Below are 113,977 nucleotides of genomic sequence, written 5' to 3' on the forward strand. Positions count from 1 at the left end.
CTACATTTAAGCTTTAAAAATGAAAATAAATTATAAAAAGACTTTCCAATTTACAAAGTCTTCTTGCTCCTACATACTGTACAATACATTCAACAAAACTCTCAGCTCTTCTGAGATTTATGAAGAAAATACTGACTCTTTACTAATAAGGAAAAAAACCTTTATCAATGCTTTTTTTTTTAGTACTATGCTCAAATAAATACATTTAACACTGTAGTTAATTTTATAGTTTTTGAAAAATACCAAAAATTAGTAGTGCAACTTTCTCTCCTTCTTTTCAATTTCTTTCCACTGTATTTCTTTGTAAATGGTAGCCTAAGTCAGTCAGCACGTAGGCAAAAGTACTTCATAAAACCATGTGTGCTTCCCACATACAGAAATCACACATACTCATAACCTATTTGTTACAAAACTGCAGCATCAAGAGAGTAGGAACATACATCTTCTGAAGAAAATATGTGAGAATTTACTTTTAGGATATTTATAACATTCTAACACGGTCTTCCCATCTTATTCTTTTAGAAACGATTTTTTAAAATCTCATCTCTTAAAAAATTAACTATGAAATTACCAACCCCTTACTTAAGTGGCTGGGCATCGTGCCTGCCCAATATGAAAAAAGATGCAAACCGTTTTAGGGTTACATTAAAACTTTAAAAACAATTAATTGACAAAAATTTCATTGCAACCTAATTTAGTACAGAATACAGTAAAAGTAGGGCATTTCATCAATTTTAATAACAATTACAGTATGAGAGCTCTTGAAGTACTGCTGGTAGCTGTGTAGGTGCTCAAATATCTTCTTGCTTGTTCAGTCATGATAAGTTGGTCTTCCGTCTTCCCATAAACCACTGTTTCCCATTCACAGTTTGACTATGAAGGAAACATTAATAGTGATGTGAAGAACTAAAATAACTATCCATTCCACTTTATAATTCATTACACTTTTAAGTCAATTATTTCAACCAAATGGATATTTAATGATAAATAATCACTGTAAACAGTTTTGATGATGGCACTGTGATATTTCTTATTAAACAATGTTTTAAAAATGCATACTGAAATATTTATGGTCAATTTTTTAAAGTCCATCTTTTTCTCTTTTTTTAATTAAATAATTTTTATTTTTTAAAGGTCCATCTTTTTTAACTACCTACATTGTTCATAGACCTGTGGAGGCAATTAAAAATTCTCTACCCACAACCCCCACAATTCAAATCAGTCTTAACACAGAAAGAAATGTCAAGTCTTTATTGCTTTAAAATTTTGCTAAGGATTTAAAGAGAGGATGTAATGTCAAAAAATGAGCCAAGAATGCTTTATGTTTTGCAAATTAGGAAATATATTCATAATACAAGATCAAGTTTGTGTTTGCTTCCTTGGTTTTCTTCCTTTATTATAAAGATTACTACATTATAGGTATATGACCTGCTACATAATATATTTTCCTGAAAAGTTCTGTGTTGAACACTGGGAAATCAAACCATTTAAAATGGACTAAGAGAATGTGCTACAAAGCTCTTTGAAGGGCAGCAGCTAAAGACAGAGATGAGGTGGCAACATCTGATTGCCAAAGATGTTTTCAAGGACTGCTTAAATGTCAGGAATGCTAGTGCTGCAGTCACTGGGGTATAAAGAAGATAACTTCTTCCTCAATGAACTCTCAAACTAGCTGGGTTGAATTCTTAAGATAATGTAGTAAAAAATCTTCCAGTCTTCATTTACAGCGACATAATGGCTGCATAGCAACAGAAAAAAAAGAATTTTGTTTTATAACTTCTGAGCCAAAAAGTTCACTGGAAACAACTGTACCAACAAAATCAAGCTGAAACTGCTTCCAACCACTTACCCTTTCAAGATAGCAATTAGGGCTACACATATTTGTTACAGAAGAGATGCCAGAAAGAGACTTAGGTATCTTTAGTTTAAAAATGAAATCATGCTTAAGAAATCACCAGAAGAGACTCTGGCTACAACTTCAATTTTTTAATTTATATGTGCTGATGAATGAGTCTCTCAAAAACCCAAATTTAGTTTGAGTGACAGAATAATGATGAATGTTTAGTTACTATTATAGTCAGTTTTGAATCTAAAAAGAAAAGGTATAATTTGTGATCAGTAAGTCCAAAATGATAACTGAATAAACAACAACAAAAATCACTGAAAGAAACTTATAAATTCATACCTGAAGGTTCTTTTCCAATGTGACAACTTTAGAAGTGTTAGGGTTTGGTTTCTTTTTATTAAGTGTATATGTTTTGTTGGTTGAGTTTATATCTTGTTTTTCAGGAGTCAAGTTGCACCTATTGTCATGTATTTCCAATAATGGTATCATTAATAAAGATGTTGTAAATATATTTTCTGACTAAGAGAGAAAAAAGAAAGAGGAAAATAACCAATTCAAAAATGGAGGCAAATAGAGGGACTACTGAGTAAGTGGTGGTGGAAGTCCTGTTCATTTCCCTCCAAGAAAGCTTTTGGCTCCAACGAAATTTCTAGAAATGTAGTAAAATTAAATATTTCAGAAATTAACCAAAGATAAATATTGAAATTTAAAGTTTTGAGAACTACCATTTTTTGACATCATACATAAGAGCGTGAACTCCTCTCAAAACAAAACAAATATAAAAAGCAAGAAAGTAAATACAATATTCTCTACAGTTAGTAGTGTCTTTCTGAAGTAAGCAATATAAATACTAAAGAAAACTCTTTATCAATCTCTAATGAACTAACCACACAATGAGTAAGAAACCAGAACCAGCAGGACTTAAAGCAATCATCTTAACAACAAAAAAATTCTTCACAAACCTGCATGTCTGAAATGTCTTCAGTCAATAGTTGAGTACCTGGTTCTTCTTTTTCCCAATTATCTAAGACTAGTGATTTTCTGACTTTCTTTACAGAAGCTGTATGCTAGAATGAATAATTTACAATAGAAACATTATGTTAAAGTCACTTTTATTTTTAAAATAAAGACTTTTATTAACAATAATATTGAAAGATTACCTCCTGTTTGCAGCTTTTATAAGCAGGTTCATCTTCCTCTTTGAGGAATATATCTGTTCCAGTTTCTTCTTTTAAAACTTCCCGAATATCTTCTTCCAAGAAGGCAAGTGGCTGTGACTAAATTGTTTTTAAGAGTTATTAAAGAGTCTTTTATAGAAATTTCCTTTTCCCCCATGTATACATCTTTAATACTTTTTCATTATTGGCATAATTTTCTCCCAGTCCCTGTAGATACCTAAGTTGAATGAATTAACTAATCAGTTTTATGGCAAAAATAATACTGTACATTGCAAGCACTGAATGTAGTGTGACACTTTTTTCACTCTAGGCTTCATTCTAGCTTCCTCCTCCTGGGGAACCTACTGTAGCTCCTTCTTCAATCAGGAGCCTCAGAATTAAACAGATAAGAGATTATTTCCCAAATATTTTTATATAAAAATAGGAAAAATAAGAAGCAAAGAACAAATTGGGACTACACTAGTTCTCCTTATTCTACTTTTATTACACTTATTATAATTACTAGTTAACACATTTCTCTTACCATTAAATGTTTGAGCTACTTAAGAGCAGTGAGCACATCTTTTTCATTTTTGTGTATATCTCTGTTCATCTAGCCTCAAGCTTGGAGCTGAGATAGTGTTCAAGAAGTAGTGTGTGGTGTGTCTATGTATGGTGTGTCTATTTACGAAACTTGAGTATGGGCTGAATAGTGAAATAGTCTCAAAATATTATTTACCTAGCTTCCAATCAAATATCTAGGTCTACCATTTAAGTCAGAAAAATGGTTGGTTTGTTTTAGAAAGAGAGAGCACACACATGTGGGGCATGGAGCATTGGGAAAGGGAGAGAGAGAACCATAAGCAGGCTTCATGCACAGACCCACTTGGGGTTCAACCTCAGGATCCTGAAACCATGACCTAAGCCGAAATCAAGAGCTGGATGCCCAGCTGACTGAGCCACCCAGGCGCCCCCGGGAAAAATGTTTGTTTGTTTTTTTTTTAAAGATTTTATTTATTTATTTGACAGAGAGAGATCACAAGTAGGCAGAGAGGCAGGCAGAGAGAGAGAGAGAGGAGGAAGCAGGCTCCCCGCTGAGCAGAGAGCCCGATGCGGGACTCGATCCCAGGACCCTGAGATCATGACCCAAGCCGAAGGCAGCGGCTTAACCCACTGAGCCACCCAGGCGCCCCGGGAAAAATGTTTTTAATTATATCAAATGACACCTACCATACCTCAGATCTGCTTTTAAAAAAAAAAAAAAAAAGTAATCACTAAAGAACAAACTGACTGCATAGAACGATCAGCAGCTTATATTACCAGTCAACAAAACTAGGGAGAATAACATTTATGTATAAATGAGATTTCACAGCACTTACAAAAGCTTTAATAATGGAAAGAGAATTTCTCAAGTGCTTGCATCTACAGCCTGAGACATGCAGGAATTATATCAGTATTTCCATGTAATGCTCCAAGAGCTTTTGTTTTAAGGATTATATTTCACAAAGAACATTGATTAGGTACTCTTTAAAACAAAAAAAAATCTATGATTTGTTTCTCCCTCATAAGAATACAAATGTCCTAGAGAAGTGCCTAAGACACAGATGAATTCATTCACTACCAAGAATTATTCTTTTTTTTTTTTTCTTAAAATTTTATTTATTTTAAAGAGATAGAAAGCACAAGTAGGCAGTACAGCAGGCAGAGGGAGAGGGAGAAGTAGTTCTCCACTGGGCAGGGAGCCCAATGCAGGACTTGATCCCAGGACCCCGGGATCATGACCTGAGCTGAAGGCAGGTGCTTAACTGACTGAGCCACCCAGGCATCCAAGAATTATTCTCTTAATTGTCCTAATGTGACAAAGAAAAGAACTACTATACTTAATACTTGTGTTTGATACTACCAACATTTAGATTTATATTTAAAGAATTTCCAGAGTTTTTAGTCTTTTGAATGATCTTCAGCAAACATTAGAAAAATCAATGTTTATTAAGAAAACAACAGGTACTTGGGCGCTTGAGTGGCTCAGTCATTAAGCGGCTGCCTTCTGCTCAGGTCATGACCCCAGGGTCCTGGGATCAAGGCCCACATGAGGCTCCCTGCTCACTGGGAAGCCTGCTTCCCCCTCTCCTGCTCCCCCTGCTTGTGTTCCCTCTCTCTGTGTGTCTCTCTCTGTTGAATAAATAAATTTAAAAAAAAAAGAAAAAAGAAAGAAAAGAAAAATTCCGTAACCCTCTGTAAGAAATGCATGTGACTCATAGTAAGATACATGAGAAAACTAAATGGTTAGGGACACGTGGGTGGCTCAGTTGGTTAAGTGTCTGTCTTTGGCTCAGGTCACGATCCCAGGGTTCTGGGATCAAGTTCTGCATGGGGAATCCTTTGCTCAGTGGGGAGCCTGCTTCTCCCTCTGCCTGTGCTCTCTCTCTCTCTCTCTCTCTGACAAATAAAGAAATAAAATTAAAAAAAAAGAAAAGCAAACTAAATAGCATATTGTAGGTACTCAGTAAATAATAACTGGAGAAGGAATAGGAGGAAAAAAAGCGAAAAGTGAGCTTCCTGCAAACAAATGTATGAACATATAGATATTTTAGAAAATTATTAAATCATTATTTTCTTTTTATCTTAAATTGCTGATGAAAATAATCTGTTTTGGCAATGGATAAATTCTTCCAAATGAGAACAAACTGCCAAGGACTTGAGGTCACTTAAAAACCTGATTTCTCATGTGCTATTATTAAAGTAACAATTTTTATTCAATTTATATGCTGAACAAATGACCCTGAGGCACTGTAGAATTCTTACATGCCTTTAAATCACTGTTTGTCTATCTCCCAATTAGGTACACACTCCTAAGAAAACAGACAACATATCTGACAGGTTCAACATTACATCCCCGAAGCCTAGCGCAGTGCCTGGTACCTATTAGCTTGTTGAAATAATGATGCATTTTAAATGAATGGCAAAACACTGAAACAGATTAGTCTAATCAATTAGGTAATTCCATATAGTGGAATATAATACAAATATTAAAAATTATGAGATACATATATACACATTAACTTAAAAAAATTACAAGGTAGTACATAAAGTGTGATCTCACTTTCGTTATGTGTACATGCACAAATAAAAGTCCAGACAGCTAAAAAGAATATAATTATTCACAGCAGTCTAAGGTGCTAGGGGACAAAAAAATTTCATCAGTCCTACTATGTACCCTCTAACCAATATTTTCAAAAGAAGGAAAAGAGCAGAAGATTTGAGGGTATGACATTCCTTTTGGTAGAAAACTGATTAAATCAAGCAAATTAGAATGAATGAATCTTGTCAAAATATGACTAAAAATATAGGAATATAACTAACCTCGCCTAGAAGTGACCAATATTTTTAAAATATTTTAGTTTTAATGAACCTAACTTGTCAGAGACCTGTATCTACCTAGAATTAGAATGCCCATCGTTTTCATCTAACATATTTCAAAGTTGACTATATATCTAAAAGCACAGATAACACTTTCTACCTCCATTTATGAACTACTATTGCTACCATGATTAATCATCGCAGCAAGTAAGTACATGCTCTATGAAACTTAGCACCAACCCCTTTATTTCACCTATCTTTTTAATCTCCAGAAATAACCCTCTGGGATGTGTTTTATGATCTCCATTGAATAGAAGAGTAAACTGAACTTTAAAGAGGTATCCTGATCAATCAGTCATAAATATTATTAGGAAAGTGCTTATGTATATCAAAATATTAAAATTACTTTATTCTACTGCAGGTATCCACCACAGAAACTACTAAAAGGTGGGTTTTAATATTAAGGAAAGGGTCCAACTGACACTTGATTTGCTTTCTCTATATGACTTAATGTAAAAAAGTATGAATTCCAAACAAGCCAAGCAAAGGTTTATTTACAAGTCAAGGGAAAAGATTCATACAACAAATTCAAATTTATAAATCAAGAAATAAACTTTTTACTAATTTCAGTGAACATCTTTTCAAAATATAAAAAAATCAAAGATAAAGATCAAAAAAATTTTTATTAAGATCAGGATATTTCTTAAAAATAAGAAGAATATACATACCACAATTTTAAGAGGTCCATATTTTTTCTCTTGAGCAGCAAGCGCATTCTTAAAAGGCGTAGGAGTTCTTGGTGTGGTACCCAATATAGATCTTCTAATAGTAGGTGTTCTAAACCTAGCCAATCATTTAGATATTTGTATTACAGTCAAAATTTGATTCTATAAGAGTTAAGGAAGGCAAACCCATGATAAAAGCATACACTAAACTTTTCTAGCATACACGTTTTATTTAAACATTCCAGGACTATTTTATAAGTAGCTTGCCTAAACTAATTCTTACTCCAATCAATCATCTTAAAATAGAAAAAGACAAATGTAGAAAAAAGTACTAAAAATGTTATTTTGCTTCATATCAAAGTTTTCCATTACCTGTAGCTGGTTTTCAGTCAGTGGGAATGAAACATAAGGTTATGATCTTTTTTTTCAATTCTAAGTCCTATATGAATCAGGATTAGGATAAATAGATGAAAAGCTTTTTTTAAACAAAGTCATTTTTATTATTATTTATAGGTAACCCTATGCTCAATGTGGGGCGTCTAGTGACAACCCCAAGATCAAGACTCTCATCCTCCACTGACTGAGCCAGCCAAGCACCTCATTAATCTAAAATTGTGCTTCCCATTTTCTCACTTACCCTACATTTTCCTTTTGATCTTTGGGGGTTGTTTCCTTGTGAAGAGGAGTTGTAATGAGAACTTTCTGCCCACAAATAGGGGTTGATGTAAATGAAGGATTTTCTATATTAATTTGTTCATTTCCAGGGCATGTGTTGAAAAACTAAAAAAGAGCATTTAAAGACAATTTCTAGAATGTTAAAATCCCTACAGAAATATTAAACTGATAGGATTTTCAAAGATATTTTCAAATAGAAGATATTTCTCCATTCCTTCTAGAAAAGAATTAATAACATTTCATTTACATTCCACTTCAGGAAAATTAAGCTCCATGAGGGCAGAAATTTTAATGTTGTTTATCACTGCTTCCCCAGATCTTTTAAGTGTTTAGCATATAATAGGTATTCAATAAATAGTTGCTCAACAAATATTCGAAAGTTACAAAACACAGTAAAATAATTTGAAAACTGTATTATCAAATAAAAATCTATAGAAACCATAAATAGCTGCTATGTTAAATTTAACAGTTTCACATAACAGTGTAACTGGAAAAATTTTATTATTTTATTAATATGCATGGTTATTAATATTTTAGGTATCTTTTTCTTGAGAATTCTTTGAATTCTGAAAATAATAATGCTTTGCTGATAATATAGCTGTCCCAAAAATCTACTACAGAATTGCTAGCAAGATTCCATTTTCTAGGGGCGCCTGGTGGCTCAGTCGTTAAGAGTCTGCCTTCAGCTCAGGTCATGATCCCAGGGTTCTGGGATCAAGTCCCGTATCAGGCTGCCTACTCAGCGAGGCACCTGCTTCTCCCTCTCCCACTCCCCCTACTTGTGTTCCCACTCTCTCTCTTTCTCTCTCTCTCTGTCAAATAAATAAATAAATAAATCTTTAAAAAAAAAAAAAAAAAAGATTCCAGTTTCTAAAGGACACAATTTACTCACTGAATCTTAACTTACATATAATCATGAAATACCAATTGACTTTTGTAGCCAATGGAATAGAAACACTGGTAGGAAGAAGTGGAAATTACGTTAAGGCTACTTGGGGTTTTTTTTGTTTATGTTTTTGTTTTTAGTTATTTATCTGAAAGAACGAGAGGGATCACAAGTAGGCAGAGAGGCAGGCAGAAAGAGAGGAGGAAGCAGGCTCCCCACCGAGCAGAGAACCTGATGCTTGGCTGATCCCAGGATGCTGAGACAATGACATGAGCCAAAGGCAGAGGCTTAACCCTCTGAGCTACCCAGGCCTGCCACGTTAAGGCTACTTGTAACTGGAATGAATCCTAGCTCTAACACTTCCAGCTCCTAATATTTACAATACATTTAGCCATAAAATTAGTAGTCAAATGCTCTCAAAACCTCCTCAGATGCTTTGTAACTTTGAGAGCTGGGGTGGTATCAGAAAATGCAACTATTCAAACTGTAGTCTGTGTAAATGGCATCCCTTGAAGCACAGGGGAAATAATTTTCAGAGAACAAGTGTTTATGTACAGTTAGATTCTCCAACTTCTTAGCATCAAAGGACATCTCCAATAATATCCCAGCATCTTCCAAGTTTATTTGACCATTAAACTTCCTTCTTTGTCCATAAAACTTTTTAACCTCTACCAAGACACTTTCAGGCACAAACATCAGCTTCCTTCTCTTACTAACGGACTGTGGACAAATTACTTAACTTCCGAAGTTGTTCCACCTAACTCCCGCGGTGTTTTGGAAGAGGATTAACTGAGATGCTATAAGAAGAGTGTTTGGCATACAACCTGGAATACAGTATTCATTAAGAAAAATAGTTTGCCTTGTATCTCTTGTAAATATCTACTGCCCAAGGACATAACTCCAAGAGAAAGTGGGTATCTGTTCTTGACATCCTTAGAAAACCTTCAGACACATGAAATTCTTACAGTGAGCAGTTGTCTATGGATGTATACCTGATATCTGTTGAACAGTTAATCAGGAAACTGGATCTCAGTCTCAACTCTGACAGATAACTGTGGACAAACCATTTTACCTTTCTGGGCTTCTTTCCTGATGAGTCCTATAAAGATGTACAAGTACTTATCTAAAATATCCCTTTTAGCTCTAAAATTTTTAAGATACTATAATGTAACTACTACACCTTATGAGACAGCTTCTGATCTACCAGAGCTTAGCACTCTCGTGTATACATTTAAATACCTTATCCATTTTTATGTGTTATCAAAGCAACAAACTGCTAGTAAGGATATTAAGGATCTAATGTAGTTGAGCTCACCAACATTTGGAAACAAACAAAAACAACCCACTACCTGTGAAGGAGAAAATGGTAGTGTTTTCACTGGTGTGTGTTTTAGTGCTGTATTACTGCCATCAGTGAAAGAGCCATCGCTATGTTCGCTGCTGGGGGACTGACCCACTCGCATTCTTCTCTTCTTTCTGAGAATGGTTGGTGGAGTGCTAAACTTGGCCACATTTGGGGATGTTACAGGAACAGCCTCACTGTCTGCACCATTACAACTGTTTTTTTTCCCTTCAAGTACAAGGCTGACATTAAATTGACATTCCATGGCTCCATCGTTGTGTTGAATTCTCATTAGTTTGACTGGGGTGGACTTGGCAGGAGAAGCAGCAGTATCAGAAAGATCAAAACTGGTAACATCACTCCATGCTACAGGATCCTGCAATAAAATAAATCCTTAACTAAAGCTAATGCTTTAAACTAGTCAAATGTGATTTTGAACACAGAAAGACGACTTTTACAAAGTTAACTACTCATTTTTTCTTTTCTTACTCAACTTTTTTTTTTTTTTTTTAAAGAAAGACTATTTGAGAGGAACACATTATGGTTTTACTACAATTCCAATTTGGAACATTCTGAAATAATATTTCATCTAATTCAATAGCTGATGCTTACTGTCAAAATATCTTAAGTAAAAAGAACAAATTATTTTAAGTTATTATCAAAGAATATCATTCATAAAGCTTCACTCTATTCCACATCAGAAAAATACTATCAAATTTGATATAATATGGTAATGTATATGGAACATCTCCAAAATAGTCATACACTTGGATCCAGAAATTCAGTCTAACCTAAGGAAATAATCATGATTTTACAGAAGGGTTTACATAATATATTCTGTAATTTTTAATACTGAAAAACTGGATACCATCTAAATGTTCAATAATAGTACACTGAGTAAATAAATTTTGTTACATTCATATGATAGAATAGTATGAAGTCATTAAAATTGAAGTTTAAAAAACAGTTAAGAAACCAAATACATGTTTATGATATAATGTAGAAGAAAAATCCACAAACAATACATAAAAGTATCTTTTGGTTTAAAAATATATGCACGTATATATATTTTATATGTATAATACACAGCCTGAAAGAAAATACTTCAAATTATTAACTCTGGGCTTCTGGAGGATTTTTCTTCTTTACAGTTTTGTCTAATTTCCAACTCTCTCTAATATATCTGTACAACTTGTATAATAAAAAACAAATTATTAAATTTATTCTTTAAAAATTTTAGACCAAGTACATATTGAGATAGATATAAAGTTTTTTGTTTTTCCCAAAAGCCATTGCAAAAAATCAGAATAAAATTAAGCATGACATATAAAGGAATGCTTAAAATAAAACTGGTCAGTGTCCCTTAAACTAAGTTTCTGAACATGAAACCATGTAACTAAAATTGAGCTTTTGATATCTCACAATTTCAAACTTACAGATTCAATAAGTTCTAGAGTCTCTGCAAATTCCGGGATGGTCTGTAGAGAGGACAGCACAGCATTTGCCTCTACGGCCAGGAACTTTGTGGGTGAATTCTGCTGAGCAGACAGAGTTTGATTTTCATCCATACTGTAAAACTCACTAGTGTGCTCCTCGAGGCTATTTAGAGTATTAGACATGCTATCATCCATGAGGAAACTACCAGACCAGCTAGAAAAGCTTCCAGGTTGCTAAAAGTACAAAAGAAATGTGAGTATTATTTGTCATTCTCAACCTAGGCATAAATTTGGCTTTTAAGTAAGAGTTTTTTCTAGGATAACATACTTCACAACATTTCAGCTAAAAAATATAATAGCAAATACATTGTCTTGCCTCAAAATGGATGTAAACTTTTTTTTCATTAAATCTCTTGTCTCTATTTCTTTTTTCTGACTAAATTGTTTTTAATTTATAAAGTCATGGTAAGATAAAACTAGCACATGTATACAACATAAAGTTCAAGCTCCCAGAATGTGGTCTCTCTCTACCTTTTACCCTTCATCTCCCAACACTTTCACTCATTTGTTCTCCTTTCAGGGAATACCAAATACCCAACTATTGTTGTTGCAATTCCCACAGGGGTTATTCTTTGATCCTAAAATGCCTTTGCACGTACTACTGCTCCTTTTATCTAGAATGCTCTCCAACACTGACCAGGGAAAACTTTTATTCTTCATTTAAGATACACTTCAAATATTGGAAAGTGCTCCATCTCATCATCCACTTTTACCTTCCACTTACAATAATGTCCAGTTCATCTACTTTGCTAGAATATAATTATTGCCTTTCAAGAATGAGCTCAAATAGGATTTCTTCCAGGAACCCTTCTCTGACTACCTAAACCTTGGATAAGTCTCATATGTGCCCCCATAAAACTTTGTGACTTATTTTCTCACACTACTTCCTATTTCTTGTGTCTTCATTGCAGAATAAATCCTTTGAAGTCAGAGACTGTGTCATTTTTATCTCTCTGAAGAGGTACAGTGGGCAATTTACTTATCTTTTGAGCTTAGCTTCCTACTGTCTCATAATAAAAAGCAAGAAAGGAGACCTTGAAGGGTCATGGTTAAGAAACAATATGTAATTCAAAAGTTGTTAAGAGTGAATCCTAAGAGTTCTCATTACAAGGAGAAAGTATTTTTCCCTTTTTCTTTTCTTTTTCTGTTTTGTACCTATATTGGATGACAGATGTTAACTAAACTTATTGTGGTAATCATTTCACAATATATATAAGTCAATTTATTATGCTATATACCTTAAACATACAGTGCTATAAGTCCTATTTCAATAAAACTTGGGAAAAATATGTAAAGTATATAGCTCTATCCAATAGAACTCTCAGAGATGCTGAAAATGTTCTTGTATCTGAAACTTCTCATTATGAGAGGCACTAGCTGTAAGAGCAACCAAAATGTGACTAGTGCACCTGAGGAACTGAATTTTTAAATTTCATTTAAAATTAAATGGGGCTAGTAACTACCATATTTTAGAAAGCCCATTGTCCTATCCATAGGAAGTACTCAGCCGGGCGCCGTGGCGCGCGCCTGTAGTCCCAGCTACTCGGGAGGCTGAGGCAGGAGGATCGCTTGAGCCCAGGAGTTCTGGGCTGTAGTGCGTTATGCCGATCGGGTGTCCGCACTAAGTTCGGCATCAATATGGTGACCTCCCGGGAGCGGGGGACCACCAGGTTGCCTAAGGAGGGGTGAACCGGCCCAGGTCGGAAACGGAGCAGGTCATAGGAAGTACTCAATAAATGGTCCCTATCATTTTTAAAAATAAAAATTACTAGAATGTGCTAGATAGTAACAATAGCAAAATGTTAAGTTTCAAGTAAGGTGAAAAAATTTCCAATATTGTTGTAAAATAAGTTCCACCTGTTTCAAAGTTTCTCCAAAATAAAAGAAACTAAAGTACTCTTATTAGCATAGACAACTTCTGAGTTTGCAGTCACTTTCCGGAGATAGGTTGCAAGCCATATGCATTTCAATTAAATTTGGAGGTGGGAAAAAGATCCAAAAAGATGACTAGGCCCAATGGAAAAACCACAGGGTTGCATTCAGACTCACCTGAATAGGAATTTCTAACAACTACCTACTCTGCAGAATTAACATAAAGATTACTGAGAATACATAAAACACATCTATAATGGTCGAACATAATGGATACTCAGTAAAATGACAATAATTACTATCAAATACTTTTAAGAATACTTTATATGTATATGGACTCTACTCCACTGGGTGTAGCAACTTCCCTCTAAAATCTAGAATCTCTAACCAGATATTTACAAGAGTGGATTTTAGATAAATAAGTTCTAAAAAGAAAAAATTAATAGCTCTCTTCATTTTAAAGCAAAATGCCATATCTTTTAGCTAGTTAGATCTTCCTATCATTCCTGTCATTCCTAAATGACAGAAACTATCAAAAAAATTAAAAATGGTTTAAACATGATATAATTATCCAGAAATGTGGACTCTCCAACCATAACTGTTTATTTCTTAATAAAATCAAAATTAATTTTAAAATAAGTGCACTTCATGTCTTTTTATTTGTCAATTATTTTTGCAATTGCAAAACAAAAACTATGCTTCCTATGGCATGCATCTTGTCTGTTACAGTTAACAAATGTTTTTATTAACACTTTGAAATGGTATAAAGTCATCACCAGTTGCCTCGTAACACTATTTCAAGAACTCAGTTATTCTATTTAGTAATTTTGTATTAGTTCCCAGTCACTGTGAATGGACAGTCCCCTCATTAACTCCCAAACCAAAAATAACCTTTTCCTAAATGCAAAAACTTAAAATTGTCATTTAAGTATAAACTTTCTTTCTTTTAATTCATCTAACATAGCCCAACTTGGCTAGAATGAATACCATTTATCCTAATTTAATACTCTTAATTGTTCCCATCAACCAATATTCATATAAAAATTTCTTTAAAGAGGAGTGCCAGGGTGGCTCAGTGGGTTAAAGCCTCTGCCTTCGGCTCAGGTCATGATCCCAGGGTCCTAGGATCCAGCACCACATCGGGCTCTCTGCTCAGCAGGGAGCCTGCTTCCCTTCTTTCTCTGCCTGCCTCTCTGCCTACCTGTGATCTCTGTCTGTCAAATAAATAAACAAAATCTTAAAAAAAAAAAAAATTTAAATGTGCCCTTTCCCTATAATTTCTTAAGTTATTTTTTTTCCAATTTACCAAATTTGTATTCATAATATAGTAAATAGGAAAAAATGCTCAAGGACAGAATAAAAGCAATTTAGAAGCACATAAACCTCTACACATCTATTAAATTCTTTATTTTTCAAACATTTTTTTCTATTAAAGCTATCATTACCAGGAATGTCTAAAATAAAGAGCCAAAAATCATAATAAAGGCAAAGTCTATTCTAAATTGCACATCATTTTCACAAATATGTATATACATATTGAAGATCACACTTTAAGTCTGCTTGACATTTACAACTCAAGAAACATCTTAATACAGAACATTGTAAAATATGTTTAAAGTTTTGTATATCAAAATCAGGCAATCTCAACACTGCAAAATAGAAAAACTGTTTTTCATCCACATTAAAATCTGAAGGCATACTGAATAGTATATTAGTACATGAAAGTCAATGCTAATGAAAACTATAAAAACACATAAAGGATTCTACAAAATCTAAACACTAAAGCTTATTTCTTACCGATGAAACTCGCTTTCTTCTAACTTCATTCTCAGCTGACATAAGAAGCAACTCAAGTTCCTTTATTTTTTTTTCCTTATCAGGATCTTCATCAATGAAGGGTGGCTAAAATAAGTTAAATAAAAGAGAAAGACATGCTACTTAAACAACTGTTTTATTATTACTACTATTATTATTACTGCTCTAATTTTTATCTTCTATGCAACATAAAATCTATTTTCTCTGATAAAGGTTAATACAACTAAATACCAAATGTTCAATATCACAATCTCTCTGGTATCTAAATATTTTCAACTTAACAGAAAAGATTTGGGAAATTTATGTTATTTATTTATTTATTTTTAAGTAATCTCTACCCTCAACATGGGGTTCAAACTCATGAGCCTGAGATCAGGAGCCACATGCTCTAACGACTAAGCTAGCCAGATGCCCCCAGAATTAGGAAATTCAAATGCATAAAAAACTAAATAAATAAACAAATGCATGAAAAAAAACTTATACTGTATCATCTATATTAATTTAGAAATTAATGTCTGGAGTCTGTTTTATTAAATCACATGTATGCACAATTTATCCAATTTAAGAAAAATACAACCTGAATGCTTTACACTGGAAAAATGAAAGGACCACCCCACTGGTGTTGTCAACCACCTAACATTTGTACATTTATATTTCTCAAACCCATTTATAAACTTTCTCCTTTAGCGTTAGAATATTCAAAATAAGCATAACAGATAGCATTGTTTTTGTCCTAGTTTTATGAATGAGGAAATAGAACTATTAGACTTTCAAATATATGTTTGAAAGTGTTTCCTTTTTTTTGGTTATAAATAAAAAGTTACCTGAATAAACGCAGAAGTCTGAACATGTTCTACACAATTGCCTTCGGGTGACACATACTGATAGCCTGGGATCTAAAAAGTAATTAAAATATTAGTATCATACATATAGCACTATATAATTTTTTAAAATCTGAGGTAAAGCATGAAAACTCTTGACAAAATAACAGCATTAAAAACTCATAAAGTATCTCTGTTAACTTTGAAAATTCATTTATATAATAGTTTCTAATAACTACATCTTTGTTCTTAGACTCTATTAATGAAAAGTAACTCTTAAGAAAGACCTATCTTCTCCTGGATGAAATACAAGAATTACTTGGCAAATATTTATCAGCAAATCAGTCTATTATCTACAATATCCACCAAATTATTTTTTTAATGTGCTATTAGAAGGATTGCTCTATTTCTGGAAGAAGACAAAGTAATTGTTCTATCTTTCAGAGGAAGGGCTTGGTCCATATGAAGCACTCACAAAGACAGTGACTAACGAAAGTTTTTCAATATTCATACCTCCTACTCCTACCACCACCCCATGCCAATCTCTGTGTAAAAAGATATGAAAACAGAGGCTTCTTCTATTACTTGTCTTAGAAAAACAGTCAGAATCATTCGTGCTTTTTAATACTCTGACAACAGACCAAGAATTATTTTCTTTCTTTTCCAAAGCATCTGTAATAAGAATTTTGGTTGCGTGCAAATTTAGTGTGCAATGGTAGAAAGAAGCATGAGAAGGTATTTTCAAAAACCTAAAAATCTAATATAAGTAAGAAATTGTTTATTTTCCATAATGCCTACCTAAGTCACTATCTGACGCAGAATCACAAACTACTACTAATATAGAACTTAACTTTCACAATACCTGCTTTGTATGTTATCACTAAACTTTCAATGAATTAGAAACTTATTTTTCTCAATCTTTTCATTTAAATCTGTGACAGTATTTCACACCTTTTTTTCTTTCAAGTCAAAATTAGAATGATTTTTTTAGTAGCTTAAATGAGTTGAATTATGAATGCACAAATTTTTCAAGAATTATAAAAGTACAATAAACAATTCTTAAAGTACGAGAAATATCCTTATTTTCCAACATATTTTGATTGAGACTGTTAAACACTCCCTTGACCCCAAATAATTTTTAAAACTATGTTTCTATGAGTTAAAAAATAAATTTAAATAACCTTTCTAAGACAGAAGCAGAATGTTTCAGTTTATGCTGCTGAAATCTAGGACTCTAAAGAAAAATGTAAAGAAACAGACAATAAAAACCTTCAGGTACTGAGTATCAGCAGGTAACTATACTGTCTTCACATGTTTTCCTATTTGTAAACTAAGATGTCATTACTTTTTTAAAAGGATTCTTTTAAACTTATGTCCAAAAAATAAAGTCCGTTTAATGAGATAAATTCAAATCAAATCTGTGCATACTGACCACAAGATTTTTAACAGTCAGACAAATTTTATCTTTTGGTAGAAACTATTATTAAGTCCTGACTTAATCTTTACATTTTATGCGATAAAAACCAAGAATTGTTCAACACAAAAAATGGTATGACAGATAGGCAGACAGAAAAATATAAAACAAACCTTATGAAAACTCCTAAACTAATTTCTTGCAGAGAAGAAAATGCACTTCCCCTATCAGGAGCTTGGGAAATCTCTACTCTAATGAACCTGTCTAAACAAAGACTGACAGGACTTAGTTGATTGGTTACTAGGGAGAAAAGCAAAGTTGAGTGCCATCAAAGAACCAATTAATTATCTACCATACCTCCCAAAATGATGAATGGATTTTGACTATTTTCTCCTTAAAACCATTTTATACACACTTACCTATTAGAGATAAGCAATACTACAATTACACAAAATATTTTTTAAATGGAAACTACAACGGATGTTAAAGCACAGATGACCATAAGCTTTGAATCATAAATGAAGATTCAAAGGATGGTAGCATTAGGAAATGTACATACTAAGTTTCTTAACTGGATAATATAAAAATTACCAAAACAGGGAAACATTTTAATGAGTCTGTTTCCAAAATATTTATCAATCAAAGTAAGTAGAGATAAACCTCCACTAAGGGTTTAACAGCTAGTTATGGCAATTTTTTTGCAGTTTGGAAATTTAATGGTCTATTCCCCTTAATATATGTTGAATCTGTTGTATTAAGAAACCAAACATCCTCCCAAATAACAACTAAAGAAATCTTTTAAATAATAAAGGTATTAAAAATATGTGCCTGAACAGGTATGTAAAACTGATTCTGGGTTTGCAAATGGTCCATAGTCGCACAAGGTTTGTGTTGAAGTTTCGATGAAGATCGTTCTGATTTTATTCCATCTTGTAAGTAGCCCTCCTGTTCCACTTTTCTTCGCATGGTAGAATTCCAATGGTTTTTGATAGAATTATCAGTCCTAAGAAATGAAAGTGAATAATTTAAAAAGGAAAAAAAGGATTCCACAAATTTTAACACTGTATAAAGTGTACAAAGTGCTTAAAACAAATTTTTACAAATAATGAAACTAGATACTTTCTCGATTCAAAAATAAACTGTCAGGCAGGCACAGTTCTAAACTGGAAATAAAGCAGTGATGAGAATGTCCCTGCTCTCATGAGGCTCACATTTGAAAGCGTGGCAGCGTGGAAGGAGAGAAGAATAGAAAAACAAAAATTTAAATAAGAAGAAAAACATCAGTGCAAACTAAATTCAACAATACATAAAAAGATCATATACCATAACCAACTGGGATTTATTCTAAGGATACAAGGATGGTTCAGTATCTGTAAAATCAATCAATACCATATTAACAAAATAAAGGATAAAAGTCATATCATCTCAATAGATGCAGAAAAAGTATGTGATAAAATTCAACATCCATTTATGATAAAAACTCTCAACAAAGTGGGTACAACAGAGGAAACATATCTCAACATAATAAAAGTCATACAGGACAAATGCACAGCTAATATCAAAGTCTATGGTGAAAAGCTGAAAGCTCTTCCTCTAAGATAAGGAACAAGACAAGTATGCCCATTCTTGCCACTTTCATTCAACATAGTTTTGGAAGTCCTAGCCATGGCAACCAAACACGAAAAAGAAAGAAAAGGCATCCAAATTTGAAAAGAAGTAAAACTGTCACTATTTGCTGATGACATGACTATATATATAATATTAAAAAAAAAAAAAAACCCACGTAAAGAATCCACCAAAAAAAATTAGAATAAGTGAATTCAGAAAAGTTGCAGGATGCAAAATCAGTACACAGAAATCTGTTGTGTTTCTAATACACTAATAACAAACTATCGAAAAGAAATTAAGAAAACAATACCAGTCACAGCTGCATCAAATAGAATATAATACCTAGGAAAAAACTGATCAAGGAAGTTAAAGATCTGTACTCTGAAAACTGTAAGACACTGATGAAAGAAACTTAAGATGGCACAAATAAAAGGAAAGATAGACTACACTTATAGACTGAAAGAATTATTAAAATGTGCATACCACAAAAAGCAATATACAGATTCAATGCAATCCCTACCAAAATACCAATGGCATTTTCATAGAGCTAGAACAAATAATCCTAAAATTTGTACAGAACCACAAAAGGCCCCTACTAACCAACGCAATCTTTAGAGAGAAGAACAAAGCTGGAAGTATCTCATTCCCAGATTTCAAACAACACTACAAAGTGATAGTAATCAAAACAGTATGGTAATGACACAAAACAGAAACATAAGTCAAAGGAACAGAATAGAATCCAGAAACAAACCCACGTTTATACAGTCAATTAATCTTCAACAAATGAGGCAAGACCATACAAAGGGGAAAAAAACAGTCTTATCAATAAATGGTGCTAGGAAAACAGAACTATATGAAAGGATGAAACTGGACAACTTTCATAAACAATATACAAAAATAAACTCAAAACAGATTAAATACTTAAATATAAGACCAGAGACCACAAAACTACTCAAAGTAAACAGGCAGTTAGCTCTTGCACATTGGTTTAGTTTTTTCTTGAATCTGTCAGACAAGGGCAACAGAAACAAAAAGCACTACATCAAACTAAAAAGCTTTTACACAGTGAAGGAAACCATCCATAAAACAAAAAGGCAACCTACTGAATGAGAGGAGATATTTGCAAATGATATAACCAATAGGGGTTAACATCCAAAATACATAAAGAACTCATACAACTCAATATAAAAAAATTTTTTTTAATTGGGAGAGAACATGAACAGATATTTCTCCAAAGAAGGCATACAAATGGCTAATAGACTTAAAAAGATGCTCACTAATCATCAGGGAAATGCAGGTCAAAACCACAATGATTCAGGGCGCCTGGGTGGCTCAGTCAGTTAAGCGGCTGCCTTTGGCTCAGGTCATGATCTCCGGGGTCCCCACATCAGCTCCCTGCTCAGCAGAGAGCCTACTTCTCCCTCTCCCTCTGTGTGCCACTCTGTCTACTTGTACTCTCTATTTCTCTGTCAAATAAACAAAACAAAGCAAAACGACCTATCACCTTATGCAGGTCAGAATAGCTACTATCAAAAATGACAAGAGGGGCGCCTGGGTGGCTCAGTGGATTAAGCTGCTGCCTTCGGCTCAGGTCATGATCTCAGGGTCCTGGGATCGAGCCCCGCATCTGCCTCAGCATCCCTGCTGAGCAGAGAGCCTGCTTCCCCCTCTCTCTCTGTCTGACTCTCTGCCTACTTGTGATCTCTCTGTCAAATGAATAAATAAAATCGTTTTTTAAAAATGACAAGAGAAAACAAGTGTTGGCAGGGATGTGGGAAAAAAAGAACCTTCATGAACTCTTGGTGGGAATGCAAAAAGATACAGCCAACATGGAAAACAGTATGAAGATTCCACAAAAAATTAAAAGTAAAACTACACATGATCCAGTAATTCCATTTCTGGAAATTTATGTGAAAAAAACAAAAACACTAATACAAAAATATATGCACACCCATGTTCACTGCAGCATTATTTACAGCCAAGATATGGAATCCACCCAAGTGGCCACTGAAAGATGAACAGAAAAAGAAGATGTAGTGTATGCATGCAATGAAATATTATTCAGGCATAAAAAATGAAATCTTGTCATTCACAACATGGAGGGACCTAGAGGGTACTATGCTAAGTGAAAAAAGTCAGATAAAGATATATACCATAGAATTTCACTTATCTGTAGAATCTAAAGAACAAAACAAACAGAACAGAACAGAAACAGACTCATGGATACTAAGAACAAGGTGGTGGCTGCCGGGGGGAGCGGAGGTTGAGCAGAGAGCAGGGAATAGGGGAAGGAGATTAAAAGTAAAAACTTCTAGCTATAAAACAAATAAGACATGAGGATACAATGTACAGCATAGGGAATATAATTAATAATACATAACAATTTTGTATGGTGACAGATGGTAGCTACATTTAGCTTGGTGATCACTTAAAAATGTATATAAATGTTAAATTACCACGTTGTATACCTGAAAATAATATAATATTACATGTCCAAAACACTTCACTTGGAAAAAAGCAAAGAAAAACATCAGCACAATGCAGATCATTAAAGTAGGATAAGAAAAGTGAGTAAATAGGGTAATTTGATAGGTGGTCCAGGAAAGCCTCTGTGAGGTGACGGTAAAGCTAAGGCTGAATGACAAGAATGAACCTGCCATACAAGAAGAGAAAAAAAGAGTGCTCCTTATAACAACATCGAGAGGGCAAAGGCCTAGAAGCCAGGAACAAACATGGTCAAGAAAAACAAACCACAAATTAGAGAATCCCAGTATTTTTTCACTACAATACCTATGTTTGAAAGAGTTCACTGGTTCCCTTTTTACTAAACTCACCTTTATAAAGTGGAAACTTTCAACCTACAGTTACTTGTAGTATAAATTCCATCCTCCATAAAATATACAAACATTTACTGAAAATCAACTACATACATAAAGTGTTAAGACACTTTATATTAAGGCTAGCTTCAATGGACAGTAAAAAGATATATAAAAGACTGAAAACATCAGAAGTTCCTAAGCCTGGTTTGGTAAAAAACATGATGTTTTAATTTTCTTACTCACAAAAAAAGATAGCATTGTTTGCTTTGCATATTTCATTACTATATGAAAATTAAGTATATAGGTAAAAGCATTTTATGAACTATGAAGTACCATACAGAGACTACAACAATAAAAAAAAATGCATACCTTCGAATGAGGTATGGATTTTCCTAAGATTGCTGGTCTACTGTACTACAATCAGGAAACATTTGAACCAGTGCAATGTATACAGGGGCATATCACCTTCCCTTACGGAAATTTTGTATTTTAGCCACATGGATATATATACTACTCCCCTGATTTGAATCATACCATAATTAAGAACTGAATTTTCTCTAATGAACTGCCATAGCTTATTTCAGCCCATGTATTTGCTATTCTCTGGTCGTATGCATAGAATACAATATGAAAGAAATCTCTTCCATTTAGATTCCGTTCCAACCAGGTTTGTACAAAAAAGGTCTGTCCGACTGGCAATGATATGTAAATAATCTGGGGAGTATATTAACTGTTCACATAATCTAAAGGCCCATTATTATACTGCACAAATTACTGCTATAAAATATTAAAAAAGTAATTCTATCCCTTACACAGAATTTATTACAAATAGGTCCAAAGATTCCCTGTTTAAATTTCAATTATAAATAAAAGTCATGGGCATCCTTGTAAACATATTCAATAGTAACTTAATAAAGATTAAGTTTAAGTACAGGGAAATGTATATACACTTATATAAGCACCTTCCAGGAAGTAGTTTGGCAATTTCTGCCCAACGATTTCCCAACCGCTTATGTGCTTCATAGATGATCCTGTCCTCCTCTTCTGTCCAGGAAGATTTCTTTACCTCAGGATTCAGATGATTATGCCACCTTTCTCTACACTGCTTGCCTATTCTTCCTTTCAAGTGTTTTGCAATTAAAGACCATCTTTTTGGCCCGTATTTCTGAACTAATTCAATAACCTAAGAAACAGAAAAACAAAGTTTAAGAAACTATTATTTAAAAAATAAATACCTCGTAGGGATGTAATGTACAGTGTGGTGACTATATCGTAATGCACATCTGAAAGCTGCTAAAGAGATCTTAAAAATTCTCATCACAAGAAAAAAATTTTATATGGTGACAGATAACCAGACTCATTGTTGTGATCATTTAGGAATATATACAAATAGCAAATCATGATGTGGTACACTTGAAACTAATATAGTGTTACATGTCAATGATACCCCAATTAAAAAAATTATTACCTTGACAGAATTTTAAAATGTAACTCAAGAATACTATTTTTTAATGCATTAAATCCAAACCACAACAAATTTTCTAATACTCATTCATCATTTGCCAAGTATAGAAATACAAACTTATCTAAAATACAAGGTGCTAATTAAAGCAAGTTCTAAGTTAAACTGTTTTCAATGAAAATTAACTTAAGACAACAGTAAAGATGCTGAGACTTATAGATTTTCTACTTTTGTATCTTTTTTCTTAAAAGCTTCAGCTGAAAGCCAAATAAATCAGTTTGGAAGAAAGAAGGATCTAGAAATTTACCATCTTCATTTCTTCCTTTCTCACCCTAAAAGGATACAGATCACACATTGTAAAACCTATCACTGGCCATCAATTAAACCAGATCAATTCTGAGCCTGGCGAATTTTGTTGTTGTTGTTGTTGTGGGGGCAGGGTAGGAAACATGCCCTAATTCTCCGATTACATTAATGTTTCTGCAATAAAGAACATGAACTAAAGGGCAATTCCTAGTAGAGGGCAGCAAGATCCCTATTCTTCTCAGACCTTTATAAGACAAGGAATTACCTTAGTTTTTAAGTCATCCAACCCGTTAGAAACACGATGCTCTGCTATCTCTCTTATTTGGGGGCTCATTATAGGTCAAGAGAGATAGCTAAGAATGACTTTCTTACATATCATGTTATCAGATAAAATAAAAATAAAATATAAATTGTTTCAAAAATGTTGACTCTATTTTCAACAAGAAGCTACACCCTAAATGTTGCTAACTTAAGCTCTAAATAAGAGTAAGCTAATGGCCTTTTTCCTTCTGTAAACCAAACTCTTAGAAAGAAAAAGCTATATATATTATACTTGTTTTGACATGATTCAGAAAAACTATATTTCAAGACACTCAACTTTCAATTCTTCTACAAGCAGCACCCAAAGATCAAAATCAACATGATTTAAACATATTCTTTGTGACAAAACAATGTATTAAGAAGAAAATAAAGCCAGTCCACCTACACAGTCAGAATAAAGAATATGAACACATTACCCTCTGATCTTCTTCTTTAGTCCAGGGACCCTTTATCAATTCTGGATTTAAAACTTTCTGCCATCGATGCTGGCACTGAAAATCTGAACGATTCTGAAAGAATTGATGATTTTGTTATTGAACAATTGTCTTCCAGAAAGCAAGTCAGCCTAAATTCAAGAAGAAAGTCTTCAAGAATAATGTATTCAATAACATTCTGTAAACTGGGGGTCCCTGGGTGACTCAGTCAGTTAACCATCAACCTTTGGTTCAGGTCATGATCCCAGCGTCCTGGGATCAAGACACACATCGGGCTCCCTGCTCAGTGGGGAGCCTGCTTCTGCTCCCTCTCCCTTTGCCCGTTCCCCTGCTTGCTGTCCCTCTCACTCTCTTTCAAATAAATAAATAAAATCTTCAAAAAAAAAAAAAAGAAATGTCAGGTTAGGTCAGAAGGTGGATTCAAGCAGGTTGGCCAAGAGCAAACCTGTCAGAAGTGGATTTTGGAATCCCTGTGGAGCTCCTTCTCCCTTCACCCCTCTGCTGGGCTCTTATTCTGGACTCACTCACTACAGACCCCTCCCAGGCCCTCATGTCCCTGTGGTACATTTGGCTGAGTGTCATTATCTGGGTGCACTCTCCCTCTGTGCTCTCTCTCTCAAATAAAGAAATAAAATCTTAAAAAAAAAAATTATTTGAACTATAGTATTTCTCAGGGCACCTGGGTGGATTAGTCAGTTAAGCGTCTGTCTTCTGCTCAGGTCATGATCTCAGAATCCTGGAAGCGGCCCCTGTCCTAGGGCTACCTGCTTAACAAGCAGTCTGCTTCTCCCTATCCCTCTGACCCTCCCCAAACTCATACATGCTCTCACTCTCAAATTAAAAAAAAAAAAAAAAAAGAAGCTTAAATTGTAATATTTATCTTACATGCCTGTATCTTGATTCATTTTTAAATTAGACCCTTTGGCAGAGCTTAGACTATATATATTATTTTAATTTATAAGTATGTATCTCTACAGTGTGCCTTATAACATAGCAAAATGCAAAGTTATTTAACACAGATGTTACCATAAAGAAATGTATCCAATATTGAGGAATAAAAGGGAGTAGACAGAAAACTATACAAGCAGACATATGAACTCAAATAGCATGGCAATCTGAATTGATACAGTACAGCAGTACTTAAATCTAACTTTTTACAATTTAAAAAACCCTAAAGGCATTACTAGGCCACTGCATGGTATTTAAAGGATTTTTATAAAAGATGACCTCCAAGTTATCAAGAAAAAAGAATACAGCTATATGAAAGATTATGTAACATATCAGTTCAATTATTTAAATGTTGAGGCTTAAAAGGAAAATGAATTTACCAGGATATAAAAGCCTTATGTGGAAACATTCCAAATTCCAAAAATCATTAACAAATGAAGTAGTCAATTCATGACCTAGTAACTCTTACATATAATTACATAATAATAATAACAAAACACTTAACTTCATGACTGATTCAGAGTTTACAAAAATACTAGTTCATATACAGGATTCTGGATAATGTTGATTACCAGTGGCTGTCTCTGTGCCTAGTGGATCTCAAATTATGTTTATTTAACCTGTTTTTCTTCATTTATGGCTTCTAAACATCAATGCTGATCCACTTTAAGGCTATAATTTTCTTCAAAATAATTAGGCAGTTTCTGCATGTCCTGTGTATTTCTCTATTTCCTTCATTTGCTGCTATATCATTGAAGATAAACTGATAAACCTAATACAAATAACTTCTAATTTAGTTTGCATTTACTGAACACCTGCTAAATGGCAGGGAATGTGCCAAAATCCTATATATGTTATTTCTAATTCTCACAACAATACTACAAAAACAGTACTATTATTTCCATATTGTAGATAAAGAAGCTGAAAATCGAAGAGGTTAAATAATTTTTCTAAGACCAAACAGATAATGGAGCTGACACTTAAATATAGTTTAGACTGATAACAAAAATTATGCTCTTTTCATTATCTGTTCTCAATTTTCAGGTTATGTTGAAAAGCATCATAAGAATTTAGAAAGAACATAGGTGACCTGGTTTCTGAAACCCACAGTAGTCAAAACAGAAATTCAAATATGAATATTTTGCCTTTAATGTAGTAAGGAACAAAAGGAATATATGTGAAAACATTTTGTAAATTATAAAATTACATACTAATGAATAGTATGTGAATAGTATGATGAACAATTAAGTATAATTCTTTAAAAAATCAATAACACCTTAAAATGCAAACATTAGATAACAAACTTTTCAAAAGATCTTTTTCTGATTTTATTGATCAGCTGCCAAAAGATTTCAATGCATTTAACTTCTTTTAAATGTTTTAACGTTTATCAACAAATATTTATAAAGCCCTAACCAAACTTATCAACATTTTCATTTTAGATTAGTAATCTTTTTAGGCTCCTATGTAAACTAATTATTAGAAAATCAGATTTTCTGATCTTTGGCCACAATGTAGGAAGATCAGAACCACAGAGATGTTTTTAGAAAGGAAACCTAAGTCTAAAATAATAAAGACACATTTCTGAAAAAGAGCAAATTTAATCCAATGACCTATATCATCCATGTTATAAATATAAGATAATAGTTGACTTACTTGAAGATGACTAGCAATTAGAGTCCAATCATCAGTTCCATGTTGTTCAACCAACTTCTTTAACTTATCATCCTATTAAAACAAGAATGAAAATTAGAAAGCTTTCTTCTCCCACCAATAATAACTCTCCAATTCTTTCATGTCATATCTGACAGCCATCTGTAGAAGGACAAGCCACTATAATACAAGCTTTCCCATTTACTCTACTCTTTCTGTCAGTCTCAACATCAAACTGCTATTCACACCCCCGGTGGAAGAAAAATAGGTGCACATTAGTTGATGAATAACTTTTCTCATGTTTTGCTTTTCAGTATCTTTCTATCTTTATTAAATATTATTATTAACAAGTATATACAAGTATGAAATTATTAAGCGTTATCACATAATTACCTCATCTCTTGTCCATTTTACTCTGTTCCAGAGTTTCTTCAATCCTTTTTGTTGTGGTACTTCATAATCATGATCAGCATACTGAAGGTCATCATCCTCATCCTCGCTAAAAAAATAAATTAAAAGCCACAATTGTGAAATCAAAAACTACATGTAAACTTGTGAATTCAATCTTTGAAACTATGTATACAGGTATGACTGAAGCAGCCATTCAGACTGACAGACATACATCAAGTTAGATTACTGAAAATATAAAAAATTAAGAGTCATACAATTGGTAATAGCTATAGTTCTTACTGACACCAGAGAAATGATAAGCCACCAGGGATCAATTGATAACCTCTATGTATGCTAAAGAGTGTGACTTTTATTGTTTATTTGACCTTTATCCTTAAGAGTTAAAGGACTTCAAGTAAGAGAAAGACAAATATGTTGTGTTTCAGAAAAATCACTGGCAGGAATGTGGAGAAATGGAGGAAGGAAGACCAATTACTAATCTTTTACAATAACCCAAGTAAGAAATTATTAGAGCCTGACAATGTTAAAGTAAAATACAAAACAAAGTCACATCTAGTTAAAACAAAAAATGGAAGAATTGTTATTATCTATAACAATTAAATATAAAGATACTCCTCAAACTCCATGCCCCAAAACCAAATAATTATGTCAAAAAATACGCAGAAGAAATGAACAGACACTTCTTCAAAGAAGACATATAAATGGCTAATAGACACATGAAAAAATGTTCATCATCACTAGCCATCAGGGAAATTCAAATCAAAACCACATTGAGATTCCACCTTACACCAGTTAGAATGTCAAAAATCAACAGGACAGGAAACAACAATTGTTGGAGAGGATGTGGAGAAAGGGGGATCCTCTAACATTGTTGGTGGGCGGGAATTCAAGTTGGTGCAGCAATTTTGGAAAACAGTATGGAGATTCCTCAAGAAATTAAAATTGAGCTACCTTATGACCCTGCAATTACACTACTGGGTATTTACCCCAAAGATACAGATATAGTGAAAAGAAGGGCCATAGGAACCCCAATGTTCGTAGCAGCAATGTCCACAATCGCCAAACTGTGGAAAGAAATGAGATGCCCTTCAACAGATGAATGGATAAAGAAGATGTGTCCAGGGGCGCCTGGGTGGCTCAGTGGGTTAAGCCTCTGCCTTTGGCTCATGTCATGACCCCAGGGTTCTGGGATGGAGCCCCGCATCGGGCTCTCTGCTGAGCAGGGAGCCTGCTTCCTTCTCTCTCTCTCTCTGCCTGCCTCTCTGCCTACTTGTGATCTCTCTCTCTGTGTCAAATAAATAAATAAAATCTTTAAAAAAAAAAAAAAAGAAGAAGAAGAAGATGTGGTCCATATATACAATGGAATATTACAGCCATCAGAAGGATGAATACCCAACCTTTGTATCAACATGGAGGAGATTATACTGAGTGAAGTAAGTCAAGCAGAGAAAGTCAATTATCATACGGTTTCACTTACTTGTGGAGCATAAAGAATAACATGGAGGACACTGGGAGTTGGAGAGGAGAAGTGAGTTGGGAGAAATCAAAGAGGGAGATGAACCATGAGAGACTGTGCACTCTGAGAAACAAACTGAGGGTTCTAGAAGGGAGGGGGTGGGAGTATGGGTGACCCTAGTGGTGGGTATTAAGGAGGGCACGTATCGCATAGAGCACAGGGTATGGTGCATAAACAATGAATCTTGGAACACTGAAAAAAGTAAAATAAAACTAGGATGTTAAAAGAAAAGAAAGGTGGAAACAAGAGGATTTTGCAAGGAGTAAGGATACCTCCAAAACTTCTGACTTTGGGAGCATAAACAGAGCTATCCACTGAGACAAAGAATAGAAGGAAGGGGTGCCTGGGTTGCTCAGTCAGTTAAGCATCTGCCTTTGGCTCAGGTCATGATTCCAAGATCCTGGGATCAGCCCTGCATCAGGCTCCTTACTCAGTAGGGAGCCTGCTTCTCCCTCTCCCTCTTTCTGCTGCTCCCCCTGCTGTGCTCTTTCTTTCTGTCAAACAAATAAACAAAACCTTAAAAAAAAAAAGAATAGAAAGAAAAACAGAACTTTGAAAGGGAGAAGAGAATGGGGAGGGTAGGCAGTTTTGGACTAGCTGATTTCAAGCACTTAAGGAATGTACAAGTGAATACATCTTGAACAGCACTGTCCGATAGAAATATAACACATATGGACATTGGGGAGGATATGTGCTATTGAAAGTACTGTGAATTATGCAAGACTGATGATTCACAGACCTGTACCCCTGAAGCAAATAATAACATTATGTGTTAATAAAAAATGAAAAAAATTTAAAAAAAGAAATATAACACAGTCACATATCTAATTTCCTGGTAGCCACATTTTAAAAATAGAAACAGTTCAAAATAATGTTAATTATTTAACCCAAAATATTAAAAAATTACCACTTCAACACATACTCAACATAATCATGAATTAGTTTACATTTCTTTTTTACTTACTAAAGTCTCAAAAAATCTAGTGTGTATTTTATAGTTAGAGCACATTGCAATTCAGACTAACCACATTTCAACAGCTCAATAGCAGCTTGTCGGGGAATGGCTATTCTGTTGGGCAGAGCAGATCTAGGAAGGCAAATGGGCACATGGATCTTCTGCTCAGGTAAGAGGCCTCGGATAGACACACAGTTTTGGCAATCACCAGCATACAGAAAACAGTTAAAGCCATGAGAACATGAAACCCCAGAAAAGAGGGCAGGTCTTTTTGATAAACTGGAATAGAGGATTTTGAGTAGTTAGACTGAGGACAGTCGTGAAAATCTGAAAATAATAAGAGCTAATACTTATTTAAACTTTCTAAGTACCAGACATTAGGTAGTCTCTGAAATTTCTGTCTTAAAACCCCACAACATCCCCAAGAGGGAAATATTACTATTCCCACTTTACAGAAAAGGAAGACTTTGACTTAGAAAAGTAACTTCTTGCCCACAGTTATACCAAATGTATCATGACTGAACTCCAAAATGCACTAATTAACCAGTATACTGCCACATACTAGAGAAATAGGGAAGAGGATACCAAGAAGCTGGAAGATACCAAAGATAAACCTGAAGTACATTTTGAAATCAGAACAAGATTTAGTTATAACTTAAATACTTATTTTGCATCCCTGTACATATTAACCTCTTAGGGCTTTAGTTTACCTGTTTGTGAAATAAGGATAATATACTAATACTACCTATCTTATAGTGCATCTTTAAGGATAAAATTCAATGAAAAAACATTGAAAAACATTGAAAAAACATTGAAAAACATTGAAAAACATTGAAAAAACAATGAAAAAACACCTCATATAGCACATAGCACAAAGAGGTAGCTCAATATTAGTATTATGTGCATAGGCTGACTGTCCAACATTCAAGATTATTTTTGCTTTATTATATCCAACTCTTTTATAAAAATACGCTCTGATTTCAAGCAGCTCAAGTTTGATGATTAACCTCTAATGTAATATATTTGGAACATGTGGATAGTTCCCAATATCTACATATAGTTTCTTACAAAACTGAAAAATGAAGGTCTAGATTTAATACTCTCTATAGATCCTTTACGGGAACTTCTGATTTCCCTTGATTCGTCAATTCTATAGGAACAATTTTTTTTTTTTTTTTTAAGAAGTCTCTATACACAATGTGGGGATTGAACTCATGACCCTGAGATTAAGAGTCACATGTTCTACCAACTGAGCCAGACTGACATCCCCCGGGACCAAAGTTCTTCATATCTAACCAAGCAAGACACAAAGATCCCCAACTCCCCTACCTATATAAACTATCTATCTGCTTCAGTTCAGTGCATTTTAACATTCCAATGCTCGCTCCCTAAAACAATAATCTGCCAGTCCTATGCTTGTTTTGTTGAACTAATCTGGAAATAAAGACACAAGTTTAAATAAATAAACACCTGTAATTTTCTGCCATCTTCAGCTACCAGAAATATCCACCTGATTAGCCAAGGTTAAATAGTTAAAATGGAGATGGTTCATGATCCAATGACTTAATAAATTTCTCATTTCCTTTTTTTAAAGATTTTATTTATTTCCTTGACAGCGAGCGAGCAGAAGCAAGAAGAGTGTCAGGAAGAGGAAGAGGGAGCAGCAAGCTTTCCACTGAGCAGAGAGCCTGACTCGGGGCTCAATCCCAGGACCCTAGAATCATGACCTGACCCAAAGGCAGATGTTTAACTGACTGAGCCACACAGGTGCCCCAACTTAATAAATTTCTAAGAAGGCTACCAAATCAGAAAAAACACCATATTGAGGCTTCCTGCCCAATCTGTATGTACTCATGGCATCTATCATTCCCTTTTAATGCTCATCACACGTACCAACCTTCCCAAGCAAATAGTAAGTTCAGGAATGCAAAGAACATATCTGATACATTCAGCTCTCAGCACCAAGCACAGTACCTATAATATTTGTAAAATTAATGATCAGTGAATTATCTTCCTTACTCTTTTATTACCTCCTCCAAGTACTCTGTATTCCAAAATATTACCCTCTCTTCCAACCCAATGAAATGTCCACCTCCCTCAATACAGCTGTTCTCAAGTGGATATGAGAGAAAACATTTTTTTAACAAATGAAAATACCTCTAGGAGAAGGGGAAAGACATTCTCATTTATTAAAAAGGACTTTCAAAATCCAAATGCACCTCCAAATGGTAGAATTTTAAGAAGCATAACCTGCTGAAACAAACAAACAAAATATTCAGTACAGAAGAGGTTCTTTGGTGTGTCTACTAATATTGCCTAGCTTTTACTAGAACAGTCCCCAGCAACATTACCACTTTCTGCCATCCCAAACAGCCCTCAGTTGTGGTTTTCACAAGTTCCCTTCTTATTCCCTCCCCTCAGATCCCAACAACTTTCACAGCATAGTTGAGACTGCTTTTAAAAAGTTAGGTTATTATGGGGCAGCTGACTGGCTCAGTGGATTAAGCCTCTGCCTTCAGCTCAGGTCATCATCCCTGTCCTGGGATCAAGCCCCACATCAGGGTCTCTGCTCAGCAGGGAGCCTGCTTGCCTCTCTGCCTACTTGGAATCTCTCTCTGTCAAATAAATAAATAAAATCTTTTTTTAAAAATTAGGTTATTTCCAGTTCAAAACAATGTTTAATTTGGGGACTTACCTATATAAGTGTTCCAAAAAAATATCTATATCACATCTAATCTGTATAAAATTCACTGTAGATTCTTATCAAATTATTTTAAGTTAAGGATATGACTCCAAAGATGTCACTTTGGCCAAAAGACTAGTTTCCAAGGAGCAATTTTCCTGAAAACTTGTTCAACTTTAAAATTCAGCTTTATTTTTTAACCTCATACTTGATTTGTGAGAAATTTCTATTTCTACATGAGGTTTCATTCTCTGTTTTGCATCAGCATGGTCATCAGTTTCAGAGAGTTATACAGCCCAGTCAATGTTCAGGAAGCCGGGTGTTTTGAGTGGGTGAGTATGAGGGAGGATTAAAGTAGAATTCTTAGAATCATCTACCACTGGGACTTTCCTGGAGTCTATCCACCTAGCTACTTCTTAGTTTTAGCAGAAGTTATTTCTATATTGGTTAAGTAATTGTTGAAAGAATGATGTAACTTTGAAATACGTGTGACAGAAAAAGATCCTAGAAAATTATCAGTATCCTTAGCAACAGAAAGATGCCTGAGAATGTGAACAATTTGCCAAAAAAAAAGAGAAGGGATAAAACCCCACAGTAATCTCACCAATATTTCACTTTCACCACTGCTTAATAATGGTTAGGCACCATCAAAACAAATCTGCTTTTTCATATCATCTTTTAGCATTTTTATATTGCAGCAATCAGTGATGATAATATATAATAACTAAATAAAATCAACTCCTTACTACATAAATAAGTTATTTTTAATCTAGGATGACTGATCTAGAAGACAGCAGTTAGGTGAAATTATTTTGCCAGTCACAAAGTGAAAATATAAAGGAATTTGGTTTCTGAATCTTCATTCAGAACTTGGTTACTAGAATTACTCTGCCAGTTTTATCTAAGTCAAAGAATATAACTGTCTCATATATAAACTAAGCACTACATTCAAATGAAAAGGTTTTTTTCTAAAGATTATGAATGAACAAAGTGATTAGGGTGATTATGAAACAGCAAAATGAAGTGCGTGCGCACGCGCGCACACACACACAAATATTATGTCATTAGGCCAGGAAAATGGTTAAAAGAAACTTTACACTGGGTGAAAGCTAATAGGATATTACAGTCATAATTTACCCTGTGAAATAATACACAAACAATTCATACTTGACTATATTAAGATAAAACATTTAAGAAGCTCAATTTTAAAGGATACTAATTATTCCATGTAAAAAGAGTAATATGGGGTACTGAAAGGAAAAATTTGAGAATTTTTTTTAATTTACTTTTATTTGAAAATGATCACTGGTTCAAAATTAAAGACATATCAACAGTTCTATCAAATCTGCTCTAATAATCACTTCAACATGATCATATTTTAACTCAGAAACTATTATCAAATCTGAAATTTTTATCAAAATCCAAAATTACATCTTTAATTTTACCTGTTTTGATAGGGTAATTCTATTTTTTTTTTAAGTTCATTCAAAATCAAGGTATGAAAATTTACCAGGTTGATTTAAAAAAGTGAAATCAGGCCACCCGGTGGTTAATATTATGTACTGCATACATGAATATTTTATTTCCAAACCTGGACTGCAAACTAGCAACATTACAGTAAGACAAATTTTACTTCATTTGACCAGTATGAATAGCAATACTGAAATAAATACTTAAGGAATTCTACCTACCTACTCGTAAACAAAAATGATCACTGAACTTTTCTATTTCATTCCATTTGTAGATATATATTTAAATGAGCAAAGATGATTACAAAAAGGTTCAAAACGGGAAATAGATATTAAATCTAGACATTAATTTACAGATCCTAAAATCCAAATGCCTAGATTAACAGACTTAAAAACTGGGATATAGAATTTACTTGCTTTTCCAAAACAATGTTGCTAGTTAATGACAAAGCTGACTAAAAAAATCAGTTCTCATTTTCAGTATTCTTTCACCCGTAACACTCATTTTGCTGGAAATAACATAGTAAAATTGCTTCCCATATACACATATAACCCACTGTAAAACATTTTCCAATGAAAAAGCTGGCTTTTAGCTTTCCAATTTAGTGTAGTCACCAGTTGCCAAGTGTAAATACCTGAATCTGTTACAACTTAAAACAGGTCTTCTAGTTTCTAAATGACATTTTTCAAAGTTTATTTTTAAGGGTAGATCTAGCTTTTAAAAACTAAATTAATTACTCAATACATAAATATGCTTAAAAATTAAATACATGTTAATAACATATAGCAATTTTGATACTACCTGTAAATTATATCATTAAAACCCCCAGTGAGATCTTAAACTATTTAAAGTCACAACACTAAATGAGCCTTTTCCTTTATGTAAATCTAGGTCAGAGATACTACAGCTATCTTAAAAATCAAAAGAGCCAACATCCTCCAGTTGTTTCAACCTGAGGTATCAGAGTTTTTTTACTTTTTTTTTCCATATCATATAGAAAAAAGTATATTACAGGATTTATGCTCATAGTCTTATGCCAAACTTTTATACAGCAAACTACAGTTTTCACTCAAATACTTAGTTGTATAGTAGAGATATTAAATTGACTAAATTATTTCCTTTCTCAACTATAAATTAGGTTCACATTTATTATTAAGACATTTAGTCAATAGGCATGAGACCAGACTTTGCCCAATAACTTCACCCTCAAAACATTTCACATTCTATTATATTCTAAGATAAATAAAACATATTTTCATATACAAGAAATATAATTTAGAGCCTGAAACACATTTAAGTGTAAAGACCCTACGTAATACAGCATTTAGAGATGATAATTTCTCACCACATCCTCTACCTCTATTCGGAGCATAGTTTCATCCCCACCGCATTTAATTACTCCAGCCTTTTAAATCATTATATAATATATTTTAATTCATACAGCTGACAAGGAACAAAAGTGAACAGTACAATTAATATTTAGATCTCAATGCTCACAGTATTGTGAATAAAAGAAAATAATGTACACAGGCAAGTTCGTCATTAAATCACTTCTCCTTTCTTAGTCTATTATTATGAAGCAATCAAAAACTATAAAATGAGCAGAAAAAATCAATTGGAAGAAAGGGTTCTGACATTCAAGCATCCATGTCTAATCATAACTAAATGATGATCACATTAGGTAAGACATTCTTTCAAATAAGATTAACATCAATACTGATAGATAATGCCACACAATGAATATAAACAAACTTTTGTTTTTGAGTTGACAAAGTCATTTGTCACTTTGCTTAATGAAGTTATTTTATTTTAAAAATTCTGTATATTTAAAAATGCACAAGAAAAGGCCTAAATCAGTACCTCACTAATTATAATTATAGGAGTTTTCAATATCTATCTTTTCTGAAGATTAGGAAGTTAATTAGAGCAGTTATTCTCACCTGAGTGATTCTGCCCCGCCCCCCCCCAACACATTTGGTAATGTCTGGAGACATTTGATTGTCATAACTCAGGGAAATGGTGTTATTGGCATCTACTAGACAGAGGCCAGGAATGCTGTTAAACATACTACAAAGCATAGGGCAGCCCCCCACTACAAGGAATTATCTAATCCGTTATATCAGTAGTAACAATGTTGAAAACCCTGTTGTAGAGAGGTGGGTCTACAGGAGTGTATGTGTGTATTTGTTACATCTGAGGAGTCTGACCTATACTGCAGTTGCCACAAAATAAGTCTAAAAAGGACTTGTTTTATGCTGCTTTCTGCAAAAATACCTTACATACAAAAGACGATTAATAAATTAATAAAGCAACAAATGTTATGTGTAGTTATTGCCAATTTTTAACGGGAATCCGCAGTGAATGAATCTTAGTACTAAATTTCAACTTGAGAAATACCTCTCTAGTTAAGACTTTAAGGCTGTGAACCTAGATAAACAAAACTACTTGGAAATCCTGCCAAACAGCTTTTCAGGTTTATTTAATACTACTGACAAAAGACAACCTCATTATTTGTCATCTAAGGGGTTACTACACACAATTTAGGTGTAGCTACTATAGTAACGTGTAAATAAAAATTAGATGAGTAAATTCCTCCTAGCAAGTTCTCCAACAAATATTATGCCCTACCTCTCTGGGCAAGACTTAGTTACAGACACAGCCAAACACGGGCACTAAAAATATTCAGTGAATCAAACACTGTTTTAAGATCAAGCTACTGGTAGTAACAGTGTAACAACTTCCCAGCATAAGATACTAAAAATACACACATAAAGCTGAGAACAAGGGAATGGTAATTACAGAAAGCATCAAAAAGGTCCTCTCTCTTCAGCTATCCCTCAGAGGATTTTCCATACCTGTCAAGGCAGCAAAGATGGCAGAGGGGTCCCAGCGCAGGTTTATCACAGAGTTCCTACTTTAACTGATTCCGTAATTCAGAAAAAAAGAATCTCTTTGAACACCATTTTCGACTCCTCGGGGCTGTCCACGAGCACTTCTATGTGCGTGGAGTACTCCCTGAAAGCGCGGACTTACCTGGCAAGAAACTCCGACCAAGAGGGGATTGTGAGAGGCTGAAGTCTGGATGTGCGCTGTGGGGAGAATCAACTCCTTACAGCAATCTGGGCATTTGTTACTCACTTTTTGCGCCTTAAACACATGGGTCCCCAACTCTCCACACGTCACGGCTGCGATGGGGCCAGCCGGGCCGGAGAGGGCTGCGGGGCAGCGGGAAGGAAAACCTTGGCCCCAGCTGGGGAGGGCCTGACGGGGAAGCATTGGGAAAGGGGAAAGAATGTGAGCCGAGACACTGCCAACAGGCCTAAGTCAAAGAGATGTCACCCACCTGCGCGACCTCTTCGCCATCCTTCAAGTACCGCATAGGCGCGGGCTGGGCGGGGACGCAGTTCAGCCTCCTCCAGCCTCAAGCGAATGTTCCTTGTCCCCGACCCTCCAGCCGCTCCCCCTCGCTCCCTCTCCGAGGCGACCGAGAGTGGAACGCACGTCCCCGGCAGGGCAGGACGGAGGGGCGGACCGCGACCCACCCCCGGCTCGCAGTGCAGCTCCTATCCCCGGCCCGGCCCGGTCAGGGATGCCCCCAACATGTCAGCAGGCGCGCTCCCGCCCTCCGCCGGCCCCTCCCGCCGCCTCTCAGCCTCTACGCAGTGGTCCCTGCTCAGCTCCGCGGCGGGTGCCGACCCCCGCCCTCAACCCGCAGCGAGCAGCTCTGCAGGGCTCGCAGCCTCCTGCAGGGTTTTGTCCGCACCGCCGAATCTCGCGCCCAGCCTCCCTCAAGAGCCGCCGTTTGAATCTGCGCACGCGGCCCGGAATCTCATTGGCTGTAGAGGCCGCACGCGGGGGGACGAGGGCGGGGCGGGGAGAGCGCGCGCGACTATGGGCGGGGCTGGGGAGCTGGAAGTCGGGACTGGAACTCGCGGGAGTCGGAGAAGGAGCTAGGAGTCAGGGGGTGGGGCCGCAGGGCGGGCTCGCGGGTATTGCCTTGACAGGACCCGGAGCGCGCCGAGCGCCGCACCGCGCGGGGCCTGCCGGGAAAACGAGTTCCGGTGGTCGCCTAGAGGTGGGTCCGGAAGCTGCGGCGCGAGTCCAAACTTCCCGGGGTTCGCGGAGACGTCTTTGGGGGTTGGGCGGCTGCGCCGAGGCGCGTACCCGCAGCCTCCTTTCAGCTACCGCTCCTCCACTCCTAATGCCTCGTGTGTATCCCGCCTCATTAGTTAGGAGGCGCGGTCTTCGGTCTTGGGACAAATCTAACCATAAAATTTGTGCGGCCGTTATTGTTTAAGAAAAATGTGAGCTTTATTTTGCCCAGACATCAGAGCTACTGTAATAGCGAAGACTGTGGTAGGAAAACGAATATCAAGAATGAGCGGGACTGACAGGTGAAAAAGGTTTTAGCTAGAGTCGTGTTTGGCACAGAAAAAGGAAACAAGCCCAAGTGTCGGTCTGATCATCCCTGGGCTCGCTCTACGGGAAATAATTGAACCGTGATGCAGGAGAACAATGTACGAAGACAGGAGTGGACTGGATGCCTAGATGAATCAGTATGGTAGTCAACTGTAGAAGGTGACCTTCCTTCGCAGGAGAGACGAGAGGAAGGGAGAATTGCACGGAAGGAGCTTCCAGTTGTTGTAACTACTCTAGAAGCTTCAAGTGTGAAAACTACGAACTGCTGGGATCAAATAACATTGAAGTAGTTTACAGTAACAATTACAAATGGTAAAGAATCCAAATTTGCAAGGTAACATGCTCTACTGCATAGAGCACTAAACCACATGTTAATATTATAACAAACTTATATTTTGCTATTTTGAAGTTTTACGCGTCAATTTTTGCAAATCAGAGATGCAGGTGCAAATGTGAATTGAAGAGGGGTTTGCATGCTCTAGTTTCAAAACTTAAAACGCCTTTTTATAGTTCCTTTTTCTCAAGAAATGGGTTCTGGGAAGGTGAAACACTTTTTATTTCATTCCTTATTGTGTTGCTCGTTCACTTTTTTTTTTTTTTAACCTAATTGAGAAAGTAATGTCATTTGAAAACTGATTTCTGATTTACTCCTGGGTCATACATTACTCTACTTACTTATATTCTAACAGGAAGCAGAGTTTCTCCTCTATATTAGGCTTTTTATATAGAATACTTATTTAGAGCTTGAAAGCAGATATTTTAGACTTTGACACTACACTAAATACCCCTCATTTTAGAGACAAAGAAAAACATAATTCCCCAGAAAGAGCACATTGCAAATTCATATAAATCGCTTATAAAGAGACAAAGTGTGCCATGAAAGTGCTTCACAGTTATTTGAATACACACTCGAATGTAATTGAGAGCTGGGCTTTTTTTTTTTTTTCCTTAAAGCAAAACATACATTTCAAAAGAGTTTTTATTCAGAGTATTAAAAGGAAATCTTAAAACAACTATGTGGAGGGAGCAATGAAAAAATGGGCAAAAAGTTAGAGCAGACATTTCACCAAAAAAAGATAGACAAATGGCAAATAAGCCACATGAAAAGACGTTCCACATCTTTGATCATTAGAGAAATGCAAATCAAAACCACAGTGAGATACCACCACACAGTAATTAGGATGGGGAGCGGGGAGACTGATATACAAGTGTTGGTAAAGGTGAAGATGCTAAGCAAACACAACTTTCATGCATTGCTGGTAGAAATGCAGATGGACAGACACTTTGGAGAACAAATGTTTATAGTGGCTTTATTTGTAATCACCCAAAACTGAAAACACTCAAAAGAATGTTCTTCTCATTACCACACTTCTCACTCCCTAAGAGTTGGTTTTAAATAGCCTGTTAAAGCTTCTCAAGTTCTTCCTGAGAAGAACTTGAATGAATACCAAGGGGAAAATGATTGGGGACAAGTGCTGGAAATTTCTTTAAAAACTATTTTACCTTTAAAGACTCATAAAGTTTTCTTTCTACTCCATGACAAATATATTCCTATTTTTAGTTATAAAAATTATTTTTAAAATATTTTTTAATTTTTTTAAAAGTAATCTCTAAACCCAACGTGGGGCTCAAACTCACAACTCTGAGATCAAGAGTCACATTCTCTTCCTACTGAGCCAGCCAGGTACCCCTATAAAAATGATTTTAAAATTATTTTAAAAGTATGTACTAATTTAGTTTCTTACTCCGAATCTTTAAATAAATTGCTTCACTATTATTCAACAAATGAGCAGTAAAGTGCACCGTGCTCATCCTTCCCATGGCTATATCAACTTATTCTCCCACAAAGGCCAAATACTCCCAAGGTTTGCTTATGTTGTTTGAAAAGCTTTTGCTAGCTTAATATAGTACCTGAGAGGCTATACTTTTAATAGAGCCATATCTATCATTCCCATAGATTTTTGTTTGTTCTGTTTATTGCTAGAATCCCAGTCCCTAGAATACATCAATATGCTCAAATACAATCACTATACAATGAATAAACAAAGGCAAATAATAAGCACATGAAAAAATATGTTCATAAAAAGTATAAATTAGGGGGCCTGGGTGGCTCAGTCGGTAGGACATCTGCCTTTGGCTTTGATCATGATCCCGGGGTCCTAGGATGGAGTCCCACGTTGGGTTTCACACTCACTGGGGCCTGCTTCTCCCTCTTCCTCTGCTTGCAGCTCCCCCTGCTTGTGCTCACTCCCTCTGTGTCTCTGTGTCAGATAAATTTAAAAAATCTAAAAAAAATTTTTTTAAAGTGTAAGTACCATTTTATGACTACTAAGGTAGCAAAATATTTCTGAACTCTGTCAAAAAGTTTGAATAATTCCTCGATGTTAGTACTGAAACCGGTATGATCCCTTTGGAAAGCAACACCAAGCAAAAGCTGTAAAGATGTGCATAGCCTATGATGGACATCTTATCACAATATACTGTAATTTGGAGCACCTATGTGGTACAGTTGTTTGAGTGTCTGACTCTTGGTTTCAGCGTGGGTCATAATCTTGGGGTCCAGGAATAGAGCCCCACATTGGGTTCCACACTCAGTGGGGAGTCTGCTTGAGATTCTCTCTCCCTCTGCCTCTCCCGCTTGTGCTATCTCTCCCTCTCTCTCTCTTAAAAACAAATAAAGTCTTTTTAAAAATACTGTAATTCAATGCAAGCAGAAAAGAGGTACTTCAATGCTTATAGTATTTATATTTCATTAAAAACCCAACTTGGAAGTATTCACATTTTGAGACTAGTTTAAGTGGTTCCCATCACTAACAATTATACAATCAGTAAAAATAGTGCAATACTAACACAATGCCATTAAAAATCTGTTACGTGACTGGGCCCTTCTAAGTGTTTCACACGCATTCGTTTTAGGTAATATGCTGAACTTGTATAATTGTAAAATCCTATGAGGTAGGTACTATTATTTTCATACACTTTATAAAAGAGAAAAATAGGACACCAAAAGATTAATTTGTTCAAGGGCATATAGTGGCAGAACAAATATTTGAATTAGAAACCAAGTTCCCATTCACTTTACTACCCTAATATCCATGAACATTCAACTATCAGTATAGTATAGATGTATATAGGACGGTGTAGAGCAAAGAGCTAGTAGCAGAACTGTATGCTTAATATGTTGTTTATGTATGTAAGGTCTCAGGGTATATGTATATGTGGGTATGTGTCTAACATTCATTATAGAAAATGGTCTATGGACTGCACACCAAACTGTTTAGCAGTGTTTTACTTTGGAGGGAGAGATGAGATGGGAGCAGGGCTGGCTTTAACTTTTTACCCTGTGTATTTTTGTATTATTTAATATTTTAAAGCACAAATTCTTGTTTATTTTTTTAATTTAAAAAAAAATGAACTGCAAGGGCATCTGGATGGCTCAGTCAGTTGTCTGCCTACAGCTCAGGTCATGATCTCAGGGTCCTGGGATCAAGTTCATGTTGGGGTGTCATCCCTGCTCAGCAAGGGATCTCCTCCCTCTCTCCCTCCCTATTTTTGCTCATGCTCTCTCTTTCTCAAATAAATAAGTAAAATCTTAAAGAAATTAAAAATGAAATAAAATTTTTTAAATGAGCTGGAAATAGAAAGAAATAGCATGTTATATAAAACTTGCTCCAGCATTGATAATGCTAAATAAATATGCTTTGGCAGAAATGGTGAAACCATATATTATGTGCTCAATCTGAGAATAAAAATCAGATTTAGAATTATATCTTGGATACATAAATATCTGTTTCAGCCTCTCCCCACCACCAATGTATTTTGGTAATCTCTACATTTAGGATATTATTTTAAGTTTGATGGAAATTATAAATAGAAATCATACTGTCATAAGCAGTTATAAAATTCTTACTTTGGCTTTTAAAGGTAAAATGAGTGGTTGATCTGCCAGGAAAAAAAAAAAAACTGTAAGAGACAAAAATGTTTTAAAGTCTCCCTATTTCAGGACACAGGTGGGGAGTATGGGCTATATAGGTGATGGGTATTAAGGAGTGCGCTTGTGATGAGCACCAGGTGTCATATGGAAGTGTTGAATCACTATATTGCACAACTGAAACTAATATCACACTGCATGTTAACTGACTGGAATTTAAATAAAAACTTTTTTAAAAAAGAAAGTGTCCCTAATTCAAACCAATATTCTTTGCTCTACTCTTTTGTAGTAGATAGAATAATGGCCCACCCCAAAGATATCGATGTCCTAATTCCCAGAACCGATGAATATAATATTTTAATGGCAAAAGGGACTTTGCAGTTATGATTAAATTAAGGATCTTGACATGGGGTTGTTAGTTTGGGTTATCCAGGAGGACCCAATGTAATCACAAAAGTCCTTAAGAATGGAAGAGAGTAGCAGGAGAGCCTGACAGATTTGGAGACGCTATACTGTTAGTATCAAAAATGGAGAAAAGGGTCATGAACCAAGGAATGCAGGCAGCCTGTAGAAGCTATTAAATAAATCAAGAAAACAGATTCTCCTCTCAGATTTTAGCTCAGGGAGATTCTCTTTGAACTTCTGACTTCCAGAAGTTTAGGATATTAAGTTTGTATTGTTTTAAGCCAGAGTTTGTGGTAATTTGCTACAGCAACAATAGATAACAGCCTTCTCTGAAATTTTCAGTATTTTTGGCCTGTGATGATAAAAGAAGTGCTTTCTCTTCTAAAGGTGATCTTCTATAGTGTTCAAATTTTAGCACCTCTTTACAACAAATAAGCCTACCAACTGAAGATTCAAAATGAAGGATAGAACTCCACATTAAGGGAGAGGGTACTCAGGGCATTAAACAAAAGAAATAATTTACAGAATACCACAAAACCCCTAAAGCAGGACTCACTCATCTGTGGGAAACACAATTTGTGCCAAGATATGAAGGTATGTGCTTCTTTTTAATTCTAAGCTTTCTACCTTTACTTTCAATTTTATCACCTTCCACATTATCAGGAATAGTATCTTGTCTTTTTTTTTTTTTTTTCCCCAGCCTCCCCTTCTCTCCTGGCCTAGTACATCCAGGCACTCCCAAAGGGCACAATGAGTTTGCAAGATTTTAGGGGAATTTGTGGTTATTGAAGGTCAGTACTGGCATTTGAAATGCCAGTTCTAGAACAGAAGACTCTTGTAAAGTTTGAAACAGTCCTGCACAAGGAAGAATTATCTGGTGTTCCATCCAACATTCAACCAGACAGTAATGTAAGTGAAAAAAACGCTAACTAAGTCTCAAATCACTTTTTTTTTTTTAAGATTTTTATTTATTTATTTGACAGAGAGAGAGCACAAGTAGACAGAGAGACAGGCAGAGAGAGAGAGAGAGAGAGAGGAAAGCAGGCTCTCCACTCAGCAGAGAGCCCGATGCGGGACTCGATCCCAGGACCCTGAGATCATGACCTGAGCCGAAGGCAGCGGCTTAACCCACTGAGCCACCCAGGCGCCCTCAAATCACTTTTTTTAACTTGTAAACTTGTAGTTTGTAAACACAAGTGCACAAATGTTGGGGCTGTTTTTGTTTTGCAATTTAAAATGCATTATTTGCAGGGTGCCTGGATGGCTTAGTTTAGCATCTGCCTTGAGCTCAGGGCATGATTCCAGAGTCTCTGGATTGAGACCCACATGGAGCCCCACAGTGGTCTTCCTGCTCAGTAAGAAGTCTGCTTCTCCCTCTACCCTTCCCCTGTGCTTGTGATCTCTCTCTCCCTCTCTCAAATAAGTCCTCTGTTAAAAATATACACTATCTCCAGAAATACATCATATGTAAACCAGGGGAAGACTGTATTTTATTTTGTTCAGACTTAACCAAGAGTTTTTTCTCCATGATTATTTCATTCTCCATTTTAGAAAAATCACATCACTGAGGGTTACTCAGCTCAAGATTTTATGACAGAAATAAAGCCCACTGGTATCTGTTTCTAGCTATGGAGTTCCATCTATTAAGTCCAGAATTTGGGTAACTTACCAACCTGAGCCTGCTTCCTGAAAGATGAAAACAATGATGTTACCCAGCCACAAAGGGTTGTTTTGAGGGTTAAACTAATTATTGCATGTTGTTTCACATAGGTATCTGGATATAGGGAAATGGTCACTAAATGAGTTATTATGAAGGTGTTTATTGCTTGTCTTCATTATTGGGATGTAGCTCTAAAAGCTACATGGAATTTGTCTCATTTAGAACTATTTCCCCAGTTCCTAGAACAGGAGATATGTTGAATTTTGGGAGGTTTTTTTTTTTTTTTTCTTCCCCTCAGGAAAGGGGTTGGGGTTACAGGTGAAGATCTGTGAATCCTAGTATGTGACCGAATCAATATTATGCTTGAATCATTCAGTGTTTGTTAAGCACTGATCAGAAGTCCAGCTTCTGTTCCATGTGGTATGACAAGTGGACCAAAGACAGGTTTAGTTCCAACTAGGAAAGAGCACAAGTTTAAAGAGCCTGTAAGTTTTTCACCTTTGTATACTGTATATAGTTTAGAAAATCAATTAAAGACTTCAATTTTTCTGTATACATTTTTAATGATTAGAAACAATCAGCTATGTGCTCATAATTGTAGTTACTGGGGTCTGATAAAGCCAGTCAATAAAAACAAAATCCATACTGAACTGTCAATTAGTAGGATGTTTGTCTTATTTTAGTCACTGAAGTTTTTGAGAGCTCCAAACTATATGGTATATGACCAGTGAGACTCATGTACAAGACCTTGAGTCCAAGTTTGGGACAAGTATAACCAGCCAAAGCATACAGCAAAGCTAGTTATGTTTAGTTTACTTGGAACCCACACCAATGTCATTTGTCCCATCAGCACTATGCCAAGAGCAAGTGAGCCCATGATGACATGATCGGCAGAACAAGGGGGTAACTAAAGAACCAAAAGGTTATAGTAGAAACTGAGGCCTTGAAAAGCTCCGTGACTTGCTTAGGTCACAGAACAAGTTAGTCACAAAGCACAGAATATTAGTTCTCTGGATTTTCAGTATTGCATGTGGTCATAAAGCTGTTGCATAAATATGTGAACACAGAAACCATTGTTTTTTTAGCTATTAACTATCACAAATAAAGCAGGTTTTAACCTAATAAAACAAATTAAATAATGTGTGCCCTATGTATGAGGATTTATCCATTTTAATGTCAACTGAACTCTTGAATTATTTTGATATGTAAGTAACAGTAAACATTTAAGTGTTTACTGTATGTCAGGCACTGTTTTAATGATCAAATATGTGTTAACTCATTTAATCCTCACAACCACCCCAGGAGTAGATGCCTCCATCATCCTACTAAAGAAGAAACTGAAGCACAGACAGATCACACAGTAAGCAGTGTGCCAAGATTCAGTTCTAGGAGTCTAGTGTCTGAGACTCTGCTCTAAGTTAAACAAGTCTATTCTAACAGAATAGATATTAAGCATACACATTAAAACGTAAAAGCAAATATGTCATATTGATTGCTAAGCCATAGAAGTGGTTACTATTTCTGTATTTCCCTTCATCCCCTCCTTATCTCTAACCAGTATTTTTGAAAAATCAGCACAAAACTAAGTTCTCTCTTTATTAGAACGTCTGTTTTGTCTTTAAAAATTCAGTAAGCATTACATAACCCAATTACGTAAAACGTCTAAAGGAATTTTGCTAATTCTTTTCTAATTGAGTCAATTTCATTTACACCGAGATCACAGTAAAGAGGAGAAATTCCTGTTCCTATATGACGTCCCACTAACGGAAGTTTAAAAAAGACCTTTATTGGAGTTAAGAATTCCCTTATAAAACTAATCTATATTTTCATGCATTATATTGAAGTATAATTCCAGGAAACTCAAGAATAAAAATTATTTTTAAAAGCTATTGTGGAGAAGTCGAGGGGAAAATCAGTATGTATTAACTTATAGTTTTATTAATATAAAAGAAAACTTCAAATACTGTACAGTGAGGTGTGCTGTAGAACACTATATAGTTATAATACACTATTATCAATTATTTATTACTCAAATGTAATATATACAGCAACAACAAAATCAGAAAATAATGGGTAACAGCCAGTGCCTTAGGGATAATGGAACATTTATACTACTTAACTGAGCAGTTAAAGCACTTGCTATGTAATTTTTCTAAATATTTACATTACCACTTATTTTTATATTTTCTAAAGAGCATTTCCCTCCAAAAAGGTAGACTCTCCAGCTCTTGGCACTAACTCTTAAAGTCCAATAAACCTGAAAATATTGATAACCTTTTCAGTCTTTTATTGCCCCACCACAGGCATAAAGGCTCAGGAAGGGACTTGTGCATTCTAAAGAAAAGTATGCAATACCTTCAAATTTTAATACTAAGTAATTGATACTCACAAGCAGGTAACATCAACTAGAACTTTTTTTTACTAGTTTTCCTTTTCTTTTACAAGAGAATAATCATTGTATTAATATTATACTACAAAAGCATGTAGACTCCATAATTTAAAAAATTAAATGTCAGATATACAAGTAATGGCATTTTCTCCAATAATTCACAATTTTTACAATTTCTGCTATTTTGGAACAAACGTTAAAATTTCCACGATTTAATTATCATTAAATATGAATTGAAACACTTAGCATCTCAAAGAATTATTAAGAATGGCAGAACTTAACAGTTAACTATAAATCTTACAGTAGCTCCTCTTTGTTACTTTATTTCAGTAAGCATTCTACTATGGCATGTTTTCAAGTGAGTAGTTCTGACTTGAAAATTAATTTCTTATATTAATTATGAAGAGCTTTGAGGATGTACAATTTTGTTAAATTATATGATAACCTTGAACTGCAGGATATAGCTACCCAACTTATATGGAGTATGTATCTCACTACTGCTTTGATAAAAGGTCATTTAAAATTCATACTGAGTGGAGTTTAATTCAATTTTGCAAAGGCTTTTTATGAAAATCCTAATATGGAGACCTTGTTTTGGGAACCATGAAACTCTCAAAATCTACTCTGCAGTATTTTAAGTGTGGGCCAACTGAAATTCCTATAGAAAAATGAGGACAAAACTGTATTGATATTCTAAAACAAACATAGTATGATATTGTCATTATATTGACCAAAGCATAATTAATGACAGAAGTTGTGAGTTTACTTCATACCTAAACACTAGTTATTCGGGAGTCCTAAATATTTAAAGAAATGTTTACTAGCAGCCAGTATTAGTAGGCAACTACATAAAATAATACTGTTATAAATTTTGCATTTAGTTGCTAACATGTGATGTCAGTACAATTCTCAAAAACCTGTCATTAGTAATATATGAGTTGCTAGCAAGTGATCTTCCCTGAGGTAAGAGACCATATGCAAAAGTCTGCTCATTTCAAACCAAATTAGATACTTTAAAATAATGGCAATAAGGACCTGTGGCTGGGATTCACAGATGCATTTCAGATTGGTATCTTAATTACAAGCAGTAGGCTTGATTGTAAAAATCAAACTAAAAATCATCAGAAGATATAAAGCAAATTTCACAGTCAATAGCATTTGCTAAATTTCTCAGTCTTTATCCTAACATTTTCCAATAAAATACTTGAAACATAGTGAAAGGGGAAAAAAATAGGTGTTGGGCTTGCTCTTTAACTAGTTCCTGAGTAACCATTCCCTTGGCGTTCATTAAATTCTAGCTCATAATATTTGGCAGTGTCTTGTGTTCTTCAATTTCAGCCAGTTTCTCATGACTAATATTCTAGACATACACCACCTTCAAACTCTACCTAGACTTTGGGTCATCAATTCAAACTTGGTATGATTACCTAACAAAGTGGATTACTGAAGAAAAAAATTTACAATTTTACTTCAAGTTTCAGTGAAACATCACAAACAGAATAATAAGATTGAGCTATATTTATGTTACATCTAAGGCTAAAATAATATTTTAACTGATTTATGATCTCTAGCTTGAACTCAAAGTTGTGGTGATCACAAATGGCAGTACTGAAAAATAAGAATTCTACAGTCATCTATCTGATTATGATAACCATATGAAACAATAAAGGATGAAAATTAAGAACTTAAATTGTTTCTAAAACTTCTTTGTGAAGATGATACCTGGCTCACTTCTCAAAAACTACTAATTACTCCAACCAAATTTCAGCAGATTTAAAATAATTTCAAGAAATCTGACCATTCTCAAAATCAAGCCTTTTATTCTTTATCAAGGGAGAACCCAAATTATTATTATAATATTCACACCTAACCAGCTTCTAAATAGCATTGCTGTGGCAAGAGAAATAGTGTTATCAGAGATTTAAGCCCTTCTCCTAATGTTCACAGGTGCACTCTAATTTGACTAAATGCAAGTATTAATATAATAGGAAGATAAAATTTCTGATATTTTTCTATATGCTATGAGTATAGTTGTCTGTTATTAACAAAACATGCCAAGCCACAGGTGAAGAAAATACTTGTTAAAGAAAAGGTGATTACATCATTTATCTGAAAGCAGCACATTTGCTTGTTAAACAGTTTTCCTGTATTTAATTTAATAAGAAAAGTCAGTTTCAGTGGCTGAAAAAGCCAAAAATAATTATAGTGGTTAGTGGTATTTGTAATTTTTAGTTTAATACACAGAAGCCACCTATACTAACTAAATGGGAACTATTATTTGGTAGCTGCAGTTCTTTATGCAAAACACACAATATAAAAGTCCTAAATTTTCCTGCTCTTTAGATATTAAGATAATTGAAAGTAAATTTAGAAGAATTGAAATAAAATATGGTTTAAAATGTGATGTGATAAAATTAACCTAAATATCTATCTTGCTCAGGTATCACCTGCAGAGTGTCTAGATTCTCCATTCTTTCCTAACTCAAATGGAGTACTTCATTTAGTGAGTGGATTAAGTCAGAGAGACTTTCTTAGAAAGAAATCCAAAACCTCCCTCTTTTGGAAACACAAGTCAAAGTACTGTCTAATATTCGTTATGAATCAACAGACTGAAATTTTGAAACCTGATAATATACTCTCTGATGTACATTTTCTTAGACTGCAAACAGTTCTGCATCTGTTACATGTGCAAACAGAGACAGCCAGGCTTTAAATGCTCTAGATAAGAGATTGTATTAACATACATTTTCTTTCATCCATTCAAATTCAACTTAATTTCAGTGAACAAAGGAAAAAGATGGATTGAAATGTACATTTCAGAATACAGATTTGCAGAACAGGATAAAATAGTGCAATACCAATCTCAGGTTAACATTCTTTGTCTTTAAGATAATAAGCATGAGAGCTGCTTTTTGAGGAAACTGGCACTAAAGGTTTGATGAATACACTATTTAAGCAAATGCCCAGTTGATCAGGGTCTGATGCAGTAACATTTGCATCCAAATCCAAGTGAAGCCAACAGATAAAGAAAATCTTATGGATGCTAAGGAAAAAAGGAAACATTTTTGGTTCAAAGGGGCTCAAAGACACTTAGCATATACAAGCTTAAATACCATTGATCAAAATTGTAGAACAATGTAACTCATTCATAAAGATAAATTCTTATATATAAATTCTCTGTGAATCTGACAGACTCTGAAAATTAGAGATTAACTACTGCTACCATTATTTTTATATTTTCTACCACACTTTGCAATCAACTTTTCTGCAAGATTAAAGAAAAAAAAATTCAGTGGTACTTGACCAGGCCAGGATTAAAAAAATAATGGTAACATATTATCAACAACAGAGCACACAATTGGCTGTGTTGGCTCAGACAGCAACATTACTGAATCACATTGACTTTATCATTTTAGAATAGATATTTTCCCCCTAGCCTTGCTCAAATCAGCAAAATGTTATATCATTACACTCTATTCTCTAGGTATTTTCACCAAGAATACGTATCTCTATGAATGTGTTTACGTTCACGGAAACATCAGGATCCCAGTATCTAATAAATCCGTCGATGAATTTTAAGATATAATTTAGTTCTGATAACCTTCAAATTTACATAAGTCTTTTGACACTCTAATAAATATGTGGAATGGTTACCTTGATGATATCAATGTTAGCAAAATCTCATTTCCCCCCCAGTTCTAGCCTTTTCAGAAAAACAAACATTAGCAAGAAAATTTTCATGTTTGAAACATTTAAGACTTTCATGGAATTAAAATTACAAAAAACTTCCAATGAACCACATATATGGAAGAAACTCATCTCAGCAGATCTAATAACTAATTTATAGGAATTCAGAGCCAGCCTGGGCAGCAGTATATTAAAAGCTATTGCCAGTCACACACTTGCTGTCATGCACTGAATAACAAGATAGAATCTTTGAATTATATACGTACAAGATTTTTATGACTAATCAAGTTATGTGGCCCAGCCAACAAATGTTACATATTCACAATAAACATTCTGCCTTTATTAGCCTCTAATTAAATCAAGAGTGATCCATTGGCTCAGTTGTGTTTGTCATCTCAGCATCTTGACTATCCATCTCTTCAGGCTCCTCCACTGAATTTCCCTTTTGTGCTTTTGACCTTGTGGCAAATGCTGTTCCCAGGGCCTCTGTCACACAGCTATCAGTTGTTTCTGTACTCAAATTTTCAGTGCCACCAGTTAAAGAAAAAGATTCAGGTAAGCTAGTCTGAAGACTCCCAGACTTCACAGAAGAACTCACAACTTCTCCTTTCCTTTGAGGAAGATCAGATGGTGACTGCTCTGTACTTTGATCCCGCAAATGCTTGTCCATCGAAGCCTGGATAGAAGAAACCATTTCCTGCAATTTTTTTCGCTGGGCCTCAACCAAATCAGGATCAAGCTGCCTGCTGTCTCTCATTGTAACTACTCCAGGAGCTATTCGAATAAGCTCACTGTTACTAGGAGCAGCTGTGAATACAGAAGGCTCTATTTTAATGGAACTATTACTAAAGTCTGTCCCTGTATTATGCTTCCTTACAACTGAGGCTTCCCTAGCTCTTGAATCAAGGTGTGGGTTACTAGATGCAGTTCCTAAAGAATGCCCTTTTCCCTGAAAGGCAGTTACATTATGAAGCTGCTCAGATTTCTTTTTCACTACGCCACCACTACCTAGTTTTAATAGCCCATGTGAGGGACTTGATTCTCTACTTCTTGTAGTAGCCTCTGCTCGAACCTGACTTACAGCCTCTTTAACTAAATCTTCAACATCAGGACCGATGGGAAAATGTCCTGCAGCATCCACACACAATTCCAGTCTATCTTCAGAAGCATTATAGACAAAGGTTTTGCCAGGCAGATGTGGAAAAGTACAATGCTTGCCATCAGCCATACCTAAAGAAGGGAAAAAAACATATTTAATATATTAAAATCTTACTTAAAAAGTGTAGTAACGAAAATTGTAGTTGAAGTAGTGAATTTTCAACAATATCCAGATCACAGTTTTGAAAACAAAACTAATTAAAAAATAATTATATTAATAGAATTTATTACTATTAAAAATAGCATGACAGCCCTCGCTTCGGCAGCACATACACTAAAATATGACGGACCTTACTGTAGTTCCCCAGGAGAATTTTTTTTGTTTAATATCATTAACCTATTACAAACTTAGGAACAGGGCTTAAACGAACAGCTAAGCTATGAGAAAACACTAGCAAAGTTATTAGTAAAACAACTGCTTGCATTAAAACAATGAGAAAATATACTTTCATTTACTAATTAAAATTTAAAACTTTACAAAAATACCTATAAGGGCAAAATTTACACAAAAATGCTGCACAGTGTCAATTAAAATTAAAAATCCTAAGTAGCTCTACTGAATTACAGAATACCAGAATAAAAGTGGTTTTCTCAGTGTACCTTAGGTATGTTATCTTTCACAAATATAAAAGACAATGAACTTTCAAAATGAGATACCCCATAGTTAAAGAAGTAATTATGTGGGCATATTTAGGAAAGCTAACATTAATGCACTGTGCCTTTGGTATAACTCTAAGCAATGACACTTGGGTTGCAATATAAGAAATTTTTTTTTCTTAAAAAAAAGTTGTATTTCACATTACTCCTCTTATTCCTCTCTGTTAAGTCACAACCACCAAAATAAGCCTAAAGTACAGATGCTCCTCAAATGGACCCTGCAGTTTAATTTACTTCTCATAGTCAACTAATATAGGAACAGAAGAACTTGAAAGCAGGCTTCTATTTTCTAGTTGAGGAACTTGATCTCACTCTCTGGTATTCCAAAATTTTATACTTTTTCCAACTGAGGTATAAGAAAATTGTGTGTCTTTTAAACTATCCAATATCCTTACATTTTAAATTTGTTTCTCAAAGTATATTACAAGTATGCAAAAATGGGGGTTTTCAAATTTCATAAAGCCAAAGATTTTCTATGTTAACAACAAAAGAAAGATATAGTAGAGAACTCTTATTTTTTTAAGTAAGCTCCATGCCCAGCATAGAAACCATGAAGCAAAGAACTCTTAATAATATATGGTGCAAATGGTTATGTTTATGGCAAAATATAAAGGCAAAAGCAAACTAGTTAAAAATGAGTGAAATTGTTAGTGCTACACAAATACAGAGGTGGAGAATGAGTGAACTCTAGAATGCTTAGTGGGCATTTAGGTAGTCTCCAGCTTTGTAGGTTATTTATTTATTTTTTTTTAAGATTTTTATTTATTTATTTGACACAGAGAGAGACATCACAAGTAGGTGGAACAGCTTGCAGAGAGAGAGGGGGAAGCAGGCTCCCTGCAGAGCAGAGAGCCCAATGCAGGGCTCAATCCCAGGACCCTGAGATTTTGACCGAAGTTGAAGGCAGAGGTGTTTTGTTTTTTTTTTAAGATTTTATTTATTTGACAGACAGAGTACCACAAGTAGGCATAAAGGCGGGCAGAGAGAGAGGTGAGGAAGGAGGCTCCCCTCTGAGCAGAGAGCCCGATGTGGGGCTCGATCTCAGGACTCTGGAATCATGAACCCGAGCCGAAGGCAGAGGCTTTAACCCACTGAGCCACCCAGGCGCCCCTGAAGGCAGAGGTTTAACTCTGAGCCACCCAGGTGCCCCTGACTTTGTAGGTTATTAAGAGTAGTTCTTCCTCCCCTGAAAAAAGCTACAGAGTGGTTCTAATGTATCACTGCGAATATTCTAAATAACCTGAGAAAAGAACTGAACTGCAAATGAAATACACAGTAATTTTAAATAAACATTCATTTCAGTGGTAAGTATCCATTAATAAAAATCCAACAGAATTTCCTCTTGGAACGTTTCTGGCATAGGTAACTGACAAAAAGAGACAGACAAAATTTAAAATTAGAGATGTGGTCTCAATGGTTCCTTTTCAGGCCACAGCCTTGGAATCAGCTTATTACCAATCCCCTACCTCAGAGATCTGTAAATAGCCCATGTGAGGGACTTGATTCTCTACTTCTTGTAGTAGCCTCTGCTTGAACCTGACTTACAGCCTCTTTAACTATTAATCTTCAACACCAGGACCGATGAGGAAATGTCCTGCAGTAACCACACACAATTCTAGTCTATCTTCAGAAGCATTATAGACAAAGGTTTTGCCAGGCAGATGCGGAAAAGTAAAACTTGGTTCAAGAAACAAAGGGAGCAAAGAAGAGAATTTTGAATGATTAAGTCCAGAGATTAAGCAAAACTTTCAAACATTCACTTCAACAGATGACACTTATTGAGTCTCACTATATGTCAGGAACTAAAATAGACCCTGAAGATTCAAATAAAATGTAATTCTTAGGAGACAGGTACAAACAGATCATTATAATACAATCAGGTAAGTATAATGATAGGTATACTCAGTTCACTGATTATTTGGTATTAAATGAGAAAACATGCAAAGCATAACACAGACAGCCTAATATAAATCAGGCAGTCAATGGTTTTAGTTCCTCTATTAGATCAAAAAGTTTTGTAATTGTTTCCAGACTGCTATTGTGATGCTTTCCTTTGGTCATTCCTGGAAAGGATCATAGTCCCACATATCACAGTATCATTCACAATGAAACACTGGAAACAGTCAAAGTAAGCTTTCAACAAGAAAAGAATGGCTAAGAAAATTATGGTCTATCCACCTGATGGAAGTAATATGCAGCTATTAGGAACTGATATAAACAAGAAACCTATGATGCCTCATATATATAATAAAATGCACATGAGTAGCAGGGAAGTATTGTAATTACAATCAGGCCAAAACATGTATGTATGAGACAAATACTTAAAAATCATAGGTGATGTTTCCGATTTCTATAGTTTCTAAACCTTTTACATTATTAAAAATATTCTGAATATGTATTAAATACTTTATAGGCTGTACTCCCTTTAAGCATAATCATTTACATTTTATGTAACTTATGTAGTCTTAAATTTTAAGAATCAAGGTTTTTAAAATTCCTGTATCTCATATCAAAAGTTCCATCACACATTTACACAAAAAAAATATATACTAATATTTAGAACTACATTCTTCCTTACATCAAAAAAAACAAAAACAAAAACACACCCAGAAATGCATCAGAACAATGGATGAATAATATTAAAATGATAAAACAGAATACTATGCAGTAATGAAAATGAATGACAGTTGAACCCATCAACATGAATAAATCTGAAAACCTGTTGCATAAAAGCAGCAAATCACAGAGAATATATATAGCATAATTTTCAATTTCCATTTTCATAAAGTTCAAACACAAGCAAAACTCAACATTATAAATTAATATAGCTATACAAGTTTTAACTAAATTTGTCATCTACATCTGCATTTATCTCTACATAAAGACCTGCAAAGAAACTTATATTTTAAGCAAAAGAACTTTAAAATACCTTTCCAAATATAAGGAATAAGAATATTAATAGTCTAGTTAAATTGGGAAATATTTCTGTTCTAATGTAGATATAACCATATGTTTGTTAGGGTGGATTTGTAAAAAGAGAAGTATGTTCCAATTATTGGAGGACATGGTTATATGTGTTTTGGGTGATATAGTTTGATTCTTTGACTACAGGATAATAATGATTTGCCACATGAATATGTCCTAAACAAAAGAGGTAAGGGGCACCTGGCTGGCTAAGTCAGAGGACATGGGACTCTTGACCTTAGGATCAAGAGTAGGAGCCCTATATCAGGCGTAGAGATTACCTGAAAAAATGAAATTTAAAAAAAGATAAAACCCTGCTACAAATATTAGAAAAGACTGTATTTTGAAAAGTAAAATAATTTTCTAACAATGACCCATTTCAAATGGTTGTTATAGTCAAAAGAATTTTAATTATTCTGCAAATGACAGCTGAAATTCTAATAATAACAAACATTAGCTAATTACTTAATAGGTACCAGGCCCTTTGCTAACTGCTTTATGTACATGATTTCATTTGATCCTAACAACCCTGAGATTATAATACCCACTTTACTAATGAAGACACTAAAACTTAGAAGTCACACAGGGAGTAAGTGGTAGAACCAAAACTGGATCTCAGATGTTCTTACTTCAGAGCTCTAAACCACTCCCTAATAAGGTTAAATTGAGACAGGAAACATTTGAAAAAACTCTAATGGTTCTACCGAGAGATAATTCACATAAAACTCATTTTAAGTGTACAACTGAATGGTTGTCAGTATATTCACAGCATTGTGGAACCATCACCAAACACTTTTAGAACATTTTCATCACCCCGAAAAGAAACTCAAACCCATTAGTAGTCACTCTCATTTCCTCCCCTTACCCTAACTCCCAGCCCTAGGAAATACTGATTTACTCTGTCTCTGTAGGTAAGCCTATTCTGTGACATTTCATTTAAATGGTCTATTGTGACTGGTTTGTCTCATGGAGCGCAATTTTTCAAGGTTCATGCATGATATAGCATGTACTGATACTTCATTCCTTTTTATTGCCAAATAATACTTCATTGTATCCAAATACTAAATCTTACTTATCCAATCACCAGTTGATGGAAATTTGGGGTTGTTTCCACTCTTGACTATTATGAATAATGCTATTATGACCCATTTGTGTACAAGTTTTGCATGGACAGGTTTCATTTCTCTTGGGTATACACCTAAGAGTAGAACTGCTGGGTTGTAACCTGTTAAATATGAGGAACTGCCAGACTGTTTTCCCAAGTGGCTGTACCATTTCACATTCCTACCAGCAGTATGAGGGTTCCAATATCTCTATATCTCCTTGCCAACAGTTCTTATCTGCCTTTTTGATTATAGCCATTCTAGTGAATGTGAGGTACTATGTCATTATGGTTTTGATTTACATTTCTCTGATGGTTAATAATGCTGAGTATCTAAACATCAGTTTATGTACTTAATGACTGTATATTTTCTTTGGAGAAATATCTATTCAGATATCTTGCCCATTTTAAAATCAGGTTATTTGGCATTTTACTGATGAGTTCTTTATATATATTTTTAAACACTGTATGTATTTATTTATTTGAGGAAGAGAGAGTACACAGCAGGGGAGAGGAGCAGAGGGAGGAGAAGCATATCCTCCAAGGGAGGAGCAGGGAGCCTGATGCAGGGCTCAATCCCAGGCCCCTGGAATCATGCCCTGGGATCATGGCCAGAGCCAAAGACAGACACTTAACTGAGCCACCAAGGTGCCCCAAATTCTTTATATTTTAGATACAAATCTATTATCAGATACATAATTTGCAAATTTTCCTCACTCTGTGGGCTGTCTTTTCACTTTCCTTTTTTTTTTTTTTTTTTTTAGAGAAAGCATGAGAGAGAGCAGAGGAGATACAGAGAATCTTAAGCAGGCTCCTCATCCAGTGTAGAGCCTAACATTGGGCTTGATCTCACAACCTGGAGATCATGACCTGAGCTGAAATCAAGAGTCAGACGGTTAACCAACTGAGCCACCCAGGTGTCCATCTTTTCACTTTCATGATGGTGTCCTTTACAGCACAAAAGTTTGTTTCTTACTTATCTACTTTTCTCTTCTGTTGCTTGTACTTTTGGTGTCATATCTAAGAAGGCTTTGCCAAATCCAAAGTCAAGAAATTTTATGCCTATGGTCTTTTTCTAAAAGTTTTCTAGTTGTAACTCATCTAGGTGGTGGATAAATTTGAGCTAATTTTTTATTTGGTGTGAGGTACAAGTCAAAACTTCATTCTTTTGTATGTAAATATCCAGTTGTCCCAGCACCATTTGTTGAAAAAACAATTCTTTCCACATTAAACTGTCTTAACATTAGAGCTAACATTTAAAAAAAAATTGAAAACAGAAACATTTAACTATTTAGTAAATAATCAAGAGTCATCCCCATAACCACCCACCATGTACCCCTCCCCCACAAAAAACAAAGGAGGGAACTTCATTCAGTTGCACGAAATGCACGAAAGTGCTTATTTACCCTAATTACTGAGAACGTCATTAATCAATCATCACACTAACTTTTATAAAACCATTAACTGATATCAATATAATTCAGGATGTAGAATAAAGCTAAAATGGAAAGTAAAAAGAAAGGGATGCCAAAATAAGAGAGGGGAGGATGCTCAGAGAGAAATTTATAGCTTAAAATGCTTTATTAGAACACAGAAGTTTATAAACAAGAATCTAAGCTTCTACATAAAGAACCTATAAATAAAAGGGCAAATTAAACCCAAAGCAAGCAAAAAGAAGGAAAAAATAAATGTAAAAGCAGAAATCAATGAAACTGAAGTCAGAGAAAACCTGTGGAAACAAATGCTGTTTCTTTGAAAAGATCAGTAAAACTGATAAACCATTAGCTGGATTGCTCAGCAAAAGAAGAGAGGCACAAATTGCCCATACCAGAATTGAAGAGCTACAGACCTTTCAGATATTAAATGGACAGCAAGGGAATATTACGAACAATTTTAGCCAATAAAATTGGATGAAATGGAAAGACTTCTTGAAAGACAAAACTAACAAAACTAACAAAGCTTACTCAAAAAAAAAAAAAAAAGACACAAATCTTAAGAGGATTCTATTAAATGAATTAAATTCATAGCTAAAAACTGTCCAGCAAAGATAACTCCAAGCACAGATGGCTTCTCTGGTGAATTCTACCAGTTAAGAAAGAAATTACTGTATCAAAGTATTACAAATCTACCAGAAAACAGAAGAGAAGCAAACACTTCCCAACTCCATTTTATGAAGCCAACATTATCCTGATTAAGTAGTCATTATAAGAAAACTACATATCAGGGACGCCTGGGTGGCTCAGTTGGTTAAGCGGCTGCCTTCGGCTCAGGTCATGAACCCAGCGTCCTGGGATCGAGTCCCACATCGGGCTCCTTGCTTGGCGGGGAGCCTGCTTCTCCCTCTGCCTCTGCCTGCCACTCTGTCTGCCTGTGCTTGCTCTCGCTTCTCTCTCTATGACAAATAAATAAATAAAATCTTTAAAAAAAAAAAAAAAGAAAACTACATATCATTATGTCCCATGAACACAGATGCAAAACTCTCAACAAAATATGTCTGAATTTGAATCCAGACATGCATAGTTGGTTCAACATCCAAGAATCAATCAGTGTAATTCACCCTAACCATAAACTAAACAGAAAAACCATAAGATCATTTCAATAGATGCAGGAAAAGAACACCTGATAAAATTCAACATCCATTCAAAATATAAACTCTCAGTACACTATCAACAGAATGGAATGTCCTCAACCTGATAAAAGGGCATTTCTGGAAAACCTACAGGCTGAATTGCTTTCAGGAACAAGACAAGGATGTCTGCTCTCACCACACCTATTCAGCAATAAACTTATAGCCACTGCAATAAGGCAAGTGAGAGAAATACAAGGCATACTGACTAAAAAGGAAGAAATAAAACTGTCTTGTCTTTGCAAAAGACATGCTGACCTACATAGACAATTCCACACAATCTGCTACTAGAATATGTGCATATAAAAAGGTCACAGGATATGAGGTCTTGGCTCTGGGTGGCTCAGTTAGTTGAGTATCCGCATTCAGCTTGGGTCATCATCTCAGGGTCCGGGGACTGAGCCCCGCATCAGGCTCTCTGCTTGGTGGCAAGTCAGCTTCTCCCTCTCCCTCTCACTCTGTGACCTCTCTCTGTGCTCTCTCAAATGAATGAATAAAATCTTCTAAAAAAAATAAAAAATTAAAAACCAATCTTCTCTTTTTTTTAAAGGTTTTACTTATTTATTTGTCAGAGAGAACACAAGAAGGAGGGAACAGCAGGCAGAGAGAGAGGCAAGTGGAGGGAGAAGCAGGATCCCCACCGACCAAGGAGCCCAATGCGGCCCTCAATCCCAGGGTCCTGAGATCATGACCCGAGCAGAAGGCAGACACCCAGTGGATTGAGCCACCCAGGCATCCCTAAAAACCAATCTTATTTTCTATACTAGCAAAGAACAAAAGGAGTTGGAATTAAAAAAAAAAAAAATTTTATTTATTTGAGAGAGAGAAAGAGCAAGAGAGAGAGAGAGAGCAGGGGTGGGGAAGGGCAAAGAGAGAGGGAGAGAAAATACTAAACAGACTCGGCGCTGAGTGCAGAGGCCAACATGGGGCTCAATCTCACTACCCTGAGCTGACTGACAACCTGAGCCAAAGCTAAGGGTCCAATGCTTAACTGACTGCACCACTGAGGCACCCCAGGAAATTGGAATTTTAAAAAAGCATCTTTTACAACAGCATTCCCAAAACATGAAATATTTAGGTATAACTCTAAGAAAGGATATGTAGAACTATATGCTGAAAATTATAAAATTTTGATCAGAGAAATTAAAGAACACTTAAATAAATGGAAAAAATACAGTATTTTCATGAATCAGAAGATTCGATGTAAAAATATCTTCACCTTCAATTTGATCCTCAGAGTCCATAAATCACAATAAAAATCCCAGCAGACTTTTTTGCAGAAACTGTCAAGATGATTCTAAAATTTATATGAATAAGCAAAGCACGTAGAATCCCAAAAAATTTTTTTGGAAAAGAATAAATGAAGTTTGCAACTGACATGGATAGAGCTAGAGAGAGTTTTGTGCTAAACGAAGTAAGGTAAAGAACAATGAATACCATTTGATTTTACTCAAGTGGAATTTAAGAAACAAAACAAATGAGCAAAGGGTAGAAAAAGGGTGGGGAAAGCAAGAGAGGCAAACCAAGAAACAGAGCCTTAACTGTAGAGAGTAAACTAATGGCTACCAGAAGGGAGGTAGGTGGGGGAATGAGTCAGATAGGTGATGGGGATTAAGGAGTGCACTTGTGATGAGCACCAAGTGTTGCATGGAAGTGTGGAATCACTATATTGCATACCTGAAACTAATATTACATCCACTATATGTTAACTAACTGGAATTTAAATAAAAACTTTAAAAAATAGAAAAGAATAGATGGAAGACTCATAATAACTGATATCAAGAATTACTATATGGATACTTTCATCAAGACAAGTTATTGGTGAAAGGAGAGACATACATCAACAAATGAGAAAAAAATCTCTAAAAATAAATCCACACATATACAGTCAATTGATTTTTTAAAATAATTTTAATGATGCTATATTTCCCATATACTTCACCCTTTTCAACTGTATGATCCATGGTCAACTGATTTTTTTTTTTTTAAGATTTTATTTATTTATTTAACAGAGAGAGATCACAAGTAGGCAGAGAGGCAGATAGAGAGAGAGAGAGGAGGAAGCAGGCTCCTGCTGAGCAGAGAGCCTGATGCGGGACTCAATCCCAGGACCCTGAGATCATGACCCGAGCCGAAGGCAGCGGCTTAACCCACTGAGCCACCCAGGCACCCCTGGTCAACTGATTTTTGATGATTTTTGATGAATAAACAATGCTGGGACAATTGGATATCCATACATTAAAAAATGAACCTCAACTCATACCTTGCAACATATTAAAAAAATCAACTTGAAATAGATCATAAGCCTAATATAAAACCTAAAGCTATAAAACTGATACAAGAAAACACAGAAGAAAATTTTGTCACCTTTGACTGGGCAAAGATTTTTTTGGACAGGACACAAAAAGTATAAAAGGAAAAAACTGTTAATAAGTTATCAAAATTAGAAATCTCTGATCTTCAGAAGATACTGTTAAGAGAATGAAAAGCCAAACTACAAACTGGGAGAAAATATTTGCAAAACACTTACCTGATAAATGATGTGTGTCAGAATATATAAAGAACTCTCAAAACTCAACTAAAAAGAAGATTCAAACCAATTTAAAAATGAGCAAAAGAAGGAGGAAGCAAATAAGCATATGAGCAGATGCTCAACATCATTAGATATTAGGGAAATGCAAATTAAAACCACCTAATAAAATAGTCTTAAAACAAAAACTGATACTACCAAGTACGGATAAGGAAGAGAGAAACTGGAACTCCAACACAGTAATAAGGAATATAAGAGTCCAGCTACTTTGGAAAATGGTTTCGAAGTTTCTTATAAAGATAAGCATGTATCTTACCATATGACTTACCATCTGACTCAGCAATCCCACTCCTAGGTGTTTACAAAAGGAAAGTGAAACATATGTCCACACACAAAGACCTATACACAAATGTTTACAGTGGCCTTATACATAGGAACTCAAAACTGAAAATCACCCAAATGTCCTTCAATCAGTTATAGATTTTCAAAAATATGATACATCCACACAATGGAATACGACTCAGCTATATGAGAAAATAAACTAATATAAGCAACCAGACAGACAAATCTCAAAAGCAGTAAGGTAGAACAGAAATTAGCAATTTTTTTCCTGTAATGGAGCAATACAGTAAATACTTTAGGTTTTCAGACCATATAGTTTCTGCCACAACTATTCAATTCTGCCATTGTAGTATGAAAACAGCTAGGTAAACATGAGTGTGGCTGTAATTTTGGGGTGGGTTGTTTGTTTTTTGGTGGTTTTTTTGCTGTTTTCTGAGAAAACTTTATATATACAGGTAGCAATTTCTTACTTTATATATATATATAAAAAAATTTATATATAACAACAACATTATATATACAGGCCTGATATGGTACCTGGGGAAGTAGTTTGCCAACCCCTGGGCTAAATCCAAGAAGCCAGACACAAAAGGTTATATTCATCCATTTATATGGTGATATGGAAAAGGCAAAAACATAAAGAGACAAAAAAAAATCAGTGGTTGTCAAGTCAAGGCCTAGGGGTAGGAGTAAGGGATTACTTAGAAAGAGGCACAGGGCAACTTTTTGGAACGATGGCAATACTCTATATCTTGATTGTGGTGGTAGCTACATGGCCATATATGTTTGTCAATATTCACATATCTTTGTATCTACAAAGGGTGAATTTTACTGTATGCAAATTATGCTTCAAGAATCCTGTCTTAGGGAGGGAGGAAGGTAGAGAGGAAGGAAGGGAGGGAGGGAGGGAAGAAGGGAGGATAAGGTAAGATCAAGGAAGAAAGGAAGGAAACCAGTCAGCCAGTCATTCTTTGGTCCCTGATTCAAATAAAATGAAAGAAAACAAAAAATTCTTTTGAGACAATCAAAAATCAAGTAATTAAAACACTGACTGGGTATTTGGTGATGTTTTAAAAATTATTTTTCATATTTTTCATATGTGATAATCACATTATAGGTTTTTTAAAAAAACCTATAGAGATACACATTGAAATTCTTACAGATGAAATTATATTATATCTGGGATTTATTTTAAAATAGTCCAGTGAGGGGAATAGAAGTATTGATAATTTTTGAAGCTGAGTGGGTAAATAGGGGTTCATTATATTATTCTGCTACTTTTATGTATGTTTGAACATTTCTACAACAGCAAAGTTGGTTGGTTTTTTTGAAGAAAGAAAAAAAAGGTGTGTAAGAGATACAAACCATAAATAGTGATTATGCAGTTAATGTATACAGAGGTTAGGTAGGTGAAAAAAGGAGAAAAGCTACAGTGATAAAGTCTGGGGCCAAAATCATTCACATCAACTCTGAAAAAACATTTGAGGTAAACACACACACTGCTCATCATTCTCTTAAGACCATAAAACTGAGGATACAGTTGTATACTTTCACATATCTTTATAAACAATGCATACACAATGTGGAAAGAAGTTAGATATAAAATGAGCAATTTCTTAAAATCCATAAAACACTGAGGTATATAATAAGAGCCAAAACACAACAACAACAACAAAAATACTGTACTTTCTGGTTCTGGTATAGTCACTACTATTATAACCAAATCTGTTTCTAATTTCAAATTCTGTCTTTAGTTATTAAGAACTATATACAGAATTTAATGAGAAAATAGCAGCAAGAAAGTAATAGGAGACTTTTTAGTAATATTATAGCAGAAAAAACAGCTGATGATTTCAGAAAAATCTGTTTTGACTAGGCAAAGAAGAACTGCTGAAGAAGAACATATACAAAAAACTGCTGTTGGAAATAGCTTTAGAATATCTGACCTTCTTAATCTTACAACAGCCTAAGTGGGGATTATTATCTAAGAATAAAATCAGATATTAACTATACCCATGGTTTTCTTCATAATATTGTAGAATACTCCACCCTGCTGGAACATGTGAGGAAGCCCCTTTGCATAAGACCACACATCTTCTCCTGTAAAATAAAAACAGATATAGTATTAGCAACAAACAAAAGAGTTCAACCCAAGGTTGCTTAATGATTAACCTCAAACAGAGATTGCAGAGCAGATCTAAATGAGTGACAGTGCTTGGTGTAATATAAAGAGATGATACGGAGTGATGAGACTGTGACAAACTAGAAAATCCATGGCCCATCAAAGGTGGCAGCCACTACCAAGTGCTGTCATGAAGAGTATAGGCCCAATATTTTAAGACCATACGGCTTTTCAGAAGCCAGAAACCTCAGTTTTTCATGTGAAGTCTCCCAATTTTTAAGTGTAGGAACTAATTAAAAAATGTCTTTAAAACTACATGAGTCAATACTGGGCATATTAAACAAAATATATCTGAAGACACCAACTCAAAGGAAAGTAGTTCATAACCTTGAACTAGAGGAACAGAGAAGGTTATTGAAAGATACTTATTTTTAACAAGTAGAACACAGAAATGTGTATTCTTTATTTGTTTAAACCAAATAAAAAATAGATGAAAGGGTCTAGGGAGAAAAGTAAATAGGTAGACTAAAGATAAGTATTTAATGTTGTATTGTGTTATTCCAAAGTTGACTTTCTTAAAAAGAAATTTAGGGGGAAAATGCCTTGTTAAGAGATTCAGAATAACCTTTAGAAGTCTACAAAATGTCCACAAGCAAATGACCATTTCACAAAAAAATTTTTTAAGAACATCCTTGGCAGTGACTATTTCAATAAGAAGTTTCAAATAAAAAGACCGATAGTCACTGTTCAAAAAAATTAGTGAAGAAAAGAAGAACATAAAAATTAGTTAATTTTGAGGGTGCTGGGTGGCACAGTTGGTTAAGCATCAGACTCTTGGTTTCGGTTCAGGTTATGGCATTGTGGGGTCAAGCCCTGCATCAGGCTCCACACTCAGCTCAGCATGATGCCTGCTGGGGATTCTCTTTCTCTCCCCCAAACGAATTTTTTTTTAAGATCTATTTATTTATCTTTTTAACAGAGAGAGCACAAGCAGGGGGGATGGCAGGCAGAGGAAGAGGAAGAAGCAAGCTCCCAATTGAGCAGGGAGCCCAATGCGGGGTTCAGTCACAGGACCCCAGGATCATGACCTGAGCTGAAGGCAGATGCTTAACGGATGGAGCCACCCAGGTGCCCCAATAAATGATTTTTTAAAAAATTACTTTTGGTTTGTGGAATGATTGTTTTTGTTTCTTTATACTTTCATTATTTTCTAATCTGATAGTGATAATACTATATTTACAGTCAGGACTTTTTTTTAGTTAATCTTAACAAAGAAAGATCAATTTTTATTTTTCATACTAGAAAATTTTACTGGATCTCACGTTTGAATGAAGGTTACTAATGATGTGGCTTAATCATTATATACATGCAATCTCTCAGAGCTCTAACCCCTTCCCACATTTATAAACAGGAATACAAATTTGCACAGCAGTTGGCTAAAGTTTACAATACTCAATATATCAGTTTAAAGTTTGCAAATTTTAAAAGCCTTGGCCCTTAAAGTTTCAGTTAACTAGAACATTTACTTAAACACAAACACTTCATTCACTAATGATACAGTATCACTGGAATATGGCTAAATTTAAGGGTGGACATATGAATTTGATTTTAAATTTTGAATATTAGTAAAGCCTCCAAATACAAAATGTTAACAACTTGCAGTGTAAGTTCTGACTGTTGGACTTATGATTACATTTCATATGGATAACTACTTCTTTTTTTTTTTTAAATATTTTATTTATTTATTTGACAGACAGAGATCACAAGTAGGCAGAGAGGCAGGCAGAGAGAGAGAGGAGGAAGCAGGCTTCCCGCTGAGCAGAGAGCCCGATATGGGGCTCGATCCCAGGACCCTGGGATCATGACCTGGGACGAAGGCAGAGGCTTTAACCCACTGAGCCACCCAGGCGCCCCGGGATAACTATTCCTATGGCAATAACCTTTCATTTATTTATCAGTGTTACCTTAAATGTACTAAGTATTTTATAAAATACTCAGAATATAATTTATTTGGAAAACACATAAAAATTATATAGTAGTGGAGCGCCTGGGTGGCTCAGTTGGTTAAACCTCTGCCTTTAGCTCAGGTCATGATCCTGGGGTCCTGGGATCAAGTCCCTCATTGGGCTCCTTGGTCAGCAAGGAGTTGGCTTCTCCCTCTCCCTCTGCCTGCTACTCCCCCTGCTTGTCTCTCTCTGTCAAATAAATAAATAAAAGCTTTAAAAAAATTATTTGGTAGCACTTAAATTTTTTTTGGTAAAAGTCTGAATAGGTCTCCAAATAGTGAATTCTCCTGAACTGACCACCATTAAATACTAGTTAAAAAAATGACATTTCCTACCTTACTACTCCTTATTTAAGCAGGCAGAACTTCTTAAAGTAGAACTCTGCTGGAGTGTATCAACCTTGTTTTCATTCTATCCCTCTAAGGATCCTTTTTAAAAAATTATTCCTAAAGATCCCTTTAAAACATTTTGCTGAGCAGCCTCCTCCATGGCACTTGAGTACTACAGATAGACAGATATACTGTTTATCTATTTATGTACTACAGTATATCAGAGTTTTACTCATTAAATAAAGATTTTGTTTACCCTCTCTCAAGAACTTCACCCCCCTTCAAAAGCAGTATGTGGCCTCTTTGAGTATGCATGCTCTGTTGCTTTAAGGGAAGGATAAATAAATTGAAACCTCTATTATCTACCCAGCTTTGAGCAGGCACTTTACATAGTTTAGTTTTTCATCACAATGAAGTTCTATTTTACAGAAAAGGAAACAAACTAAGCAATTTTCCCAAGATCGAACAGCTTGTAAGTGGTAGAGACAGGGCTTGAATCCAAAGCTTAAGCCATCCCTTTCCACTGATACTAAACCTTTACCAGAGGTCAAATTGTGTTACAACATATATGACAGAACTATCCAGTTTTTTCTTACAGAAACACATGGCATGTAAAGACGATGTGGGATACACACACATACACACACACACACATAATGGAATACTGTGCAGCCATCAAAAAACAAAATCTTGCCATTTGCAATTAAGTGGATGGAACTAGAGGCTATTATGCTAAGTGAAATAAGTCAATCAGAGAAAGACAATTACTATATGATCTCACTGACATGAAGAATTTGAGAGGCAAGGTGGGGAGTCATGGGGGAAGGGAGGGAAAAATGAAAAAAGATGGGACCAGGGAGAAAGATAAACCCTAAGAGACTCTTAATCTCAGGAAACAAATTGAGGGTTGCTGGAGGGGTGGGGTGGGAGAGATAGGGTGGCTGGGTGATGGATATTGGGGAGGGTATGTGCTATGGTGAGTGCTGTGAATTGTGTATGACTGGTGATTCACAGACCTACAGCCCTGAAACAAGTAATACATTATACATTAACTTAAAAAAAAAAAAAAAGGAAAGAAAGAAAAAGAAATCCATGGTATCAACAACTGGTGGGGGAAAAAAATAGACAAATTATTTCCTTTGGTATACAAATACTTCCACTAAGTCATGTTTGTTGGTAACAGAACCAAAAAAAAGAGATTAGAGATCAGGAAGCAGGAACTGTTACACTCTGCACAAGTGCCCAATCAGCGCCATACTGCTCTCCATTGCATTTGCCCTCATCAGGTCTATAATTACCTGGTTCAGGCCTGTCTCCTGCCTGCAATACCGCCATCAGCTCCTAACTAGCTTTCTCTCCAATCCTGTTCTCCTTAAATATCTCCTCCTTCTGAGTTATACCTTTAATGGTTCCCCAAAACCATACCATAAAGTGCAAGTTCCTTTTTCATGGCAGATAAAGGCACTCAAAGAGTCATCCTTGCATTCTCTCCTATCTCACATCTCTCACTGCACCGTAACTTCACTTTTACAAAGCAACACCACCAAACTGGCTGGTTCCCAAAGGTCAATAATTGCTATATATTCTTTAAAACTCAATTCAGGTGTCACTTCCTCTTGGATTCTTCAGAGAGGCAGATAAGTAGACAACTGCCTTGCTACTCCTATACAGGAGATGAGCACCACAGCCCTCACTGCCCTGCAGATTAATTTACTGTGCTTTTCTGCTTCCCCTTCTAGACTGGCTTCTTGAAGTCAGGAAAAGGTCAGTGGTCTATGTGACTTCTATTCCCAGGGCCTGACACAGTGCTAGGTAGAACAGCGCTCTCAACATGCACTGAAAGACTATAAATGAATGAACAGCATAAATGAGGTTTTTTCCTTTTAACAGCACCTAAAAGAAGTTCAGAAAAACTTAAAAGAAGCTGCACAATGGTAACTGTTCTTCAGTATTAATATGAATAAAATACAACTAATGGAACCATCTATACCTCTTCATGATTCTAATAAAAAAAAAAATGACAGCAAAAATGAAAGGGAAGGGCGCCTAGGTGGCTCAGTGGGTTAAAGCCTCTGCCTTCGGCTCAAGTCATGATCTCAGGGTACTGGGATCGAGCGCCGCATCGGGCTCTCTGCTCAGCAGGGAGCCTGCTTCCTCCCCCTCTCTCTGCCTGCCTCTTTGCCTACTAGTGATCTCTGTCAAATAAATAAATAAAATCTTAAAAAAATGAAAGGGAAGACTTTCAGTTACAAGTTTCCAGTTTATCAAATGTTATGAGGATGTAATATACACCATGTACATATTAACTATAGTTAGTAATACTATATTGTATATTTGAAAGTTACTAAAAGAGTAGACCTTACCAAAAAAAAGGAAAGAATTATTTTCTACCATTCCATTAGAAAGCAAACTCGAAGAGAACAGGAATATCTTGGTAAAGCATCTAGCAAATATTATATTAACTCATATTTTTGTTAGTCCCCAATTAATTTTACTTTATAATTCATCTGTTTCTTCACAGTAAACAATAAAGTATTTATATCCAACACACTGTGTATAGATATAAATGTAGAAAGTATATACCACCATCATCAATAACTTCTGTTCACATTTCATCTTCCTCAAATCCTTCCTCCTGAAAGTCTTTAGTTCTCCTACCTAAATAGTAGTTATAAATGGCAGTAGTATTACAGATGGTTTTTCTTACGCTTTATCTGACTTGTTTCCTCTTGAAGAGGTAATTTTTAACTTTCAAAAAGTATGTTAAAGTGAAACACTTTTTAAAATATCACATTTTTCTAGCTTTTACTATTACTAATAAAACCATGGTGTTAAAGTGGGCTTAAAAGCTCATCATTCCAAATTTCTTAGTGAATTTTTAAAAAGCCAATTTGAAGTTTTTACTTTGAAATTTATGAAGTGAGCAAATTTTAAAATCTAACATCTATATGAAATAAAGATGTTTTTAGTGAGGTATAATTGACAGACATTACATTAGTTTCAGGTGTACAACAGCGAGCGATTTGACAACTCTATAGATTATGCTATGCACACAACAAGTGTAGCTCCATCTGTCACCATACAACACTATTACAATACCATTGACTATATTCCCTATACTGTACCTTTCATTCCCATGACATTCATTCCATAACTGGAAGCTGTACCTCCCACTCCTCTTCATCCATTCTGCTCACTCCTCCCAACCCCATGACCATCAGTTTGTTTTCTGAATTTATGGGTCTGTTTCTGCTTTTTTGTTTTTTAGATTCCACATATAAATAAAATCATAAGGTATTTTTTTTTTGTCTGACTTATTTTACTAAGCATAATACCCTGTAGGTCCATCCTTGTTTTCACAAATGGTAAGATCTCATTCTTTTTCTATGGCTGAGTAATGAAATGAAATTATCTTTTTAGGGGCATCTGGCTGGCTCAGCTGAAAAAGCACTGCAACTCTTGATCTTGGGGTTGTGAGTCTGAACCCAGAGTTGGTTGGTAGAGAGTACTAAATAAATAAACTTAAAAAAGAAAGAAGAAATACATTTTTAAAGACTCTCCCCCCAAAATACCTAAAATTAACTCTGAACTCAAGTATCTATGACCATAAAATAAACTGGCCAAAATATAAATTTAAAGTACAGACATGGGACTATTTCTACTAGAAATAATCCTAAAGCTACTGGTTAGCTGAAAGAATTGTTGCCATATCTCCTCCCTTCCTGCAGATCCTCCCATCTAAAAATGTATCTGCCTTATCAACAGTCAAAACCATTTCTAAGAAAGGCATGGCTGTTCCTCTCCTTAGACTGAGTCCCTGAAGTGTAACCAACCCATACAACTTTTAGTGTCATCGTTAGCATTAAAAGATGCATACATCATACATATACAGGCACGCAAACCTGTATGTAAATGTTTACACACACACACACACAGAGTATGATTTTCTCTAGGAAATAAAAATGTTAAAGACAATGATCATATTTTACTTCATATATGTTTGAATTCTTTGAATATTTAAAAATAATATAATCCTGTAATTGAAAAAATATGAAGAAAAATAAAAGGTGCCAAAGTAGTTGAGTACAAAAAGGAACAGAGTCAATGTTTATACTATATGATAGTATAGTATATGTGCTGCTGAAGCGAGCACCAAAGTATGATAGTATAAATTCATGTGTAACATACATTTATCTTAAGATATATCTATATGCATTTTTTAGGAAGATAAATGATATATAAAAATCAAGTTTCTCAACTCCTGAAAGGCTGCTAACCTTACAGTGAAGTGGGGTAAATATCACAAGCAATTCAATTCTGTTAAAGCAACGCCAAGCTGACAGACTCTTTTTCACAAATTTGTCTTTATCTTTGGAAAAAGAAAATTAACTCGAAACTTAGTGGAATACACTACTAAGAAAAAAGAAACTAGCTTAGTACTTATGATCAATGATATGTCATGCCTACCACAAAGAAAATCCACCTAAAAACGGTCTACGATGGGGTACCTGGGTGGCTCGGTGGGTTAAAGCCTCTGCCTTTGGCTCAGGTCATAATCCCAGGGTCCTGGGATCAAGCCCCGAATTGGGCTTTCTGCTTTGCAGGGAACCTGCTTCCCCCCTCTCTGTCTCTGCCTGCTTCTCTACCTACTTGTGATCTCTGTCTGTCAAATAAACAAATAAAATCTTTTAAAAAAAAAATCTACGAGAAAATTTAATAAGATATTTTGTAATGCCAAAGTCAGTCACATATAAATAATGAAGATGACAGTCTGCAAAAATTGCTCAATAGTCTGCATAAAGTAGATTAAAATGTGAAATATTACAGGTAGAACATTATTTCATTTTAAACTACCATCATATATTCAAAGTGACTAGTTTCATGAATGGTTCATACTGAGCAAAGGACTGATGCATTTGTTGATCCAAATAAATAATAATTACAATGCCCTCAGTTGAGATCCTGCAGGTAAGTTTCTGGAGGGCAAGATCTATGTCGCATTCATCTTTGTATCTCCAGCACAATCTCTAGCTCTGCATTCATTCATTCATTCATTCAACAATTTATTTGACATCTAATAAGTGCCAGGCCCTACACTAACATATCAGCAGCTTAGCTCATATCTGGTAATTCACAAAGTAATTTCTGCATTTTGAATTTGCCATCTTCTAAATAAGCCCTGTCATTTTCCTTTTTCCAGCCCTCTCCAAACTAAACATAGATAGTTCTCCAGCACTCTTTACATAAGGTTGTATATGTGTGCATGTGTTTGTGTGTGTGTGTGTATACACACAAATATACAAGCATATATATGTATATACACACATATATCCCCAAATGGACATTTTACCACCACATCACTTTTTATTAAGAATATCTTCTAGGGGTGCCTGGTTGGCTCAGGCGACTGGGCATCCCACTCTTTATTTAGGTTCAGGTCACAGTCTTGGGGTCATGGGACTGAGTCTGCATCGGGTTCTGTCCTGGGCATGGAGCCTGCTTGGGATTCTTTCTCCCTCTCCCTCTGGCCCTCCACACCCACTTGTGCTTTCTCTAAATTTAAAAAAAAAAAAAAAAAAAGATTATTTTCTACATAATTCAAATAGTTATAGAAAATCAGAAGGTTAAAAAAAATGAATGTTTACAGAGGTTACTAACACAGGCCAGGTACTCTCTTACTATTTTATAGCAGAAAATCTCTCAAGTGCTACAGTATGAAATTAATAAAACACTCTTTACGCTCAAATTTTGTTGGGAATAGATTTAAACAGATGTATGGGTTTAGAGTGGCAGCAACATAAATGTTGGAGGTAAAGAGGGAAGAGATCATAACAAGAAGACATTATCTTGTTGAACTCATTGCAGTCCAAAGTCTAGTATTCAGATATTCAGGTCCAGAAACCTCAACCTAAACTCAAAAAGTGAGTAATTATAAACCAGAACTATATTTTACTGATTTTCATTACAAAATATATTACTATACTGATCAGACTTTAAAGTACTGATCACAGTCTCGCTCTTGCCAATTTATTTATCTACAATGGAGAACATAGCCTTCTAAGTGAACATAATCTTTATCCGCACTCTCACCTGTCCCTCAATACTTTTATCAGGAAGTTAAATGAGTGCTTAGAATATATACTTGATGAATAAAGAATCACTGAATGATACAGTTCTTTCAGCCAGGCCATGGTGAGGACTGATGAAATATTCCCACCCTTAGAGATTACCTTTCTAGTTACCAGAATTTTCATGAACCCCAGATAATGTATCTTTTCCCTTTGTACAGCAGTGTGTAAACAGTGCCAAATTCTGCTTTTCAGTTCTTTTTCAATGTTCAATGCTGACCATCCATTCCATTTCTGCTGACATAGCCTTTCTTTAAACATGTTAATGTCATCTATTTAATCCAATCAAAAACATTTCAAAGTGCCTACAATTCGCTGGGCACTCTACTAGGTATCGAGCATCCAAGGTTAGAGAAGAGATGAGCTACATCCTCAACAGTTCGCCTTTTATTGCGGAAGACCTTCTCTTTCCTGTTTTTCACCTGGGAGAGCGCCAGTTTTTAAAGTACCTTCTGCATATACCTAATTTTAGCCATTCTCTAATGATGTTATTTAATTTTCAGAGTTCTAGGAGTATTTTAGTGTTGCCCTGGTACCAACTACAAAGGGTATTTTGTAGAGAAGAGGCAACTAAAGTCTTGGGGAGTTAAGCAGCTTGCCTGAACCACTAAGTTAGTAAGTAGTGGAGCCAAGATTTAAATTCTAGGTCTTTCTGACTCCAAAGATCACACGATCTTTCCTCTATTTCATGAAGTGTCTAAGAAACCAGAAACTGAGAGAGAGAAATATACAGTGCCTAATACATTTCTTGACATATCCCTCAATTCTATGGCTATGTCTGCCAAAATAAAATCAGCAATATCAGTATCAAGTTATAAATGTGTTCAGAGCTTTTAGATTGCCTATTAACTTCTAGGCCCACAAATTTAACAAGCCAGGAATAAATAATCTTCATTTTCGTAGGTCAAGGCCCAATTCACTGATATTTACTACTCTTAGAAAACAGAATCAAACCCAGATCACTTTTCCAGTTAAAAGCTCTAATCTCAGCAAAAATAAGGCTCTTCTAATATGTAATATAAATTTTAATTCTACTTTAAGCCTTAGTAAAGCATATTAAGAGTGATTTTAAAAACAAAGATTAAGCAAATAAACATGTTAAAAGTGCACTGTTGGAGCATATCCCAAATTATCTAAAATCATCATGTAATTTACATATTTGGTTGATATTTTTAATTTATGCTGAATTATTAAAAAGAAACACTTCTTAAGCAACCCCATTAACATCTACCTCTGTTTTATTTCTCATGAGTTTATAATAGCTCATTACAATCGATGGCATAGAGTCAGTAAGCATAGGAATTACTTAAACACAAATCCTAACATACAAATAAAAATGTGATGAACTGGAAAAGGAAGAGCAGGAAATGGAGGGCAGAGACTATTAGGTGGGAGTGCAGTGAGAATATAAACACCAGAAACTGCAATTCATCAAACAGGAAGTCCTGAAATCACATGACATGCAGGAAAAGAAAATTTTAAAAATAAATGAAAAGGGACAAAGTGGGCAAGCTCAATAGAGCCCGGGGAGGGGAGGGAATATTTTTAAAGGTTTTAAACAGAGGCATTATAAGGCTATAAAAAAAAAATCACAACAATAAATTATATTGAAATAATCTGGTGACAGTTAAGGGACTACTTTCACTTTCTTAAGTTATGTTGTCCTAAATATTTAATCAGTAGAGAATCATGCTAACATATATCCATTATCTGTTAAAAAAAACAAAACAAAACAAAACTGAAGAAAATAATCTCTTCCTAAACTTTATATATAATCAATTGATGACTAAATTTTTTTCCCACAAAGACAACAGAAAAACTCAATGCATTATATTCACAATTAAGAAATAACTATCTAGGTTAAAATGATCTTACCCATTAATGTTGCTAAAAGACACAAGGAGTACATTTCCTTGTCAGCTTGCTCCTGAAGTTCCTTAGATAGTTTACCAGTAACGGCAACCTCTTCTTGTCTCACAGTGTGGGCTGAGTGTGCTGCAGCAGACTGACCACCTTCTGCTTTACTTTTTAGAATCTCTATTGTAATTCTGTCACCATGCTGCAAAGGAACTGGCTCCTTTTCCATTCCTGCCTGGGGTGGCATTAACTCTTTAGGAGGAAAGCCATAGCGAATACACTGTAAATAGGGAGGAATGTTAAATTCTCTGGCTATGCTTTCTTGAAGTTCAAAAAAGGTTGTTGAAGACTTAAGTGTAACCATGGACTGTCGTCCATCATTAGTTGTTATTCGGATCTTTTTCTCCTTAGAAGTCGTTGGTGAATAGGGAGCCTTGGTAGGGGTAGCAGGTGCAGAGGATGGACCATCACGAATGGTACTAGGAGAAACAGTCCTGGGCTGACCTTTTTGTTCTTGTTTTAACTTCTCTGTTTTCCGTTTCTGCATTACAGCAGCCTGTTCCGTAATATTCTGTTGAATAGTTCTTTCAGTTTTACTCATGTTTAACTCCTCCTTGTGCAAAGTTTTCGTTTTCTGTCCAGTAAGAATAATTTTAGTTGGGAGCTGAGACTCCGACTCTTGTCCTTGTACATCTCCGACTCTTTGGGCATGAGCACCATCTATATTTACAGGAGTATAATCATCAGGATTCTTTTTGGCAGTCTGATGCAATATAGTATGGACAACTTTCTGAACCAGGATTTCACTCCCAAATTCACCTGGAAAGTGCTTGGTAACAAGTTTCATTGCAACATCATAAACATTACTATTCAAAGATGAATCACTTTCATACTGGAACCAATATACTGTTTCTCTGACCACTCTTCCACCCCATTCCAAAGTAATAGGAAAAGCTTCTGGTAGATTGTCATACTCTTTACCATCCCAAAAATGTTTGAATCCACAACCACATTTGCCACCAGTGGACCTAGAATTAGTTCTGTCCCCATCCAAATACACAATAGACCCATCTCCTCTGACCCTTCGCACAGAAGTGCCATGGCACCAATTACAAGCTGTCAGGTTACTCAACCCATAGTCTGGTACCAGAACATCTTTCACTGAATCATATGAGCAAACTAAATTGTTCAAGGGAAAGCTATAATTTTTGTCAGGCCTCAGCTGTCCATGAGTACTTTTTGCCAGGTTATACAGTTTCCCTCCTGGAGCCAACCACTCTGGAGGAACATGAAGTTCAGAAAGGGCACCACAGAGCAAACATTTGTGAAGGCGATTATCCATTACTGCTTTTTTAGCAGCTGCTGTGACTTCTTCAGGCTGAACTCCTATCACCCCAGTCCTCCTGTAGAAATACTGATGGACATCAGCAACCAAACTAGGATGGATACCATGTTTGTCCATAAAGACTTCTTCCATAGCAGCAACAAGCCTAAGCAAATACTTATCCTGCAAACTTCTGTCTCCTCCAATAACACAACCACCATCTTCCTCAAGTTTAATGTACTTTTTAATAAGGTCCTGAGGCACACCCCAAGCTTTAGGCAGCAAATTCATAGGCAATTTGGGCAAAGCAGCCCCTTTTATGCCTACCAAGGGGATATAATGGTTTCTACCAGAGCTACTCCATGCAATACAGATTGGTTTGTTCAAATGACCATCTCTCCCTGTGCACTTCTCTGCAGGGATGAGCCCAGGCAGAAAGGTGGCTGAATAATCACCAGAGCTTCTCATGCCACTGAGAGAATCTAGCAGAATAATAGGGCGATGTAATACATTGGCAAGGCCAAATATGTGGATGTTCCTCAAGCCTAAGGGAACACCTTCAGGTGGTACAAACAGAGGGTCACACTCATTGATAATGTCCTCCCATTCAGCGGCATCAATGAAGTCATGGAACAGGGCTTGATACTGGGCCAGGTGCTGCTGAAAGTGTTGTTTAAGATTCTCTCTCAAGGCGTGCCAGAAGAGCTCCCGGCCTACTAGAGCCCGGGACACAGCATGCACCAAGCAGTGTCCATCCCCATCCACGTGAACTGGAATGAGGCATTCCTGGCTTTTATTGGCCCGCTTGATGTCCTCCAGAGTGTCATGCAAATACAGGAGGCTTCCGGAGCGGTCCTTGCCGTAGCCCACCGTGTTAACGTGCTCAGGTTCGATGAGGAAGGCGCGGTCACCGAGTAAAGCGCAATCGAACAGTTCACCCTGGTTCATGTCCCGGAGAAGCTTAGCCCTGCCTGTCTGTTTATCCATTCCATAGCGAGCTAATATGGGCGACAACAATTTGCAGTGGTAGTTAGAAAGGCCCATCACCTTTACCAGTTCCGTGTTCTTCTTGGGTGCCCCTGTCACCCCGAGCAGCGCGTTCCGCAGCAGGTTGTGTAGCACTACGTCCGGGTCGGTCACCTCCTCCACCCCCAGCAGCTGTTGCTGCTCGTGCCGCTGTCCGCACTCGGTACACTCGATGCTGACAGAACCGGAGGCCGGGAAGAACAGACGCGCCTGGCACTTCGGATCCGGGCAGCTCCCGGAGAGGATTCTCCGGTCTCTCCGTTTCGAGAGCCCCCCCGGAGGAGCCGCCGCCGCCAGGGACGGCGGAGTCTGCGGAGCCTCAGGGGGAGGAGGTGGAGGCGGCAGCGGCGGCGGCGGCGGCGGCTGAGACATACCTCTCGGCTCTCGAGTCTCGCTCCGCGTCCCAAGCGACCCTCAAAGGCTCATAGCCCAGACCCCCCACCAGCCCGACTCTGTCCAGTTCAGGCCCAGGGCGAATCACTTTCCTTTCCCTACCAGCTCCTCCTCCTCCTAAGCGAAGGCGGAAGCGCCGGACGTTGTTTCTCTTCTTACTTCTCCACTGCCGTAGCCGTTGCCCCGAACGTAACGGCCACCACCCTACCCAGCACTCACACTCACTCACTCTCGCTCTCTCTCTCCCTCAGACACACAGACATACACGCCCTCACTGAGAGTGCGCAGGCGCAGCTACCGCTCTGCCCTCTGGGAATTAGAGTCTTGCAGCCTCTGTCCGGGTCGTTGAGTGCTGGGATCTTGGATCCAGAAAGAACTACAAATACCGTGAGGCCAAGCGGTTCAGCTCCCGCGGAGAGGAGGAAGAGGAAGGCAGTAGGAAGGGGGGCAGAAAGGAAGAGTGTCACTCATGTTGGCTGCCGGGAGTTGTAGTTTTAACTGGATCGCCTTTGTCGACTTTCCACTTCTGGGGCGCCAGCAAAAGAGAATGAGAGACCACATTTCCTAGGATGCCCTGCGGTGCGTTCAGCCTCACTTCCCCCGTCGGCGGAGAAGAGGATACGGGGAAGCTTGGTAAAAACAGAATTAAAGGGAATGGGTGTCGGAAGCGGAGGGTCTGAACTTCTCGACTCGTAGAAGGGGAGGGGAATGAAAGGCTCTCAGTAAAGAAGGTACAGTACATAAATGTCCAGCGATATGGCGGGCTGGTAAATTGAATGAAATGATCTAATCTAGATTGGAGATCGTAAAAGAAAAAAGGGGGAAGACAATAAATTCTCAGAGTATGTCTTAAGGTCTTTTTTTTTCTGCCACACTTCTCTGTTCTCACTCCTGCTCCTATTCCAAACCACTGAGGTCCTAAGTCCCCCCCTTTCTGTCCTTTTCCCCCCTCTCTACTGAGGGTCACTGAGGCGCCATTTGTTTCTCAGTTCCGTGTACATCTTTAAAGTTTACAGTACAAATAACAATACCTTGGATGCGTATAGAGTCGTATATACATACAAATTTTTTAATTCGATATAATTTGCTACTTACGGCACTCTCCTCAGAGAGTTATAACAGCTATCATTTACTAAGTTCTAGTATATTCCTGTCGCAGCCTTTACATACACGATATAATATGATCTTCGTAATAACCTTGTTAGAATCCACGTCCGGAAAGAAAATGACTTCCTCAGGTTTACACAGCCAGTAAGTGACTGTTAGGCATTCAGATCTACATCTGTACCCATTTTGCAGACAGGGATATAGGCAGGAAAGGTTAGACCAGTTTTATATAAAATAACTAATTTCCCATTACTATTGCTTTATAGTTTACATAATGTGTTCACATATATCATCTCATCCTCCCACCAGTCCTGTAATATGTTACCAGGTATTGTTGACTCCATTTACAGTTGTTGCAAACAGAGTAGGAGTTAAGTGACTGACTTGTCCAAAGTCAAATCACTAGTGTATCTCTGACGTAGAGAGTGCTTTTTACACTAATTACAAAAGAAAAGAGCTGTTAAGCCCAGACCTTTTGTTAAACCTCTGAGTCTCTTAGTGACTCAAGGAGTGGTAAAGATGTTTACCCTTAAGAAGGCAGCACAGCTTTATTTTATTGTGTGCTTTGAAACTGCCTCTTCATGCAAAACACATTGATACGTTAATTGAAAGCTAGTATTGTTTTAATTATTATTGTACAGTCAGCCCCTTTCACTTATTCTGGAAATTCTTGCTTTCTGAAACCTTAGATAAGTGAACTGTCTCAGAATTTCTGAAACATTTGGCACAAAACAGATAAAGCAGTGCAGTCCATGAGGTCATTTGAGTCTTCTGCCCCGCCAAGGGAATTGTTTACCTTATAGGTTTTTTGAGTAAATAGAATTTGATGCTTTGAAATGAACCATCTGTAAGACACTCCTAAAGAGTATTAGTGCTGACTTTCACCCTAATTATTGTCTACAGTTTTCTTCCAAAGAAACATGTTTGAAAGAGAAATTCTTCAAGTGTTTTTTTCTCACCCAATTCTTCCTGGTCCATGCAAAAAATGATGTTACCTTCATACAAGATAGGTAATGTTACTTAAAGGGGATAATTTTCAATAAAGTTTTTCTTAATTCATGCAGGAAAAGTTGTTTATTTCCATTCTGACAACAGTTTGGTGATCTTGGGACTGATTTTTTGTTTATAAGTTGAGAAATTAAATGTGCCCATTAAGTGGAAATCATTGTTTACTGTTACTGAGAAGTTACACCTGCAGTGAAATTTTTTTCTTCTCATACAGAATCCAATCCAAAGAATTGAATTCTGAAAGCTTCAGAGCAAATGAAAGATAATGGTAGTGTGCACACTGGCGTGCACTTTTATGTCTTGACATTACCAAGGCAGATTTTCCGTACTGATAATACATTTAACCAGTGAAATAGATTTTTTCAAATTGCATCTGAATGTGTCATTCTGAATCATACTTGGCAAAACCCTACTGAAGAAATGGGTGGCCTTGCTCTGGCTTGTCAAGCACTATCCATTTGACTAATCCATTGTCCCCATATGAAACCTTGATTAGTTAGAAACATTCTTCCCAAACTAAATCTGACATTTAAACTCTTTTGTTACTGTAGTTCTACTAGTTTTAAGAATGATTCTTTTGAGAGGAAAAAACAAAATACCCTGGCATAAAGCACAGTAGGGGGAAGGGGAGAGTTTTCAATCAATTCTGGAGTTAAATTAGGTCATTTAACCTACAAATCACTTATTTAACAAGTCTGAAGATGCGAAGTTCAGAAAGAAGAAAGCTCTCAGATAAAGGGACAATGATGGTTTGGTTTTTTTTTAATTTATTTTTTATTTATTTATTTAATTATTTTATTTATTTGTCAGAAAGAGAGAGCACAAGTAGGGGGAGCAGCAGGCAAAGGTAGAAGCAGGCTCGCCGCCGAGCAAGGAGCACGACGTGGGACTTGATCCCAGGACCCCGGGATCATGACCCAAAGTGAAGGCAGACACTTAATCAGTCGAGCCACCCAGGCATCCCAAGGGGCAATGATACTAACCATACTAAGTTCAATATGTGAATTAATCTTTTATAGGCATTTAGAAGGCATGGGTACCTGTAAAGTAAGAAAATTTTGTTAGGACAAAATATGACATGCTGTTTCTTACAAAGCCATAAAAGTGCAGAAAACTTCTAACCTGCTTATGTGAGATATACATGCTTCCTTCCTCTTCTTCCCAAATTCCATGACCTTAATTGTGTCATAACTTTCACAAGAACTTTATGAGATTCTTAATAGTTCTTGTTCTTGTCTCAGTATTCCAGATGGGGAAATGAACTGAGTCCCTGTTAGCTGCTCTGATACATACCTCTTCTACCACCTTTATCTCAGCATCACCTCTATCTGAATTGCCAAAATGTAGTTAAAACCGAAACCCTTTCCCTACCAGCCCTATAAATTTCTAGAAGGACACTTCTAAAATTCCTGTATTGCTGTTAGCATAACTAGTAAAGGCAAAAGCAAGAGGCATCCACTTAAGAGAACATCGTTTTTCTCTTTTATTACTTTGGGGATTGTTAAAAGTCAGCCACATACTTTTTTTTTATTATTATTTTATTTATTACAGAGAGAGCACAAGAGGAAGGAGGGGGACAGGGAGAGGAAGAAACAGTCTGCCCACTGAGCAAGGATCCTTGATGCTGGGCTCAGTCCCAGGACCCCTGAAGCATAACCTGAGCCAAAGGCAGATGCTTAACCAACTGAACCACCCAGGTGCCCTAGCCACATGCTTTCTTATATGAAATATACATTTGTACTAAGAGTTGACTATATTCTTCCAGATTTATCTCCCAGTCAGACTTTGAGTCACAAGCTTTTGTTGAATCTCAGGGTGGACATGGACTTAATTACTGGAATAGGTACTATAGGAGCTCAAAGGGATACGGAGGTCATCCCTGACCCAAAGGAACTCAGAGTCTAACAGAAGAATAGTCACAACCAAATTGTTCATTAATACAGGTAGAATAAAATATATAATTGATCAAAACAATACAAGAAAATAAATTTCACAGATGCTATGAAAATTTTATTGATGGCTTATTGTAGGGTGGGTGTTTTTAAGAATATTATCTTAATCTTTAAAACAATCTTATGAGAGGTTCCTGGGTGACTTAGTCAGTTAAGTATCTGTATTTAGCTCAGGTCATGATCCCAGGGTTCTGGGATCTAGCCCTGCATCAGTGGAACCCCGTGTGGGGCTCCCTGCTCAGTGGGGAGCCTGCTTCTCCTTCTCCGTCACTCCCTCTGCTTGTGCTTGCTCGTGCTCACTCTCCCTCTCTTTCTCTCTCTCTCTCTGTCAAATGAATAAATAAAATCTTTTTAAGGAAAAAAAATCCTGTGACATAGGTAGTATTGTTTTTATTATACAGATGAGAAGATTTAACTCCGGAAGGTTAACATTATTATTATCATCATTATTACCACCCAGCTAGCAAGTAACAGAGCTGGGCTTCCAGTGAAGGTTTTCTTCCTTGTTTACTCACTCTTTCCACTGCATCACAGCTGCTTTGTGATTTGAGAGAGAATTAGCCAAGAAGTGAGTGCAAACTGGTGGCAGTGGCCAAACTTGGCTTACATGTGTTTTTGTTTGGCCAGTAGCAGTTTAACTTTTTTTTTTAATGTGAACATCTTTGCACAGTGGCCAGCACTTTACTCTAACATCATATACCAGGTCCCCTTGAGACATTACTTGCCTGGCTCCAGAAAGCATTTGCGTTTTCTGTATCAGACAGCAACTGGGGACAGAGAGGAGCAATTCTCAAAAGGCTCATGAAAAAGGTATTTTAAAGGGCAGAAGGAGGACTTCGTGAACAAGAGTTGCAGAGAGGGGTGCCTGGGTGGCTCAGTCAGTTAAGGTAGGCTGCTGAGCCTACATTCATATGGTAAAGGTCAAATTCTACCTGGTTACATCTCTACATTGCCAAACAGAACTATTTGCAGTGATGGAAAAGTCCTATGTCTGTCCTGTCCAATATGGCAACCACTAGCCACATGTGGCTATTAGGTACTTGAAATGTGGCTAGTGCAACTTAGGAACTGATTAACAAATCAGTTAACAAATCAGTTAACAAACTTCATTTAATTTTTTAAAAGCTTTTATTTATTTATTTGACAGAGATCACAAGTAGACAGAGAGGCAGGCAGAGAGAGAGGGGGAAACCAGGATCCCTGCTGAGCAGAGAGCCTGATGCGGGGCTCGATCCCAGGACTCTGAGATCATGACCTGGGCTGAAGGCAGAGGCTTAACCCACTGAGACACCCAGGCGCCTCTAACTTTATTTAATTTTAATTAAACTTAAGTAGCCACATGTGGCTATGGCTCTCTGTTCGCAGGACAAATCTAAGTACTTACAGCTATTAATTCTACATTAAAAATAGTGATTCCCCAAATTCCAGTGAGTTCCTCACTCTCGTGGGGGTCAAGGAATGGGGACTGACTATAAAAGGGAACAAGGGAACTTTTTAGGATGATGGAAATATTCTTCATCTTGATTATGGTGATGACATGGATGTTTACATTTGCCAAAACTCATCCAACTGAACTCTTAAAAAGGGTGCATTTGTGTGTGTGAATTATACCTCAGTAAAGTCAGTTTTAAAAAGGAAAAAGGGGGCACCTGGATGGCACAGTCAGTTAAGCATTTAACTTTTGGTTCTGGCTTAGGTCATGATCTCAGGGTCCTGGGATCCAGACCCACATCAGGCTCTGTGCTCAGCTCAGAGTCTGCCTGAGAGTCTCTCTCCCTCCCTCTGCCCCTTCTGCTTCTCCCTCCCTTCTGCCCCCGCCATATTCTCTCTCTCTCTCTCTCTCAAATAAATACTTTAAAAAATGGGGAGAGTAAAAGAAAAAAAAAAGAGTTGAGTTCCTGAGTGCCAGAGATAGATGTTCCACCTCTAGTCTATTTAAAGCATGCCTTCTGCAATCCCATTTTTTCCCCTAAGAACCAGCGAAGTCTTTACTACATTACAGTACCCTGGGTGGTCTGGCCCTCGCTACTTCAGACATTATTTCCTTGGCTCATGCTTCTGTCACACTGACCTTGTTGGTCCTCAAACAGTCCAAGCACATTCCTGTCTCAAGGCCTTTGCACTTGCTTTTCTTCAGATTGGAAAACTTTCTCCAGGTAATCATTTCAGTGTCTGCTCAAATGTTATCCCCAGCAAGATGCCACTCCTGCCATCCTCTTGAAAATAACACCTCTGTCCTTTCAACCCTCCATATCCTTATCCTGCTCACTTTCTTTACAACACTAATCAGTATCTGAAATTATATAATTACTTGTCTATTGTCCTCCTTGCCCATTAGACTGTAAGGCTGTTCATAAGGGCAGGCAGTTTGTTGATTGTTAGATTCCCTGTGCCAGGCACACAGTAGCCTCAACAAATATTGCTGAGTGAATGAATGGCTATCATCCATGGCAGTGTTTCTGAGACTGAGATCCAAGCATACACCTTCATAGAAAATCCACAATTCTCCAAAAAATGTTTTAAAATCCTGTGTTGGCATTCTGGTACTAATCTAAAACGGTATTTATGAATTCTCAAATGAGCACCTTACAACATGAGTTTTGAATGCCTGAGTTCATGTAGAGTTTAGGATTTTGTACCAGGTGGAAACCAAAAGACATCATGACAAAATGATTAAAGATTTCATGGTTATTTTGATAGAGTTGGGTCATCACATGTCACACAGTAGCCTAGACAAGCCAAACTCAAAAGAGCCAACACTCCAACTGCCAGTGCTACATTCCAGTTAGAAACAAATTGCACAAAACATACATGCATGTGGACACAAACATACACACCCATTCAGAATAACTTAGTAGCTGTAAGTAAATACACAGGAATTACTAGTAAATACACAGGAATTGTTTTGTGGTTGCCAGCACTAATCAGATTAGAGACTATTAAATTAAGATGTCATGCTTAACAAGGGGTGAGGCGCCTGGCTGGTTTAGTTGGTAGAACATGTTAACTCTTTAAAAAAAAAAAAAAAAGATTTTATTTATTTATTTGACAAAGAGAGAGAGGTCACAAGTAGGCGGAGAGGCAGTCAGAGAGAGAGGAGGAAGCAGACTCCCTACTGAGCAGAAAGCTGGATGTGGGCTTGATCCCAGGACCCTGGGATCATGACCTGAGCTAAAGGCAGAGGCTTTAACTCACTGAGCCACCCAGGTGCCCCAGAACATGTAACTCTTGATCTTAGGGTCCTGAGTTCAAGCCCCATGTTGGGCATAGAACTTACTTTAAAAAAAAAAAAAAAAAAAGTCAGTAAGTCAGTCAGTCAAAATTATCATATGATCTCCCTCATATGAGGAAGTTGAGAGGCAACGTGGGGGGCTTGGGAATTAGGAAAAGAATAAATGAAACAAGATGGGATCCGGAGGGAGACAAACCATAAGAAACTCTTAATCTCACAAAACAGAGTGTTGCCGGGGGGAGACGGGTAGGGAGAGGGTGGTAGGGTTATGGACGTTGGGGAAGGTATGTGCTATGAAGTGTGTTTTAAACCTGGTGATTCACAGACCTGTACCCCTGGGACTAATAATACATTATATGTTAATTAAAAAATAAAAAAATTAAAAAGAAGTCAGATACTCACAAATGCTAACCCTATCTTATAATAAGTGACTACTTTATAGTTACTGGGTGATAATTAAAATTGGCATTCCAGGATTTTGTAGCACTAAAGTTTTTATTGAAATATGTGATCTGATCTCAAACTAGCTGCAGAAAACCTGGGAGTTATTAATACAATGTATTATATGCACTGTATTAATGTGCAAACTGTACCCACGCAAACAGGTATCATTGCATTGACATTAATGAAGTAAACATAGACACATTTATTATAGATCAGAAGTTGCATCTTAATGCTCATAAGCCCAACAGTTCACAATTCAAATTAACACTAATTTTAAATGGTTGGATGAAATAACCACTGTCCTTGGGGCAGGAGAGTGCTTATCACTGCAGTTATATTACTGTTCCTTCTTTCATCTTTTTCTTTCCCTTTATTTAAAACCCAAAGGGTACGTTTGGTATAAAAGAAGATAGGTTCAAGAGTTTACTGAAAGAAACACTTTATCTTCATTCCCGTTACAATCTCGAGTTTTTGTAGAATGTCCTGATGTCTCAATCTGAACCTTCTAGCGCTGTCCCCTAAACACAGTCTAATTCGATTCCCTTCATGGGTATGACATAGAGTCAGAAAAAGCATTACTTGACACATTTTTTTGTACATAGAGTCTCATAAGACATTTTAATAGGTGAGAGAAGAACAAAAGTACAAGGCAACATACTTTCTTAGCCCTTTGGGTCATTTACATAAATCCTTTCATAATATTCTAAGATAAAAATGCATTATAATTATGTACAAGAATATAAATGCAGTATGCAACATTTCTATTTCGGTGGGCAGGAAAGTATTGGAAATTATGTATGTACTAAATTAAAGCATCAGCACTAGGTCTCAGTAGACCACAACATTGGAGAGGGTCTCAATTTGGGCATTGGTCAAATAGCAGTAAATGGACATATGTCTTTCATAGTAACACCTCTTGCTGAGCATTTTCTCCTTCAAATACTAATTTTCAGCCTGACCTTACTAGTGTGCTCCACAAATTCTACGGATATTAATAGGTATCATATTGAAGGGAGGGGTATAGTCAAGTAACTTTGAAATAATAAGTAAATGAAGTTAGTTTTCTTCTTTTTCCACTAAGAACTTCTCAGAGCCTTTCTATGCTGATATGACACTCTGACTCCAGAAGACAAGTAGTGATGCTTCTAGAACGTCTGGGGAGAGAAGGGCTTAGTGGCAAGAGTCGGCTTGCAGCATAACATACTAGGATGTATTACATCTTTCATTTTGCACATTACTTTATTTACCCTTCTATTTTGGGGGTGATCTGGGAGTGCTCATAGAGATAACAGGGATGTTAATACGCTAAGCCACCCTTGGCATTATTATTGACGTGTAGAACTTCCACACCCGCATACCTACAAAAACATTTTCAGTCTGTGTCAGAGGCATATATTTTAGGAAAAAACAACACAGAGAAATGGTGCCTGTCGTCATGGTCTCTGCTTTCATCAGTGTGCTTCAAGGGGGGTTAATACTTGTCCATATTTTCTGGTAGTTCATGGAGGTTTTTTTCCATTTAATGTTTTCATCTAGCTGACATGTATTTTTACACAGGATGTAAGAGAGAGATTCCACTTATTTATCTCTATTTTATATCGCAAAATACCAGTTGCCCCAAAACCTTGCACAAATATGTTTTTGGTTTTATTTTTAGGTCCATAACACTTCAGATCAACTTACCAATAAGTTCACAATGTAAAACAGACCATTATGGCTGAAATGTAAACTAATGAGAGTTACTTCAATTTGCCAGCAGCCCTTACCCCCATTCCCACCTCCCCACAAGATGTACTTTGAACACCACTGGAAAAACTCATCCCCTCATAAATGGCTTGAAATGCCCTTCTGTAATTTGCTACATTAAAATGTTTATTTATCCCAATTATTTTTCTGTTTTTCTGCCAGTCTCATACTTTAATTAATTTATGGAGCCTCAGACCTTTTTAATGTGACAGAAGAAGAAATTGAAACATTTTTTTTTTTAAAGATTTTATTTATTTGACAGAGAGAAACCACAAGTAGACGGAGAGGCGGGCAGAGAGAGAGAGAGAGAGAGGGAAGCAGGCTCCCTGCTGAGCAGAGAGCCCGATGCAGGACTCGATCCCAGGACCCTGAGATCATGACCTGAGCCGAAGGCAGTGGCTTAACCCACTGAGCCACCCAGGCGCCCCGAAACATTTTTTTTTAAAGATTTTATTTATTTACTTGAGAGAGAGACAGTGAGAGAGAGCATGAACGAGGAGAAGGTCAGAGAGAGAAGCAGACTCCCCATGGAGCTGGGAGCCCGATGCGGGACTCGATCCTGGGACTCCAGGATCATGACCTGAGCCGAAGGCAGTCGTCCAACCAACTGAGCCACCCAGGCGTCCCAGAAATTGAAACATTTAATAAATAAAATAACATGAGATTTTGGGAGACCCATAAAATTAGCATATTTCTTTAAAATGTCTGTTATTGGTAAGAGTTGACCAAATCCCTTCAATATTTAGAAGATTAACTTGGTAAAGCCATATACCGGTATGTTACAAGTTTACAATGTTGATACTCTTTGACATACAAATCACTTAGAAGATTTAACCCTAAAGAAATAGCTAGAAATGTATGGGAAATATTTGCTGTTGTTTATATTATTGATAGTATTGAAAATGTTCCAAATTTTAACAATGCAGGGCTGGTTAAATGAATCCTGGCACAGCCATGAGCTGGGATACTCTAGCCATTACAGTGAAGTCATAAAAAAGAAAAATACCTTATTGAGTGCTTGTGATGAATCTGGCACTGTACTAGTCACCTTGATTGTATTGTCTTAAGCCTAACAATATCCCTGGATGATAGGTATCATTATTCCCATTCATAGAAGAGAAAACATAGAACTTGAAATAGCTAGTGAAATAGTGTTGCTGGAATTCAACCCATGTCTGCTCTTTACCCTTGTTCTTAATCACTGTCCTAATGATATGGGAAAATATTCACTATTTACTGATAAGCTATTGTTTTACAAACAATTTTTTTTAAAGTAGGTTCCACATCTAATGTAGGGTTTGAACTCCTGACCCTGAGATCAAGCAAGAGTCTCATGCTCTCTACCAACTGAGCTAGCCAGGTACCCCAAATGAAAATAGTCCCATTTTTAAAGCAATCTCTACACAACATGGGGTTCAAACTTACAAGCCCAAGATCAAGAGCCTCCCACTTTCCCAACTGAGCCAACCAGGTGCCCCTGACGATAAGCTATTGTTTTAATGTAGTTTAACTGACATTAAAATAAACAAGCAAAAAAACTCCCTCCTATGTGAAATCCCTTTCCTAAGTTAGTTATGCTTAGTCATTTTTTTTGCCCAAAATGAATTTACTTTTACACGTTTTTAAAGTTGATTTTTGAAGTTTTAAATGCCTGCTTTAAGAATTCAAACAGTACTGAATATTATAAAGTAGCTGTACCTTTAATCACAAATTATATATATGATTGGATATACTCACAGGCTCTTATGTTCCCTCAGTTCTGTTCTGTGTCTTCTTGCTCTGGTGTCAGCTTTAGGCAAAGTGAGGAGAAGGATCTGTGAAGGTCTAGATAGGCTAGACCTTCAAAGGCTAACTTTGAACACAGGAGAGTCCCTTACATGTATAGCATGGTGGTTAGAAGTGCTGGTTCTGGAGCTCAGTTGGTTAGACTGAGTCCCAGCTTTTGAATTTGAGCAGCTTGCTTGTCTTCTTCGTGCATCAGTGTCTTCATTAAATGAAGGTGCTCATTGAACCTTCCTGGTAAGATCGTGGTGAGGATTAAACCAATTGGTGCACGTAAAGTGCTTAGGACAGTGCCTGGGACACAATAAATGTTCAACCATTAGCTACAATGGTTGTCGACGATGATGATGGTATGATGCATGTGTGCAGAGATAAGAAAGAGAAGATAAATAACTCATGAGTGCTTACTGTGTACCATATGCCTGCATGATCTCTCCATTTGATCCTCCTCTCATTCCCTTTTTATAAAGATGAGGAACCTAAAATTAAGGGTGGTTCTATATGGAAGAAATAGAATATATTATTAGGCCCATTTCTAGGACTAAGGACAATACAAATACCAAAAGCTGCCTGACTAGAAGGTAGAAAAATGTGGAGGAATGAGATGAGAAACAGGCCTGCAGAGTCATACCACCCTTTGGGGCCAAGAGGCAGTGTTCCACCATTCAGGACTGAGTGGGTTTCTAATCCAATCTGTGGGTATCAGAAAACTGCTTTGAAAATCCAACTGCTTTTATGCTGGCTGTATTTGCTGTAAATATTTCTTGTTTTCTTCTTCCTTTGTAGGTACCAAAATTATTTCTGAACAACCAGTCTGTCTCAGTTTGTATTTTGAGGGAATAAAAAGGAAAAGGGAATCTTTGGGCACCTTCTGGAGCTTTCAGGTAGAACATGTCAGACACCAGGTATCCTAGGCTTCAAATGCCAGAAGCCTAAGAGGGAAAAGAATCCAGGGAAGAAAATCCTCGAGGTGCCTGGGTGGCTCAGTTCATTAAGCATCTGCCCCTAGTTGGGCTCCACGCTCAGCCTGGAGCCTGCTTCTCCTTCTCCTCCCTGCTTATGTTCGTTCTATCTCTGTCGCTGTCTCTATCTCTCAAGTAAGTAACTAAAATCTAAGAAAGAAAGAAGGAAGGAAAGGAAAAGAAAGGAAGGAAAGAAAGAAAAGGAAGAAAGAAAGAAAGAAAGAAAGATAGAAAGATAGAAAGAAAGAAAGAAAGAGAAAGGGAAAGAAAGAAAGAAAAAAAATCCTCTTCCCAGAGGCTTCTGGAGTGTTCTCTGCTCTAACCTTAGAAGCTTTTGAATAATGTTGCCTAGAGAACGGCCTTTTACTTACTCATCTGTCCAGCATGACTCATCCCTAAGAGTGTGGAGTAAGTGAAATTTTACAGTATTTATGTTTCTGTGACTTTTATAAACATGGTGATGTGGAAAGAGCATGGACTTTGGAATTGGACAGGCCTAAACTTTGTCACCTGGTACTTGTGTTCTTGTGGGCTACTTAATATCTTCTCTGGGCTTGGGGCACCTGGGTGGCTAGGTCAGTTAAGCATCTGCCTTTGGCTTGGGTCATGATCCCAGGGTCCTGGGATCGAGCCCCACATCAGGCTTCTTGCTCAGCAGGGAGCCTACTTCCTCCTCTCCCTCTGCTCCTCCCTTTGCTTGTACTTGCTCTCTCAAATAAATAAAATCTTAAAAAAAAAAAAAAAAACTCTGCGAATCGTCATGTATAAAATAGGAATAATGAAAATCCATTTCACAGAATTGGTATGGACATGAAATGAGGCAGCAAAATGAAAGTCTAACCTCTGGCACAAAGTATAAAGAATTACCCTGGGCACTCATGCCTTGCCTTTCTCTGTCAGACTGTGGGTTCAGGGTGAGCATTTGGCCACATGTTGTATTTATTTTTATACTTTACTACTATATCCCTGTGCAGTGCTTAGTTTACAGTGAGCATCCTATAAATAGGGACTTGGCAACACTGGCGTACATGCACGGGAGTGGACTAATGGGTAAACAATTTTAGGTGTGTCCTAATGTTGATTAATCCATTTATCCTGTCAGAAAGAAAAACTGCCAAATGTCGATCAATGAGATATGCAGTCAGGGCTGAAGAGTTGGGCAGGTTGTTCCCTGTACAGGGCCAGCGACTCCGGGGGACAGTGGGCACCAAGCCCACGGCCCCCTCTACTTGCAGACCCCCTGAGAGCTCCTTGTTTCCGTTAACTCAAAGGCAGTCTTCTGTGGGTGAACCACAGCCTCATCTCTTCTGACACCTGGGGTTCCTCTTACAGACAACTTGTTTTGCTTGATTTAAATTTTCTTTTTCTCTCTTAATTATTAAATGCTTAAAAGGTAAAAAAGATACTGTGATATTTATTTACCCATCCTTTGAGATGAGTAATTGTTATTACCTTCTTTGAAACTATAACATAATTTCAGACTTTTAGAAAAGTTGAAAAAATATTAGAGTTTCCACACACCTTTCACAGTTTCCCAAGTGTCAATATTTTACCCACTTGCTCATCCTTAGCTCTCTAAATTACATATGCAGATTATGTTTTTGGACCATATAGTTCTCCCTTCTTCCCACTTCATTCCTTTGTTCTTTCATTCCTTCCTTCCTTCATCTCAAATAAAACATATTACGTAAAACTATTACTTCTTTGCCTCACCCACTCCCTTCTCTCCCTGAAACCTGCTGTGTTACATGTTTTTGTCCCTTTACTACATATGATTAGATCTACAGATACTGAACGTTCATTATTCGTTGAGACTTGCTTTGGGACCCAGTACATGATCACTTTTACGACTTTTCCTTATAACCTGAGAAAGAATATGTACTCTTTAAATGAGCCAAGGGGCACCTAGGTGGCTCAGTGGGTTAAAGCCTCTGCCTTTGGCTCAGGTCATGATCGCAGGGTCCTGGGATCGAGCCCCACATCAGGCTCTCTGCTCAGCAGGGAGCCTGCTTCCTCCTTTCTCTTTCGGCCTCCTTGTGATCTCTGTCTGTCAAATAAATAAATAAAAATCTTAAAAAATTTTAAAAATTAAAAAAAAAAATAAATGAGCCAATAGCGGGGTGCCTGCGTGGCTCAATCAGTTAAGGGGCTGCCGAGCTCAGATTAGGATCTTAGGGTTCTGAGATCTCAGGGTTCTGGAGTTGAGCCCCACGGCAGGCCCCTTGCTCAGTGAGGGGTCTCCTTCTCCCTCTGCCTCTCCCCCTGGCTTGTGCTCTCTTTCTCACTCACTCTCTCTGTCTCTCTCAAATAAATAAGTAAAATCTTAAAAAAAAAATAAATGAGCCAGTAGTTATAAACCATTTGCAACAGTGCCTCACACATCATAAGCACTGTGTGGTGTTAAATTTTTAAGACAGTATACAGTTATATATAAATCCACTGGCTAAAATTTGTTAAGCGTCTTGTTCAAATTTTGTATACCCGATCCCTCAACTTTCAAAGAAGTTTGGTAAAATCTCCCTGTGATCATGGATCTGTATATTCTTGCATATATTCTGCCAGCCTTTGCTCGCTGGCTTAGAAGTGAGAGATCCTGGTCAGTTGTCAGCATTCCACCGCTAATCCCTCCTGTTAGTGTTTCATTGCACAGCGAACTAGGATGGAAGTCAGGGCACTGACTGAAGGGAAAAGGCATCATGGGGAAATGGAAGTTTATGAATCCAAACACTTAGAGAATCACAGTGGTGGTGACATCTCTTTTTGTAAGCTTTTGCTCTGCAGCCTAATCATCATTTGCTACACCCTGATATTTCTCTTCCCAAATGCCCCCACCATGAGTTGCACCATCTCACCCCTCTCCCTCCCCCGCCATCCCTCAACCATAATTCTTCTGAAGTTTAAGCCAATTTGGGGGATAATATTCTCCAAATGCCCTCTCCAATATTTCAAAACTAAATTTCAACATTTCGATGATATTTATGGGACTGGAATTGGGGAAGAAATGTTCCTTAACTGATTCATTAAAAATCGGATATTGTTGACTATATTACAATAAACAAAATACACATGGAGAGTGGGAAAACAGACATGAAATAAATAAGTAAGCTCTGAAAATTGCTACAAGAGAAAAGAACTGTTTCTGTAAGGAAGAAAATAGTGGGCGGGGGCATGTCCTGTGATGTTTTGTGGAAGGACGTTCCAAGAGGAGTGACCAGCTCTGAGAAGGTCATGGCCAGAACTGAACGTGGCAGCTGAAGGGCTGAAAAAAGCCAGCAGGGCTGGATCCTAGTGAGTAGCGGAGAGCCCGCAGGAGAGGCGTCGGCTAGTTCACGGAGGGCTGTATGAGCCATGTCAGAGCTTTTGATTTTATCCCAGGAACTGGAATGCATTGAAAGGTGTTAAGCAGAGAAGGAGGTGACCACATTTATGGTTTTAAATATAACTCTAGCTAGAAGGTGGAGAATGACTGCAGAAGATCAAGAATGGAAGCAGGGATACCATTCATAGCAACTTTTGCAAATGGGGCTTTTGGTGAGCTCAGAGTATGTCTCCCTCTTCTCAGAGAGTTTACTGAAACCACAACAGCAACTGAAACAGACTTTAACTTCATTTGTAAAGGATCCTTTGTACAGTTTGTGGTGACCATCATAGACTGTTTATAGGTCTGGAAGATAGAGTTATAACCACAACTCTACCTCTAATTTAATTTTGTAGGTGTTTTGTGAGAACTTTTTATTTTGAAAAATTTAACTTTCATTTAAAATGTACAATTAAGGGACACCTGGGTGGCTCAGTGGGTTAAAGCCTCTGCCTTCGGCTCAATTCATGATCTCAAGGTCCTGGGATCGAGCCCCACATCGGGCTCTCTGCTCAGCGGGGAGCCTGCTTCCCCCTCTCTCTCTGCCTGCCTCTCTGCCTACTTGTGATCTCTCTCTCTGTCAAATAAATAAATAAAATCTTTAAAAATATATACAATTAATTCCCATTACCTTGGAAATTACTTACTCAATGATTGTCAAGTTTGCTGACATTTACTTCATCTGTCACTTTTTTTTCTTCCTTTGTAGAATTATTTAAAAGCAAATCCCAAATATATAATTTTGTCCCTTCATATTAAGGATCCATCTCCAAAATATGAACATTTTCTTACATACCACAAAGCCATAGTCACAAAATTAACAATTTATTGCTAACATCTAATGCCAATTTCATAACCAAATTTCTTTAATGTCTCAAAAATGTCGTTTCATAGTTGGTTTGTTCAAATCAGAATCTAAATAAGACCTGCGCAATGCACTTGGTTGTTAGATCTTTTAAGTCTCTTAATCCACGTTACTGCTTTTTCTTTTTTTTCTCCTTTTTTCTTCTTTTTTTCCTTTTTAAAATTTATGTTGTTGGCTTGTAGAAACTGGATTAATCCTGTAAAATATCTAACTATTTTATAATAAAAACTGTTTTTTAAAAAACAAGATAAAATATGGGGTTTGAGCCTTTAAACTTCCAGTAAGTCAGACCATCTCTCTGGAATGTTCTTTGAAGTGTCTGGCATACAACACAGTTGGTGAACCATAAACACTCACCACACTTGGCACGCACATGCAAGCTGTTAAATAAGAGTGCTTGTGCTTAATGTTTTAATTTTATCACTCAGTATTCTCAGGTTCTTGACCTGCTTACTCACTGTGATTTGTCTACTGTTATTAAATTAACAGAATCTGAAAATAGCAGTTTCTCAAATGTTTTCAAAAGCAATTAAGATAATGCTTCAGTTTGCTAACCTCAGCCCTTTTCACTTCAGAAATTAGAAAATTAAAAATAGTTGAACTGGCATTAATAAAAAGCCAGGTTTTGTTCCCCTTCTAGGATGCACAGAAAAAGCAGTGGCCAAACAATGCATGTTTCCTTCACCTCAGTGTTGGTCTCTCGGAGAAGGATGACTTTGATTTCTTCGCTATAATTAGCCTCTGTAGCCAATGGAGCAGAGTCTTATTATCTGCAGTAAATAGAACTAGGTCACTAGTTCTTTTGGTTTTGCTGTTTCAACAGGTTATAGTGCATACATATTATTGACAATACTATGGTTATATAAGGTGTTGGCATAGGGAAAACTGGATAAAGAGTAATGGGAACTCTGTACTATCTTTACAACTCCTCCAAATATAAAATTATTTCAAAGTAAGACTTTTTTTTTTTTTAAGAGAGGGAGAGAGGGGTGGGGAGGGGTGCAGAGAGAATTGTAAGCAAACTTCATGCCCAGTGTGGAGTCCAACGTGGGGCTTGATCCCATGACCCCAAAATCATGACCTGAACAGTGATCAAGAGTTGGATGCTTAACTGACTGAACCACCCAAGTGCTCCAAGATGTTTTAAAATATTAATTTCCTCTTCTAAATGATGATCTTAAGGAAGTGCATGGTTATTCCATTAATGATATCATTGCTTTAATTGTTTTTGAAGCCTCTTTTTTGGAACTGTTCTCCAAAGCCTAAAATCAAAGGTCATAAAACTGGAAGATTGTGAGAGATCTGAGGTGTTATCTAGTCCAATTTCCCAACCATTCCAGAGAATCCTGTTATGTACCATAAATTATTAACCATTCCCCTAGTGGCTAATATGTAGGTTGTATCCCAAACTGTCCTCTTTACAAAGTTTATTGTACATATATCTTTTTTGTACCCATATCTTTGGACACATTAGGGATATTTTAGTACTCCAGATTTCAAAAAGTAGAATTACTGGGTCAAAGGAAGCACACAATTAAAACATTGATTAAGTCCTTCCAGTTTGCCATTAAAAAAAAAAGCTGTATGCTTCTACCAACAGTGTGTGGGTATATACTGACACAGGTTGCTAGCAATCTTTTCTATTTTTCCTATTCTAATAGGGGGCCTGGTAAGTTTGAGGCAGTGGGAGCAGCCTGCCCCTGTGGGGAAGAATATTCTACCAATGGCGTATTTTAGACTTAGCATGATAATACGTTTATTATTTTGAAAATTCTCTACAAACAGTGTACCTTCTGACTGCTTGCCCTCCTTCCTGCTGACTGTTCACCCAGCCATTCCTACTTGGTGTACTGCTGCTGATAGGTAAAGGAGCCATCTTGTTTAATTAGTAGTGAGGTTGAACACATGCTTATTTGCTCAGCAATGTGTATGCCTTCTGGTGTGTTTTATTTTTTATTTTCCTTTTCTTATTTTAAAAGAACCCTTTGTATATAATGAATAACAACCCTTTATTACCCAGTCTGCAAGTGTTCTGCTGTGTGTCACTCATCTTTTAACTTTACGGTCTCTTTTGCTATATGAAAGTTACGGTGGTGTTGGAGGAAGATACAAGTAAGATTTATTTATTTATTTGGGAGAGAGAGAGTGTGTGAGCGAGCAGGAGGAAGGGCAGAGGGAGAGGAAGAGAGAATCCTCAAGCAGACTCCCTGCTGAGTGTGGAGCCCAATGCGGGGCTTGATCCTAGGACCCTGACATGGTGACCTGAGCTGAAATCAGGAGTCTGGCCACTTAACTGACTGAGCCACCCAGGTGCCCAAAGTGAGGGTTTGTTTTTTGTTTTTTTTTAAGATTTTATTTACTTATTTGACAGACAGAGATCACAAGTAGGCAGAGAGGCAGGCAGAGACAGAGAGAGGAGGAAGCAGGCTCCCTGCTAAGCAGAGAGCACGATGCCAGGGCTTGATCCCAGGACCCTGGGATCATGACCTGAGCTGAAGGCAGAGGCTTTAACCCACTGAGCCACCCAGGCACCTCATCCAGTCATCATTTTTTGATCAGTCCCACACTATCCTGTTTACTACATAGTTTTATAGTTCTTTCAGTGTCTTGTAAGCCAACTCTTATTTTGTTACTGTTGTTTTTCAAAACCTTCTTGGCTGTTTTGAAATATTTACTCTTCCAGATAAACTAGAGAATTAACTTTTAAATTTAAAAAATTCCACTGTGATTTTGATAAAAATTATATTTTATTTATAGATCAATACAGGGAGAATTGATTTTTTAAAATGTTGAGGCTTCTTATCCATATATGACTCTCCATTTACAAATACTTTATATGTCATTCGGTAAAACACAATTTTTAATGGGTTTTGAATATTTTTTATTAATTTTATTTCTAGGTATTTTATTGTTGTGATTATTACAAATATGTCATTTTCCATTTTATTTTTGAACTGGCTCTTCCTGATACATAGTAAAACTATGATTTTTATATATTCCTTTTGTACTTAGTATCTTGTATTACTATACTTTGTTTACTTAACTCTCCCTTATTTCTTGGTATTAGGTTGTTCCCAAGTTCTGATGGTCATAATCAGCATTGCTATAAACATCTCTAATCAGGTAATTTTTTTCCCTTTAAATTTCTTCCCACACATGGGAAACATCTGTTTTACATGTTTTACATGGGTAAAACAGATTTAAAAGGTCTATGAAACTTTATGGCTCTTAGTACATATTGCTCTGGATAATCTCCTGAGGGGCTAGCCCCCTTTCCAGTTCTGCCTATAATAACATCAGCAGAGTAACAATGATGAAGATAATGACAATGACAATGATGAGACCAATTGGTGAGAGCCAGTGCTTTCCATGACTTTTCTCATTTAATACTCACAATGAATCTATAATATGCTATGGCTAACATATGAACAGATAAGGAAACTTAGGTGCAGAGAGAGAGGGTAAAATCTGCACTCATAGCTGGTGGGTGCCAAAGTCAGTTGTGTGCTCTTCCATGGTCAAAGCCTTCTTCCTATGTCTTCTCCAAGACCCATTCTTTTTATTTTTCATTTATATCTGAGATCTTAAAAGGTATGTGAGGGGCACCTGAGTGGCTCAGTGGGTTAAGCCTCTGCCTTCATGAAGCTCAGGTCATGGTCTCAGGGTCCTGGGATTGAGCCCCAAATAGGGCTCTCTGCTCAGCAGGGATCCTGCTCCCCACCCCATCCCTGCTAGCCTCTCCGCCTACTTGTCATCTCTCTCTCTCTGTCAAATAAATAAATAAAATCTTCAAAAAAAAAAAAAAAAGGTATGTAGGCCTGAAAGTTGTTTCACTTGGCACTTCTTAACCATTAAGTAGGTTGTTAGGTAACACATATTAAAACTCTTTATCATCTCCTTTGACCACTTATCCAATAGACTGGTGATGTTAATTATATATTTGTAAGAACTCTCTATAAATTGGAATGAAAGTTTTAAAAGATTATATTTTCCCCCACACCTTTATTAATATTCTTGGGTTTTATTTCCCATAGATTCTTCCTTCCTCTATTCTAATTTATGTCTTCTGTAAATTCTTCTTATCAGAAAATTCCATTACCAGCATGGAGAATATTAAGCAGATGGAACACTCTTATTTCATTCATGTAGTAGTAGTAGTAGTAGTAGTAGTAGTAGTAGTAAATAATAATAATAACTGAGTGCTTATCAAGTACTAAGGATATGATACACATAATCTTACTTAACTCTATAATCCAATAAGATATTATCTTTGTTTTACAGATGAAAAAATAGGCTCAGATTCATCAACTCAGCCAAGGGCACACTTAATAAAAGGAAGTCCTGTCTGTTACAAAGCCAATGTTCCTAAGAATAATACTGCTGGCCTTCCATTATGTAGTGAATAAAATTGACTCTCTTTGAGAAAAAAAAAAATTCTTTATCATGCTAAGAAATCTTCCATACCAATTTATTTCTTTTTAAAATTTTGACTGAATGGGTTTCTTAATTGAGTTGTAATTGACATATAACATCATATTAGTTTCATGTTTACAACATAATGATTTAACATATATATTGTGAAATGATCACCACAATAAGTCTAGTTAACATCCATCACCACACCTCATTACAAAGGCTCATACCAATTTCTTACAAGCTTTAGATAAGAGATTTTATTTAATTAAATATGTTCTTGACATTAATTTATGGTTTTTTTTTTTAAAGATTTATTTATCAGAGAGAGAGAGCACAAGCAGGGGGAGTGGCAGGCAGAGGGAGAAGCATGTTTCCTGCTGAACAAGGAACCTGATGGGGGGATGGATCCCATGATCCTGGGAATCATGACCTAAACCAAAGGCAGATGCTTAATCAACTGAGTCACCCAGGCCTCCCTGTTCTTTTTTTTTTTTTTTTTTTTAAGATTTTATTTATTTATTTGACAGACAGAGATCACAAGTAGGCAGAGAGGCAGGCAGAGAGAGGAGAAGGGCAGAGAGAGGAGGAAGGCTCCCTGACAAGCAGAGAGCCAGTTTCAGGACTTGATCCCAGGACCCTGAGATCATGACCTGAGCCGAAGGCAGAGGCTTAGCCCACTGAGCCACCCAGGCACCCATCCCTGTTCTTAATATTTACAAAGAACTTTACATTTCTCTTGCCTAGCCTAGCTTCTGCTTCTTGTGGTCTCTGGACATTGCCACTCTGGTCTCCAGGGGGCACTGTTTCCCCTTTAATCAAGCATTTGACGCCTAATTCCTCTAGGTACCAGTAAGACTGGGGAAAATATTTAAACAAAGTTTACAAAGGATTCAGATGAACAGAAGGCAAATGAGGACAGAAAATAATATACAACCAGATAATCTGGTTCACTGAATGCAGAGTAGGCATTTCAGTATTTGACACAACCTACCTAGCTTCCTACTGCCTGCACAGAGCAGAAGCCTTTTTTTTCTATCCTGCACTATGTCCTCAAGCAAGCAAAATTCTTCAAAAACTGGCTCTGAGATTGGTCAGGCTAGTTCCAGCTTAGGGCTTCCTTCCAAATTCTAGTTTCTAGTTTCAGCATATGCCTCTCCCTACATACTAGACACTAACCGTGTCAGCCCTCTTCTGGGAAGAAGGCATCGTTTTCCTGGTTTGTAGCTTTACCCTGTTGTTTGAGAATAGTTATTTATGGGTCTCTCATACCCCTTCACGTCTTGGCCAATATGCCAAGAGTGCAAGGCCCTCACAGCTCATATTACATAACTATCACTGCATAACAAAAGACTCCAAAACACCAAGGCTTCAGGCAACAAATACTTTTTTTTTTTTTTTTTTTTTTGACAGTTTCTGTTGACTAGGAATCTGGGCATAGCTTAGCTGGGAGCCCTTGGCCTCAGAGTCTCTGATAAGGCTACAGTCAAGGGGTTGGCCAGGGTGCAGTCATCCCCAATCTTGAATAAAGGAGATTCTGCTTCCAAGGTCACTCAACACAGCTGTTGGCAGGCTTCAGGTTCTTACTGTTGGCCAAAGACATCCTTTCCTTGCAGTGCAGTTCTCTCAGTGTGGCAGCTTACAATGTAACTGTCTGCCCTCAGAGTGAGTGAGAGAGAACATGAAAGGGTGCCCAAGATAGGAGCCACAGTCTTTTTATAACCTCAACTCAGAAGCAACATCCTGTCATTTGTGCTGTATTAAATTAGGTGGAAATGAGTCAATAAATCTAGCCCATAGTCTGCTGGAGGTGATTACACCAAGGAGTGAAGACCAGGAGGCAAGAACCATTATGGGCCATGTTAGAGGCCTTCTACCACATCACTCTTTACCCAAGCCATTTCTCATGGTTATGTTTGCAGCAACCAATCTTATTTTTTATTTTTTTTTAAAGTAATCTGTATGGTCAACATGGGGCTCAAACTCGTAACTGCAACATCAAGAATAGCATGCCCTACTGACTGAGCCTGCCAGGTGCCCCTACAGCAGCAATCTTTTTTTCTTTTTTTTTTTACGATTTTATTTATTTACTTGACAGAGATCACAAGTAGGCAGAGAGGCAGGTGGAGAGAGAGAGAGGAGGAAGCAGGCTCCCTGCTGAGCAGAGAGCCCGATGCGGGACTCAATCCCAGGACCCTGGGATCATGACCTGAGCCAAAGGTAGAGGCTTTAACCCACTGAGCCACCCAGGAGCCCCTACAGCAGCACTCTTGAGAGATAAAGTAACATCTCCCTCTGGGACAAAGAAACTAACTTAGCTTTTTGCTTGCTGGAAAAGCAATGGGTTCCCCAAGATCACCATACCCCCACTGAACCCAAAGTCACTGCATGTGTGGCCTCTATCTGGGCTCCTTGGTGTTACGCTGGTGGAACTTGGGGGCAAGAGGAATTGATATGAACAATTCATGCTTTTTATCTTGTGCTGTGGGTGAAACAGTTTTTTCTTTCTGACTGAGATGTCTCACATCTTCTTTCAACATCCGTGAAACAGTAAAGGCTAACTTACTGGCTTGTAAGTGGGATAAAATCAAATTGCAGACCTGAAAGTTTGACTCAACAGCACAATTCAGAATTCTATACAGGCCTGGGAGACCAGCATTCATACAAGAGATCCATGTACGTATTATCCATTTTATTTAACACTTACATGCCAGGTAATTATTCTAAGAGTTTACGAATATAAACTCATTTAATCTATGAGGTAGACACTATTAAAAATTCCTGCTTTACAGATGAGGAAGAAGAGGCCCGAAGATGTTGAGTAACTTGCTCCAAATTATACTGCTTATAAATGTCAGAGGCTCGGGACACCTGGGTGGCTCAGTTGGTTAAGCAGCTGCCTTCGGCTCAGGTCATGATCCCAGCATCCTGGGATCGAGTCCCGCATCGGGCTCCTTGCTCGGCAGGGAGCCTGCTTCTCCCTCTGCCTCTGCCTGCCATTCTGTCTGCCTGTGCTCGCTCTCTCTCCCTCTCCCTCTGATAAATAAATAACAAAATCTTTAAAAAAAAAATGTCAGAGGCTCATTATTCGAACAGAAACAACACAGACAGTCTGGTTACACATCCGTTGATCCAGTGTATCATGCTAACTGTTCTGAGTTGAGAAGGGGTGGAGCAGGGAGAAGATGGGGGGAAGGACCAAACAGAGAGTTCCTCAAAGCATTTGTTGAAATCATCAATTTAGAGTTTCTTATTTGTAACATAGTAACATATTGTCTTGTTTCAAAGGATAAACTCTACCAGTCATATTGATAAATGCTTTGATTTCATGTGTTATATTTGACTTCTTAGGAATTGATTTAGAACACTTGTTCTGTATTCAGAATATGAAGGTTAAAATGAACTGTCCGGACAAAAATCTGAACATGGAGCTTCTAACAGCTTTATTCATAAGTGGCAAAACATGGAAGCAAACAAGATGTCCTTCAGTAGGTGAATGGATAAACTGTGGTAATCCATACAACAGAAAATTGTTTAATGCTAAAAAGAAATGAGATATTAAGCCATGAAAAGACGGGGGAGAGGCTTTAATGTATATCACTAATTAAATGAAGCCATTCTGAAAATGTTATATACTGTTTGATTCCAACTATATGACAGTCTGGAAAAGGCAAATCTATGGAGATAGTAAAAAGATCAGTGGATGCCAGGGGTTGGGAGGAAGGGAGGGATGAATAGAGCCAGAGGATGTCAGGGCAGTGAAACTCTTCTGCATGATACTATAATGGTGAAAACATGTTATTAGACATTTGTCCAAGCCCATGGAATATGTAATAATGAGAGTGAACCCTAGTGTAAATTACAGACTTTGAATGACAACAATGTGTCAATGTAGGTTCATCCATAACCAGGGAAGTACCACTCTGGTTGGGGAGGGTGTGTATGTGTGGGGGCAGGGGTTATCTGAGATCTCTCTACTTTATGCTCAGTGTTGCTGAGAACCTAAAACTGTTCTAAAAAAATAAAGTCTTTTTAAAAATGCTTTGAAAATGACAGCGTACTTTAAAATATAAAATATTATGAATAGTGTAAGCATGTGTAGGAAGCTTTTGTTAACATCTTTCTCTACCTGTCCACGTCCCCCATGCCTTTGGCCTCATCTTCCTGCCCGTTATCTCCTCCTTACCTTAGCAAGTGTAAATAGCTTGGCCCCCACTTGGCCTCTCTTCCTCTGTTTCACTGTCCTCTTGAACCTTCCCAACCTAGGTTCAAGCCCGCTGTCTGTCTTCTCCGTGGCTTTAGCATGGCTGCAGATCTCAGCGTCAGAAAAACCACAACGGTGAAGATGAAATGTATTGTACAACTGCCATTCTCCTCCATCAGCTGATCCCTCAGTGTTTCCTGCAACTGTTTCTGTGTTTCTTAAACCAGAGCTTTGTGCTTAAAATATGTATCGGTAAGTTTTAAGTGTAGTTTGCTTTACTGATATTGTGCGGTTTTGAATAAATTTTTCAAAGTCTTTGGCCCTTTCTTCCTACTTACTCCACAGATATTATGTCAGCTTTTTTGCATTTTTATAAAATTGTATTTATGATACTAATTAAGCTGTTTTCTATTAAAACAATTAAAATAATCTGGCTTCTAATGAGCATGCATATCTATCAATGATGATTCACCCAAAAATGCTTAAATGCAAAAATGCATTAGCAAACCCAGGGGGTTGATATGTTTAGAGTTGCTTTAATTATTGGTGTCTTTAAGAAGATTCTGTGGAAAAGCTGAGTCATACTCCCTTCTCCAATGTGCCTCCATGCCCTGGAATAAGCCTCCCTTTTTCTTAGATTAGGGTATCTCTTCCCTCAATGAGCTCAATCAAAAGCTAATTCAATCCTTTCCACATCTCATTTAGCAAGACTACAGACCGCTCCCTGGGTCCTAGGGATCAATGCTAGTGGTCTCAAATTGGTAGCCCCTGGGGCAAATTTCCTTGATCTATGTGGCTCATTTGGCCTGCACGGTGTTTTAAGAAAACCTGAATTTGTTCCTAGCATTTTGCAATTATGCCATTTCACATTAAAATGTATACTGTGAGCTTTTTTTTTTTTTTTTAAGATTTTTTTATTATTTGAGAAAGAGAGAGAGCACACCAGAGAGAGCATGAGAGGGGATATGGTTAGAGGGAGAAGCAGACTCCCTGCTGCGCAGGGAGCCAGAGGAGGGACTTGATGTGGGACTTGATCCGGAGACTCTAGGTTCATGACTTGAACCAAAGGCAGTCACTCAACCAACATTGGGCCCATGTGCTAACATAGCAACAGCTGGTAGCAGCCATCAGCTGTCCCTTTAAAGAGGGCAGGCACCTCTTTCATCTCATGAAGACTGCCAGTCAGTTACCATTTATCATCTCACTTTCACCTCTTCTGACACTTAGGTGCCTTCTCTCAGGTGCCTTCCTGGTGCTTTAGGCATTTAGTCTACACCTAGTCCTTGCTGCCTTTCATCCAGCACCACCCATTGACATGGAAGGCTCTGTGGTGCTTTAGAAAGACCATGGGCTTCAAAACAAATGGACTCATTTCTGCCAGTTACCTGCTATGTGACCTGGATAGGGTTATTTCACCTCTTTGAATTTCTGTTCCTTTATCTATATAAAAAAGGGGGGATGATGATGGTGTGGTTCTGTGGATTAAAGGCAATAATGGGAGCACCTGGGTGACTCAGTCGGTCAATCTTGATTTTGGCTCAAGTCATGGTCTCAGAGTTGTGAAACTGAGCCCTTCATTGGGCTCCACACCCAGTGGGGAATCTGAGATTCACTCTCTCCCTCTCCATCTGCCCTTTCTCCCCCCATCACGTGCATGTGCAAGTGCTTGCTCTCTCTCTAAAATAAATAAATCTCAAAAAAATAAAGGCAAAAATGTACATAATGTGCTTCTGAGAGAGCCAAGAAGAGGTAGGAAATACTCAGTGAGTTTGGCCTGCCTCCTTTGACCACCTCTGAGCTTACCTCTCAGGAGATGACAGGGCTACTCCTGTAAGCCTCTAGCATGGTCAGTTCATAACTAATTCGTATGATACTCTCAGGTGATACTATGATACTCTAGGTACAAATAAAAATATAAGGAACTAGGGACACCTGGCTGGCTCAGTTGGTAGAGCATGTGATTCTTGATCTTGGGGTCATGAGTTTGAGCCTCATGTGGGGTACAGAGTTTAGTGAAAAAATAAAATTTTAAAAAATTATAAATAAGTAAAATATAAGAGACCAGATAGTACTTAGGTAAAATTTATATTCTGTAATTGTCATCTGTCATCATTGAGGAACCATAATAGGTTAAGTTGTTAGCCAACAGCAACTTCTATTGCTTGGAGAATAATCCTATGACATGGTAAATTGATCTCTTGCAACTAGAAAGAAAACAAAAATGAAAACATTTGTGAGTTGGCATGTTTTCTATAATGGGGGGGGGGACAATTCTCTATAGGCCACACTCGCTCTCCACTGTAACTTTTACAGTTCCTGATTTATCTATATACCTATCTTGCTTTTTATATGTTGCTATAGCAAATTACCACATACTTAGAGACTTAAAACAACACAAATGTGTTATAGCTCTCTAGGTTTGAACTCTGACATTGGTGGCACTGAGCTAAAATCAGTGTGTCAGCAGGGCTGCACTTTTTTTGCCCTTTCCAACTTCTAGAGGCCACCCACATTCCATGGCTCTAGGCCCCTTGCTCCACCTTCGAAGCCAGCAATGTTGTATCCCTCCAGCCATCCGTCCATAGTGACATCTTTTTCTCTAACTCTTCTTTTGCCTTCGTCCTCTTCACTTTTAAAGATTCTTGTGATCACCTTGGACCCACTCAGAAAATCCAGAATATTCTTCCTATCTTAAGGCCAACTGAGTGGCAACCTTAATTCTTTTTTAAAATTAATTTTTATAAATTGAGATATAATTAACATATGACATCATATTATTTTCAGGTGTTCAGCATAATGATTCGATATCTGTATATACTGCTAAGTAATCACCGCAAGTCTAGTTTAACATCCACCACCACACATAGTTATAATGTCTTTTTTGTTATAGAAATTTGAAGATCTAATCTCTTAGCAACTTTCAGATATACAATACAGCATTATTAACTATAGTTACCATACTGTGCATTACATCCCATGACTTATTTATTTTATAACTGGAAACATGTACTTTTTGGCCAACTGCACTCATTTTACCTAACCCCCTCCCCACCCAACCCTGCTTCTGGCAGCCACCAATCTGTTCTCTGTTAATCTGAGTTCATTTTTGTTTTGTTTTAGATTCATACACAAGTAAAAATCTGTAGTATTTGTCATTTCTTGTGTGACTTAATTCACTTAGCATAATGGCCTCAAAGTCCATCCATACTGTCCACAAAATTCTTTGCCATGTAATGTAACATGCTTAGTTTAAGGTTCCAGGGAGTAGGACGTGGGTATCTTTTGGAGGCCATCATTCTGCCTACCGTAATAAGTAGGTACATCACTATGAATTTTATCTTACCTAATCTTCACAACAACCTTATGAAGTAGGAACTAAGTTTACAAATTAGAAAACATAGGAAATGTGCTTCGGTCCAGAGCCTGTAAGCAGCAGTGAGATTCAGACTCGGAAATATTTTCCTCTAAAGCCATGTGCTTAGTCAGTACACTATACTGAAATTTGTTCAAATGGTATTTTCTATTCTCTTTTTTAATTAAAAAAATTTGCAAAGATTTTATTTATTTATTCATTTATTTGAGGGGAGGAGGTGGGGGGGCAGAGGTAGAGAATCTCAAGCAGACTCCACACTGAACATAGAGCCCAAGGTGGAGCTCCATCCCACGACCCCAAGATCATGATCAGAAACGAAATCAAGAGTTGGATGTTTAACTGACTGAGCCACCCAGGTGCCCCTCTATTTTCTGTGAAAATGATTATTATAGTGAAAATTGGATTTTGGTGGGGCAATGGGTTAGCCCAAGGAGTATATACGTATCCGTTAAAATTCAAATAAAAATATTGTCTCTATTGCCTTAATGGGCTGCTTATATTTTTCTAAATTGAATTTTATATTATCACAGACTTTTGCAGCTAAGTCTGACTTTTCATACCATGCCCTAAAATGTTGATACCACTTGCTTTTAAAAAGTCAAACAGATATAGTTTCCTCCAAAGGCTGTGAGCTTTGACTTTGCTTATTTGCAGAGTTTAAATGGGACCCCAGGTAGTTACATGACTCAGTTTCTTGCTGTGAGTACCTCACATCAGTTTGTTTGTCTTTTTTAATTTAGGGAAATGGTATGGTATTCCATTGTAGGAGTTTAATTTCTATGATCTTAACAGCTTTTTCTTCATTTTTCATGATTGTTTCCTAATGCAAATAACTAGCAATTAAAACTAATTTACCCCAGTCATGAGTTGAAATTATAAGTAATGAGATAAAATTTTAAAGAGGTGGTTGAAGCCAAATAGCATGCTTGTAAAACTTTCAAACAGTATGACTTGAAGAAACACACCACACAAAAGTGGTGAGGTAGTTAAATTGGCAATGTACTGAGGAATACATTCCCTAGTGAATGTAGCACTCCACATAGCAAAAGGGAAAAATTAGTGTGTTTTTCTCATTTTCTGTCAAGGATATAAAAATCCCCTGAAAACACAATGCATGTTTGTACCTTGAACCTTCCTTCTGTCTTAACACTGTGCTTTGAATAGGAAATGTTTATTGAATCAGTGAAATTTATATTTACATACGATTGCATAAAAAGCACCTTGTAGATATCTAGAAGAGAAAATAAGTCATAAATGGTTTATTTAAGCTACATAAAAAACCAAGTGGGTATTCGAATGACCAGTTTCAAGTTCAAATCCCAGTCTACAGCAAATCGTTATCTAGGCCAAGGGCTAGGAGTGGAAGTAAGGGAAGGAGCTGAGAAACAGGTGATTCTGTGAAGGTTAGTTGTGGGACCAGTTCTTTACTACATGTTTCATAAATTATTTTAAACTACTCTTTGGGGGTGGGAATAATATTTTTAATTTCTACCTCTCTTAGCCTAGCACAGTATCTGGCATACACTAGGTAGTCAACAAATAGTTACTGAATGAAGAGGAAAGAGAGTAAAAGGCATTAAATTCTCAGACGACACCAAACCAGAATGCACATATGTATAAATTATGTATTCGTGATCTCCTATTCTAATATATTGTACACATTGTAAAACAGAACTCTAAATTTAAAAACATGAAATAATCAATATACTTTAAATAATTTAATGGCATTTTTTCAAGAGTATAAAAGCCTTTCTGCTTTCATTTGATGCTTTATTATTTGGTACTTTATTACTTTTTTAAAATCTTGGCTTAACACTTTGTGATATAGTGAGTTAAAGATCTGGTTCTGGGTTTAGTTTATTCTGATATTACATTTTAATAGCTGTCATAGCTGAAAAAGATACCCAAAAAGATATTTAGATTTAAATTGAAGAAATACATTGTTGTTGGTTATATCTATTAAAGTATTCATTTTCTTCTTCAGTCTCATCAACTACTTCTGCAAAGGTTTTTGTTGGAGTCTTAATAGTAAATACCCATTTTCTCTGTTATCAATGAGCAATTCTTGAAAACTAATTTAAAGGCATTGCACTTTAATTAGTTTAAGGCCCACTGAAATTATTTGGAAAGTATTTAAAGAAATAAAAAATCGTGTTTCCAAAATTTTTAAGTATGCGTATATGAGAGTTTTAAAAGGACACACACACAAACTGGTTTTTTTTGCAGCAAAATTACACACTGACAGAAATATTTCTAAACATAATTTTCAAACATTCTCTCCAAAGTGTTTCTTTCAAAGCACATGCACACTTAAAAGAGAGGGTGGATGGAATTACTCTCTCATGCAATGTTAAAACTTCACCTTTTTTTTTTTTTAAAGATTTTATTTATTCATTTGACAGAGAGAGATCACAGTAGACAGAGAGGCAGGCAGAGAGAGAGAGGGAAGCAGGCTCCCCGCTGAGCAGAGAGCCCGATGCGGGACTCGATCCCAGGACCCTGAGATCATGACCTGAGCCAAAGGCAGCGGCTTAATCCACTGAGCCACCCAGGCGCCCAAAACTTCACCTTAAAAGGAAAATACTACTCCCAGAAAATGTAGGGAAATCTGGATCCCTTGTTTTTGTTAGAGGAAAATACATCTTCATCCTAATATTTATTCTTTTAAGTATTAATAATAACCAGTGCTTATATAGTGCTTATTTTCATGGTAGATTTTTAGATATTAGCTTATATCATCCTCAGAACAACCTGATTCAGTAGATACAATTATGCTTTCCAATTTACAGATGAGGAAATGAAACCTCAGAGATGTTAAATAATTTGCCCAGGATTACATGGCTGATATGGCGGAACTATAGTCAGACCAGGTAGTGTGTATGCAGGAGCAATGCTTTTAACACTAAGTGTCCTAAATACTTCAGTAGAAGTTAAAGAATTTCCACAGTAACTCTCCATCTCAGTACAAAGTATTTTATAGTTTCTACTAAAAGGATTTGTTTTTACAAGACTAACCACATTGATGATTTCCTATGCTACACAAAACTGCAGTACACTGATGTTGGTTAAAGGAAAGCTTCCCTGCAAGGGGGAAGCCCACCTTTCTCTGGTTACCTCACAGAGCACATCAGTGACTGTCTGACAAGGACTGTATGAGCAAGCCCAGGGTCAAGATGTATGCTAAATAGGAAAGTTTAACTTCTTTCTTTTTATTTATTTTTTTAAAATTTTATTTATTCATTTGAGAGCGAGAGAGACAGAGAAAGCAACAGAGAGCACGAGTGGGGAGGGGAGGGGAACACAGGCTCCCCACTGAGCAGAGAGCCTGATGTGGGGCTCGATCCCAGGACCTTGGGATCCTGACCTGAGCCAAAGGCAGATACCTACTGACTGAGCCACCCAAGTGCCCCTAACCTCTTTCTTTGAAGATAAAACAAATAGACATTGGAGTAGTTTCTTTCTGAACTGTATTAGATTGTCTTAACATGGCCTTGGGATGTACCCCCCAACCTTGGATTTTTTTTTTTGACTTAACAAATATGATGAAATTCAAAATCACTGAAGAAAAGTACAGTTTTGATAAAATAGGTATAGGGGTAATCAAAACAACCTCTTAAATATAATGCAAGAAAACATATAATGATGAAATGTAATTTTAAATGTGAGAGAGATTTTAAGTTGCAATATAGGAGTGTGAATTGAGCTGTGAGAGGATGCTCTCACTGTACTAAGGACTCACCTGACCCTTCATAGAGTTCCATGTCTCATACTGGGCATCTTATCTAAAGAAGAATATGGAGAATTTGGGAAGAATTCAGATGAGAGTCATAAATCATTTAAAAAAGAAAAAGGGGTGTGAGACAAATTTAAAAGAACGGGGGTTGTTTACTCTAGAAAACCTAGAGAATTTAAGGGTCTTCTGGTCTATGAAAAGTTATAATCTCTTAAAGTCTGTCTGAGTCTTTGACACATCTGGTTGAGCCAGACACACATGCCTTAGAGAATTAGTTGCAGAAATAACAGCAACATACTCTTTTAAGCCAGAGGCTATTAAGCCTTTGCATTTGAAAGGGGTTCAATCATTCATTGTACATAATTAACAGTAAGTAACTGAGTCACCAAATGAATAGTGTTTAAGAAAAGCTATTATTTCCTACTGATAAGCAACTAAAATAATTGTTATCTTCAAAGTCCACCTAGCAGGTTTGAGCTCAAATGCCTAATATAATTCTCTGAGGAACATAGTAACTGCTGACACAACTTACGTATCTGTCTTAACAGATATAATTTATGTATGTAACAGACTACCCAAACAAGAGACAGGAAAAAAAAATGAGAAAGAAAAAAGGGTGATTTGTATTTTGTTCTTGATACTCATAATAACTAGATTGAAAGACAATGAGGTTTCCTTAATTTACTTAGTAGGGAAGGATAATTGTTTTACTTCAGATAATTAAAGGTCTTAGCAAGACTTAAAGTAATTTCTTACAACTTTTATCAAAAAGCTGTGCCAGCAATGTAAGGGTTCTGATCTCTTAACACTTGCCCTTGGTTTTTCTCAGGAGTCTAATATAGAAAGTGAAAAAGTCCTGTGATCTAAAGGACCTTATATTTGACCCTAATGTAGTCTTGCTTCAAAATGGTTTTCACTTTGTTACAAAACACATTTGAATTCAGGCACTTCAGTTTTGAGTCTGAACATGGCTAATTTTGTCTAACAAAGATGTTAAGCTTTGGGCCATTCCCACCCTCAACACTCAAAACGAGTACACTCTGAACCATTTTCTAAATGAAGGAAATAAGTTAATTTGGCTCTGTGCCACGGTGGTATAAACCAGTGTCAATACTCATCAATTCCCATGAGTATCTGGTTTTTTCTAACTATGCCTTAGGTGGCTTTGTTTTGTACTAAATTGTTTTGCTCAGAAAATTCAATAAATTAGTCACTTTAATTCTCATCTTCTTACCTATTTCACAGCAGGCTTTACTGGTGAACAATTTCCTGGGCCAATTCATGGCTTGGGCTATCCTTAAACTAACCTCCCAAGAAAAATGTTGTGGGTTTTGTTTTTGAAGATGTGGGAAGCTGCGACTGGTATATTGAACGATAAACATGGATGGAAACTGTAGCAACAGCTCATGGTGTCTGACCCACTTTAAGAGATGAGTTTGTAGGAGAATAAAGGAAAAGGTGCTATGATAGCAATACAAATAATATGAATCAAAAACATCTTTGCTTTTGTAAACATGTGGTTGGTAGCACTATTCTTCTCTAGTCTTGCTGATTTATCTGCTATGAAACAAATATTCTAATGCATGCTGGCTCTCACTTCCGTTACCAACTGACTTATGAATAGAAGCCATTCATGTCCCATAGTTGTCATTTTGTCAAATTTTCTCCCTATGGGAAGTGATATTTTTTATATTGTTATGCTCCTCAATGCTTCCAAAGTTACAATGAAAGAACTACAAATAGAGGACTTTATTAGGATATAAAAATTCATGATTGTTCCTTATCAGGCACCAGTTTAGGGAAAAGGTTTTCCACTTTGAAGAGTAGGTGAAAACCAAGCACTCATCTCATGGGAATATGTTACCTAAAAGAATACTGTATTCTCTTGTTAAATAGTTGTTTGTTTTTGTTTTTAATATTGGAGGCAATGGTTTACAGTATGGCCAGTCCAGTTTTCTAAAGTTCTGAACATAACTTTTTTTTTTTAAAGATTTTATTTATTTATTCAACACAGAGAGAGAACACAAGTAGGCAGAGAGAGAGAGGAGGAAGCAGGCTCCCTGCTGAGCAGAGAGCCCGATGTGGGACTCGATCTCAGGACCCTGAGATCATGACCTGAGCCGAAGGCAGCGGCTTAACCCACTGAGCCACCCAGGCACCCTGAACATAACTATTTTAAGATTTTATTTATTTATTTATTTGAAGACAGAGATCACAAGTAGGCAGAAAGGCAGGCAGAGAGAGAGGAGGAAGCAGACTCCCCGCAGAGCAGAGAGCCCGATGTGGGGCTCGATCCCAGGACCCTGAGATCATGACCTGAGCCGAAGGCAGCGGCTTAACCCACTGAGCCACCCAGGCACCCTGAACATAACTATTTTATGGGGTTTTTTTTTTCCTGTTACTTTTAAGAACTCTACCAAAAAAAAAAAAAAAAAAAATCTCCCCAAACTCTAAAATTTGACCATTCTTAATACTAGTACAAAAGGAATACAAAATATTGGCATTTTTATATCTCTCTTAGAGCTACTCAGAATGATGATGACAAAGAGCTATCAATTGATATTATGCGCCAGGCATCCTACTAAGTTCATTTGATTCTCTTAGCAATTTCGTAAGATAAGCATTATTATTATCTCTCTTTCATTGAGAAGAGATAAGTACTATTATCCTATGTTACTGATGAAACCAGTGCTCAGAGAGGTAAAATAATTTGCCCGAAGTAGAAAGTGGCAGAACCAGAGTTTAAAACCCAAGTCTGTCCAATTCCAAAGCTTATGCTCATAATTTGTACATAAGCTCTGTAAATATATGAACAAAATATTTTCCCAAGCTGCATGAATAGAGTCATTATTTCCAGACAAAATATTGGAACCCACAGTCTAAACAAAAAACTTTTTCCGTTTTAAAATTTTATTTGTATGAAACCTTTTATAAAAGCATAAATATCAGATAGACATTTAGCTGAACATTCAACTTTTCTTTTACTCTATAAACTTAAAGAAATTGGAAACATAATAGAACATGGAGATATGATCTGTGAGTATGATTAATCAAAGTGATCAGACTTAAAAGTATGCCTTTAAAATTAATTTTAAGTGAAAAAGCCTTTTAAGTTTGTGAATACATTGACAACCTCTAATATTCTGAGAAATCATAGTAGTAAATTGCAGCTCTCAGATATAAATGCAAAATACGCAACTTCTTATCAGTTGAACGGGGCTCACCTTCTTATCTTAAAATTTTGTGGGAGGTGGTGTGAATGCATGTGTGTGTGTGTGTTCTTCACAGCAGGAAGACAGATTTATTCTGAAAATGTAATGGCTCCCAGATGTTTTGTTTTTTAAGGAGGAAGAAGAAGGGAAGGAAGGAAGGAAGGGAAGGAGGGAGGGAAGGAAAAGTTGAAATGTCATAGCTAGGTATGTATCTCTAAAGTGAGAATGATGTCATTATATTTGGAGTTTAGTGACACAAAATTTCCTTTTGTCTGAGAAATTTTTCAGCATGGTGAATATGGTTTTAATTAAGAGATACACTGATTATTTGTTGGTTTTTGTTACAAGGGAGGAAATTCTGTAGCTTCTCTGTGCCTCATTGTGTGGATCACAATGAAAACATACAAAGAACCATAGCAGTGTGTTGATTTGTATCTACTGTATTTTACATCTATTTCCGTATGCCACTGAAGATCATTGTTTAGAAAGTTCTGCAGCATTATTATGTTTTGAAGTATAAAAATATTGGATTCACAATTCATTGTCTTTAAGAAGGAAAAGGTCATACTATGTTAATTGACGTTACAAATGAATATTCTCAACCTTACCTGTGGGTTAAATTTTTGAATATTATTTTAAAACATAAGGAAATGTCCTCTGTTTAGGAAAGCCACACATAAACGCTGGCTTCTCTAATTACCTTTGGAAGTTTATTTGTTCATAGATTTATGGCATATTCTCTGGAATCTTATGATCTGAAGTATATAGATCATCCCTCAAAATCTAAAACATCATAGGGCGCCTGGGTGGCTCAGTGGGTTAAAGCCTCTGCCTTCAGCTCAGGTCATGATCTCAGGGTCCTGGGATCCAGTCCCCCGGAGCCTGCCACCTCCTCCTCTGCCTGCCTCTCTGCCTATTTGTGATCTCTCTCTCTGTCAAATAAATAAATAAGATCTTTTTTAAAAAATCTAAAACATCATATAGACATGCTATATCTTTGTCTGAGTCTATCTTCAAGAGATACCCGATAAAACTTAAACCACAGTAGTGTTGTGGGGAAGTGAAAACCCTACTCTGCTTGCAAATCTTGACCACTTTATTCCGCGCCCACTGAATCGCGTCATTCTTTTCCACTCACCTTCTTTACCTCTCTTTATCTGGGGGAAAAAAAGGAGACAAAATGCAACTTCTATATTTAAAGAATGAGAAAGAGTAATAAGAAACTGTAAAGTGTGACCTCAGCTGACTTAGAGATTTATGGGGATAAAAAAAAAAAAAAAAAGTGGACTTGGAAAATGCGTGGAAAGGAAATTTCTCTGTCCCCAGGATCCGCCAATTTCTGACCTATCTGTAAACTCAAAAGCCAAAACACTGCTGATGAAAAAAGTAGAAAACTTCAAGTAACCCTAAAGGAAGCATAGTTGTTCCCCTAAATTATTTGGATACTTATTTCACTTCCCTGAGTTTCCAGTTTACAGCCAGCCACGGGCCCACCAGGCCGTTCCCGGGGTGATTCTTCCTCCTCCGGCTGCCCCG

General features: G+C 36.7%; 2 protein-coding genes and 1 long non-coding RNA gene across 8 annotated transcripts; 1 reads left to right on the plus strand and 2 right to left on the minus strand.

The window, feature by feature from the left end:
* Nucleotides 1–235: 235 nt before the first annotated feature.
* Nucleotides 236–37,966, minus strand: MYBL1 (MYB proto-oncogene like 1). Of its 3 annotated transcripts, none has more exons than XM_032316629.1 (16): nt 37,339–37,966; nt 27,354–27,459; nt 26,964–27,035; nt 24,342–24,434; nt 22,799–23,019; nt 18,238–18,412; nt 15,999–16,070; nt 15,157–15,261; nt 11,428–11,526; nt 9,999–10,367; nt 7,726–7,868; nt 7,092–7,206; nt 3,007–3,123; nt 2,809–2,913; nt 2,186–2,365; nt 236–873 (listed from the first exon to the last, which is right to left on the minus strand). In XM_032316629.1, exons 1-16 carry the CDS (start codon nt 37,356–37,358, stop codon nt 745–747), a joined length of 2,121 nt encoding a protein of 706 aa, XP_032172520.1. In that variant the 5' UTR covers nt 37,359–37,966; the 3' UTR covers nt 236–744. The 3 variants fall into 3 exon arrangements, with proteins under 3 accessions (XP_032172520.1, XP_032172519.1, XP_032172521.1); XM_032316628.1 differs by having other exon boundaries at nt 11,428–11,661; nt 37,339–37,964; XM_032316630.1 differs by lacking the exon at nt 2,186–2,365 and having other exon boundaries at nt 11,428–11,661; nt 37,339–37,963.
* An 8,027-nt stretch (nt 37,967–45,993) lies between these two features.
* Nucleotides 45,994–77,056, minus strand: VCPIP1 (valosin containing protein interacting protein 1). Its single transcript, XM_032315883.1, has 3 exons — nt 74,326–77,056; nt 63,879–63,965; nt 45,994–51,716 (listed from the first exon to the last, which is right to left on the minus strand). Exons 1-3 carry the CDS (start codon nt 77,027–77,029, stop codon nt 50,845–50,847), a joined length of 3,663 nt encoding a protein of 1,220 aa, XP_032171774.1. The 5' UTR covers nt 77,030–77,056; the 3' UTR covers nt 45,994–50,844.
* Nucleotides 77,057–77,310: 254 nt separating this feature from the next.
* On the plus strand, nt 77,311–102,519 carry LOC116574897. 4 transcript variants are annotated; one of them, XR_004279540.1, is made up of 4 exons: nt 77,311–77,781; nt 96,574–96,629; nt 101,271–101,411; nt 102,186–102,519. It is a non-coding gene; the product is annotated as an uncharacterized LOC116574897 (long non-coding RNA). The 4 variants fall into 4 exon arrangements; XR_004279539.1 differs by having other exon boundaries at nt 101,271–101,407; XR_004279538.1 differs by lacking the exon at nt 102,186–102,519 and adding an exon at nt 89,108–89,205 and having other exon boundaries at nt 101,271–101,867.
* Nucleotides 102,520–113,977: the final 11,458 nt, after the last annotated feature.

The sequence above is a fragment of the Mustela erminea genome, chromosome 16 (genome assembly GCF_009829155.1).
Source record: "Mustela erminea isolate mMusErm1 chromosome 16, mMusErm1.Pri, whole genome shotgun sequence".
NCBI classification, from domain to species: Eukaryota; Metazoa; Chordata; class Mammalia; order Carnivora; family Mustelidae; genus Mustela; species Mustela erminea.

What these genes read in the sequence shown, in the direction of transcription:
- MYBL1 (XM_032316628.1), bottom strand. Translation starts at nt 37,358, where the DNA reads ATGGCGAAGAGGTCGCGCAG. An exon ending in GCCAAACTACTTCCTGGAAG is followed by an intron (nt 18,413 to 22,798) that starts GTGCTTATATAA and finishes TTCATTTCTTAG; the next exon opens with GACTGATAATTCTATCAAAA. An exon ending in AAGACATTTCAGACATGCAG is followed by an intron (nt 2,366 to 2,808) that starts GTTTGTGAAGAA and finishes TTTCTCTCTTAG; the next exon opens with TCAGAAAATATATTTACAAC.
- VCPIP1 (XM_032315883.1), bottom strand. Translation starts at nt 77,029, where the DNA reads ATGTCTCAGCCGCCGCCGCCGCCGCCGCTGCCGCCTCCACCTCCTCCC. An exon ending in TCTTTTAGCAACATTAATGG is followed by an intron (nt 63,966 to 74,325) that starts GTAAGATCATTT and finishes TTTATTTTACAG; the next exon opens with GAGAAGATGTGTGGTCTTAT. An exon ending in TATTATGAAGAAAACCATGG is followed by an intron (nt 51,717 to 63,878) that starts GTATAGTTAATA and finishes TCCCTTCTTTAG; the next exon opens with GTATGGCTGATGGCAAGCAT.